This window comes from Chelmon rostratus, chromosome 14 (assembly GCF_017976325.1).
Source record: "Chelmon rostratus isolate fCheRos1 chromosome 14, fCheRos1.pri, whole genome shotgun sequence".
Lineage (NCBI taxonomy): Eukaryota > Metazoa > Chordata > Actinopteri > Chaetodontiformes > Chaetodontidae > Chelmon > Chelmon rostratus.
The window spans coordinates 4,532,998-4,676,231 of NC_055671.1; the positions used below are offsets into that span (position 1 = coordinate 4,532,998).

A 143,234-nucleotide genomic window follows, 5' to 3' on the forward strand; every position below is an offset into this window, starting at 1 on the left:
CCTGCTGCCAGGTTGGTGCAAGGCAGCCATTTTGTGCTTGCAAAACAGCGATGTAACTCGACTCCCTGTTCCCGGGGTTTTATTGGCAAAAGCAGCAGGTTTCGGTGGCACATGGGAGCCCGGGGTGACTTTATGTTTATAATCTCTTCCTGGTTTGCTCCAGAAAGTGTTTGTGTATCATAAGAACTTCCTAACAGCTTCCTAATATCCACAGAGTGATGTGCATCACATGATCTCTGGAAACGATTTCTCTTCCAGCTACAGTTCCCCAAGTCTGACCTCAGACTACCATCAATACCTACTACAGCACAATAACAACAGCCGCAGGCTCCATCAGAGAAAACAATCCAATATTCTAATTAGGCTACTCTGAACCAGGACAAAAAGTAGTGATTGTTTTGTAGTAGTAGAAAAGTGTCTACAATGCTCTCGTCCAGCACGTTTAGTTCACACACAGCTCAGGGCTTTGGGACACCTGGTGAGAGTGTGTGAATGTGTGTGCTGCAGGCGGATGGTCAGTCAAGCAGCCATGCGAGGCCAGCGTGTGGTGGAGAGCGAGTGTCGGTGCTGGAACCCGGCCGTCTGGGTCCTGGTGTCCCTGCTGGGATCCCTCGTCTTGGTCGCCGTCAGTGTGCTGCTGCGACTCGGTGAGTGTGCGGGTGGGGTTCGGGGTGCCGTGTGGGATTTGTCCAAAAACTGGTCAGGGAAACTCAATCCAAGCTGCCTGGCTCTCAGATGTTACCCTCTAACAGACAGACCGCCACATGTGATTCAGTAACAAGTGTTTTTCAATTAATTTCTAAGTTTTCTATTTGTTTTTGAGAAATATTGACATACAGTGATTTAATAAAAAGATAGCAGATATTAGTTTAAAATACAGTTTAGCCTAAAGTAATTCACTCTAATTAACATCTGCACTTTTATTTGCACTTATTAACTAATAATGTCAATAATAATAATGCCACAATTATTAAAACTGGCTAAATGGCAGCTTGTCAATGATATTTGTGATGTGTTCTTATTGTGAATTGTATGAAATATATATGGAAAAGTAATGGATCTTAAAAGTTTGGTGCACTTCTTTCAAATTCTCAGTGGCGAGTGTCGGCTAGAACAGCTTATTAAAGTATATCATTTCCCAAAGGTGTACTTTCTCGTACACTGGCTCAGGACCAGAAGTTGGTTGTATGAAGATTAAACCTGACACCCAAACTTTATCTAAAGCTGTGATCTACTACTTGACATTCAACAAACTCATAAGTACCTGCTTTCTGCAGCTTAAATGTGTTAGCCCTTCTAATCAGCTAGGCAGCAGTGATTTTCTGGCCTCTCCTCTCCATAGACGAGATGTTTTAAGACGCTACATTTCATATCTGAAGAGTTTATCACTGTCACAAACTGAAACAGAATGTGACACATGAGATGATTTCCTGTGTGTCAGTGCATGTTTGAGGTCTTAATAATGCTCAAGGACCAGGTGTACCTGCGAGGGAACTCCCTGTAGATGAGTGCTTTTGTGTCCACAGTTATTGTCTGGCCTGTGTTTACCAGTGATAGCTTGCTAAAAGCCCTGTAGTTAGTTTGCAGGGAGCCAGGATCAATTCCACTCACTGCACATTATGGATCAACAACTATACAGAAAGCAATTTATTCAAGTGTGCTGACTCCATCTTATTGGATTTCTCTCTTTATGGAGACATCAAATGTCCAAATGTGTGCCTCACTCACATTTTTTTGTATGCAAATTTCAGGAGACATGAAGATAAACAGACGGGCTGTATCTGGTAGGTAATATTTGATTTTACTTTTCTGATCCTCCCTAACCCTCAGAATAAGAGCGTCTTCCCATAATATACACCAGGACCTAACCTACATGTGACACTGTAAACAGATGCATTACCAGACCCTGAAGCTAAAACAGGTTGTTGTATGTATACACTGTACATGTTTGAATGCCACAAACAGAAAGGAGAAGCCTGTGAACTGACCCACATTAGGTGTGATGGTTAGATTTTCCCTCTGGAAATTCCCTCTGGTGTGTTTGTGAGTTGTTGAAACCTGAGATATTAGGCTTCAGGCATTAGACTGTCCTTTATACAGATCCAGAAACATCTTCCAGCGGGTCTCTTGGGAAAAGACACCTCAGAAAAGTACACACAGATAACAGCTCAGATCTACACGGACTCTTTGTGTTTTGCATCAAAAATATCTATTAATTGTTTTTGGACTCATTTGGCTAACATCAAAGACAATCATTAAGAAAAGGTGCTCTGATAGAGAGAACCATTTGACTACATATTGTATTTACCCAGACGAGGATGAGAGTTTATCATATATCAAGAGTCAGCATCTGTTCTGATGACTCTGTGAGGCTGTACTTAAACACAGCAGTGCTTTGAGCTAAAGGCTAACACCAAAATGGTAACATCCTCACAATGCCAGTAAATATGCTGATGTTTAGCAGTACGTTCACTGTTTTAGTGACACGCATTAGCATGCTAACACATGCTAATTAACACACAACACAAAGTACAACTGAGGCTGATGCCCCTGTTATTAGTTCTGCAGGAAACGTCAAGGGCTCACCAAAGTCACAATTCATCTTGCTTGATAATCCATCCAATAGTTGTTGACACGGTTGACTCAAACTACAAATACCAACACCACGACAGCGCTAGGTGAAAGTCAGGATTCATCCTCTGAGGACCAATAATGTCTGTACATGTTTTATTGTCAATCCACCCAATTGTTTCCAATGGACTTTCCCTCCCTTTCCACACTGCTCACGGGGCTAAAACCCCAAATTAATGACATATTTCTGTTGTAGCTGGTGCAGCGCATAGTCTGAACAGGCCTCCTGTTGTGGTCTCAGTCTGTGTCTAGTGTTACAGGAAAATAGATATAGTAGATATAGAGTACAGTAACTATGGAAGGCCAAGAGCCTCCTTTCAACAAATAATTTGACCATACTCTCTCGTTCTCTCTCTCTCTCTCTCCTATATCCCCTCCTTCCTACCTGTTTTAGCCAATGGCTTGCAAAGCCCCATTAGGACGCAGTATCAAGGTAAGCATGAACTTTACAGCTAAAGCCACCTGTGAATCTGCCCAGCCACAGAAAACCATGTCTGCATCCGGGACGCACCATGAAAACCAGTCAGTGGCTGACTGTATGTCAGTGAAACAGAGCACAGAAGGTAGATCAGTGCCTGGGGCTTTTTAAACAAGGTCACTTTCCCAGCTCTCCATTTCCCTAATCCCCACTTATTTGCTATGTAACCTCCCACCCTCCTGCATCCAGCTCACTCACTTCCAAGGAGTCATGTGGCTTATTGTGTCCAGAAAGACTTTTTCTTGCTATTAACTGTCATCAGAATTAGAGCCATGATATTCTGTCTTCTCATCTCTTTTTTTTTTTCTCAAATAGGAACATGTTGTTAAAACGTCTCTGAGACAGTAGAGCCTTTATGGGCCTCAGATTTTTCAGTGACGTGGCACAATCATAACCTACCAACCTGAATGTCCACATCTCACTCAGAGACAGAGAATGCAGTTGTGATTAAACACTGACAGCAAAATGAATCCGACAGAGAGAATCCCTGACAGAGACTGTGTGCTCGTCTCTCCGCAGTACAACTGGTGAATGGTAATAACAGGTGTGAGGGGAGGGTGGAGGTGCAATACAATGGCTCGTGGGGCACAGTGTGTGACGACGACTGGGACATGGTGGATGCCAACGTGGTGTGTCAGCAGCTGGACTGTGGAGTGGCTGTGGCGGTGGGCAGCAGCTCTCACTTTGGACAGGGCACAGGGCTCATCCTGCTGGATAACGTGGACTGCAGAGGAAGTGAAACAGACCTCAGCCAGTGCCGTAGTCTGGGCTGGGGCGTCCACAACTGCTACCACTATGAGGATGTGGGTGTCACCTGCAGAGGTAAAGCCCTTATGCAACTTTTAGTTGGCTGAGGTAGTGGTGAATCATCTCTTCATGTATAATCCTGGAAAGAAAAGAGGGCAGAATGACTAAAATTCCTGCTTCCTTTTCATTTCGCTGCTATAACCAACAGTGGTGGGGGCAAAAGGTTTTGAGGATCGCACCACACCGCCCCGGGAGAGCTCTGGTTTACGTAAGTGCTCCCTGCTTTTATCTAAATGAGACTGGTCTTCTGCCAACCTCAAGCGTCAGAGGGATAAATTTGTCTTATTTTGAAAAGCTTAAAGGCAGAGGGCCAAAATCCAGGAACAAATACAACAAATATTCAAGCTGTAAAATATTAATATTTATGAGAGCAAGAAATATATACCTTCAACTTTATTGAAACAACAGCTTGGAAATAGCTGTAATATATATTTGTGTGTGTGTGTGTGTGTGTGTGTGTGTAATGTTTATATAACCATTGACCACAAAACTGGTCAAGTGGTCAGATATTAATGATGAACCCATAGGCAAATTTCACTCAAAACTGCTGTTCCTCTCAGCTCTACGGTGCTTTTAGGATCTTTTCGCTCACCGGTTTGGCTTTACTGTGTGCTTTTACCATGCTGGTTCACCCTCATCTCGCTCATATTTCCGCCCTGTAGTTGTTTTCAGTTAAAGGGCTCTAAATATCCACTTTGCACTACCTGCTCAACACAAAGAACATAGAGGAGTGTTCACTGATTAAAGGGTAATTCTGGTATTTTAAACCTGGGCAGTATTTTAAAATATTTCGTGATTTAAAGGACTAACAGGTACAAAACATTTTGGAATTAGTCCAGTAGATCACCTTAGCCGGCAGCCGCTAAGCGAAGTGCAATGGTTGCAATGTAATCCCTGAGGGCAACTCTACCTGTCAAATATGTCCACTAAAAGTGTTTGCCACTGACAGCTTTAGATTGTTGTTCTAAATGTCTGACAACATTATGGAAAGGATCCTAACAGAGATAGACCTTTTCTTTAAGATCCTTTTTGTTAAACCACACAATAGCTCTCTGTTCAAAGCAACCAGACTTCTTTGACAAAAACAGTCATTTTATCTTTGCAGAACATGGGAATTTCTTTCCTCGATCGTCAGTTTGTTTGTGTTTTCCTGTGACTTTGTGTTTTAACACAGTAGCGCAGATCTGAACAAACCTTTAAAACACTAAAATCATACAATAACACAAACTAACTGATTGAGGCAGTGGTTGGTTAGCAGCTCTTTAAAATTGCTGTTTTTCTTAAAGGAGTCTGGTGTCTGGAGAAGAGCAATGTAACATCTTCAGTTGCCCATCGGAAAGGGCTGTCTGTAAAGGCCTGTCCCTATCTCTGCAGGAATTCTTTCCATGATGTTGTCAGACACTTAGAATGACAATCTGAGCCTGTTTCTGGCAAAAACACTTTCAATGGATGTGCTTTGACGGGTGCAGTTGCTGCCAAAAATTATGTTGCAGCCATTACAGCCCACAATCTACTGGGCCCATTCCAAAACTTTCTGTATTTGTTCATCATTTAGACCCCAAAATATGCAAAAATTGGGCCCAAGTTTAAAAATACATGAATTACCATTGAGAAAATCATGAGTCATGACTTAGTGGAGACCAAAACAGAACAAAAAGTAAAGCAAATATTAGATTTCATTTATCAGGTGCCCAGAAATGTGTGTCAAAATAAATTTCTGCTGAATGTCTAAATAGGCAAGTGATTGTTAGCCAAATCATCTTAAAAGGTGAAAAAAGGTGTTTTTTTCACAGCTTGTTTCCACTGCCCCCAAATGGCCAAATAAATCTGTTATTGCAGGTCTGAGCATTCGACCCTGCAGCAAATATTCACACCAACCACACCTGTGTATTAATCTTCAGGTGTATTAATCTTCAGCAAACACAGCTGATGAAATTAGTTGTCCACCTTCAAACAGTCAATAACGCCATCAGGCTGATTTGCATGAAGGTTTCAGGGCAGATGCTGCGTTGCCTCTCTGCTAAATAAACAGATCAGACCGTTATTCATGTGCACATCTCATTCCAGTGCAATTAAAAAAGTGCTAATAAAGCTTTCTTGACTGTAGAGGATATTTGGAAAAATATGTTGTGTATTCAGAGGAATTAAACTTCAGGCCAGCTTTGCTCTGTGTTTGATCAGATGTTCTTTTTTATGCTGTAAGGTCAAAATCAAACACACACACACATCTGGCAGACAGGTGGCATGCCAGATGCTACTACAAAATGTGAGGGCGTTTCATTAAATAATGAATGATGGCTTATTTTGTCTTTGTGTGGGTGCAAAATACAGGAATACAAGAATCCTCATGAAATGAACACACAGACAGGTTTATTTAAAAAAAAACATTAGGCTCATTGAATTAAAAGGCTTTACCGTTTCAGTTTTGCAAAACTGTCACCCGATTTGACATAATATGAAAGGCTTTTCAGTTCAGTGGAGAGTATCTGTTGGACATGGTCAGAGAAACTGTACAATACACCTCAAAGGGCTCTTGAATTCCAGGCCGTCCTTATTGTGTGTTGGGTTTGCCTTTGTTGTGGTCGCCCTGTTGTTCCTTCCCTTCATTCCCAAGAGGATCATGAGAGGCTACAGCAGAATTAAATTTAGTTGACAGGTGACGTAGCCCGCTGATTCTCCGGTGGCCTTCATGAAAGCCACTGGGAACGCAGTGAAGCCATCCAGACTCACGGATCAGGTGAAGAGCATTTCTAAATGATGGACACATGAGAATGTTGACTGTCTCTGTTGGAGGTGTGTTTTTGTCTGGGCTGAGGCATAAGATGACAACATCTGTGCTTAGTGTAATGTTAGATGTTCAACTTAACTCTCCTGCTTCAGTATGTAATGCATAGGCCAACACCCTTTTCTCTCTCTGTATCAATGTCACTTCCTCTTGACAGAGACTGAGAATATGTTGTAGAGAAAGACATCAGTCCCTATAAATGCCTCCCCCTCCCTCTTGGTTTAGGAGATGGCACCATCCGTCTGATGAATGGACAAAACGCCTGCCAGGGCCGGGTAGAGATCTACTACCAGGGAAACTGGGGGACAGTGTGTGATGATGACTGGGTCCTCAACAATGCCCGGGTGGTGTGCCAACAGATGGGCTGCGGTAGCGCCGTCTATGCACACACCAACTCCTACTTTGGCTACGGAACCGGCCTCGTCCTCCTGGACAACGTCCACTGCCTCGGCACCGAACAGGAACTGACTAAGTGCAAAAGCCTGGGCTGGGGCAAGCACAACTGTGGGCACCATGAAGACGCTGGGGTCACCTGCACCGGTACGCTGCTCTCACTCAGGGAATCTGCATAAGCACAAGTTGTACAAATTATCATCATTACCATTCAAGCACATAAATAAACAAGACTGAGAGTCTATAGCCGTCTATAGCTAACAGCTCTGTCAGCTTGAACTTATTTACAGTGGTGCTTCCAGCTAAATGCTAACATGCTCACAATGAAAAATGACAATGCTACCGTGCTGATGTTTCCCATGCTCACAGCATTGTAAACATTATATCTGCTGAATCATATCATAATCATAGTTTGATGTGTTGGTATTCTAACATTTGCTAATTAGAATTTAATTCAAAGTACAATCTTTGGGTAATTTATTGATCCTCAGGGGGATATTGAATAAGGAGGACAAGAAGAGGTTATAATGACAGTGGTATAGCATTAGTATCTGTGTTCGTAACAAGAAGTAGCAGAAATATTAATAGCACAAGATGTACTTCACATATAAAAATGATTTCATTTCCCTTTTTATCCTCTTCAGGATCCACTACTGAATCTCCCCTGACAACAGCAAACCAGGGAGAGCTCACAGCAACATATAACACTGAAGGTATACAAACACAGTAAACAGTGGATGTTTGTATTTTATTATGTGTAAGCAAGCATATACTGACTGTCACTCTGCATAAGCATGTGGAAGTGGAACTGAAAAAAATTAAATGTGCACTTTTGCCAAATGACCAACAGGGAGAGCCATTTCTCCCCCTTTGTCCTTGAATGTGTTAGATCACAGTGCCATGAAACATGGTGGTGAAAGAGTGCAAAAGACTGAACTCACTATGATCTTCAGCAGGCAACAGCCAGGCTGAGCCATCAAGTCATTTTGTCATGTATCACATCTTCCCTCCAGCAACACATCAAGTTCCAGTGACCAACTCACCAAGCATAACAACTGTAATCACAGCTGCCCAGACGAAAGGTAATCAAAGTCATTCCTGCTTTGTTAACACATATACAGTATGGTTTAATATTGGACTCATCGGGGAATGTTATGTAAAATTGCAATGAAGTACCTGCCTATTTATTCCTGTCCAGGCAAAGAAATCATTCGAGTGATGAATGGTAACAATAGCTGCCAGGGTCGTGTGGAGGTCCTCTACAGAAATGTTTGGGGGACAGTGTGTGATGATGACTGGGACATGCACAACGCCGTCGTGGTGTGTAGGCAGCTCGGCTGTGGCCCCCCTAACGCGGCCAAGACCCAGGCCTACTTCGGCTACGGCCTTGGGCCGATCCTGCTGGACAATGTGGAATGTAGCGGCTCAGAGCTGGAGCTGTCCCTGTGCTTTCACCTGGGCTGGGGTCAGCACAACTGTGGCCACCACGAGGACGCTGGAGTTATCTGCGCACGTAAGACCTGGCTAGACATCATGTCGTACATTCATGCGTAACGCACATATACGATGCTGAACGTAGGATGGTCTGTATCACAAACCTCTATCTGAAGTCATCAATTCCACTGAAAGCTCGTACTTCCGTTTCACCCAGTCATCTGAGCCCGCCCTGCTGAGCTGTCCAGTTGCAATGTATGACTGTAGTACTCTGAGGAGGAGACAGCCCAGAGAGCATAAAAAATACAGTGGATGAGTCAAGGCACATCAGCGTCACTGCATGCCTGCAGGCCAGATTTAACTTCTTTCAGGCTGAATCAAAAGCACATACAGACTCCCCTTCGCCTAGATAGCACATTCTTGGTTTCAGGTTGATCGTAGAAGATGATTTGTTTTCTAAAGGCAGCGTTAATCTTTGAGTTATTCTCTCTTCCATAGGTAAATAGTATTTACAAATGGGACACAATCTATGTATGACAATGAGGGCTTATAGGCAATGACATATTTTACAAACAGTTACTAGACCAAAAAAGGTTGCTGCAATTCGTGTGTCTTTATTGAGGCCCTAAAGGAGGCGAGCAAGAGGCTTCCTATATTGATCACTAGGGAGATTTTAAGAGAGGCCTCCTATTGCTTATTTCACGAGAGTATGCACAGAACCCACAAGCATCACTGTTTTCTTCTGCTTTCTTCTGCTCCTCTTAGCTTTTGATAACCAAATTGTAAATGGACGTGCCTTCGGAGTAACAGAAACGATGCCCACCACCACCACCACGCAACCCTCTGAAGGTAGGTTAAATACACCTTCAAGCGAAATCAGCCCATCTCCTCCAGCCTGTGCATTTCTGTGACTCCTCTCTGTTTTTGCAGGAACGCTGAGGCTGGTGGGCGGCCAGCACCAGTGCGAGGGTCGGGTGGAGATGTACTCAAATTCTGAATGGGGCACAGTGTGCGATGACGCTTGGGACCTTCCTGACGCTCAGGTTGCGTGTCACCAGCTGGGCTGCGGAGAGGCCACGGCGGCTCGGGTGGAAGCTTTCTTCGGGCCCGGCACGGGAACAATCCTGATGGACAATCTTAAGTGCACGGGTACGGAGGCCTCCCTGCAGGAGTGCTCCCATATATCCTGGAACGTGCACAACTGTGACCACTCTGAAGATGCTGGCGTCACCTGCTCACTGTCGTGATTTCAGCAGAACCACACTCCCATCTCCACCATGGGTAGGAAGTGGGCGAACCAACCTGGGACTTGTATACATTATGTAAATAACAGCTTTCACATTGCTGAAGGAATACTCCACCACCGCCAACATACAAAATAACTAATATGACAATATATGATTACATATTATAAACTATCTATGCCTATTAAGCACTTTATAAATAAATATATGATATGAAATACAATGTACACTGTTTTTTTATTTGATAAACAAGAAAAACAAGGGTTTTCACTTGTCTCTCTCCTTTTTGCCCAAAAAAGTTAAGATATGTACTGTACATGTGATTCTTTGATGATTAAGTGAGGTATACTGGAGGACATCCTTCATTCATTAATTGTGTGGATAAAAGGAGACAGTTCTGTGGACGGCAACTCCAAAATTCTAGAATATGTATGATAAAACAAACGGAATTATAAATGGTTAATAAAATCATATACTGCAAACCATAACAAAGCAAGACAACAGAAACATCCACAAATAAATGTGCTGTATCTTGTGAATATACAGTATCTCTCATCTACAGATAAATGATGTGTTACTCGTGTTCTGTAAACCATCATATAAATAAATGTAATGAATAATCATTTACATGTGACAAAATAAATGTTCTTATTTTTCGTTATGTAGTATGATTTTGGTGTAAAAATAGATATTTAAATCAGTGTCTGCATTTGTCATTGTCCCAAACATGTGCATCACTCTCATTTTTAATTCCTCTTTAATGGCACATTAAGAAATGATCACGTCACCATTTGACTTAGAGTTGGTCTGGTTTTACAGCAGGCTCTTCGCCTTCCTTTACTTTCTAAGCCAGCGCTTAGCAAAATGAAGAATAAAGTCATCGAGCTGACTGATTTATGTCAGTTGCATGGCAGTATTGATCTTACGCTTGCATTAGCCTTTGCATTGCATTAGCATTAGCCACATAAGCTAAAGGTCATTCCTGACCAAATACAGCTTCAGCAGCAGAGCTCCTGAGTGTGCTGGAATGAGCAAGACGGCCTTTTATTGGTATTTAACTTTTCTTTTCTAAGAGGAGGAATGAGTTATTTCTACTGTCTTCAAAACTCCATCTCACTCTGACTCTACATACTATATGTAATGAAAGCGTCGTTATATTCAAATGCGTTGAAGAATATGAGAGAATTGAAAAAGCTGTTCGAGGACCTCGCTGTCATATCTTTATTAAACATTTCAAGATTTAATTCCTCCTCTAACTCCTGAGCACTTTGACTGAGCTGGTTATTCTGCAGAAGGGAAAGGAAAGGAGAAGGAGAAGAATAGCTAATCAAACAATTTGTTGCAAACAAACAAAAAGTTTGCTGGAAATTTAGCAATTTTTTTTTATCACCTGATGCTCCAAAACAAAATGTCTGGATAATCATTTTAAATAGGTCAAAATTTATTTAAATACCAGTCACTTCTTAATGAATGCTTTGAATAAGTTCCATTTTATCGTGAGTTGTGATAAAGAAATCTACAAATGAAAAAAGTTTTCATATAAGAATAAGTGATTTTGATGTCTTAAATCAACAGGAATCAAAGATATGTTAATTTGATGGAGATATTTGTCATTCGTATGATTGACAGTGACAGATTTCTGTAACTGGAGGTTTCATACACTGATGCCAAAAGTCACTTTAGTGTTCAGCAACTTAAATTTGCTATTTGATAAGTTAAATTATAGATACAACGTTTTAAGTTGGTATTTTGACTGAATGTGGTGAACAGAGAGACAGAAGCTATGATGACTTCCTGCCCTCAAGAGCAAAGCTGGCGCTGATTGATCAGTTTAAGTCACATCCAGTGTCACCGACAGGGAAGCAGAATGGCCTGTAGGAGAGGGCGTGTTTGATGACTCATGATAAAATGACTCAGCATATCAGCATTATGAGCCTGCTTCAAACCCACAATCTCTACAATCCACAGACATAGTAGGAAATGGCGTATCCATGGTTACAATGGTGGTTTTGCAAGAACAAAGCATTTTATCCATACCATATGCATAATTTTACATGAATATGTCAAAAAAGGACTAAAATGTGTTGTTTTCAAGTAAAAAGTGCAGCTGTCATGATGAATTCTGAACATTTGGCTTTTTATGTGGAACTGCTGTTTTGCCTCTCCACTGCCAAGCAACAATACTGCACTCATATCAAACACTGCTTTATTGTCACAGGTGTGTCTTTTCCCTAACAGTGACACACACCTGAGGGCAGCAGGTCGATTTACATGACTTAAACCATCAGTGTGACAATAATAACTAGCTAATAAGCAGCATTGTTTAAGTATTAATGTGAACGGTGCGTCACTACAGTTTTAAACACGAAGCTGCAGCACACATGCACAGCCTGTCCTGGTTCCTCAGCCTTTACTGCAACACAGAAACATGGCCTGTTCTCCTGGCAGCGAGATTCTGTGGTCTGCAAACATTTTATAGTATCTTGTAGGAGCAGGATAGGAGCCATGCTGCACATCCTTATACTGCACATCCTTGTTTCTGAGCAGGTTGGGCTTGGAAACCCCTGGGTGGAAAAGAGCTGCTGAGCTCCTGTTAACCCCGTTCCTCTGTGTCTCTTAGCATGGCATCCAATCCAAAGCTGTAATGTTACACAGGGAAGTTGCTGGCAACATGCACATTAATTGAGCATTATGGCAGATGAAACAACATGGGCCAGAGTGTGACAGGAGCCCTTCTCCAAGAGGGGTCCAAGTGATCAGCTGGGGCCTCATCAGGTCAGGTGGTAGTTTAGTGGTGCATGGGGGGTCTCAGGGCCCAGGACAGTAGGCATTTGTCCAGCTGGTAATTCGCATCTGGCATGTGAGAGCTGCACATGAGAGAGGGAAAGCAGCAGCAGTACCACTAAGTACACACATGAAGCTCTTCTCCTCGGATGCGAGCAGCGCGCAGCTACAGCGGCTAACGGTGGCGGCAGACCGGAGCGTGTCCGACTGCCAGGCCCGTTACATCACTCCGCGAGGACACGCCTTTTTGGGTGGTGACACAACCGGGAGAAAGTGGTCGGAGGGGGAGGGGAGTCCCGTCGGCAGGCGCACAGACAGCAGGCAGCAGCTGCAGCGAGAGCACCCGGCGTCGTTTCTCTGCATTCAGATATTCATATTTACGATTTCTAGCTCCGAAACACGCGGGACAGCAACGCACGCGTCGAAAATGGTAGACCGCGAGCAACTGGTGCAGAAAGCCAGGCTGGCCGAGCAGGCGGAGAGGTATGATGATATGGCAGCTGCCATGAAATCGGTAAGTAGGCTTCCTCTGTGGTGACCTTTCTCCTCTGGATCATTTTTATTGTAAAGAGTCGCTCCGGCGCGCGCGCGTGCGTGTATATATATGTGTGTATGTGTGTGTGTGAGAGAGAGAGATGTGGGAAAAGCTAGCTAACCTAGCATGGAGGAGGGGGGGCACAATGCGCAGACGAGGCGCTGTGCCCCCGTGTTGGAGCACATTTTGACTAAAACGGATAAGTCACACAAAAGTGGTGTATGAAACTTCTGATTAAAGGCTGCGCGCGTGCCAGAGGCGTCACGGCGCGCGGCGTGGATGAGCGCTACATAACGGTTTGGGCAGCATGATTTTGAACGGGACCGCAAGGCCCGTGAAGCCTGTGTCCACATTTCACCCGTTTCCATCCGTTTCAGGGGGGTTAGTACCGCCGCCTCGACGCGGTAGGGTCCGGTAAAAACGAGTGTTTGACAGTAAATCAGGGGGGTTATTGGCGGCGTGCTGCGGTGGATTGGTCGTCTGAAATGCGGACTGTTTGATCTTGGGGCGGTGCCTTTCGCCAGGCTCCTTTTTAAAAACGGCCAGGCTGCTCGGCTGTGAAAGAAGCGAGAAGGGGTGGGCGAGGGGGGGATAAAGCACCAAAAAACGACGAGACGCGATTCAGCCGCCTTGTCTGGATCAAAATGTGGCCTCAATAGCCAGAGAGAATGAAAAGATGCGCAAAGCGGCGGAGCGGAGGGCGAGCTAGGTGGTACCGCGATGAGGATGAGCGGCGTCGTAGGCTGATGGTGGTGTTCCGGTTTACATGATGCTGAGCTCGAAATGACGAGCCATGGCTTGAATGTGGATGTGGAGCAGCACTCCTCTCTGGCTCGGCGGGGACGAGCCACCGGCCCGCCTCCCTCTTATCGCTGCGCATTTGGCGCATTGGGAAGAGCAGCGCCGGCTGAAGGTTGATCGCAATCGATTTGCGCAGAAGCGGCGCACAGACTACGAACCGCTCACCTCTCAGACGTGGGTGTTGGTGGACGGACAGCTTTCCAGAAAGCTCCGTGGATGTCATATTGCAGCAAATGCTCCGGGGTGTTTTTTTTTTTTTTTTTTGTGGCACGGCTGAACTGGCCGTGGTGATCGATGCTGTGTAGCAGCCGCATCCCTGCGTCCTCGACCTCTTCCAGCAGGTTCCCACACAGAGGCGTGCCGCAGCATCTGCCAGGATGCAGCACAGGCCCACCCGTAGTGCACCATTTCACAGGCAGCGCTTCAGCACAGCTTCTCAAAGGCTGCATCTCTGTCTGGACAATAAGATCATAGAGGCGTGGAGACACGGGCAGGGATGTTGTGCTGTGTGAGAAGGCCCTCTCTCCTTTAATTTCAAACAATGGCCATGATATGTGTGCAGGAGTTCATATTGTGTCTGAGGTGATAATGTAAGAGTACTGTTGAATTCAGAAGCTGGTAGTCTTTGTGTCACATTTCTCTCATTTTCATCTAAAAATGATCATAGAATTGCTATTATTTTTTTCAAAGAGCTGTATGTCTTTGCTTAGCATTACTGGCAGTCACCTCAGTGTGAGCTCGGAGAAAGCAAGATTAGTGGAAGCTACATGGGCTTCAACTCCAAGAGTCAACAAGTAAGCTGTCAGCATGTTTAAAGGCCACGCTGTGCGCTGCCGCTCTCTAGGACCAGGCTGTGGTGGCAGTGCCGGAGGGGGCCCGGCTCCACCCCTTCCCATTTGTGCCGAGTCAGAGAAGAGCTGCCCCTCACCCAGCCAGTCTCTCTGCAGCACTGGGCACTGGGGTGTGTCTGCTGCCTCGCCCATCGTTTGAGGGGAATCCCTCGCCACTGCAGACATGGTTACCGCCCCGGTGGCAACGGAACCAAATAGGGATCAGGATCACGGAACGCAGCGCTGCACCCATCTTCAGGAGGAGCGTAACGCCTCAGATCCAGGAAGCAGGCCTAGCCAAAATGAGCGATAATGTTCATTATTTTAAGATTATAATAAAGTAGATGTCAGGACAGCATGTCTAACAGCAAGTATGTTATTACAGCATCAATAGCTTAGTCTTTAAGACTACAGACAAAGGGGAATCATCTTTATTGAAGAACATAGAAGTTATTCTCATTATCTGGCAGCTAGAAATGAAAAGGTTTTAGGTTGTGATTTCATACCAACGTTAATTGAGAGACCAGTTTAGATCTTTTACATCCGACTAAGAACGTTCCAGCAGAGAGACCTCAGCAGGTCTCCCATGTTTTTCCAAATTCATGTTTAGGAGTGACATCACAGGTTTGAGAGCAGCTTTCATGTCTCTTTGTCCTCTTTCTGTCATTCAGTTGTGCATTCTCCTTAATCTACAGAGCACAACGCTGTCTATGTGTGGGTCTCCGGTGATTCTGTCAGCCTTGCTCAAGAGTCCAAAAATGAGATTACTTCAACACGAGACAGCCCTGTGAATTGAAAACGAGGTTTTTAGTTGTTCAATAAATGCTTCTGACTGCAAATGATTGAATTCTAGAAGCCACAGACATCACAAAGACATACCTCTGAGCAGCTCAAAGGCATGACCTCAAGTGCTGTGGATGAAGATGCCGATGAAGATGCCGATGGTGCCGTCAGAGAATTACCAGGTTTTACCCGGAGAGCACTGCATTAGCTCTGGTAGCTGCCACAGAATTGACATACTCCCCATGAAACTCACACAACCACCGATAACGCTTGTTATCAGAGCCACAAGTCACAAATTCTGCTCCATGACTCTGGATATAATATTTCTTTGCTCGTGAGGAAGTGCTCGCCGTGTAAAGGAAACTGAATTTTTGTAATCATTTGCAGTTGACATTTAGGAGCCATTTCATGAGTGACTGCGAATATTGAATATTCATGTAAAAACACTACAGTATGCATATGTAATGAAACGATTACATCATAGTATCCACATGGGCACAGTGCCTCAGCCCTTTGGTTATAGTAATGATTCATTCTTAAAGGCTGACCTAATAAACCCACATCAATACACCCGTTTTAATGTAAGAAATGAGAAGAATACTAATGTTCAGCAGTATCTCTGAAGGGAACATGCCAGTGTTTGTGCATGTTGTAACCCATTCATTTCAAACCACAGGCATTTTATTTTATTCAGGAGATAAATATTTAGTGAGATTTTTGAATCCGGCCATTGCTTTCATTTATTCATGAGGATCAACTTGCACACACAGCATTAGAAACATGCAGATAAAAGACAATGTATTTTTTTTCAAACCACATACTCCATTAATTTGCTATTCTGCTACATTTATGTTTTAGCGATAATGATTTTCAGTGCTTCTGTGAAAAGGATGCCATTACATTTTTGCACTTCAGTGACTGTGGTTTACATTGAGACTAGCCGTGTTTTAACGTTTGAGGAATGAAAAAACCCAACATGCCCTTCTGCAGGAAACCTTGAGCCTTAATTCTCACATAAAAAAAAAAAAAAAAAACAGTAAATGTCAAGTTATTCTTTCAAGCTTCGGAAAGAAGCAGTGAATCCAGATCAGCCTGCGCGAGCCACACAAGGCCTTTCATACAAACCTGCGTACGATCTGCTTTATTGAACGCGTGTTCAACCCGGGTTTGACCTGATTCAATTGAGACCGCTTTCACAAGTTAATCCCCGAGCGTCACTGTCCTCAGAGACTTCAGTCTGCAACTGCAGCTCAATACAAATGACTGCTAGACTGCAGAGTTACATAGCTCGAATTAGATTACGTAAAGTAACTACACAATGAGGGTCAGGTTTCAGTTTCTCGTCTTCTCTCTGTCGTCACGTGTGCTCCGTCTCGCCCTCCTTCACTTTTTGAAACTAGCCAAGTCACACAAGTACATATGAGGAACATTCGCTGAAGTCCTCGTCCTGGTTGCCAGAAGTAGGCCGTGTCCTTCTCACGCTTCGTTGGGATGAGGATCTAGAATCCGTTTTGGATGATGTGCGTTGCTCCACTCAGATCAACCACAGATGTGGGTTTGACCCATTTCACTGCGTTGGTCTGAAAGGGGTATTACAGATCCCAGGATCCGGCATCCAGGGTACCATAGCAACAGGAGCCACGAGGCAGTTTTTGTCCTGGTCTATGGTTGATACATTGCTGTCCCCACATTTACCCATCGCTCTACCTTCCAACACTCACCTGTAGTCACAAGATTCAGTCGGAGCCAAAAGAAGGAGATGGGCGATCTCAGATACAAGCAGCCGAAATGAGCTTCCTCATTTTCTCCTTTCCATGCCAATGGGCTTGAGTAGAGCTGGTTTAACCATGTGACCACAGCTGATATGACGTGCTGATTTGACACCATTATTTTGAATTTGCCTTGACACACACACACACATGCATGGTCTCATGCACATCCTATTGGAGAGCTGACTTCTTTGTCTTAGGAAGTGCATGGTACAGAGAGCCATGGCTTCCATCACACTTAATGAACTGAATGCATTATTCCCCCATGAACGTCCGTTCAGTGCATTAACAGATGCATTGAGCTGCTGCAGCTGCTCCATACACTGAATGTATCCGTAGTATGTATTGAATATACTACACAATTTTTCCTGTGCTGGATAAAAAAATAGTTTTTTCACAAACGTCTGTAAATGTCAGTGTGCAGAACAGCCAATTGTCAGCCTTCATTTGAATCATTTTAAGAGAAGCTGTGAAACAGATTATTTGTCAAAGCCTTGGGTTTCTCACACGTGTATAATCACAGATACAACACAGGCATTATTCTCTGTATCTACATACAGTTAGTGAGGGACCCTGCAGGTCCCAGCGTAAACGTTTCAGATGCAGAATGTGCTTGCTCCAGTGCAGGTGGGTCTTAGGGCTCACATCATTCATTGCAGGAGTTCAATCTAATATGTAGGAAATTATGACAAACTCTCCCTGTGCTGTAAATGCAGTGTACCACAGAAATAAACCAAACAACATTCCAGTTTCTTGTGTAAACGGTTGCATTAGTAACTGTAACATTTCCATCCCTGATCATGATCTGATCTGTAAACAGTAATACTGTCACTGCTACTTCAAAGTCTGCTGCTCCTGTTGCTGTGAGAAACAACAAACATCTGGAGAAACAGGGACTTGATCCATAATATTTTATCCACTTTGAGTTCTCACTGCTTAAATCAAAATCATTGGGCTACGGGGGTCTTATTTTTGCTGCAGGACACACTTTCAGTAGGAAACACTGTGCAGGAGTGATCAGAGTCTCCACGGGAGTGGGTGTGTGTGTGTGGGATGATGCATCTTGTGGGAGATACCATCAAGATCAAATGAGATGTATAGTTTCAAAATGTGCCCTTAGTGTGAATGGGAAATAGATTTTTGTATTTTTTTTTTTGTGAAGAGCTTCGTTTATACTGATTGCTGCAATCAGTGTGCTAAACTAGGAAATGGGGTTATAGCCCCAGAAAACGTCTGTCTCCTCTCAGTCACCATTTCCTGTTTTCTAGTTCATCCTCATCCATCATCCTCATTTTGGAGTTTCTGCCCGGGGGCATAGCAAAGCATTAAACATCTAGTTCTTTATTTCTGAAGTATAAACTTACTCCTGAACCTCAATCCAATTATGAATCGAGCCAATGTCATTTCAGGATGTCCCAAAATGAGTCTTGACTTAGCGGTGAGTCACAAAGGCACTACGAAAAACACCCACCTTATCCACCTCCACACACTATAATCAGAGAGACTTACTTGCATTTGCAGCAATGTGTGCAGAATTGAACTGAGGATAGTCCCCTCCCAGTTCAATGTACCTTATTATCTTGTAATGTCATCCGGTTGCCATGATGTCTACTTTTCCTTTGGCTTGCTCACTGTCAATGAGTGCTGGGGCCATAGAAGCTAGTGGCGTTACAAGGCATCACACTGACACATCTACCCTGACCTGCAGCTGTAATGTAGTTCTAAAGAGAGGAAGAACAGCTAAAAAAGGAATAAGTACAGAGTATTTATGTAGCTCCTTTATGTTTGCTGAGAATATGTTCTCAATGTGGAGCGTGAAAACGTGCAGACTGATGTCTGCTTTTAGGATATTCACATTCCTCTTCCAGTGTTGTCACTTACATTTATTTATACCAGATCACTCAAAAGTATAATCCCCCACAACAAAATAGTTTTTCTTTTATCGCAGATTACACTATTGAATGTTACAGCAGCGGCTGCAATGTGTTAAAGCCCAGCTCGTCGTCATTAAAGGTGCCCTGTGGAGTTTCCTTGTAAACAAAGATTCTGTTTACGTTTCTCACCAAAACTCAATGTGTGTGTCCTTGAGGTCCCACAAACACGAGGAACGTATCCTTCCTCATTAAACATTTACAAAGCAAAAGTATGTTAAAATTGTGCTTGTTTGCCTGCCGGCACTGCTTTTGTTAAAATATTGCTCTATAGTGCTACTAGTGGTCAGCAGCAGTAAATGTAAATGTGACCATCAGAAGGGTCTCCGGCACGAAAAAGAAAAAAGGCCAGGGAAAGTTCAGTCAGGCTCAACTTTCGCAAACACGGCGCAACGTCATCCAGCAAGGTGCTGCGATGGCCAATCAAGTGTGTGCAAGCAGTCACACATTTTCTAGTAGATTAGTTTGTTAATGTGACAACTGTTGCGACTCCAGACGATCATTGTTGCCTGTGATAGGAGTCGTGATAAGAGTCGTAAAATCCTTCACTTTTGGTCCCAGATGAGCCTTCATACACTAGCTCCGGTTTATCTCCTCACCAGTACCTGAAGTAACATGCTCCCACCAGCACAGCCCCTGGCTTTTTTTGTTTTAATGTAGGGCAGTTTTTGGTCCGAACGCCCACTTGTAAGTTTAAAATCTTCTCCCTCTGCATTCAAATGAGATTCTATTCATAGGTGGAGATGAGATGAGCTGTGGCAGCAGCTTCTGGCATCATCTTCTACCCACAGATGCTGAATAACTGTAAAAGCGATCTTTCTGGATGGACAGAATCACCCCTCAGTGTCCCACTGCTTCATTAATACTGGAGCAGAGAATATGACAGTGACACGGTCACCACAGCATGGCGGCGCTTCCTCATTAAAACTAGCATGGTCAGCAAGGACTCTGACCATCGTCAGAGCGGGTTTTAAGAATGTCGTATCTAGTAAGCAAAAAATGCTTGTTTAATTTCTCCCCCGTTTTATTTTCGGCTGGGTTCTTGCTTTTATTTTGTTTCATCTTAGCTCATGGAGTGAAATGTCACTTGACACCACATGTCCTGTTTGTTAGAGAACGGTTGAAGTTGTCACTTTATTGCTTTGGCAGCATGATGAGGGTTATTTGTTTGGGATTTCATGCCCCTGAATGAGTTTACAGGATTATTGCAGACCTGGAACGTATGAACAGAGTGATTTTGACAAGATCGGGACAGCTAGAGGACGGGCCCACCTTTTAAAAACTGCTGTGAAATGTCAGCCCGTGTCCCCGAGACGGTCTGTGGCCAAGTATTAGTGATGCAATTACACAATAATCTCAGCACTGTCATTGTTAGTAACCCTGCTCGTCAAAGCCTGATGAGTCTGCAGTGCCTCCAAACTGTCAGCTGAGAACTTAACATTATGATTGTTTGTAGTCACCTCATACGACTTGGTCGTAATTGCACACAAGGAAACCATGAATCAGCCATTGGCCAGATCAAATAACACTGTCACCTTATTGTATTCAGTCAGATCTGTCACCTTTGTGTCACTGTCATGCCCACACATACCCCAGAAAAATGTGGACTGAACATAACAGTCTTGTCCTGAACGCCGTTTTTTTTTTTTTTTTTAAATCCACTATTATTATCTTACAGTAATATTGGTACCAGCATGTAGTAGTGCTAATGTTTTGCCCTCACTTTGGTCACCGTGTGTGTTGCCTGTTTTTCTGTCTTGTTTATAGCGGCAGAGAACTAGTACTAACAAAGAGAGACCCCAGCGTGCGCTGACTTGTGTTTGGCCTCTCTCCACACCAGTCCAGTAGCCTAATTAGGTCTACACATCTCGCTCGTTCCTTTTTAAGTGGCCAAACCTTCCTGTGTTTTATTTTGGGATACGCACATCAGCTGTAATCGCAGAAAAAACTGCTGTCATATGTGGTAGCGTAGCAACAAAGAGCTACTTGAAGCTGCCTTGCTCTCCACCACCATTACTGAGACACACACATGCGCCGCCTCGCATCCCCTTTTCTCAGCGCCGGGCTCCAGCCCCATTCACACCGCCAGTGACGTCAGGTCGTCCACGGTGCCTTTGTGCTCGGCTGCCTGAAAGAGGGTAGGCAAGGGGGGTTGTCACATCAGGTTAGGAGAGGCTGGGGAGTGAGAGCGAATGAGCAAGGAAAAGACAGAAGGAAAGCGTGGAACAGGAAGAAAAATGGGGAGCTGTGGGACTGTGGCAAGCCTTCATTATCTGAATTGTAATCCATTAAATGGAAATGTAAGGCGGCGGTTATTGAGGTCTAACCCAGCCTCTACTCTCACTCCCCCAGCCTTGCAGCTCTTACTGCGTCTCTCCTGTGGATATTAATGGCCATGCAGAGAGCTGTCAAAGAGGAAATTATTGATTGTCCTGCCCGGCCTTTGTTTGTATTAACACTCAGTTGTTTGGAAGTTTGACTGCCTTGTGCAAGGATGAGTCACGAGAGAGCAGGCGCGATTGATGAGCTTTATGAGTAGACAGAGCTCTATTGTCATCGCCGCACCACAGCTTCCGTCAGGGCTTTCTGCTCGCCCTGCAGCCTTCTGAAACAAAGGCTGCCATGTTTTTACAGACGTGCTGTTTAGGCCTTGTTTTTCTGACCTCTCTGCTGCTCCAGCGCTGACCTACTCTGCTGGTAGCGGTCTCTGCAGGTCAGATACTCGCTACACGTTTAGGCTAATTGTAATTTAATGGACTAAGGTATAGAGCAGTATAGAGCTGAGCTGTGCTTCAGCAGTGACTAATGGGGGGCAGGGTGACTTTCTCCTGTGCTCGTAAGTGGCATCATTACGCAATGGAGTCATTTTATTGTTTGTCTGTCTTCATACTTCTCCAGTACAGGGGTCATTTCATTTATGGCAGTTGTAAATTTTACAATGTCTTGTGTTGAGACACTCCTTAGTGAACAAGCACAAAAGTCTACAGTCCTGCTGGTGGCCCTGTTCATATTCACATTCATATATAGAGGCCACGCTACAGAACAAGTCGTGGCATTCAAAGGTGTGGCTGCAGTGGGGACTGTGGACCTTAAACATTTCCTGGCAATCTGGCCACAAGTTATGCTGTGGACCAAGCTGATAATTTGGTGTCTCGGTGGCACCAGAAGAAAATGGTCATGAGATAATGTGGGATGCTGGTTTTTAGTAGATTTCATGGTAATCTGCCCTCAGGATTCTCTTGGTTTCAGAACAAAACTAGAATGGGTAGGGTTCACCCTCTGGTGCCCATGGATACTGAGCCTGAAGCCATGATAGCAGCTCTGGTAGGTGGTATTTAGGCACAACACTTCTGTGAGCTAAATGTTAACATCAACATGCTGACAAGCTCACGGTGACAATGCAAAAATTGCAGGTAATATTTACTTTAGCAGGTAATATTTGCTAGGTTTACAACCAGCATTGCCACTGAGCACAAAGTGCAGCTAAGGCTTTAGTTTTGCAGTTATTTGGTCATGAACCAAAGTATTCAACTTTGAACTGATGATGCTGTGTCTCTGAACCATGAATGTACAAAATGGGATAGAGGTCAGGATATTTAACTGAAAGGGTGAAAACTTTGACCTTGTGGCAGGGCTAGAAGAAAACACAGGGCATCACCAAAATCATTAGAATGTATCCTCCGGGCACCTTTGAATTCACAGCAACCCCTCCAGCAGTGTTTGGGAAAACTGATTCCGGACCGAACGTGTTGGACTGACTCACTGACACTGCCTTCCAAAGTCTCACAGAGTTGACAGTCTGATGGCAGAGGAAAGGGAAGCTCATCGAGTGTTCAGCTGTAGAAATGGTTCATCCTCTGGGCACTACGAGTGGGAATCTAATAGACAGACCAAGTGACATCACCTTCCTCTGCCTCTGGCCTGCATTAGCAAGGATGAAGCATCATGGAAAGGTTGTTTGTGGTTTTGGAGCCCCGTCATTGTTAGGACTGACGGTGACGGTGACTGTCGGCTGAAAAGTGTGGGATGTGAAATGGCTTGTTTGCACTTACCTCTGCCTACAGCGCTGCAGCTTTCTCCATACCATCGGCCACGTCAGCATCCTTGCCATTAGCAGCTTGTGGCCGGTGTCTCCAGCGCAGATAGTATGGCTCTCACAAACAAAGCAGATTTTGCAGTCGCCATGGAAACAGGAGATTGCATCGCTGATTCGCCGATTGCTCTTTACCCTCCACTCCTTCCCTTTTGCAGTTCAAGTAATGATATTCGAGGGTGTGATCTGTCTGTTGAATTGAAGTGTTGCTGTGATTGCTGCTTCATGTATCACTGAGCATGAAGGATGGGTGTAGATGCATGAAAGGACTTACAAGAATGAGTTCATCAGATGAACACATGATTAGTCATATGTTGAACAGAGACTGTAGAAACAACTGGAAGAGGGATTAGCAGCTGATGTGTGCTCACAGGGGTCAAACCAAAGCAGAATGACACAGCTGCTAGCTCATCGTGACTGTGATGCACCTCAGAGGTCACTGGTTTAAGCTTCTCTGTCCTTGAGGAAGACACTGAGGCTCTGTCACGTGTCGAGGATGCCGCATGTGCACTATCATACAGTGCGTCCTCCAGGAAATAGTTTTCTTATTATGTGATTTAAAAAGAGTCCAAAAGTGACCTGTTGGTGCCTTTCTAACACAGCAGCAGAGTGCGACCCCGTCTGGGTGGTTCAGAGAAGGCAAATAAGATGATACACAAACACAGCAAACAGATTTACCTGAAATTAAACAGCAGAAAAAGAAATCGTCTTATATTGGGAAATTTGCTTAAATTTCATGGTGTGGATTGCATGAATATGCACGTACGTTCGTGTTCCCCAGAAGATGAGTTACAGTAACTTGGGTGTGTCACAGCACAGGTCATACTTTCTGCTAAATGAATTGGGACAATTGTCTGACATTTTTTCTTCCCAGATGATGAATCCTGATGACTTTGGTGAGCCCCTGACTTTTGCTCAAGCGCCCCCATGAGGTTGAAGGAAATGTTTCTACAGCAGTTGGATGGATTGCCGTGACATTTGCTACAGACTTCCATGCTCTCAGAATTCATCTCAGGATGAATTAAAATAACTTTGGTGGTCCTCTGACTTCTCATCTGGTGCCACCATCTGGTCAAAACTTTAGTTTGTCCAAAACTTTGATTTATGACCAAATACTCGTGAAGCAAAATCATTCCCATCAGCCTCAGTTCAGCCATCGTTAATACTTGTTTGCATGCTAACATGCCATCTAAGATGGAGAACATTATACTTGCTCAACATCAGAATATTAGCATTGTCAATATGAGCATGTTGATGTTGATTTAATATCTCAAAGCACTGCTGTGCCTAAGAACTGTTAGCATGCAGCTGCTAGCATGGAGCTGCTAGCATGGCTGCAGACTGTTAGTCTTATTGACCCAAAAATAGAAGCAGTTCTTTAGTTGTTAAGGCTCGGTGCCTCAATGAATTTTTAGAGTCTGAATTAAAGTCAGGTCAAACCAAATGTTGCTGAATTTATAAATACTGAACAACTGTACCAGTATCACCAACACCAAGTAAGGTGTGGATTTTGCATCTCATGTATTGGGAGCAAAATGTTAAAGCTGCTATTCTCTAATGACTGTAAAAAAAAAAAAAATCTTTATTTTTAAAGTTTGTTTTTCTGGAATGTTACAGTAAAAGCAAAACTGCTTATAATAAAGCCAGCCTCATATTTTTTTATTTAGATATAGAAGAATTTTAAGCATTATAGCTTTAGACCCAGAATGTAGTTTTATGGTGACCAATATGGCGTTCAGTAAAGGCATTGTGAAGAGCTGTTCCATGTGATCGGCTGGGGCCCCCTGCTTTGGTATGCCAATGCAACTGAATTCTGTGCTGAAAAAGAAAGGAACAACAGGCTTTATACTCCAGAAAAGGTCTGTAAAGATGCCTCTGCTGCACAGTCCCAGTGGGGTATAAAGGATTAAATCCTCCAGCCAGACACAGGCCTGTCCAAACAAAAACAAAACCCGCTTTCAGAGCTGCGGACAGCCAATCGGGAGCCACCTCAGGGGGTGATGTCAGGGAGCTGGAGGCGTGGTTTACCCTGCTGGATGCAGTGATTGTTGCCTTGGGCGTTGAGCTGGTCCGGAGGCATCTGTGACAGTCTTCAGAGTTGTAGCTTTCTGTGCCTTTGCTGATGTTGTCCATCACCTTATGATTGCTGTAGTTTGTGGTTTGTGCACAGAGGACTGAATTGGTGTTTGTATCAGTAGTCAAACCTTGTATTACAGGTTATCCTGTGTCCCATTGTCAGACGCTCAATGTTGCTGAAACACATCTTTACATATCTGACATAAATAAGACGACTGAAAAACAAAGACATCCTAACGCCTGCATGTTTTTCTTTCCTTCTTGTTTCTTCAGGTCACAGAGCTCAACGAAGCACTATCCAATGAGGAGAGGAACCTGCTCTCTGTGGCCTATAAGAACGTAGTGGGGGCGAGGCGTTCGTCCTGGCGCGTCATCTCCAGCATCGAGCAGAAGACGTCAGCCGACGGCAACGAGAAGAAGATCGAGATGGTGCGGGCCTACCGGGAAAAGATCGAGAAGGAGCTGGAGGCCGTCTGCCAGGACGTGCTCAACCTCCTCGACAACTTCCTGATCAAGAACTGCAACGAAACGCAGTACGAGAGCAAGGTGTTCTATCTGAAGATGAAGGGCGACTACTACCGCTACCTGGCCGAGGTGGCCACGGGGGAGAAGAGAGCCTCGGTGGTGGAGTCCTCCGAGAAGTCCTACAGGGAGGCCCACGAGATCAGCAAGGAGCACATGCAGCCCACCCATCCCATCCGCCTGGGCCTTGCTCTCAACTACTCCGTCTTCTACTACGAGATCCAGAACGCCCCGGAGCAGGCGTGCCACCTGGCCAAGACCGCCTTCGACGACGCCATCGCCGAGCTGGACACCCTCAACGAGGACTCCTACAAAGACTCCACTCTCATCATGCAGCTGCTACGAGACAACTTGACGCTGTGGACGAGCGACCAGCAGGACGACGAGGGAGGAGAGGGCAACAACTAAAGAGTCCAAAACCTCATTCTGCCAAACCAACACAACACGCGCGCTCACAAATGATGACAAAATAATAATAATAGTCAAAAAGTTCTTAGAAATTTAAAAAAAAAAGGGAGGGGGGAGGGGCGGGCGGCGGGACATCGGTGGCCAATTCAGCTGATGGTACTAACGCGGCTGCTGTTCTTTATTTTTCAACAAATTAAAAGTGAAAAAAAAAGTAGAAGGAGGGAAGACAATTTGGTTTGAGGAATAACCTACGATTAAAAAATAAATAAAAGCGTGAAACCCCCTCCTCGGTAGCCTCTGCAGCATTTGCCAAAATACCACTTTAGAAGCAAGAGGTCTGTCATTCATCACAGTGTGACTATTGGGTAACGATGCCTTCACACTGGCAGAGACTGGTCTTATCGCGCAAATGAAGCTGAGCTGTCTTATTGTATTTGGTGAGGGGAGGAGCATTCAGAGATCGAGATTCGATGCTTGAGCAACAAGAAAATTAGAGTAACCTTGAATGTCATGGCCTTGCTTAGTGAGAGAGCGAGTGAGAGAGCAGACGGGTTACGGAGATGAAGACGGGCTTTAAGGGGTGTCGAACGTCATCGTGTAACTTCAAACGTGCCGACATCTTTAGTTGCACCACACTATGATCGTTGAGTGAACAGCAGGTTGTCTCTGTTATTGAAGATAACATAAAAAATATGTTTTTGTTTGCTTTGTGTCAGGTATGTGTCCAGCTCAGTCGAACAGTCATACTGTAACTAAAAAGACAAATTCATAAAGTAAACTTAGTGCAGCTTGTCCCTCTCATGTGCTGATGTGCTTTATTCAATAAATTAACTGTTTTTGGACACCTAATTCTTATTGTCAGTATTGTCGTTACTATAACAACTTCTACTGGCTCCTTGTGTTTGTAAGGAGCGATTTGATTCGCAGAAGGCTAGATAGCAAAATAAAATGAATGGAAGTTTAAAAAAAATATGTGGTGATCGAGCACTATCATGAGTCCACCCTTATTCTCCGATTATGCTATCTTCATAACAATCATTAGGATCTCTGAAACGGCACCTGGAACCACAGACTCGATTAGTGAACTAAGTATAATTTGTGGACAGAGCACATGCAATGTTAAGTGGAAGCTCTAAAAGCAGATTTGAGGTTTGTGGATTTACTTTGTCTTCAGTTTCTTCTTGGTCAAGAAATGCACTTGCCTATTATACTGTTTCTTCAGTGTAAGATGATAACTGCTCCAATATTCTCCATAATACAATATTGTGCATGCTGGTGATGTATTTATACAGTAGCTTCAATTTATTAACTTATACTGTAGATGTTATGTATTCATATGAACATGGAATTACTAGACCTTAATCGGATTATTTTCTATTTATTTCTTTTTATTGCGATTGTTAGCTAGACTTTATTTTAATCTGTGTTTTCTTTACTCCATTTGCTGAAGTACGCTATACCAAAACAGTGATTGTTAACAATAAATTGATCTGTTACGGACATTGCTATGGTGACATGCAGTTCTTGGTAAGAGTAACGGGGTATTTGACAGTGGTAGTGTGTGTTCACAGGGGAGGTCTGTCTTGTGTTAGTCCATCGGCAGTAACAATCACATAGCGATAATTAAAATACTGTAGATAGACCTGAATACTAAAACACTACAAAATTCTCTTGGCTACATTCAGACAAACACAACTAACTTAAGTCAAATAATAGGTCACATTGGGGCTGTTGTGTAAGTATATGACATCAGTGGTTTATTATCACTATTGCATGAACGTGTAAGCAACGTTTTCATGTAGTTGGTTAAGGTGGAGCTAATTCTAGCAATTTTCTAACCTGTTAGGTAATTGTAAGGGCTGCGGTCCTGTGCAGGTATTTTTACTTCTCTTCCCTGACTTTTTCAGGACTGTGTGGGCGTGCACAGACTGGCTTGTGTGACACCTCTCCCTCTCTCCTGTTAGTTTTGGAGCATGCATTAAATTTGCATTAATGTGAAATACCTCAAAATTGTACTAGTTTATGTGTAGTACTTGAATACTTCTGCTTTCCATCACCATGAGCGGCCAACTTGGTTCCGAATGCATCATTGAGCTAATGCCGTCCTAAAGGTAATATACATGGCGCTGTGTAAGGAAGCATCGGGCGTTCATTAGCCGACAAGATGCTAAATAGAGCTGGTTCATTAATATCCCTGGAATCAAACAAATGATCGGATGTCTGTCTCTCCTCTTCCAAATCATTTATTCCACTCAGAGAACACACACTTGATTTTTTTAAATCTTCAAACACATTGATTCATGGGGAACATAAGAGAAGCAGTGTTGTGGTCCAGCTTGTGTCCCTAATATTCTTCTTGAATAAAAAGGTATAATGCTGACCATGTTCAACATCTCGTGTTAGCATGCTAACACTTGCTACTTGCTGCAATGATTGAAATTTTGACCTGATGGTGCTGCTGGAAACATCAGTTGCTACAATTCATCCAAGGGGGACATGAATGTCTGTACCATCTTAGACCAGCTAGACAAAAGATCAGGGGGCTGGCAGACTGATAATGCTAATGCTAATGCTGCAAAGATGAGCTCTCACTTACGTCTGCATGGCAGAAATGTGGCAACAATATGCAACAAGAACAGTTTTGGTCCTAATGCACATCACCTCTGAGAATGAATGAGACAGTTTTCAACCAACTGTCAACCAATTGTCAATTTCGGATTAAATACAGAAATTTCAATGCAGGTAAGTAAACTGAAATAAAGCTAATGGTCTTTGAGCACTTTTGACTGTGCTGAAACCCTGTAAATTGATGTCAATCAAGCGCAACAATTGGACTAATTAGCATGATCAATCACTGAGGCAGAACTAATTACTGAACAGCTGGTGAGCGCTAATTGGTTGAGAGGCAGTCAACACCCTCCCATGTGATTGGACGGCACGCAGTCTAAGGTGTTGTCACCAGCCAATCCTGAGCTGTTGCTAAGGAGAAAAAACCCCCACACCACCTGCTCTGCTCTGCTCAGTGCTCCTCTGAGGTCTGCAGTCCACACACGATGCTATCAGAGCTCCCGTATATGTACAGTGATCAAAAATGATGCGTTAATGTGTGTAGATGCGGCTGCTTTAAGCATGGGCATTAGCTTTGGAACATTAAATGTGTTTAAAGGGACATTTAAGATGAAGGCTCATGCTAAAGAGCAAGGCTTATTGCCGTTTTCTTTACATGAACATATAACGGAATGATTTTACAGCTGGTAAAGTTTAATATGCACGGTGAAAAGCCGTGTTAATGCACATCAGGCATCATTTGTGTTGTGCAATAGTGGAATAAATCTTATGGAGAACGCTGTAGTGAAACCTGCTCTGATCCCCAGCTGTTACCGGTGTTTCTTTTTTATCAGTGTTGGACTTTGCACCATACTCATACTGTAACATCATATCAGCAGGCCTCATCAATAAACACAGTGCATCGGGTCAAATCAGTGGCATGGTAATTATTAAAGGAGACGAGATGCAATCTCAAAATGCAGCCTTCACATCTATTTATTTAATATTCTTAAGAGCAGTCAAATTATGGTGCTTGTACAATCCGACGGTTAAAGGACTAGAGCATTTGCAGTGAATCTGTCCACATGTGTACTGTTTTAAGCTCTTATGAGTTTTGCACAGATTCTATATCGAAAAATGACTCAAAAAAAGAAAAAGACGCAGATGGGATGAGCCAGAAACATGATGGCACCTTAACTAACCAACAAAGACACCGTGAAAGCTATGGAAACTGTAATAACGTCGCAGTATCCGTGTCTTTTCCCCTGTCAGTGAAGACTTTAGTCATAAGATGAGATATCAGCTGTAGGCCTTTTCCACAGGAGACATTTTAAGATGTCATACTGGGAGAAATACAGGTGTGAATAAAGCGCTTTGATTTCAGGGTGCTGGTGTTATGCCCGCTGAGTCACTGTCACAACTCACCGTGACACATTGTTAATGTTATTATTAATAACTGCACTTTTACTACTACTGCAAGTCAAAATGTCTGCTGTGGAAAAGGCCTCATAAAGAAAGGACAGACGTATTATGTGGAATGATTGACTGTGTAAAATAAAGCTGGTAGTGATATTCATGCGGTGGACAAAATAATGCATTTGGATTGTCCTTCAATGACCATTATTCTTGAAATGAAAATATAGTTACGCTGCTCTAATAGCATCCATTTTTTTTTCTTTTCACATTCGTTGAGTTAAATGATTTTGTCCCCGGCGCACTCCAGGATCACTTGAGAGGCTCTTCGGGAAAGCCGGCCCACTTCAGCCTGTCAGCCTGAGTGCAGGGAGGATGTAGAGGTCTGAGAAGAGTCCAATCAGCAGCCTGGTAGCAAAAACAGCACTTCACGCCAGGCACTTCCCTGCTTTAAGGACTGGATCGCTGCTGGATTGATGGGGATCGGCATGAATAATTTAGGCCTGCATTAAACTGGAAGGAAACGGTGACTCATGGAAGAGGAAAAGTTGAAATGCTAAGTGGTTTAGAGAGTGCTGGCTCGTCTGAAGGCGGTGCCCGCCTGGCTCCCATGAATGGCACGCAGAGTGCAGCAGATACAAAGACTGAATGCAGATGGCTCTGTATACATACAGTGCAAATGCATATCGTGTATATTGAATGTAGTCAGCAAATAGCCATCTGATGTTTTAAACTCCAACTATGCACGCTCATAAACTTTATCTTCTTTGTGTGTATTATACAGTCAAATATTGTAGAAACGTCTGAAGCTGATGAGAGCTGATAAGCAGCCTATTAGTCACTGCAGGTCTGGGACCATAGGGGGAAAAAAGCACCAGTTCATGTCTGCTATCTACCCTGTGTAACTATACAACATGCTGGAGGCTCAGTGCATAGCAGAGCATCTATAAATAGATCTCCCCTGCAGCTTCGGAGTCCAGAGTAGACTTAGAATGTGCATTAGTGGGCTGGCACGCAACATGAATGACTGGACGTTGACAGGGAGGAAGAAAAAAAGAAGTGATGAAAACCACCAGCCACTCACAACGTCACCAGTTGCGTTGCCGCGTCTTTCATGTCATCCTGCACTGACTGGTGATTAACTGGATGGAGATGAGCTTGAACAAAAAAAAACTCATGCAGTATTAGCTTCATACATCCAGCTGTGCAGTGTATTGATTGCAGCGGGGCCCTCAGCTGATATGGCTCGGTGATGTAATTTCCAGTGGCTGCCCCTGGCCTAGTTCCTCTACTTACATCCTGACCGTGTGTGTGTGTGTGTTTTGTGCTTACTACGTGTGTCTTAGTGCACATCCTAACCCAGTGAAAATGGGCAGGTTGTTGTGAAAATCCATGCAGGTCACATTTTTTACTGACTGTCTCCCCTTTGATAACGCAAAAATAAAACAAGCAAACCATTTCCTGGTGAAATAACAGTGTTCAGGCACATTACTTAAGAAGTTCCACAGTGCAGATTTGCACACGAATCCATATCTGTTACTCAACTCTCTGATAAAATCACCTGAATAGCTGATGGAAGGGGCTATAAGGAGTGAATCCGTGCTTATACCATTCTGAGTTATGTAACCGTTGTTAAAGCACTGAGGCAGTGATAAAAACCAGAGTTCCTGCGGAGCGTCAGCCAGGCTCCAGCGTGAACGTACAAACTACTGTAGAGACTGTATGACTGGAAGATACTCTGCATTCATAACTGTACCGCTTTTCCTCACAGACACCAGTATACCACGTTTAAAGTGGTTTATACACATAAAAGCATTTTTTTGCAGTGTGTGCAGCTTCTGTGCTGTAATAAAGAATGTGTGGACAGTTGGTGAGAAAATGTGAATTGTAAATGTAAGTATCATCTGCTGTGCTGATTCATAGAATAATCAATCATTGATAGATGACAGGTCAGATGATGGAGTTATTGGTTAACTTCATCAAGTAAAATTGCTGAAATTTTGGGGGGACTTCAGCTTTCAAAATTGCATAGACTTGCTTGCTCTGTGCGAGGTTGTACTTAGGCGCAGTAGTGTTCTGAGCTAAATGCTAACATCAGCATGCTAACATGCTCACAGTGACGGTGCTAACATACTTAGCAGGTATCATGTTTACCATGTTAGTTCAGCTTGTTCACATGAATGCCATTAGTTGTGCAGGCATTTGGTCATAAAGCAGATGATATCGCTAAATGAAAGTTAGAGGATCACCAAAGATATTAGAATTCATCCTTGAGGGCTAATGTGGCTAAGAAGTATCACTAGATGAATCAGTGAGGAAATAAATAGTGGTTGTACTAACAGCCTCGTGCACACACCTTTTGGCTCCGGCAGACTCTATAGTATCTTCATTCTCCCTCCGGCATCCATGGCTCGTGCAATTATTTTAAATGACCTTGCTCAGTCAAGAGTAGAAAGCACATCTCCATCAATTATGTATCTATCTGGCCATGAATAATTCATCACAGACATTCTGTATGATGGAATTATGCAATTTGGGGTGTTATGGCACATTTCAGTGCACATACACAGCAGAAATGCTCCTTTTTCTCTGCACATATGGCACCCATCTCATATATCAGCTGCCTTATCAGCTTTTCTCCACTTGGTGCAGACAGTCCACAGATCTGGGGTCGCGTCAGTGTCAGGATGAACTTAAATGCCCTCTACACTGAATGGATGCTGTCTGCTCACTTTGTATCATTTTATATGATATTATGGCATAGTTGTAATGTAATAGTTGTGATATTAACTCTTTTTCTATGTCAGTGCCATACTGACCGAGTGGACACCGAGGTTGTTATGTTTTAGAAAGTGTGTTTTGCAGCTTTAATGAAACCTGGTGCATTAAGGCACTGTGCAGGGATCAGATGGCCTGATGGGGGCACTGTTCTTAAATGACGTATCACAACTGTTAAAAGGCTACAGTGATGAAGATGACTGTCATGCTTTGCCTGCCCCTCTCATGACGGCTGACATGTTTCACTTGCTCTCTTTTGCATGGATGACCAACGGATGAATAACTGAGCGTATGATACCACAACATGAAGAAGCTTAGCATCCCTCCTGTTTCCAGACACGCACAGGTCGCGGTAGCTGCTTCAGGATGTCACCAACACGCAGATAAACAGTTCATAAAAAACAGAAGAGGCTCAGTCTGTCCTTTGTTCTTTATTCTGCACGACTGAACAGCTTGTTTCAAAAGGCAACGGCACATAAAACCAGACTATTTCCTGTCCAGGAAGATCACTTACAGTGGCAGTGTGTTCTTGTTTTTTGTAATCTACAGGAACACTGCTACTACAGTTCGTTTACTGCTCTGGTTAGTGTGTCTGTGGAGGCATCATGAAGGGGATTTACTCAACAGAGATGAGGAAGGTGCACATGTGGGTGCTGTACGCGAGGCAGAGGCAGAACGAAGGCTGTGAGCGGGGCTAAGCTGTGACTCCCTACATTCAGATGAAGAGTGTAATTACAGCAGAATGAGCAGGCATATGGCATCGGTGCAGATGTGTTTGCACAGTGCACTCAGCTGGGGTTGGCTCATTACCAGAGACGGAGGGGAGGGGAGAGACAAGAGCAAGGGCAATCCCGGCGTGTGAACAAGCCTGCTTTAGGAAGAGCGACAAGCTGCTTCCTCACCTGTCTAGAAGCGTGTTGGAGGATAAAGTGCTCATTTGAATGTGTGGGGGGGGGCAATGCGCTGCTTTTCTTCCTACTTCTTCACCACGCCTCCTTTGTTGTCTACGTTGACAGGTATCGTGGTCTCGGAGGACTGGATGGCCGGTATGTTCAGAGGAGCCTCCACGGTCAGCACCCCTTCAGGAGACAGGGTGGAGGTCACCTTCTCAACGTTAGCCGTAGCGGGGAGGCTGGAGGGGAGCGATCAATACAACACATTTAGGTTAGAAGTCAAAGAAACCAGTCCAGTAAGAGCTCCAGTCTGGCCGGACAAAGCACCACTACTACTAGGCTACTTTAACTCAGACTGACCGAGGCACTGATGCCTCAGTCTCACTTGGTCTCAGTGTGTGCTGTGGCCCCTGGATGGCAGCAGAGCCCTATGAAGCCAGAAACTCAGACGGAGGAGGGATGAGCACGAGGAGGTGGAGGCTGCTGCTGCTTTTCAGAGCATGAAATTTAGCTATGAGCAGCAGTCAGGCTGGAGCAACCCAAAACTGAGGAGACTCACGTCAGAAAAAGCCACATTGAGGGAATCACAAGAATCTGAAGCCCGCCTGAGAATGTGCTTCCTCCATGCGAATTCACGGCGAAGCCACCGTCAAACAGCCACGACAAACCATTTTCAACAAGAACTCTGTTTCCACTGAGTTTTACACGGCTGGTAAACAGTACAGAAAAAAGTACAGGAAGACAACTGTAATAATATAATGAATGAAGCTAGAAAACTACTCACGTGTATTTCCTGGTGAAGGTTCTGGATACAAAACCGTGCTCGTCCTTCCTCTCCTCATGCTTGCCTAAGGACACAGGCAACACACTTTTATCTAAATGTGGCACTGATCTCAAAGATACATTTGCTGTCAGGAGTTAAAAGTAAAAGAATGAATTGTATCTGCAGGGAATGATTGCATGGTGTGAACAGCCCTGTTCATACACACACACACACACACACACACACACATATATATATATATATATATATATATTCCAATATTGACCTGGGCTCACCTCTTACATACAAAACCAAACTCCATTCAGTATTTTGAGGATTCTCAGCATTTAAATGATGTTCAGCTGCTCTTTTTCATTTCGCCTTGTCGTACCAGTAAAAGGACAGGTAACATCAATACCTATGGCTCCATTCAAGCTCCAGGACCCTGGAGCAGGTGCACCTTAATGGAATGAAACCATGATTGATCTAATGAATAACACCTGTGCCTTTGCTGCTGCTCCGTATCTCTGAACTAACTCTTACCAAGAAAGTTGTGACATTTATCTGGTACTCTGCTCTACTCTTTGTTTTAGCCACACATGACACCACAAACAGGACAATAACTGTGCTCCTTTGTGATTGTTCAGGCTTTGGCTTCTGGTATTTTTATCTCTCACAGCTCTTGGCCACGTAGCTGCAGCCATGCCAGCCACTGGCCATCACTCTGGCTTTAAATACAGCAATATGTTTGTTATGACAACGGGCTGATAAAGGCTGCTGTCCTCAGGGAGCTGTCCCCTTTTCAACAGGACACTGCTCGTGTGAGTGTGGCTGGGCCAAGCAGGCCCTTTGCCCATGCCACAGAGGGTCATTAGCTCACAGACAAGACTGAGAAGGGGGCTGCTGCATCAGAAGGTTAAGCTTTGTTGAGTACACAAAACCTTTCACCAAAGCCGATGATATCACCTTTAAAAAGATCGTTCTTGTTCTCTGGTGACATACGAGAAACATGAGGTGGCAAATTCCACTTGGACTGAATCCCGCGCTTTGTTAACTTTGGTGTTCGTGACATGTCATTCTCCCAGCAGTGAGATATTACCACAGTGAAGCCCTGAACCCTGGACCTGGACAATATCCAGCAGTCCTTTTAAAGAAGCAGACACTGGGTGAGTCACAGCTAAGCCCCTGACTCTAAGGGTGGGATTCTTTGTGAAACGGCAGACAGGGAAGCCGAGAAAAGACTCATGGCCTCAGAGAGCTAAGCTGTTATATGATCCATTCCACGCACTTTCTTCAGGTTTTTTGCCATTTTGCTTTGGTCCCTCCCAAGCATGGACGGACAGAGAAAACATTTCACGGCAGGAAGTGAGAGCGGCTGTGCAATAAAGCAGTTTCTGCACTGTGCTCATCCGCGAGCTGCTGGAAGAGTCCACTCCCACATGTTGAATTGTGTGTTGTTTTCTATCGAGCAGGCGCGCAACCAAAAGCCCCCGCCCTCCAGCGGCCTGGAACGCAGCGCATTGTCTCAAAGTATTATGTAACTCTGCAGCAATGCATCTGGCTTGTGCTCGAGCCAGCAAAAAGTTTTCCTGCCTTTTCAGCTTGTGTCTCTTTGCTGTTCAGTTTCTCACACACAGGGAGGAGATGAGTGAGACACTCTGTTATCTGTCCTGTATACAAGCACACAACTTTGCCTCAGGTTTTAATGGAAGAGTCGAATCAGCATGCAGCAGGTAACAGTTCAGCACAAACAGCAGGTCAGTGAAGGAGAAATTAGTGCTCACCAGTGATTTCCACCACACCGTCCTTTGTCTTCACCACCAGCTCCTCGGGGGAGAAGTGGTTGACGTCCAGCGACACCTTCCAGTTGTCCTGGGTCTGCTTGATCTCTGACACGCCGCTGCTCATCTGGCGGGACAGGGCACGAGCCTGGTGGGCCATCATGGCGCCTGGGTACATCATAGGGACTTGGGGCATCATGGGGGTCATGTCCGGGGCCAGGACGGAGGGCCGCAGATACCCCGGCCAGTGGGTGCTGGGGAATGCGTGGAAGTCTTCGGGGAGGGCCGGCATGCCGAAGGCCTGGTCGAAGATGCGGCTGTTCTGCTGCCAGTCACGGAAGGGGTCCCAGCTCGGGGTGCGGAGCAGGGTGAAGGGAATACGCCTCTCGGTCATGGCTGAGTGTTGTTGTAGCGGGGGGCTGCTGGCTGCAGATGAAGAGCCCTTTGGCCTCTCTGAATATGTTTTCCCAACGTGCTGTCTGCCTCTCAGCTGAGCGCTTTTATACGCACTGACACCACCCCTGTCAACAGAGCCCTCCCTTCCAATTCAAGCCCCCCCAGTTCACACCCCCAACATATTTATGGAAAGTACGAGAAGATCTATTTGTGGCAGACGTAGCAGGCGAAAGGAATCCAACAGGAAGGCCCTCCCCGGGAACAGCTGCCCAGTGCTCTGTTAAACCTGCCTCCCCCCTGCTCTGTAAATCCTCTCCCCCTCCTCTCTGGACGACCCGAAGAGCCAGAAAATTCTGGGAGGCTGCTGGGAAGTGAACCGGGTACATACTAACTCAGACTAACATGGTATTTGTAACATGGCTCTGTATAGGCCATGATGTGATACACTGTGCATGCCATTATCAGCCTCATATTAAATACACGGTGTCGCGCACACACACACACACACTCAGAAGCACAGCACCAAAGTTCTTCATCCTCCGTTCACTGGTGAAACGCTCACATTCACCTTCACTGCTGGCTGCTATCAGATCAGTGTCAGTGATGTTTATTAATGTCACAAACAGGAAACTAATAAGCTGTGGTTTGTCAAAGCTGCTGACAGTCTGACAGGCTGTTATTGCCCCAGTGCGTGGCTCGATTGTACGTCATAGATGCGTTCCTACCAGCACTCGGTGGCACTCTCATGAGATGATCTGCTTCTGGAAAGATCTGCACTGCACCCCATCACACTGCACCCCGTCACACTGCACCCCGTCACACTGCACCATCACACTGTACTCCTCACACTGCACCGTCACACTGTACCCCTCACACTGCACCCTCCACAGCGCTCTGACTGGATCCAGCTCTTATGAGTTAGAGGGTTCACTGTCTCCCACAGACTCCTCAAAGTTGCCACCCAGTTTCGTTTGCTTCTCTCTAATAGTTTGCCTCTTTTTTTCTAATCATAATGATGAACAAAATGTCAAAGGATTGAAAAAAGAAACCCACACTAAACCTGTAGATTTATCAAACAAATACGATATCTTTACTTTTGTTGTCTTTTTTTCAGTTCCTCTGCTCCAGTTTTCAGTTATATGTCTGATGTAAAGCTTGGATGTGGGTGGTTCCACGTTTTATCAAGAGGGTCCAATGGTGGACCCAGTGCTTCAGATTTGAAAATGCTCATGCTTCCCTACTTAAGACTAAGGTGTCACTGTGGTGTCAAGCAGCCTTGATGTCAGAACCCAACACACCAAAGCGAAGAACAGAGCTGCCAAGCATTGACTGTTGGAAGTTATTCAGGATCCTGTAGCACACGCTGAAGGATCTGAGTCTCCTCAGGACAAACAGTCTACTCTGTCCCTTCCTGAAGAGGGCGTCATTGTAATATCATTTATCCTGGAATGAAACATAATCCTCTGTCTAGCTGTTAGTGTCAGTGTTTGACTTGAGTGAATTATGTGTGTTTAGGCTCCCGCTGCCTTTAAAACATATACATAAAATATAGAGATAAAAAGAACATTTTCTAGGGTTTCTTAACTCTGTCCCGCTCTGTACGATGACTTCACTGACAAACACAAAGTTGTATCATTAACATTAGCTGACTAATGTTTAATTCTAGCGTTCTAGCGTTAAGTTTCAACAGTTATATTTGCCCAGTAACACTTTTTATACTGATAACCTTTCACTGTCATTGTGAAAAAGAGTTCTATTAAGTGGAAAAGTATTGGCCTATTTGTTTTTGTGACAGAAGAAGAAATTACACTTCTCACTTCAGGGGACACTAAAGGAAGTGATGCATCTCATACGTCCTACTATCTTCCCGTTGGCTCACAGGCCTGGGGGGCCCTGACGTGAGGTCTGCAGTTGGACCCGTCTCGCTTTCAGCGCTACAGTCATTGGCCAGGAAGTCCAGCAGTACTGCAGCTGTATTTAACTTCCTCTCTGTACAAAACTGTAGAAGTGTAGAATACGTAAGTATACGTATACAGATTGACAGAATGCTGACTGTGGCAAATAGCAGTGGCGCTTTCTGCTTCACCCACATTAGCCTGTTAGCTTCCACAACAACTTAGCTGCCATAGCTGTCCGTCTCAATTTTACAGAGAGGAAAGAAACTGACAGCGAAAGCAAAAAAAAAGTGACAGTTAAACAGAAATCAGTGAAATGAAAGTGGAGAATGTCGCCATCAAATGTTAATGTTTCTGGTTTGCTTCATTTTTTGTTCCAAATTGGTTTTATTCATTATCATTGTTTTAGGGGGATTTTAGGCCGTGTTACACCACAGGGCTATAGTACATGACAGCAGATGCATGTGTTGATATATGCACAGTCCCTAAAATAGAACGCATCCCCCCCCTCAGTCCTGGTCTGACTTGATGCTGCAATACTTAGGCAGAGCTGGAGAATATTCTACCTATTTTTGTGAGGCTTTCATGTTCTCCGTCATGAGTATCAGATAGCGGGAGGTTCTCATCGGTGCCATCCGTAGGGAAACATATGCACAATGTCTGCATGACATCATAACACTTCACCTTAAATTAGAAAGAAAAAGAACAACAGAGAGTGAAATCATTTCCCCATTTGTTTCTGTTTATTGTCAGGTATAATAACTTGTACACTACAAAGAATGACTTGTAGAACCAAAGGGGCAATGCTATACTTGGAATAAATGAACAGGTTTGCAGAGTATCATAGTTGGGTTAAGTCTGGTTACACTAGGAATGCAACACTGTGCGAGTGACATGAGACTGGACGAATGGTAAGGAAGACTTAGGGTGATCCCTGATTGTATCGCCAGTTCGTTCACCGTACGGAACAGAAACATGGTGCGGCCCGTTATACAAGGGATTCGAGTATGTGGTGGCTGGAAACATACAGAGGAGCAGAATAATGGACTCTCCTCTAAACACAGGGAGATGTTTTGGTTCTGTTTGAGGCTGATCCCTCGCTCCTCACTGCAGGCAGAGCCGCAGTGGCTTGCATGGAAACGAACGTCACAATAGGCTGGGGGTGCCATAATGGCAGCTGTGGGAGTAACTGTGGGCGAAGACTCACTTCCACTGGCTAAAATCAGAGCATCTTAAACACACAGCAATGAATCTTAGCAAGCCTTCGCCGCAATAAGAAAACCATTCTGTGTAAAACATGGACATATACAGTTTTCAAATGGGAATACTTTTGCAGCAATCTCATCTTCAAAGCATGACTGCTTTACAGCTCATGGCAAAATGAAAAATAAATAAAATCATAAATAACCCAATAAATAGACTAATAAATACAGTGGAATTATAAACAGCTGTTGTCAACACAAAAGTGTGCATGGAGGCTTTTTGCAGACAGTTTTCCTGTACAGTAGCATCCAGCAGCCTGACGTGCAGGCTGCAGTGCTGCACACATAAATAAATACCTCACTGGTCCTTGCAGAGGAGGCACACACACACACACACACACACACGCTCACACATTAAGTCAGGATTAGCAGAATCAACATAAAAATTTAAACAGGGAAGAGAGAAAAATAACATTATACACCCCCCACCTCAATCCATTCACCTCTGTATGCAGGTGGCTGACAAACTGTAAGTGTCAGAGGGGAGAAGAGATGCAGCCTGGCACCTTCCATTCCAGCCAGGTCCTCTCCTTCGAGCAGCAAGTCTCTCCTGATGCATCATGCTAAACAAGCCTCTTCAAACTAGATGGAATATACAGTGCATAGTTTACAAAGCCAGAACTTAAGAGAGTTTACAGCTATACAGACAAACCTATACAATATAATTTTTTAGCATAAAAAAAGTTCCTTTTGTTTTGCTTCCTGGTCCATCTGCCGACGTCTCTTTTGTTCTCACTTCAGTTGATCTCTGTGCTTCGATGAAATGGAAGTCTTTGGGGAGATGAATACATGATGAGGGGAAAAAAAAGTCTGATTCTCTGAAATGTACAGAAAGCCATTGATGTGTCCGCTTTTTGTCTTCTACTCAGCTCCTATTGTTAGGATATATATAGATTTATAGTATACAGTTCTTAATGAATTCATTTTTGGTTGCTTTGTGGAAGAAGAGAAAGAAAGTGCTAACATAGTACAGCAAGATTTGTTCTTTGAGCTCTACCAAATTAATTCTTGACATGTGGTAGCCCATTTCCTTTAATACCTTGTATGTGTGAAGACATGAACAGTGACAAGCCAATTTCATAGTAATGTGCTCTATCAAAATACATTTCTCCTCTTTGATCCAGGCTCTGTGTTAGAGAGGGATAATGGTCTAGGGTCGAAGGCCCTGGACTGTACAGCAGTGAAGGGCTCGTTAAAGAAACATGATGAGTGTGTTGGAGCACAGTAAATTTATCAGGACTCCTCCTGTGTTGGTTTGCGTCTCCTTTCTGTGCTGTGTGTTGCTCAGAAGCCGGGGCTGTCGTAGCTGCTGCGGCTGTAGTAACTGTGGTGGCTGCGGGAGCGACTCCTGCTGCGGCTCCAGCTCCGGCTCGGGCTGCGGCTCCGACTCCAGCTCCGGCTCCTGCTGTGGCTCCGGTTGTGGCTTCGGCTGTGGCTCCTGCTGCGGCTGTAGCTGCTGTAGCTGCGGCTGCGGCTGGAGCGCGACGGGCTGCTGTCGTAGCTTGACGACGAAGGGCTGGGCCTGTAGTACGGGATGGGCCGCTTGCGAGCACTGGGGAGAGGAGGGAGCGGCAGGATGGGGCATTAGCACTCGCACCAGACAAAGAGAAGCGTTTGATGAGTTAGTGTCACGCTCAGGCATTTATAAAAAAAACACACACATGAGGTATTAAGACAAGATTTGGTTGGTTCAAAGCAAATCAGTGTTGGGTTAAACGAGTGATCAGTACAGGATCTGAAATAGAGCAGCTATATGGGTTAAAAAAAGGTCCAGGCATCCACACGCACACACACATTCACACACACACACACACACACACACACACACACACACACACACACACACACACACAGAGCACAGAAATGCATGTCATGTTAGTTTAAGCTTAAACTTAGATTTTCTTGTTAATAGCCACCCTGGTAGTGCTTCCTGTAAGGTAATTAGCCGTTAGCTCCCAAAAGAACCTCTTCTTCTCAGTGGAGGCCAACACCCAGAAAAATCAACAGTGTGGGAGAGATAAACGCTATCAAGGTATCTCTGCTGCTACAAGGTGTGGTTCACCTTGCCGTTTCTGCAGCGCTGCAGATTACTCAGCATTGCCTTTTGTCTTCTGTATCTGCCGTGGGAATCCACAGCCGGTGCAATAGAGGGATATCCACTTAAATAAACCTTGATAGCATTTTAATCTCTGTCTCCCTGTGTTACAACATTAGTGCATAATCTCAGCGGGTGCAGCTTTAGAGTTGGTGTGAGTTTCTTTATGTAAATTTCAGGAAGGAGATGAAGGAGCAGAGAGAGGACAGAAAGAAGCAGGAGGAGGCCAGGTTTACTCAGGGGACCTCTGATGGTTTGCTGTTCGGCCGAGCTCCAGGAGTCAGACTAGCCGGATCCTGCTGCACGGCAACTGTTACCAGGGTAACTAGCCTGCAGCAGCTCAGTTCAGCAGCATCCCGTTGTCTTGGCATCAGGACCTTTAGGACTGGAGTGAAAGATGACAAGGTACACACATTTCACCCATGTCTGTTTCCACTTGTATGAGACGGCGGAGAATGTCATTTTTTTACACCACACAAACACTTCTCACAGGGATGTGGAGTTTCCTCTTTATCTTTCAATAACAAACTACAAACTACATTAAGTACCACAAGCCTCAAGAGCATTTCTACAGGACAAGATAACATGATCTAATGATAAATAACTCACTGTAAACACAGGTTTGTCAAAAGTTTTGTTGCTTTGAGTTTTATAGATATGTTAACTTACGTTCATCAGCAGAGGACGCAAGGAACAAATCTACTCTCAGTACTGAGGAGCCTCATGAGTGATTATTCAGCAATTAGTTGACCTTCAGCTAAACCCCTCCTCCAAAGAGCAACTGTCCAATCGTAGTTTAGTAACTTTAAGTAGTCTCCGGCAGGCCTGAAAAAACCTTCATGGACCATGTTTTGGACCGACATGTCCACTGTTTCTGCACAAAATCAGCTGGTAATGTGTTTGTTGTCAAAATCAGCTGGTAATGGAATCATGGAGTTCAAGCATTAGCATTAGCCGACATTAGCTAGCTACACTTACACTTGTAAACTGCATGTGCAGTGAGAGAATGGAAAGCTTGACAGGTGTAGGAATAGTAACTAAGGAGGACGAGGATTAGCAAAGGGTCAGTTGATTCATATTTATTCACTGATTGACATGTATTGGAACAATAAACAATACAGTAGAGTAAATTAAGAAATTAAAAAGACTAAATAAATCAATGGAGCTTCATTAAATATGCATTGAGCGCATTTCTTTTGGGATTTGTAATTGTACTTCATTTTTGGATCGATTTTACATCCTTATTGTTATCAGTTGCAAGTTTATTATGCACAGCGAGATGCAGATTAATGCAGACTAATACAACAGTCCTGAAAAATGACAGACTGCAGGCTCTATTCAGGGCTGAAAAAGTACTTCATCTGCATGTTTTCAGGGAAAAAAACATTTAATCTGTTTCAGGTAATATTCCCCAAGGTCAGACTTGATCCTCGATCACAGACAAGGCAGTGAAGGACAGTGCTGCTCATCTATCATGTCTCCCAGTGAAAGTAAACATGATTATTGGGTTACTGAATAAAGAACGCAGTGATTTAAATAACATTTCTAAAATTGGTTTGTTATGCTACCACTACTATGGAAAGCACACTAACCAATTTCATGATACTTTGTCATGAGTTAGACTGATACAAATGAATAAAAGCAGGAAATGGCATTTTCTGTTTAGGTAGAGAACCCCCAATTTCATAGTGTCCCCCCAACCAAACCTACACCTCATCCATTTGTGCATGCAGGTTTTCATTTCACCTTCACACAAAGGATTTAGAGGATCTGAATGAGGTTCACAAAATTTCCAGTTGTGACTCAAAGCCAGAACAAATTTCCTCATTTTGTTCCTGTTGCTCGTCATTGTAATTTGAAGCTATAAAAGAAGGACGTTTGCCTAGCGTGAGCGCTGTAAAATCATTGGAACATGTTTCAACTGCATTAAAGTGTGCCATTTTTAAGTGCCTTTAATTCCAGACATATCAAAGCTGAGAATAAAGTTCAGAAGATAAACTGTCTCGTAGGAGCCTCTACTACTCTGGTGGTCTGCTGTGGGAAAGTCCACACAGTAAGTTGTGATCATTTGTAATCTTAAAAATACCAGATGTGTTACCTGGTGATCCTGCGAGCCTCCATGAAGCTGGGCGAATCTCTTCTTCTTTTGCGGATGGGTGAGTAGCTGCGTGAGCGGCGGCGGGCTCGGCTGTCGGTGTCAGAGCGGTTCGGGCTCTCCCTCTCTCTGCGTGACGCACAGATATCGATCAGCAGAGCGGCGGAGCACGTGACATTAAAAAACGAACAAGCTAGAAGCTGGGAGAAAAGTGTGCCGGGGAGGGCGAGGGTTCACCTGGAGTTGTTCTGTCTGTTGTGTGGGGACTTGGCCTTGCTGGGGCCTCTGTCTCTGGAGGCGGAGCGTGAGGATGAACGCCCGCTGCTCCAGGAGCTGCTGCGCTGTCGGAGGTTGGGTTTGCCCCGGGACTCCTCTTTCTTCCTGCCCGACGTGTGTGAGTGGCGTCCCGGAGATGCCGACGGGCTCCGGTGGTGTGCCTGACCCCGACTAGAGCAGTGGTGGCGCTTGGAAGAGTGGCCGCCCTTTGTCCTGAGGTAAGCGGGGATATAATACAGCAAATGTCAAGTGATTCTCTCAGTGGCAACGCTAAGGTGGAAAGTCCCAGCAGTGATAAGGATCTGAAAGGCTGCATGAAATCCCACAGTGAGACAAATAGAGGACTTTGCCTACTTTCTCTGGTGGCGAGAGTTCCTCCCTCTGTGAGTGTGGTTGTGCTGGGAGTGGGCCGAGTCGCTGCTGTGCGCAGGGGAGTGGGAGCTCTTATTCTGGCCTCTCTGGCTCCCTCTCCTCCCTGACGTCTGGCCTACGGAGCTCCCTACAGCCGCGTTCCTGCCGTCCACACTCCCAGCCTCTCCTGCTGCGCACATCTGTCCCGTTTGGCTCCTGCTGGGGGCGCTGTGGAGCTTGTGCTCTCTCAGCAGAGTGGACTGGAGGCTTGCAGAGCTAGCAGTCAGCAGATGGAGCTTCTGTAGAGAAATGATGACCAACAAAGGAAAAAAAAAAGAAACAAAAAGAAAAAGGAAAGAAAAGAGCGTTAGAGTGTTTTCAGGCTGGTGATTGAGTGCTACGGTGTACTTGCCAAAAGAAGGTAAACATCTAAAAGAAAAAGATCTAGGTTTTCTCCATATGGCTTATAGATAGTCCTCTATGGTGCAGCGCATGCAATACTTGGCATGCAAAACCATAATGAGTTGAAGAAATCATAATCGCAAAAACAAACAAAAATAACTAGGAGGAAGAGGAAGAGAGGGAAAAGAAATCAAACAAAACTGTGAACCAAATAAGTTTAAGAGCAGAGGCAGAAAGTACAGAGCTACAGATTTTGTAGAGTAGAAAAAGAGGACTTCTTCAGTTTTTTTTGTAATGGTTAAAAAAATGAAACAAAACAGAAAGAGAAGACAACTTGACGGAACATCACAGAAATGGAAGGAACAAAATAAAGATCACAATTATTGAATCAATCGAATCAGAAAACAAATCGTCTGCTACTCAATTTTCTCTTTCTGGATTTTTTTTTTCCTGAAGACAATTGCTGAGATGTGAACAGCGACCCATTTTCTTTGTTTTTTTAATGGTTACTCTTGTTTAACTCCCTTCTGGTTAACATCCACTTACCAATAAAGTGGTATTCCCTCCTTTAGTAGGTAAGGTATGAAGAAAAGGGAAAAGTGGGGCAACATAAGTGCATCATTAGATTCACAAAATGCAAGAGAAAAAGACACAAAACCCTTCCCTGCCAGTGACTCATGAGACAATGCATGGAAATCAATGGAAAAGAACTCAAAAGCAAAGAGGAAAACCACAATGTGCAGGGAATCCCTCACACAGAGAGTAAATCCTCTGGGCCCAGTCACCTTCCTAAACATCAGAGAGCGACTGGCTGGCGAGAGTTCAACGTATTTTCTTTACCATTTTTCTCTCCACGTTGTATCTACCACAGGGCAGCTGTTATTTTACTGCCTGACACCTTCGCAGGCTAGCTACTTTAGCTTCTTCTGGTTACAATCACTTTGTGCTCATGGGCTCCTTGATGCAACACACCTGTAGTTATCACAATAGCCAACTTCTCTGCTCATGTACTTCTTGGGAGTTGTTGCTACATTTCATAACAGCGAGTGTTATTACTGGGACTGATTTGGATTCAACCACATTTTACAGCCATATTTTTGGGGGGTTGACTGATAAGATTTAAAGGGAAAAAGCTACTTTTAGAGTCATGACTAGACTCAATTACCTTGAAGCTAGCAGTTTTGGAAATGACCACCGTCCTGAAGGATACGGCTGGCAATATTCTGTGTTTTACTTATTGTCAATAAATTCCACAAAAAGACCAAAACCAACAATGACTTAGTCCACGATATCTCATTTTATTCCTCTGGGCCACGGAGCTCTGTTGTTGTAAAGAAATGTTACAGACAGTCACATGGGTTGTCCTGGTGCTGTAAATACTCACCAGAGCACCAAATGTGTATTAATCCACCGCTGAAAATAATCCCCAACAAATGCACTATTTTCTCCTGTTTAAGTGATAATATTACTGTGTCTTACCACTTACTGTGTCTGGTTGGTCTGCCAGTCAGCTGGTCTGCTTTAGGTCCAGACTGTAATAGCTCAACATTGTGCAGACATTGATGGTCCTCAGAAGATGTACCTACTTACTTTGGGGGTCTAGCACCATGATCAGGTCTAAATGTGTTTTGTCCATTACTTTGGTTTATGATCAAATAAATAATATATATATATATATATATACATATACATATATATACATATATATATATATATAATAAATAATAAATTCCCATCAGCCTCAGCTGTACTTTGTTTTAAGTGCTAATTAGCAAATGCATATTGACAGACTAGTACTCTGTTAGTTTAGGTCTTTTCAAGGGATTTGTTCATGGTAAGAAAAACACAGAGTAATGTCAGCCTTTTCCTATGAACTCTGTTTGGTAGAGGGTGAGTTGAAATATATTCCAAACCTCTATTTTAAGCATTCACAAAAATAGAGCTTGGGGAAGTGATTCAACAGGAGTTGGAGGCTGAAACTTGTGATGCACAATTATGCACTGCTCATTGTAAACAGGTCCTAAAAAGAGGGTAAATCTCCAAGAGGCATTTTGTATGAAACCAAATACAGCTGGCTCTTCCGCATTCATTATCGTGTGCTGTCTGAACTGCTTCGTAATCTAAGATGCAACAAAAGCACCGACTGGTCCTTGCAGAAAGAAGAGCTGTTCTCCACTAGAGAGGAGACAGCTAAGCGGTATAATAAGAAAACACACAACCACTGGTGTTTATGACAGTTGTTAGAAACAGTCGTGGAAATCAATATGGTGAAAATCATAAGACGGATGTACTAATTCACCAACAAACAGAGATGCTGGACAAACAGGAATGCATTCTACCAAAACAGAAAGAAAACAAAAGAAGAGAAAGAAATGGACCTGGAAGATAGAGCGGGATATTGGACTTCAGGATGAAGTTAAGGAGGAAAGAGAAAAACCAGAGCTCTACGTAATCCAATCTTTTAAGAGTCAAATCATAATTGATGAAGTTAGATAAATTTGGTTAAAGACCATTGGTAAATAACAGAGAGAGAGAGAGAGAGAGAGAGAGAGAGAGAGAGAGAAACATTGACGTCACTCAGGCTAGGGTGCTTGTCACATTCTCATCTGCATAAAGATCACGTGCGTAGGCAAAGCATTACCTACCTTCCATTTCAATCAGTGACACGTATGCAATATCAACAAAAAAAAGGAAAGAAAGAAAAAAGAAAAAAGGAGAAAGGAATGTTCTCCGCAGCGAAATGGGAAAAAGACAATGACCTCTTTTAGTATCAAAGCTACATATTTTGTCCAGAGACTAAGGAGAAATAAACAAACCAAAAAGCAAAAAGAAAGTAGAGGGGAGAAAATAAAAAAAAATCCATATGGAATTCAAATTAAACTAAAATTAGAAACAAAGGATGAGTCTAGAAACTACATGATTTGCTTTGTCTTTTTCGCTTGTACAAATGCAGCCATATTTGTATCAAAAAGGGAGGGGGGGGGGGTAGAGGTAAACGGATAGAGTTAATTGTCATATTAGTGGACATCCATGTAGAGTAGAGTAGCTAGAAGGATGGGAGGGGGAGGAGGGGGAGAAGAGGAGGAGGGCATGCAGAGCTGGCAGATGTGAGAGATATGTGGGAAGAAAAATGCCAGGACGACAAGAGTGAGACGTGAGTCACACATGACACAGATGAACAGGTAGGAGGAGAGGTGGGGGAGGGGTGCGTGGGGGTAGTAGAGTGTTGGAGGGGGGCAGTCACCGCTAAGATGGACAACTAGAGAGTCAGCACATTTGAAAGGGACCCCAGTCACATTTTGGCCTGGGTCTTCTTCAGTAGCAGCGCCTCTCTACTCTGCACTTTGGACGTCGGCCCAGCTTCCTTCCAGGCAATCTTTTTTATTTATTCATCACTCTGAACACAGGTACGCTGAGAGAGAGCCTGAGGAGCTTTGTCAAATCTGCTGTTTAAACTGACAACAGGGAGCTTGCATTCAAAATGGCTTGGGTCCCTTTAAAAACACAGTCATGTTAATAAATGTGTGAGTTGTTTTCAAGAGTCCATGTACGTGTGTTTGAAGTGTTTGAAGACAGCCATTAATAATGAGCAAGAGGACGACTAGTCCCGTTTGGGACTGTCTCCTTCACTGTGTAGGAGACAGTCCTGGATGAATCCCACTGGAGCAGCTGTTTGTTCATTCTTGGAGATGGACAAGTTCAGCATGGGTATTTGCAAAATTAGCCTGATAGCTTTATCCTTGAAGCCTTCTCTCTCAAAAATGCGGCTGTATGTCTCCACTAACAAGTTGCGCTTTACAGCCATGTCTGTCCACACTCATATAATATACAGTACACAGTGAGGAATTTAATAAAATGTAAGCATATTTTTTGGCTAAACAGACGTTTACCCGGCAGCACAGAAGACCTCTACAATCAGCACAGTTTCAATGTGGACGCCCGAGATTAGTGTCACCAATTCAGTATCTGACTAAATGTGAAATATGGTCACAATCTTCCTTCTGTTCTGAGTGATGGTGCCGAATAAGGGCCAGAAAAGTGTTTTTGCAGGACATTATGATGTCACAATGAAGTTAACCTTTGACCTTCTGGATGTTAGACGTCATCACGTCTTCATTTTGTCTTATTAGACATTTGTGGGGTCAAAATTAGCTTATGAGTTCTTGAGTAAGGCAACATGTTTTGTGACACTGACATTTGATCGTTGACCACTAAAATCTAATCAGTTCGTCCTTGGGTGTGGACGTTAGTGCTGAATTTGAGAAAAATTCAATTAAGGCATTACTGGGATATCGCTTTCACAAGAATGGGATGGACGGACGGACAACAATAAATCCGCAGCTATCACCAGCGTGGGGGCATTAAAACAAAACCAGATATTAGAAAACAATGCCGATCAGCTTGTTCAAGAAAGCTTGTGAGTTTGGTGTATTCTGTGATTTATTCTGAGGCCCCAAGATGTGATGGACTCATTATTGCCCCCTGTGGTTGGAGAGTAGTAAATACCCCGCACACGACCTGCAAGGGAAGGGTCACAAGTTAGCACCACCCTACTGAGCTAACAAGTACGTTTACAGCTGTACTATGGGTTTTGTTTTATCAAGTAACTTAGAGAAGACATCCTTCATTGTTTTCAAAAGCTGGTTAACTAGAGGTAATGCTTGCATGGCTGTTCTTAATTGTCTTTCCCTGTCTTTTGCTGTACAGTTGTACTAACGCCTACTGACGCTGTCTCCTTTGGTCACGTGATCCTCGCAGGTCATAGTGGTCTGTTGAGTCTCCCATAACCAGCCACTGTAACAGCGGTGGATGAGAACTGCAGTTGCAGTGGGTGCACTTTATGCTTTAATGAAGTCATTTTTCAGAGAAGGCTTCAAGGGGAGAGACTAACTCGTTGGCCTGGCAAATGCACGTCTGCTTAACTTCTCCAACTCTGATAAAGAGCAGAGCACAGCTGTTCCCCCGAGCTCCTCTAGCATCCAGAACTGTCTCCCACACAGTGGATGAGACGGATCCAAACGGGGCTAGAGGACGACTACAGGAACACAAACTGAGATGATAGATAGACAACCAGAGCTGCTATACAGAACATTTGCTAAACCACACAACTGCTGCAGTAAAATCAAACTTCAGCTGCATCCAGGATCTGTCACACATAACCATCTTCCTGTGCAAAGATTTCAGTTGGGGGATTATCATAAAACAAATATTGTGGCTTTTGGTGGAGATGAACAAGAGATGCAACATCACCTTGTACTACAAAGATGCTGCTTAAAAAGTGAGCCAATTAAATGCTCCTCTTTCACTACATCCCAACTGGATGGCTCAAAAGTACATGATCAAACAGACCTCCCTGCCATTCCCCACTGGCCTGAACAGATGGAGTAGAAACAAACGTCAGGGACAGAAGAGATACTGCCACCTAGGGGCAACATGCACATCGACGTGGTAAAGTAAAGCAGTAGAGAGGAGCATGTGTTTAACTCCTGGCTTGGCAGGAGCTGACTGGACGCCTGGAGGAGAAGAGGATCTATCACTGAGCAGAGCATGTGCTTGAGAAGAAAGACAACTGTATTGACAAGAAGAAACTATTACACATACCCAGTTAACCTACTTGGTCCAGTTCCAAAGCATTTGTGTGCTTTTTATATAAACGAGACAGAAAGATTTTGGCATTTATTCATGGGTAAACACCACTTAAATTGATAAGGAAAAAAAAAGAAACAGTAATGAATGAAATAAGCAGAGAGAGAGAGGGAGAAAGAGACCAGATAAGACCTCAGAGACACATGCAAGCTGGAGTGGAAAATAGAAGACATCAGTACTCTGGGGTGAGTGTTCACAGGGTGTTTGCAGCCCATTTAGATGCGTATTCATCAGAAGAAGTTTATTTCACAAGTCTTTTGTCTTATTCCAACATAATGACTGTCATTCTAACATAGCTCTGATGATCAATTTACAGAGCGGCAGAGCAAGGTTGTTCCCATTATGGCAGAAAGTGATTTAAAACTCATCACAGTGTCTTTTAGGTAATCAGGGACTAACAGAGGTGGTTAGTTTCAAAGGAGCCAAAAAACAAAAGGAAGAGTTCCAGATTGAACCAGTGGAGAGGAGTATATATGTGATTTATAACACTTCAGGCTTTGGGAGCATGTTGTAGACAGCATGTGTCCTTACTAAAAAGCGTCCACCATGTGACATGATGTGCATTCAGCTGAGGCACAGCACAGTTTCAGGACACAGCTCATTCTGTGGAAGATATAAAACGTCTAGCACAAAATGCTTAAAGAAAAACAAGTCAAACAAAGAAATAAAGTGAAAGACGCGAGTGCAGCAATGTCTTAAAAGGAGGTGTGTGTTCGGATTTCAGCATAAAACTTTGTTTACGTTTCCAAAGAGTGTTGTTGAGGTGTGATTTATTAATTCAAGCTTCATCCTCCTCAACTTACGTAACATCACAGACGAGGGGAGTGTGTGCGGAGGTCAGTCGTTCTCTACGGCTCCAAATTTCCCCTCTCATAATTTACCACGCATTACAGAAGCTTCTCACATGTTTTTCACTGAATCATGACACAGTTAACTGGTAAAAAGGAAACACACAGAGCATACAGCTGTGTGTATTGTATTTCAGTTTATTTCTTTGTTAGGTTTGTTTTTTTAGCGTTTAGCATTTTCAATCTTCCACACAGCCTGGCGCAAACAGCTGATATGGAGAGCTGCACCTTGTCCACAGCCATATTGTGTTACCGTTCATTTTGGCATGCTTGGGTCAAGACTTTCCATTAAGTAATTGGATTAGTCAGCTCAAGGAGGAATCACAGATTGTTATGACATTAAAGCACAATTAGTCGTCTGATCATGACTCCTGACTCAACACTGGCTAATTGAGACTTTATCTCATACCTCATCACAGACACGTTTTTCTTTGATATGTCTTCATGGACGTTGACCTTTGGGGGGGGGGGGGGGGGGGGGGGGGGCAAATGTTTGAAGTAGTCAGACCTGTTCCTGGCTCAACTTTAGCTTTTCTTACATCTCATCAGGCACCCGCTCGGAAGGAACGACACATCTTTTTGCTCATTCATTTGGAAACACTGTGGCTCGTGTTTCCATTCAAGGTGTGGTATGCTAATGTCGCGCTTCGACTCAGAGGGTGTGTGCTGAACAGAAGCGCTAGAACCTCACTTGCCTTTGCTCCCTCCCTCTGTTACCGGCAAACAACAAGGACAAACAAAAAAATCAAGATGGCAGAGGAGTCAAAGAGAGCCAGAAACAAAGCAGCAGGAGCGTCAAGGTTTACACAGGAGCGTCTTTTACACGTCAGAAATAATATTAATGATAACTGGGCTACAACCTAGGAATAACTGATAAAAGAACAAAAAAAATCTTTCAGTATCAAAGGGGATGAGAATTCATGTCAACCAACACAAAAGAGCAAGATAAAACTCATTTGTAGAGACTGTGGTAGATACCGTTGGAGTGGGTGGGGTAGGGGTGGGGGTTTGGGAGCAAAATAGAGGAGATTACATACATCGTGCCCTTTCTCGCCCTCGGCGTGGATGAGTCTGCCGGCCTTGCCGTTGCGGCTTCGCTGGGTGTGGTCCCCGTTGTGCCACGCTGAGGGGGTGTTGGGGCCCGGGGACAGCGGGGTGCCGGATGCTTTTTGTCCGTCCATCTTGTGCTTGGAGTTCAGTCTGGAGGAGCAGAGGCACAGAGCGACACGCGAGGTAAAGCACAGCCACCTGGGGAAGACCTGGACTCCGAAGAAAGATGAAAGCTAAAATTCTTTTTATTTGACTTAAACTACTCTTGAATTAAAGAGAGCTCCAGCGGCCCTCAGGTTGGTTAAGAGCAGATATATAGATGACTACAGAGACGGAGGCGAACACACACTTTCTGGAGTGATTGTACAAAATAACATTTCTTATGATGAATACAGTGAATCTGAATCAATATGTATAATTCAGAATAGGGTGGTGCCAGTCTACTATTTGCATCTGAGAGAATGTTACACCACTTTTTTGCATTCACCAGAGGTGCAAAGAAGATTAATAAAGCTGCACTGATTTTGTTTGCAATCACTCTCCGCTCACCTTCCGTCAATGTGTGTTCTGCATTTGTGATGTATCTCATCCGCCAGCTGCAGAATTTATTTCCTGCTGCAGGTTACTTTTCCTTTATGTTTCCATTCCAACCAACTTCCTATTATTTCAACACTATTTTTGTATTTATTCTGTGTATAATATATGGTGTTGTTTCACTTTTTAATCGTTTAATCGTTTAAAAAAATATATGAACAAAGGGGCAAAGCTGGTAAATCCTTGTCTTTGATTGGCTATTCCTGCTCAGAGCATGCTTGTAATGTATAATGTGATCACCTGAGAGTTGCTCTCAAATGTATGTGCCATTTGAAGCCTGATAAATGTCCTCAAGTGATGTCAACGGAGTCATCGAGCGTCGAGACTGAAGACTACATGTTTGAAAATGAGAAAAATCTGGGGGTGTGTAGTTAGAAAGAAGAGCGCTACGCAGACCTCTGTAGACCGCTTCCCATCTCTGCTTGAGGGATGCTCAGGGCTACATTAGTTGTTCCTAACATAACTTACCCAAATCTATGCAGTCGAGCACGAGCAGCATTGTGGGTAGGTATTGTAGGGGCCAGGTTTTGATACAGAAGGAGGATATGTGGAATAAAAAATATGATATCTCTGATTCTGCTGCATCAAGTTTGATCCTTTCTGAACTTACGCTCTCCTGTAGGCTGTAAGTTGCTTGATATGGATTCTTAAGTGTAATTATTTGAAGTTTGATATATATATAGGCCTGGAAACTCTAGTTAAATGTAATATATCACAATCCATAATTCCTGATGAAACTATCATTCTGCTCTGTCATTTTGCACCTTGCACAGGAGAGTAGAAATCTTAGTAATTGGCCCCTTATACTCTTATTTGACCTAAAAATCTAAATGTCTGATGCCGTTTAACATGTCAAAACACATAGCGAATTCAAAAGAAAAATGAGTTACATAAAATGACTAACAGTGCTACCAACAGCAAATATTTTCCTCATCACACTCAAAATGAGTGCAGAGTGAGATATCACAGCCACTTAAATGGGGTTATTAGAAGACAAGGCGAGGAGCCCCATTTGTATCCTAATCTATCCCCTGAGGACTGAGACTAAATGAGAGAGAGAGACTGACAGTCGCCAGGGCAACTGCTCGACAGTCAGCAGACAACATCAGTGCGTGAGTGTGGGTGTGTTTGTGTGTGTGTGTGTGTGTGCGTTGATGAGGCTACCTGGCAGGAGATTTGGAGGTGCTCCGAGTGGAGGACAGGGAGGCGCTACGGGAGCTACAGCAGCTGCCTTGACGCTGTGAACTCCTGCTGGGGGTCTCACCGGGGGACCTGACGGGGGACAACAAATGGACGAACACACACCACGCACATGCATACATATACACACATGAAGCCATGTGTATGTACGCATACATCAAGGGGACACACATGCCACAGCAAGCTCAGTGCTCTATCTCATCATATGTAAAACAGTTCATGCACTGTCAATATATATTCTAATCAAGACAGGGTGCAATGCTGTTCAGAAGATACACTCTGTGATTTACAGTCATTTACATTCTCTATGAGTCTGAGAGTGAGATAATGGGTGTGAAATGCCAATATAAATTTATGAGGGACTGAACGTGATTTCAATTGTACCCACTGCTGAGGACTGAGACTAGTGTTATTAGTGCTATTTTTTTTACTGTGTGCAGAGGACAAATTGTGCTTCACTTATTCTTACACATGCATACTTTATATGTACATGAAATTGTCCTGATAGTGACCGTGACACGGTTTTCTAAGCAGACATGTAGATTTTTCTGTCAGCTTAACATTATACATGTAAACAATATTAGAGTGATTCTACGTGTGTCTCACCTCTTTTTCTGTTTGTTCTTGTCTTTGTGTTTGTTCTTTGGGCTGCCCGATCTGAAACACACGTCATACGTAAGATAATGAAGCTGTGAACATTAAAGCGTGTAAACAGGGGACTCAGTGTAACACTCACCCATATGGATTGCATTGTCTTTTGAACAAACAGTAATAAATAGGCAGGAATGACAATAACGTTACACACACTTTACACAAGAAAACTCATTTGCAGCCTCATTTGCAGTGCTTGATGCACGCTGTCATAAACAGTGTTATGATGGACTGGTTTCACACACACCTGTATCTCCTCTTTTTCCTGGAGCCAGACGCAGATCTATACAGATAAAAACACCACAATCATTATACTGATGACAGTTACATGACATCCACTGAATAATTCATATAGATTATGCTACAACTGTGGACCAGCAGCCTTCCAAGTAGCCCGTTTACTGACTGATCCTGGTCAACTCTTCCAGATTTACCTTTTTTTCTCAGAAAAAGTGTTTTTAACATCAGTCCATGTTCCAGATCTGAGGTGGTTCTGGGAGCTACTAAACCTGCTTCTTAAAATAAATTCTAGGACATTAGAGGTAGTATTTTGGAAAAATGCTGGAGGCTGAACCTAAAATCTAATCGGTGCCGCCATCAGTTGGTGAGTCACATGTGTTTATGTCCTTTTTTGATATATTCATATTCACCTGCAAAGAATATTGAAACTACATAAAGTCCTTGAATGTGTCCTGCAGTTGAAATTAATTTAGCAGCAACGTATTTAACTGACACATTTAACACAATGTCTGTACATTTGATAAAAATGCAGTATATGAATGATAGCAGCTTTCTTAATATGACAGACGCTGACACAGGAGGCAGTGTCAGGCTACAGTTACCACACTATAAACATGTTCAAGTAGTTGTGAACAGCAGGAGGATCACATGTTTTCATGTGCCAAATCCTAAATGGAATATCACATTGATGTGCATGTGAGCTCCCTCCTTGCTAACCAATCTCAATCATGTGCATACATCCATACGTGCAGAGATGTCCCCGGGGAGCTTTTCAGTTGGTATTCTACAGGTGCTGAATGTCACGCTTATTTTTTTTTTTTTAATTTCTGGGTGTAGAAGATGCTTCGACCTGCGACAAAGCAGGAATCATAAACCGAGATTCAGTTTCCCTTCGAGCACATATTTGGATATACAGCTCTGATGGGTAGGCTGGCCGTTCCCCAGTCCTCAGCATTCAACTGACACATCACCTCCATATCACTTTCACCCTCATTGCAGTTTCCATGGTGATTAGTCAGGCCTGTCGGCGAGAGCTATTTTCCTGAAGAGCCCTACATCTCCTCCACTGTTTTACACACCTACAGCACGCGGTGGAGGGGGAGGGAGTGCCAGCACAAAGTGTGTTGATTCTCTGAAAGGGGAGTAATAAAGCTGTCACAGTAATGTATGTGGCTGATATGTGACTCAGAGCTGTGGCCCCAGCAGCAGCCCATATTTCCCCACTGGAGGGAATCAGATGGGGACTACTGTACATGAGGAGCTCATTATTCTTCTCTTCTCTAACACACTCTGGTCACAGCTAAATCCATCACCCAACCTTCTACTACAGGGACAGGGGTTGTAGATGTGCGACATATGGGCATGTTATTTTAAAGCTGTATATTAAAAAACAAGCAGCGGTATGAAATATTTCAGCAGGACAGCATCAAAGTAATCTCCCCCTCCCTGACTAATGTGCACCTTAAAAAGGAGACTAGCATCAAGGGAGGCTGGCCTCTCTGGGGAAGAACCCTGCATGCTACCCCCCCTGCCTCATTTATACATTATTCATATATCAACAGTACCTGCAATGCAGAGCAGCTTTGGAGGGAGGTGTGGGGGTGAGGAGAGAGGACGAGGGGGACTCGGATGTGTGTGGATGGATGAGAGGTGGGAAACAAGAGCGGGGCGGTGCAGCGATGCTCAGCTACTTGGTGAGAGGCTCATTTTTCTTGTGTTGTGCGCCCCCATACAGGCTGGGTTATCAGAGCAACACATTTAGCCCCGTCCCCCCCAAGTCAGGCGCAGAGCGAGAGAAATGGGAGGAGGAGGAGGAGGAGGAGGAGGAGGAGGGCACTCTGCAATTGCTTATTGTCGTTATATCCCAAGGCATTGCATGAGCATTTGTTGATGATCTCTTGTTCCACCTTTCCTTCATCAATTCTCTTTCTTCCTGTCTTACTTCTTTTCCTCCTTCTCATCTTGTCTTTTTTCCATTCAATCTTCGCTTCCTTGAATCCTGCCTTTCTTCCTTTTGTTCATCCATTCTCTTTCTTCCATTTCTGTTTCCTCCCATCTTTCTCCCTTACTTCTTCCCTTTCTTTTCATCCTGTCTTTGCTTCCTTTCTTCCTCTCCTCCTTGAATTCCGTCTCTCTTCTTTACATCCTTCCATTCCTTTTTCTTCTCATCTTCACATTTTCTTCCCTTTTCTTCTCATCTTTCTTCCTCCCTGTCTCTCCCCATTTCTATCTACTCTTGCTTGAATCATGTCTTCCTTTCCTTCCTTCTCCTTCCTGTCTCCTCTCCTTTCTTTTTTCTCTCCTCCTGACCTCTCCTCGTCTTTCTTTCACGTCTGTCGCTGTGAGAGCAACTGTTGACGAACCCTTGAACAGCCACGGTTTCTTTCTTGTGTTGGCATGCCTCTGATGACACTCACACACAGTATGTACACACTCACCTGTCTCGCTTGTGTTTCTTCCCACTCTTTTTCTTCTTCTCTCTATGAGTGGGTGAGGAGCTGCCAAACCTATTGATGGAGAGAAGGGAAACATTTGCATGCCATGACTGCAAAATGAGCTTCGGATTGCTTAAATTCTGGCCTTCACTCATCATTGTGTTGCCTTACATTACACTTCAGAGGCATCATCGTTAGCACAGGTGTCATCCTATCACAGCTCTCACCACCTCTTTGTCCCCAGTTCTCTATATCACTCTCCTTTATCTTCTTATTCTTTCTTCTCTTTGGCGTCAATGTAGCTTTTCCCTCTCTCTCAGTCTTTCATTCTCTATTTCTTTTGCTGACCTTGTCAAAAGAAAATGGAAGATGAGACTATGCTTTGCTAATGACTCCCTACAGATTATTTCCCCTTTCCACAATTGCAGTATCTGATCGCTCATTCACAATATTCACGCCAAAATAATTGGAATCCCATTTCACAAAACCACAGTGTAATTATTCTGTCAACGAGGCTAAAAAGAAAAATTGAACCTCTTCATTGTGGAAGCTGTTTCTACTCACCGACTCCTTCGGCGGCCAGATTTCTTCTTCTTCCTTTTCTTTGGACGAGGGGATGGAGAGCTGCTTGATTTCCTCTTCACTCTGAATTGGCCACAGGAAGAGAGATCAAGAGCGAGATCGAGAGTGAGGAAGGCAGAAATGATTTACAAGTGATTGTTATTATCATAATGTTCAGAAGGAATACATTTCTGATTGTAGTTATTTGCTGCTGTGCCAATAAAAAGGCAATAAGTGTCTATTTGCTCTTTTCCTCGATTCATTCTGCCGTAACACACAACATTCATGGACTATGCCTGCCGGTGTATGCTGCTGCTGGCTGGTGGGAGTGTTGCTGGAGGATTTGAAGAGCATTTGTCCTGAGATCAATTTTATGTTTATGGATATTATCGAAGGAAACGCCCAGAGGCGATGTTAAGGATATAATAGGTGGGTGATTTAATTCACCGCTTGAGGGGTAAGAGCTGGTCAACACTTCACCATCAAACAGTATGTGTGTATATGAACGAGTGCGTTACCTGTGGTCACTGTGGTAATCATGGTCATAGTCTCCATCTTCATAGCCAACCAGTTCAGGGTCCTCTCCATACTCATCAGGCTGATAGTGCAGGTGGTTGACCCTAAAAACACAAGAGTCCACGGTCATTAGTGTGGTGAGTGTGTGCATGTGCATGTGCATGTGTGTGTCTTTTCCAATTCTTATATCGATATTTGCCAGTTTAAAAGACTCTAAATCCAATAATAATATATCAGCGGTGTTATTTTTTTAAAGTAAATCCATAACATAGACAAAAAAATTTGATATAGAGCCCTTAGGTTTTTTTTCTTTTTTTAAAGAATTGTGACCAAAGTGAAGACTAAGCTGGACATTTCATTAGTTAAAAAATATCAGAATATCATAATATCATAAACCAAAGTATTCAACAAGCTAAAAATCAAACCAGATGATGATGCTAGATAAAAAATTAAGAGATCACCAATTTTCTTGTCATTCATTCTGACTTGAATGTCAGCACCAAATTTCACTGCAATCCATTCAATAGTTGTTGAGATACGTCACTCAAAACCACACCTGCCGGTGGTGCCAGAGGATCATCAAAAGAAGTTGGATTCATCCTCTGGGGACCATGAACATATTTCAGTCTGGTTTAAAGTGGTGGGCTGGCCTCGCCAATCCCTTGAGCAACACTGCTCGCTAAAAATATTCACCCATATTGTAATGTCATACAGAACGTTCCGAACGTATACATCCATCTGGCTTAAAAACGATACTCACACACTAAACTTTTTGTTGACTGTAGCTCTATACTGACATTAGTAATCTTCTCTCACCCCAGCAGTGAGAATATCATCATCTCTCTCACTCGTACAGCTCAGCTTGTGGGATTCATATCTTCCCACTGGTTTCTCACACATAGTGTATTGTATATACAGACAGATGGCAGCAGCCTCCTCCCTAATCCTCCCTGCCCCACTACCCCCTCCCCTCTTATGTGGCCTCCTCTGATCCACCAGATCTGACCTTGCAGGCTCCATGTGGACTAAAGAAAGAGATAAAGAACAAACCATACTGATTATTTTTCTCTTATGCAGTCCTATCTCTCTGACCTTGTCCCATCCCAGTGTTGCTACATCCCCAGCAGGTCATGCTCTGGGCTTTCTGGTACTTTTTAAACAGAGATGTATTAGATTGAAATACATGTAGAGGTTATTTGGATTAGAGTGATGATGACAGAGACATAACCTCAATGACTAACCATGCAGCCTCAATTAATAAGAGAGAGATGAAAACAGGCAGGAGTAATGAGACGAAGTGGGTGAACAGAAGAGACACGGAAAGAAGATGACAAAGCAGAGGAGTGTGCATCTCTAGTAAGGAGCTCAAACACACATGGGGTACACTATAAGAGCACATTTTACATCTGATCAAGAGGGGAAGTGCAAAAAAAAAGACAAACTAAGTGGTGTAAAATGTCTGGAAGGAGAGTGTGTAATGGATCTGCTCAGGGTACAGGCCTGATGGTTAGTTAGGAAGAGATGAGGCAACAGAGTCCTTAATTGGCTGAGCACCACTGGGCACGGCAGGGAGGCCAAGTACCAGCAAAACAACCAAACTTCACAATGACAGCTCATTCTGCACACATACATAAGTGTAGGAGCCCAGCACAGACAATACAGCGCTCGCTCTGATGAAGAAACTGAAGAGTTACAAAAATCATGTTAATTCAGACTTGAGCGACAAAAACAACAGTCTCAGAAAACAAATGAAACGGGGAAAGAAGTAAACAACTGTAAGCAGTGTGGGTTGACACAGTTCACATGAGAGGAGGAATTTTAAACTTAACAAAGTCGGGTTAGAAATTGTCGCAGTGAACATACTTGCATACACTGCAAGCTGCACTCGTTTGATACATCTGTTTTAGCTGCATTTAACAAACACCATTTCCCATAATCCCTAGACCTTTGCAGGCTAGATCATACCATGGACAAGTCGAAGGGCCATGGTTAGAGATGAGACCTTTACCTTTACAACACTTGTTGGAATTACATTGAAAATCTCATTTTAGCTGCCAGTCTTCAAGCCTTCTTCCTAACATTAGTGTCCCTGTAGGTCCAGGAATGAATCACACTGCCAAAAAGAACAATGCACAACAAAGGAAACTATCTAGTGGTCGCCATCCTTAGTCATTAGTGATAAATCAACTAATTCCCCATCCTGTCTCTAATCTCTTAATTGAAGCCATGCTCCAATATGCCAGAGACATCTGTCCAGCCTGATCGTGAGCAACACAGCGTCCCTGTTAGGCAGATGAGTGAGTGTCCCTGTGCTTAATGGTGCCCTGGCGAGGAAAGAGACTTCCTAATTCAGCCACTGTCCCTGGGACCTGGCAGTGATGGACTACGGCCAAGGTCCTCCTGAGGGCCGCAGCACAAAGCAGTGCAGCTCATTCATATCTCCCTCAGACAGCCACTTGGCCACTGAAGGCAAGGATATATTTCTATTGCTGCAGAGAGTTATAGTTTGTTATTTTGGGAGGAGGTAGGTAGGTGGAGGTCGGATTGATTACTCCTCAGTGTGAGGGTGGGCGCAAATAAAGCAGCTGCTTTATGGTGGTGATATTAAGATGAAGGATTGGCAAGGCTGGCTTTAAGCTGAGCTGATCAATTCTGTGATCATGGGGAACAACCTTGATGTTCTGGATGCACTCAGATTAGATATCTGCACAACAGTTGAATAGTAGGTCCACTTTTATTGAAATGAAATACATTTCTGTTATTTCTAACGAAGAAACGGCTGCCTCAGGCATTTCAGGTATCGAGTGGCTTTGTGAAGCCCAGGGTCTGCTTCCCCACTGATCCTGCTCTGATCAGACAGTCTCTGAGCGTCAGCCTGAATTGCTCAGGGAAGCTTTACACACTGCATTCCTTCTCTCGCTCTGTGTTCCCATCCATTCTGCAGGAAATCAATGCGGGACATCGGTAAACAGAGTTATGAGCTAGCACATCCATGCTTACTGCTGGCTGTTTATTGCTAGTGTGTGAGTATTAAGCTGCAGCTGAGGGGCCTAGCCTGTCAATAGCAATAGTGCCTGTGGAAAAGATAGCATCTGAATACAATCTCCCAGCTGAGCAGATTCAAACACACTGAAGGTGTGTATTTGAGGTTATGATGGAGCCTCGTATCATTTAGAAAATCTACATTTTTTTGCTTATTACCTTTATTTATATTTACAAATATCTCTATATGCTGGAAGTTGTGTAAGTTATGGATATACAGCAGGATACACAAAGCTAACAGAGATGATACATTTGTATCACCATTAAATTACTTCATCTTACCTTGATTTATTATATTTGCTCTCTTGTTTCCTGTTTCAGTGACTAAGACTGTCAATGTCATATTTCATACTCTGGAAACATGAATATCTGTACAAAAGTTTGTACCAACCCGTCAAGTAGATGTTGAGATTACTAGTGAACGCTTTGACCTGCTGGTGGTGCTACAGGAAATGTAAGAGGATCACCAACGTCATTAAAATTGATCCTCTGGGGAGCACGGACGTCTGTACCAAATTTCATTATCGTTAATGTAATAATTGTTGACACATTTCAGTCTGGACCAAAGCGGTGGACCGGCTGACACTGCCAACCCAAGAGCCATGCCACTAGGATGGCTAAAAAGGACCAAAGGCCCAAAAAAAAAAATAAGACCCTAGTTTGAGAGACACAGAGGGCCGTGACACAGCCTCTCCATTAATGTGAGACCACTAGAACAAACATGCATACTGCTGGCTGTTTAACACGATTAGTTCGGGACATGTGAACTGTTGTGAGGGTCCCCTACCCATCCATGAGGGGACTGTTGATCTGCTTATCGCTGATGGCAGTGAGCACCAGGAGTATCAGTCAGTTAGGGCCTGTAGCACAGTTTTGGTGCGGCGCTAACCCGCGGCTTGATCGAGGCATGCGTCACATCATGCTTCAGATTTAGGCACCTCACATGTAACAGCACTCTGTTGGGCAGAGGGACGAAGATTACTTCAGACAGACGACTGTGGCTGTGTGTGTGTGTGTGTGAGAGAGAGAGAGCCTGGGTGAGTATTGAGTGTGAGGGGGAGTCAGGGGATAACAACCCTGCAAATTACAACCATCTTCAATTTTCCACATCAAGGCCTTTCTGGGGAGGGAAAGCTGCAGAATTTGAGGCAAGCTCTGACATTCCAAATTGACCCGACTCAGAAGTGCCCTTGAGATTGAACTAATGTGAAAAGCAAGACAAACAAAGCTTTCTATATTTTTCTAGTTTACTTTCTCTGCAGCGAAAATGTTTGCTATATTCATCCTAGTGTGCGTAAGTGTCCTCAATAACTCCCTCCCTCTGCCTGCCTCCGCATTTCAGCGCGATCTGGTCCAATGTCAGACACCGGCTGAGGTGCAGAGGAGGGAGAATCATTAGTCTAGTCAGTGAGACAGGAAGCATCAGTGTCATTAGTTCACAGACAGCAGGTCACGCCACCACCACCGCCACCACACTGCCTCTCTCCATCATTCTCGAACTGACTCAGGAGGGCCGCCACGCCTACATCCTGCTGTTGCTGCTTCTCGTGCTTTAGACGGCTGAGGCAGTGGCCTTTGTGAGTGAGTGTGCGTGTCTCGCTGTGATCTGGAAGAAGACACGGTAATCATTTATTCTGATTCCTTTAATCCCATCTATGCACGCCTCAGATGAGATGCTCGCCCTCCCACCTCGCGCTCAAAGCTAGAGCGAGGCTGAACACTAAACAAATTGACAATTATCATGCCAATCTTTGCCTTATTGGCTTCCAGCAGAGTTTAGAATAGGCTTTAAAATGTGGCTGATTATTTTCAGAACATCAGCGTTTAACCATTCCCTGTGTACTCAGAGAGCGGCTTTATCAGTCAGGAGTCAAGGATTTATATTAAAACTTATTGCACTTTCACAATTAGCGTCCATATTCTTTGGAACCGACTGCCTGAAGTCATAACCTCTGAAAATCAATTTCTGCTGGCATTTGATATTTACTGCTGTGTGGTTTTATTAGACTCATTTACTTTAAAGCATTTGTATCAATTTTAATTAGTTCACCATTAAGGATACAAAACTCTTCGGGTTCTCTGATGAATTAGCTGAAAATATGCTTGATGCAGGTGTTATTTTTACTTCGTGATCCTCATGAAGCTTGGTACATTCACTAACACTTCAAACAAACTGTATTCTCATCTGGGCCTCCTCCCATCTATCCCAGCCTTCAGTTTTTAAAGAAAACGTGCAACTCAGTTTAGACTGTTTCCCTTTTTGAAATACAGATAGAGTTAATTCAGAAATTTTGTTGGCATCTTAATTTATAGATATAGACTGGATATATGAGGATTATAAATGACAATTCACAGCCTCTTCCAGTATAAATCCATATATCGGTGATGGAAAGTACATTTACTCACTTTGAGGTACTTGTACTTTACTTGAGTATTTCCATTTTCTGTTTCTTTCTACTTCTCCTCCACAACATCTCAGAGGCAAATGTTGTACTTTTTAGTCCATAGCACTTATTTGTTAAATTATTATGAAGATTCAGATTAATAATACAAATATAATGAACAACTAAATTATGATGGATTAAAGATAAGATAAAACTATTGATTCACAGTGGCCCATAATTACACATAATTACAATATATATTATTCTGAAATGACAAATAACATAAAAAGATAGAGCTTTGCATTGCACCCCAACTGCACACATGATCGACATCTGACCTGATGCACAGTGACTTACACTGGCTGTGTGTGTGAACCCTCTCTGGTGATGACGCCCTCTTTGTCCATCAGCATTTGCCTGAACGTGCTCACTTTCTGTCGAATCTCTTCTTCCGTGTACCTGAGGGTGGACATAAAGACACAACAGTTAGTAGAAGCCAACACAGGCACACATTCATCAGTAATCTGCGAGGAGTGAGCAGATGAACGGCAGCTTTTAATAACAGCACTGAATGCAGCAGGAGCGCTGGCGAAGTTAATTGTTATCTGTCGGAACTGCCAGATGCCCGTGTAGGAACCATGTAGTCCCCTGCTATCGCACAGAGTCCGAACAATGGCAAAGAGCATCCTCTGACCGCGTGCTAAATGAAAATGACACTCAACCGAATGATGAATGTTCTGATGACTCACTGTCAACCTCTCCCGATACCGGCGGGTTTTTTGTTCCGGCCTGGACTGCCTGTCACGTTTTATTCTGCACTCACTGAGTTGAGAGTAACTGTGAGATGGCGTGAGGAGCTTTCAACAAGCTGACAGACAGACTGCTGCAGACCATTGCAGTGACACATGAAATAAATTACTGTCTGAATCACACTGCAGATTTGAAGTCATATTTTCTAATTGAGAAAGTCTTTTTTTTCCATTTCAGGTATATTGTGGTTTGTCAAACTATCAGCTATACTTTCATTTCATTGTGATTTTATTTGGTGTAGTAGATAATAAATGAATCAAACACTCCTAAAATATTTCATGCATACAGCTTTGGGCTACAGTAACAGCCTCTGTCCACAGGCCTGCCACTGTATCCACTGACAGCTCTGCCAGGGACACAAAGTGACTCAACCAGCCTGTATGAACAAGGGAATGAAACAACTTCTGTCCTGTCCAATTCTACAGATTCTCAAAGGACAATGCATGTCCCTGAGCCTGACAGTACACTGCGCACCAAGCTGATCTCCTGGTGTATTCACACCATCTCCACATTCTTCTCTGGCTGTGGTAATGGAATGTAATGAGCTACAGAGGCAGAGAAACATGAAGGGAGAGAAGAGGACGGAGGAGGGAGGGGACAGGGAGAGAATTAATAAAGCTGTGAATATGTGGCCAGGAGCCAGGCATCAGCGAGTTAGACTGACTGGAAGCCGCAGCCTTTAATAATACACTGTAGTGTTCACATTCACTAATTATCCACCACTACAAATGGCCTGTATTCACAGTAAACTGCTATTAAAAAGAACAAATAAAGACTTCATCCTCTCTTTCAGTCTCAACATATCATATTTGCAAATTTTGATAAGATGTGAGATAACACGTGAAATGTGAGCTCCTTGCAATAACCAAAGTACTGCGTACCTGTCTATCACAGCACTGACACTTGGCAACAGCTTCTCTTTGCGTCTCTTAAAGGGACAGTTCAACATTTTGGGGAATATCTGTTCTCTTGCCAAGAGTTTAGATGAGAATATTGATACCACATTCATGTCTGTAAGTGAGATATGAAGCTACAGCAAATAGATGGTTAGCTTGCCTTAGCATAAAGACTGGAAACAGCTCGCTTGGCCCTATAAAATTTGTACTTCTTGCCTATTTATGCAGAAAATACTGGTTGGCAGATATGTTCCCTTCAGACAGAGCCTGCTAGCTGTTCCCCCCTGCTTTCAGTCTTTGCTAACCTAACCAGCTGCTGGCTATAGCTTCATATTTAGCAGACAGACATCAATCCCCTCATTGTTGCCCCAATTACGTGCATTCAAAACTTGCAAATCAGACGTAAAACACACTCTTAACAACTTCAGAACGCGCCTGAGAATCATCACATCTTTAAGTTACCTTCAGCATCAAAGTAATCCAGTGATGGTTGCCTGTACGTCTGCAGGTACATCGCAGAAAGGAACTGCTAATAGTAAATTCAGCATACTTTTAGTGGTGCAGATTTGAAAATTAAAATATAGGCCGGGCTGAAGTTGTAGCCCACAGCTAACTCACTGACTCCAAGGCAATATTATCCTCCAAATTATACTATTTTTTTAACAGACTTTGAAAACCCCTGCTCTAGCATTGAGATTTCTCTTAATTGGAACCAAGGGACCTGACACACATGAAAAACAGCCGCAGACCAAAAATACAGTAAACTGTGTGGCGATGCATGCTTCAGGCAATGCAGTTTATTTACCTGCTTAACAGGCGATAACATCTGATATGTGAGCTCCACTGGCAAAATGTAGAAGTGCAAGGGAACTGTCCACAACTCAGTACTGAAACATAGACTCTCGCTTCTCTTTCCCTCTCCTTGCTGGGGCTCATGACAGGACCAGTTCTACAAACTGGATTGTAAATTAACCAGTGGCTCATTTCAGTGTGGAAATAGGATTAGTCTGAAGAGTGTTTGCCTTTCTCAGATTAAATGCAGCAGCTGATACAGTGTATTCTGGGCAAGGTGCTATCAGCGCATTGACGGTGCGGAGAATGAGATTAGGAGAAGTGTGATGGAGAGCTGAAATAGCTGGAAGATGGCCCAACAGAGAAGCCAGCTGGTGTGACAGCACCATCAGGTCCCACTGTACAGCAATCTCTCAGCCCTGAGGCTGTCAACTCAGCACAATGGAGGCCACAAACACACACTTTATATTCATGGCTTTCCATGCACGGCGCAGGAGCCATCACCATACGTTAGCTGAGGCCCGACAACTCTACATTGGTCCCGGCGTGCTCTCAGCTGTCTGTTGTGGATCGATGAAGGATGCACAAAAGGTAAAATGATGAGAAGGCTCAGAAAGGATACTGGCTGTGAAACTGAATGCACTCTGGCCAAACAGAAACCATGGCTGTAGGGCTTTCTTCTTCACATTGTGCCGATGATGGTTAGGATGTTAGTGCCTGCAGCTATTTCTGTTGATACTCCAGCTAAAGCAAGAAAAGAAGGGTCAGAACGTGTGAAGCTAAAGCCTCTTTTGACATATGACCTGCAGAATCTCCTCTTTCTGCTTCTCTGTCTCCCCTCTCTCTGTCCTCCCGCTGAATTGCTCGATTCTGAGGCTCTGCACGGCTTCGCAGCATGAAGTTGGGTTCTTTTTGATCGGTCTACCTTACTAACCAAAGTCAGGGAGTGCATGCTCAGGAGTGGTGCTGATTCAACACAGAGCGTAGGGTTTACAGGTATGGCCTGGGAGAATCCCCCACAGCAATTGAATGCCTGTAGGAACTTGGTGAATGGTGGGCAGGTACACCCACAGAGATTAAAAAAAAAACGGAGGTCCAAAGGAGTCTAAAGAAAGAAGCCCATGTTTTGAGACTAAAGACTCTTTCTTTCATGAGTTCAAGAGACCTTTTGAGTTGCATTTAAGGGAAGTTGGACAAAAATCCAGGGTGAGCTCTGAATCAATCTGTGTAAATGGCCACATATTGGATGTCTGTCAGAAGCTATTAGGATGAGCACACCGAAACAACAGGTCTGTCCTCTGCACATTTAATTAGCACTTCTTGCAGCTGTAAAGTAGCTGCTTTCTGCCTAACACACCATCTGTTCCACCCTGACACAGTGCAGAGGGGGGGCTGATTGGACCGGTCACTCTCAGTGACACTTCATGGTTGATTTGTGTGTGTGTGTGTGTGTGTGTGTGAGGTGGAATGGTTCAGAGGCCAGAGTTAGCCAAGTGGAGCCAAATGAAAGCCTTTTAGGCCAGGTCCTTTGCCCACAGCATGCACAGTCCCGCTGATTTGGGCAAAGAGAGACAGGGCACATCGATCAGGGCGAGGGGCTCCCCTCTATCCCAGCCATGAGAAATCACCACGATTAAAGATCTTGATTGGAGTAATTAGACAGCTCCGAGCACCCACAGATTCCCCCCATTAACTCACGATGCTGGAAAATGAATAGTTGTGGCCCAGAGACCATCCTTATGTTGATAGTCATCGATTTGATGAGAACGTGCCTACGTGAGGCGTGTGTGGGTGTGTGTTTGTGTGTGCATGTGTGTACTTTTGTGTGTGTGTGTGTGTGTGTGCCAGTGATGTCTCTGTATTTTATGTCTGAAGAGCCTTTTTTCACAAGTCGTCCCCAGGCGCAGCTGTACTCCTATGAAACTCTGCAGCCATCAATCTCGCTGCAAAGAGTACAGAGGCAAAGTGATGCCAATGTAGTTAGTAAGATTGAATGGTGCTGGGAACGCGGGAAGGCAAACCTGAACGCCCCCGCATTTCTATTTCAGGGGCAGATTTAAAACAATGTACCGGGTGCCACAGTGAAATACTTTAACTCTCAAGTGGAGATGATTTCAATTGATGTTCTCTACAATCATAGATTTTCTGGTTAGATAACAAATACTGGACAGAGCAGACAGAGAGTACTACACCTTTGTTTCACTGAAGCTGCTCTTCTCACCTCACCCACAGTTCATCAGTTCAATCAGCCAATGCTGCTCTTCCTGATTGCTCATCTTGTCTAAGACTCCCTGTCACAGCAGTACTTGAAGCTGTTTTGTCTAGCGTGGACCCACTATACTGGCTTGGGAGCCCCCCCAGTGACAATGTATAAAATGGGTCATTCTCCCTGAGATGCTTTCCATCCAATTTTGGGTCTTATAGAACTCAGGCTTAACGTCTTATGATGCAGGCTTAGGCTTGGAGGAAAACCTCCATCAGAGACAGAGGCAGAGATAGTTATTTGCTCTGACCTTGGAGTGTCTGAGAGCAGCTCTCTTAATAAGATCCTAGCTGCTCACTGCTCTTACAATGTGTCGCTGTAGATGTTATTAAAGGAACACCACAGCAGTGGTGGCCAAAATGCAGCAATTTAGCGCCCAACTACTACAATTAACTTCTTTCCTTGTCATCTCAATGTACTGTAGACTGTTCCGTCTTGGAATTAATTTTCTTGTATGCCCTTACACAAATTCAGTTATGCCTCTCTGTGTTATGTTGTCATCTTATTTGCTTGTACCAGGCAACACCTCTCGACTAGACTTTAAAACGAACAGATATGAATTTTTGAATATGCACATGCACATCTAATTTTTCTGCTTGGTGAAGCAGAAGGCGTAATGTCTTGTGCCTCTTATTGAAAAACCTCTTACCATTGGTTGTACAAACAGCTTCATGAATGTATAAGAAGGGCCTCACACACACTTTGTTGTAGGTGGACAACATCATCTTGTTGCCTCTCTGTTGCCAACCTGTGTGGGTGTGTGTGAGTGCATGCATTGCGCAGCTGCTTATATGGGGATCGTGTCTTTAAAGAGAGCCTGCAGATTAGTCTAAGTCGGGCTCTGTGAAGAAGCTCATTATAGAGCTAGAAAAAGGCTCAGACACCACAGGAGTTCCAAATCATGCACAATCATTCTGCCTCAATTAGCATGGAAAAACAATCTTGAAATAGAGTAGCCCTTGAGCTTGAAATCAGTCAGCGGACTATGTAATCATAAGGTAGCTAAACTTGTGTAAAAGTAGACACTAAGGTGTTGAAAAATTCAGTGCATGCGGTGTGATCTGATGGTGCTTCAGTTTTGCATCATTTCCTCAAAGAGCTTCACTAACAGATCATGTCTCAAATGGCCCGATGTCTATATGTAACCTCCAGCATGTCGTGCACTGAGTACTCCGCCGCTGCAGGGCAATGTTCCCTGCAGCGGCGGAGTACTCAGTGCACCAATGAATGGGGGATGCTGCCAGGCCTTGAACAGCTAAATGAACAGACTCTTTTAATTGCTGAGCCCATCTAATTGGCTCCCAGGGTGAGGCCATCACTCACGACAGACTATTTATCCTGGTCTATCTCTGGAGAAGAGCACGGCTGTATTTTGGGGGCTGTGTGTAAAGGGAGGTGGGGAGTGTCTGCCATGCTGGCAGAGTTAGAGAAGGAGGCAGGCATCCAGCCTGCCCCCCAGCCTAATCCTTCACCGAGGCCTCAGTCAGGACGGGGACTCAGGGGTGACGTAGAGTCTGAGCCCGCTGGCTTAAATCCACAGCAGATGAAAACAGACTCCAGCCACCATTTTAATTGTGTCTAATGCCTGGCATTGCTCTCCCTCTCTATCCCTGTGTTTCATCCCCCACTCTATCCCTTAATCCTGCACACATGCACACACTCTCTCATTTAAAGAGGAACATTAGAAATTGGAGAGGCATGGAAAGCTGCGCTCTGCCAAGCTGGCAAATGAGATTCTCCTTTTATTATAGCTTAACAAGATGACTCGAGTCCGTCCAGAGCGCTAACACTCAGCCGAGTGGTCGCCGTCCTTCAAGTGCAACTGTCTGCCAGCCGAGCCCGTGCAGTCTGACGAGTGAGTAGAGCTGGTCAGTGTGGGTGTCTGCTCTTCTTGTATTCTGTCATCATTAGCCAAGCTGCTGCCTGCCGCTACACAGTTCCATTAGACACTGTGACCATTTTACATCACGCTCAAACCAGGAACAGCTACTCCAAGCCAGGAGATGAGTGGATCTTGACAGATGGCCACAACGCACCCCCCTGTTTTTTTTGTTTCTATTGGAGTCCAGCAGTTTCCATTCAGCCACATCAATCGGTCGCAGCTCCACCATTACCCTGCAGCCTTAATGAGGCCCCACCGCCTGACAAACCTGGTCACATTCAGGGAGGGAGAAAAATGAGAGGAAGAAAAGGGAAGTCTAATCCATCTCCAGCCCCCCAACCCCCCCCCCCCCCCCCCCCACCCCGGAGCACTGATTTAATTCATCTCCATCCTCTAAAATGGCACAATCAGCAGTGGGAAAGAGAGGAGAAAACAGAAAGAAAAACCTTGACTTTTTTTGGACTTTGAAAGTCATTGGTCCTGCCACCTCTCCCATCTAGCCAAAAAAATAACTTAACCCCTCACTAATTACCTTGCCTTTTATTCAATTAAACCACCCACTCACATATCAAGGATTAGCAGGCTTTCTATTAATGACGAATGTAATGTGAAATAATGTCACGAGGTATCAGTGGAAAAGTGAATATTCTCCGAAGTGACACAGGATCACACAGCTCGTCATTAATTACGACCTAAGCTAGCCTGGAGTTTGCTGTGGTTGTGTGTGTGTGTGTGAGTTTTTGAGTGTGTGTGAGTGCGCACAGATCAGCCTGAGAGAAGACTTGAGATTGTGGATTAGGGCTGACTGCGGTCACTGCAGTTTTCATGGCCGTGGCGTGAGCACACACTGAGTCCTTCCTAACTTTGTGCTGGAGGACACATATCATGCAAATGAAACACACTATGCTGTGCTCTGTGCTGGCTGTCTCCATGGCAACCTCACTAATAACCATTACTTGAGGATAAGGCCATTAATACAAAGTTCAAGTGTTGGCTGCAAATATGCAACGATGTCACGGATGGGTAGCATAGCATCTGTGACATACACAAGATTGTGAAGCAAAAATGGCTGCGGCTGATGTATGAATCTACATGTATCTCTCTCTATGTTTGAACCCTGGAAATAGTGTGTGTGTGTGTGTGTGTGTGTGGGCATGTATTAATCGTGTTAGGTGTAGGTTACCATTAGGATTAGGGTTAGGGTTAGGCAAGTTTTGGTCAGGGTTAGAGTAAGGCTCCAGGAAATTAATGCAAGTCTATGTAATGTCCCCAGAAATGTTGCCAAGGGGAAGCCTTTATGTCTTTATGACCAAGGTCATCAAGCCGCAACCTAAATACCGTCTCAGGGCTGGGTTATAGGGGCAGACTACTTGTTGTCATATTTGGCAGCCAAGGACACAATCACAGGTTGGCCTAAGAGGGCTTTAACAACTTTATATATTTGCAAAATACTGTGCTGTCTCTGCTGTCACTGGTAACCGTCATGTATGGCAGAAATGCAGCTACTACTATTCTTGAGAACTGCTGTATATTTCGTATTGTGAAGAGCTATGTCCCCTGGTCCATGGCGTGTGTGTGTGCATGTGTGTGTGGCATTTTCATCTGTGAAGCAGAATTTGTGTCATTGCTTTAATTTATGAACGACCCACATAGTGCAACTGTGGTTCTGGGGATTACCAGGATTTGTTGCCCCCACCTGCTCAAACCACATAATTTTCATGTTTAACCAAGCAACACATGCATGAACAGATTCAATTCAAAAGCTTGAATTTAGGTAATAAATACTTTTGTTCTTTTTTTTTCTCAGTTTTTTTAAGGCTGAAATCCCAGCACACTGTAGTTCTTGTCACAAATCACTGGCACTGTTGGACTGGGGACAGGGTAGAATCCCCTGACACACATACAGTAACCAGTCCCTTCTTTTTAACAGCACTGAGGCTCTTCACCACCTCCCTGCTTCACAGGTGCCCAACCAGCATGCAGGAGCTACTAGAACAGTCACAAGGACATGATCCTTCACTGGGTAGCTGATTGTGAACATTGCCAATTATGTTAAATGCGGCTGCTGGCCAAGCAGGAAGCACCCAGGTCTCTGCCAAAATGGTCCCAGTAGAGCCCTTCACTTATTACTGAACAATTCCTTATTCCAGGACACAGTTATCGTCAGGACCAGAGCATCCTTCCACATAACATTAGTTTTATTTCTGGCAGAGTTGTTTCACATCATTCTCTCCACCACAAAATGATCTTCATACGAGGATCTACTTCTTTTAAAGGGAAAGAAAACAGTGAAACTGTTAATATTACTGTCATAATAGATGCCAGCTATCAATGCTGATAATACATTCATCTTGATGCCACCCCATTTCCATACCATGGTGCTAAAAATGGCCATATCAACAAAGCACAGCTGCTATGCACCGCCGCCCCTTATGTTTACTACACTCCTCTGCAGGGGCTTGTTTCTTCCTTTCCAATATTACAACAAAAATGACTTTTGGCAGGCAACAGATTTTGAATGTAATGTTTTGCTGCAGCTTGTGAACTCAGTACCCCTACAGGTGCATACCTGTCAATGTCAAGTTCTCTACTACACAGAGAACGCTTTCATGGCTTGCACTCCAAACAGCTCCACGATAACTGAATTGTTAAGGAAAGATCAGAAACTACTGTTTCAGTGAAAATGGTAATGTCACTTGACATCAAATACCCAGTGCGGCTGGAGTGCTTATTATTCGCTTGTTTAGTTTTTGTGCTTCATACATACTGGGCTTAATGCAAGAACATGGACTTATTCTTATTCAAAAACTCTGTTTGTCTCTTTTCGGCGAGGCTCATGCAACTGTTCGGCTTCATTAACATATCTTTACTGCACAAAGTGCTTGTTTGAACTTGATGAATGCCAACTGTGCATGAGTAGCTGTGCATTTGCAAGATATCATCTTAAGCAAAATCAAACACCACAAATTGCTAGCTACTTGTTTTTGGGCAAGTTTCATTAAAAAAATGACACTTAAAATGAAAAAGACTCACTCTGGAGCTTCAAGTCCCCCTGTCACAAATCAGCAGACAAAAACGTTACAAATGGAGCAGTGGCAGTATTTGTATTAGGGGTCTTACAACAATAAAATCAGTCAAATCAGTGCTGTATCATGGTAAAACTAATACTGAAATACTTTGATGTGATTATAGATGCAAAACAATTCTAAATTTGCAAACCAAGATGATGATGCAGTGAACAGAATTGTGTTTATTGTTTTGTTTGATTTTCTTCATTTGAGTTGATTGTTGTCATCATCAAACTCCAATTTAAATCAAACATTTTTTTTTTCCTGCAGTTTCACTATCATCTATTTGGAGTGAATTTACCTGGAAAAAGTCCAACAATCACTCACTTAGCTCAATTTTTGGTCACTCTTTCCTGAGGGAATTATGTGGCTCATTAGCTGTTAAATGCTCACCAGCGAGTCAACTAACTGTGTCTGTGTGCTGTCTGGTGCTGAGCAGGTAGTGTACAGTGTGCAGGTAGAGGTGAAAGTTGCTGCCTTGTGTGGCCAAAAACACTTACGAGAGCTCTGAGAGTGAACCAAAACAGTAAATTCACAGGCTGGGCAGCTAAACAGTTTGCTAAAACTCACTTTAAAGCTCCATAAAGCCGAGGACTCATTTACATTGTTAGTATGAGAATATTGATTATAGCTGCTTTAAGCATGTGGCCCATTGTATTGTGGTCAATGGTTCTACTTACCCCTGTTCCTCCATCATCTCCTGGAGCTCCATGCATTTGAGCTCTACCCTCCTCTTCCTTTCATGATCCAGAATCTCTCTGTGGGGCTTTTTCACCAGGACAGGCTCTGCTTTGAGCTCCTCGCCCTCCTCTTCAGTACCTGGCTGTCCCTCCTCAGCTTTAGCTTGCAGGGCTGCAGTCGGCGTCGGCCCTCCTGATCCTGCAGCCGTTCCTGCTCCTGCCCCAGGGACCATGGGCTGGGCCATCCCGTTTGCACCATCTTTAGGAGATGGCACCCTTGCCGCATCATACATGATTACTGAACACTGTGGAGACAGATGACGGAGAGAAATTGTTAGTGGTAGACCAGTGGAGTTTATCAGTCTTAGACAGGCTCATTTCATGTAAATTATTTAATGTCCAATTTTTCCAAGAACCCTCATTTGGAAAGATTTATCACTGAATTCAATGCACCGTTAACAGCGATGAGAGTGAATAATTCCTATACATGGCATACATTTATTAAAATATAATCTAAAATTATTGTTCATTTTGAAAACAGTGTAGAGCTCTTTATGGTCACTTAACTCCTGTTTGACAACCACACGCCCAAATTCTGTACAACATATCTGGATGGACAACAAGCCACAAACATTCAGAGACTTGACAATACAGAGGACAAGGTGAGCCGAGATGCGAATACCTCTGGGCAGGCTGCTGCATTTGTGCCTCAACTGAGCAGTACCCTTTGCTAACATTCATACACATCAACGTACTGTGCACTCATGCACAGACACACACTTTGGATCTTGAGTACATGTAGACATGCATTGCCAGTGACAGCGCTGGCAGCAACGTCTGCTCCATGAGTCAACAGCCCAGTATTGCCTAGAGGCAGGGGGGAGAGTGAGAGTTAAATTCCTCTATAAAACGCTCTTATCACTTGGACCAAATTGAAGCTGAAAAAAGGTCATATAGCATACATACAGCATTAGAGCTAAAGGAGGATGACAATGGAAAACACTAAGCAGCTTAAGGGCACAGAGACTGGGAGAAGTCTCAGGCAACAAAACAGGTGCATTTAGTGTTTCAACACTAAATGCACCCTCTGTTTTTGACTTGCTCGACCTTTCTGTTTCTGGCTCGTTTACTGACGAAATGATGAGCTTGTCATTTTTGCGAATGCAAAGTCGTCTGGTACAAGTGCTGCATGGACTGGGCTCTGATTAAGATGGATTGTCCTGTTGAGGCCAGTGTAGAACATGCAGGTCTTCGCGTGCCCACGAGCCTCGGCAGCCCGGCACCGGTCCTCTCCCTGTACGGCTAATGGCTTCATTTTTCACAGAGGAGCCAAGACAGCCCAGTCGAGGCACTTCGTCACTGTCACACACAGAGAAGCGGAGACGAGATGACACTGAGGCTGGGTGGACAAACCTCCAGAACTACAGTCGCATCTCATTCTGACTTATTTCATCAAATTGCTGTGAGTGTTCGAGCAGCTTGTGCCACAAAGGAAGGCGGTCCTCTCCGTTGGAGCGGGTTCTGGGAGTCTTGGCTGGTTAATGGGGATGTGCTTGTTTTTTGAAGTGCTGCGCGCTGGTAAACGAGCCGTGGATTTGTGCGTAGCGACACGGCTCTCGGCTGGTAGAACAGGTGGCAGGACAGCAGGAGGCAACATCGCTGAATGTATTATACAGTAAATCAGCACTTGATATTCCATGACAGCAATCTGTCATCTGCACGCGCTCATCACAAAACAATTCTGTAGAAGATTCTGGGGAGAAAAGCGCTCCCTAGTCCGTTAAAATGGCATTCAGATAGACAGAAGAAACACAAAGCACCTCTGCATGAGACTGGAAGCAAGTCAGTGGATATGACCTTGTTTCCTGCTAATTGAGCAGAAATGTCAGAGCAGGAACAATGGGTGGCTCTTCCTGTTTCCTATCCTCCAGTATGTCTTAATTAGATCAGGCTTGAACTGGACTGCTCAGGTCTGGATTTTTCAGCCAGAGTGGAGGACCATTGCCAGTCTCATCACTGGACATCATGTCTTTGCCAATGGGTCATTCCTTGTAACAAACCCCATAATTTTCACCAGCGAAACTGACCGAACATGAGAAGCTGTTTGCAAATCAGCAGTAACAATCTTAGATTAGATGAAGATATCATCTGAAAATCTGCAGGAAATCAAATGAAAATCTCTACATTGCCAGATGTGGGAGTCAAAAGCAGCAGGACCAAGCTTCAGTCTGTGTTACACCAAGCTGTAAATATCGAGCCATCTCATTACACTCATGCATCATTCCACAGCCATTCCTTTTGTTCCTTGGAGGGGAGAGGAGGGGAGGGGGGATCTGTTCTCTTTCAAGCTAAGACAACAAAATCATTTAATTGTGTAATGAAAAAAAATCAGAGCAGAAAGGGAGAGTTGTCAGTGAGCTGATAAGGCAGCAGAGCACACAGTTAATTGTGTGTGAGTTCTCTACAGGGACTGAAGGTTATCTGGAGTTACTGTATTAATGGTGGCGCCAACCTATTCAGCTATTATTGCGGGGGCCTCTAAGACTGTCTCATTCCAACAAACACTCTTTGTAATTAATCATTATGCTAAGTGAAGTTGTTTAGCCACTAAATGTCACCATCAGTTATTTCAAATCACAGAGAGATAATGTGCACTTGAACATTCAATATTCTGTTTTGGAGCAAAGACACTGATTGGTGTTAGACACAAAAGAGCCATTAGCTCACGTCTTCTCTCCATCGAGTGAAAGGAGATGTTTCCTGTTGTCTGTTCTTTATTGTTGCCCATGGTTTCCTGTGCTGCTTGCTTGATTGGATGCTGCTGCAGAAGAGGCCTCTGCTGTGTCGGCACTGCAGCCAGTCCTCTGCTGACATCACACCATGTACAACAAATCAAGTCTGCAGCTTCAAATAAATACATTATAGTGGATGTGAGGTGCTGGTTGTCACTAAAGCTTGAAGGGCTTCCTTACAAACACCATGGTCTCTCAGTGTCACGGTCGCTGGGTGCCCACTCAGGGCTGATTCATCTGATACAAACAGTATACAGGTCACATACTTAAAGCTCAGTTACTAAGGATAACTTTCACAGTGGCCACGCAATGAAAAAACTCTCAGTCTCATTAGGAATCTAATGTTGCACTGGGGTAATTAGACATAAGAGAGCATAGTGTGATTTAAAACATTTTTTTTCCATGGGTAATTTTATCTAAATATTACATCACTAGTGCTACACTCTGTAGCTCCTCACTCTGTAGCTCGCCTCAATCTGTTGGGATATTTAATTATTTTGCTTGTCTGCCTCTTTGGATGGATGGATAGCAGTTGACTGCCTACGTAATTAGAAGTAAATTTACACAAGGAATTAACTGCAGGAGCCCCCAGATTGGGAGAAATGAGAGCAGAAAGCAGCTCCTAATTATTTGCATAACAGTAGTGGATGGAAACGTATTTTAGTTAGCAGATTTTCTGGAAATTTGGGTAAAATTTGGCCTTCATTTGGATGGAAACTATTGGACAATTAATGCCCTCCTTAGGATATATTAAAGGTGTCTTTTTTGTTTCGTGTTAATTAGCAAATATTAGCATGCTGACATGCTAAATTAAGACGATGGTCATTGGAAACATTATACCTGCTATTCTGTGGCATATTAACCTCAATGTGAGCGTGTTAGGATGCTGATGTTAGCCTTTAGCTGAAAGCACCACTTCGCCTAAGTGCAGCCTCACACAGCCGCCAGAGTTATGGAGAGTCTTCATCTTGTTGCTGTGAGCATAGAAAGTAATGGCAGGCATGAAATGTAGTATTAGTGTCTATAAACCAATTACTACATAAGCATTGCAGCATGGAATCAACACATTAGCACTTCAACATGTCATTACAATCATAGTCAGCTGTATCAGTGAGGGAAGACTTTAGTCATTTGGTATTATTAACTCCTGATTAGCTCCATCAGAGCTGGCTGAAATATGCAGCTTGTTCTTTATATAGTATGTTTTCTCTATTTGGATATATGAACATATTGCAGTTTTCTTACAAGGTAAATCTGCACAGCAGAGTGCTTTCAGTACAGAACATATGTATGGCCATCTGTACATGTGGTCCTGTTAATGTAAAAGCTGCAGATACAGCCTGAGATGTATTACTAGGAGAGAGCCAAGAGACTGTGTACATGCAATTTTCATTCTGCAAGAAATCTTTACAGATATTATATATATATATATATATATATATATATATATATATATATATATATATATATATATATATAAATGAATATTAGGTGTTACAGGTCTTAACTACAGTCTGCACTTGACTGTAAGTGGGGAACTGATTTGTATATCATGCAGCACTGACAGAACATCAACAAGGAAGGTAGAAAGGCCTCTTAAGCTTCTTATTTTGATGCCTAATCGAAGCCTGTTGATAGGTTAAGGCCACTAACACGCGAAGACAACAGCATGCTCCCATTTACTTAGTGGCTTAGAAAATCTTGGGCTTGTTTAAGTGGATTCCATGCCTCCTGCTACAGTGAAGAGAGAAAAGCAACGAGGTGGGACTGGTCTCCTTGGAGCCACCTTCCTCTCTTAAAACTAACTCCCTCTCTGTTTAACCCTTCATCCCTCTCTCATAGCACGCTAGGTCACTCTGTGTTGTGCACAAAGGCCCCTGTGATTGTATCTCGCTCAGCGGTGGCTGCATCTTAACTGTGATTGCAGGGCGGTACGAACAGGGGGCCTGACCTTGACTGAGACTGGAGGAGAGATGCTGAAAAAACAGCCTGGGTGGCTATCAGTAAAAAAAGAAACAAAAATCCCCCTGTCAAAAGAGACATACTCTGAGAAGGCAGGTCTTCTGGACATACTTTGTGTACACATGTCTTAGTAAGACCTGACTGTATCTCTTCTCACCGGCAGCGTTCACTAAAGTCCCCCCTCTCCCTCTGTCTCCCGCTTTCTATCACACCTTTCTTCCAAAATAATCTGCCCCTTGGCTGGAAGCTTGTGTTTTGTTTTTAGCACTTTGGCACCCAGAGGATGTGTTTAGCTCAGCCAAGGTCAGCTGTCTTCATTCCAGGCACGTTGGATTGCTGCTGGGTGCCGGGAAACAAGCAGCCTAAACTTTCTCTTTCTCTCTCTCTCTCTCTTTTTTTAATCGTAGTTGGATGTTAGGTGCATGCAAAATGAGCAGTGGAAGGCTGAGGAGTGGTAATAGAAGAGATCATGCACAGTGGCCTTGTTTGAAGTTTAAACAGGGGATCAAAAGTTACGACGCATGTAATTTCTTATTCACTGCTGTTTACCAAAGCGCCGCCGCCTGTGCCTGTGCAATTTAGCACATCACAATAAGACCATACTAAATACTACAAGAGAGATAGACTTCAGTTGAGACATTGGCACATTTTCAAACAGCAGCTGCTCTGATTTAGTAAATTCATGCCCAGGCACAGCCCATCATCCCGCTGACTTTATTAAAGAGACGTGGGGTTAGACTGAGTATGAGTAGTTTCTGTTAAGTGCTTCACTTACTTTCCTGTTGGTGCTTTGGGAGCTGCAGCACAGAGTGAAACAAGAGCGCGGCTTCGACTGTAGTTGAGAGAGATTTCTACTCTATCAGGGAGAAAGCGGGTGCCAGAGCAGAGGAGGGAATAGGAGCCTGGAGCTTGGTTGATGCTGCTGTGCTAAAGATTTCCAGTGGTAGTATTTAGAACTGCAATCACCCCTTCATTCTGATGCAGAGCTCTTCAGAAACTACCCCTTCATGTGTAGAGCTACTAGTAAAGGTCGCTTCATGCATAATTTGGAATAAGGTAGACAACACAAACAGGATGATAAAAAAAAGTGTACACCAACATACTCTGATCTAATGAGAGCGAGATGCAGAGTGAGGCGGGAAGACGGCTGAAATATTTTGGCCTTTGGTGGAGAAACATCCTTGGCAACCTCACAGAGCGTGTGACAGAAATAAACCAACCCTGTCCTATATACGCCACAGAGCGAATACTGTGAGTCACCTCAGAGGAAGACAGAGATGCTGTCTCTAAGGTGACACCTGGGCTCATCCTGGCACACGGTTCAGCTGTAGGTTGACAATGCGAAGGCACGTGCGCTTGACCTCAGAACAGGGCTTTGAACGGTTTGCCCTGCTTTGCTCCTCAGGGATCAAACTGTGCTGGTTTTTTTTTTTTATCTCTTTCTGGCTCCTCAGCGGGTTTACATTTGCTCCAGCTGGCTCATGGCGCAACTACATTCACTCAGCCCAAATTCAGAAACTCCATGGTGTTGCCATTTGGAGTGTCTGAGGGGGGAAATGATTAACATAGGACTGCTTCTGATGCGATTAGTGGGGTCACAGGCAGTCTGAGTGAGTCCCTGCCTGTCGGTACACCACAACACAACACATCACCTCTGTGCTAACACCCAGCAGAATCCAAAAGGAGATGACAATCATAATGTAGGAATGAATAGGTAATGAAATTATTGTGTAAAAAATGTATTCTTTGCCAAAATGTTCCTGTTAAGAAAAGTTAGTGCAACAAAAAGTCACGTTGCAGACTCCAATGTTGTGCCGCCTGAGTGTGCCGAGTTAGAGAGAAGTGAGCTCACCAGACCCTTTTAGCCCGCTGCTTATCTCTGCTTGAGGCTAGCGTCTCAAGGCTACACTAGCTATTAGTATAACACCCCCGAATGTCAGAGAGAGCAGATCTCATTAAAAGTGCAGTCTGACTTTTCCTCCCAAAAACACTTATGGGCTTTTTGGTTTGTTGAAACATTAAAAGACATAAAACCCATGGTTTTCTTTGAGATATCGTTTCAGCATAGTCCATGTTGAGTGTGTTAATGGTTTCAGCCTCTATTGTGTGTCCTTGCTTACTCAGCTGATACATCTTAAGTTGCATTTGAGGTTTCATCAACTGCTTTGTCCTTTCTTCCACTTCTATCAGCTTCATTGTTCTTTTTGCCAACAAAGCAGTTTTTCTGATACCGCGGCAGAGTGCCTCTGAGAGTGAACTGAAAATCTAGCAGCAACAGAATACTGTATGTCCCGACTCAGTTTGTCGTCTTATTGCTTTCTGAGAATGTGGCGAGGAATTATCCGCTTTCTTTCCAAGGTGCAAGTTAATCCCAGAGGGATGAAATGATGTTCACTCAAGCTTCTTCATGTGACTCATCTTACTTAGAGGCCAGCAGAAATTGAACAGAGGAATTTAAGGTGGGGAAAAAAAATCATTGTCTTCATTCAAGGACGGAGATAAGAGCAATTTCCTCAACTGTGCCCTCTTACCCTCCCCGTCTGCTGGGCATGTCAGAGAGCCATCTGGAATTAGCTCATCACCGCACAAGCAAGTGTTTCTGTGCATGCACTCAGTGGCTGATGTGTTCTTCCAAATTCACCTGATTCCCCAACATTATTGTTTTAACTTCATATATTTTCCTCTGTTTGGACTATTATTCTCCAGTGATTAAACTCATAACTCCATAAGAGCCATCTGCTACAATTATTCAACCATAAATATTTCCATAAAATTATCACCAACTTGAAAACTAAAGGTAACTTCTGGCTCAGAAGGAACCGGGAAGGTTCAATATAGGTTTCTCAAAGAGTCAGTCCTGCTGGAGCACTTGTAACTTACAACATCGGCTGCACAGTCAGCTTCAAAGAAAAATCTAATTTAAAAAGTTAGTACAACCAGAGTGCTCTGGGTAAAGGGCTGCTTAAAAGTGGCAGAGGTTCCTCCTCAAAGGGTCACTGGGGAGTGGTCGGGGTTACACCGTGAACTGAACGCTGTGAATTTTACAGCGGAATGCACACTTAGGGTTCAGGAAACACATGCACAAATGCATTTTCACGACAGGCGGCCTTAGATTCCAGTCAGCTTTCCAAAACCGAAGTGAAAAATTCTCACAGTACTCCACCTATTTAATCATGTTTTAACACTGTGTGCTTTGAAGACATCAGAAGACATGGTATTGATATGGATGAAATCTCTCTCTTATCTACCTGCCTGCTGCGTATGGGTGATGGAGCCAGTCAAAGAGAGAGTTGGCTGAATAGAGTCAGTGCCTGCAGCAATCTGAAGCCAATCTCCAGACTGCTGCAGCACAGAAATGAGGCTGTCCTCTTTTCCACCTGCCTGCGCTGCTGCTCTTTAATTGACACAGCACTCTGGAGCGCAGAGCGATCAGCTTCCTGATACAAAGTGATGCCTGTCAGTTACCGGCAGACATTCATTCCCTGACTAAAATCTCCCCTGGACTGCAGGGACATGCCTCTGAGACTGCACAAAAGCACCTTCACTTCAGCCAAATGCAGCACCCACTTTCATCCCACATAACAACCACCTTCTCCCAATCATAGCAAAACAACAACAACAAATTCTCTCAAACTTTCAGACAATGCCCCTCTTCATTTCCCAGAGGAATAAAACTTGTCAGGAGTTTACAGAGGAATTGTTTTGCTCACAGCAGCCAAAAGGCTGATTCTAAATACAGGTTTGCTGCCTACACCTTTCCAGGATTGTAATCACCAGCAGCCAGCGGCCCTCGACTGCTGTCTCACAGCTTTATGCATAACAAAAATCATGCAGGCTGCTCAAACCTCTGGTTAATTACACTGGGGACTCAGGCTCTCTGTCACTTAGCTCCGAGCGAATGAACCAAATGATTCTGTTATTAGTTCCCTACCAGCTAACACCCACTTTTTTTTTCCAGTTTAAATGTTCCGACCCGAGTATTTCTGAGTGATTACTAAAAATGGAAAGAAAACGATTCATAACATTTCTCATTTATCAGTGCAAAGCTAGCAGCTGGAGCTGTAGTGATCAGCATGATGGCCTGATCATCATCAGGTGGCTTGAACAAACATATTTTTATTCAGCAGACATATACAGTCACAATCAGCCAAATTTCGTTCTCTGTTCACAAAAAAGGCCCAATTCCTAGTCCTAACAGTTTTACTTTTATTGCAGAAAATGTAATAACATATGAGGCGCGAAGATGTCCAAGATATTGTACAACCTTAAAGCTAATTAAGTGAAGAATACTGTACGACAATCCCCCACACACTCACACCGACAGAGGGGAGGCAAGGACAGATGAAGAAGGCACAAGGCCAAAAGAAACCTGACTGTGTTTATTGGTTTTGCTTGTCTGGTGCTTCAAAGAGCACTTTTACATCTAAAATTCTAACAGCTGGGATGTAAAGGGACACTCCAAGTTGGTTTATTGACTCTCAAAGCCCTTTTATGTTGTAACTGCTGTGCACCAAAATCATAGCAGTTTCTTATGCCTTGTCAAACACAGCCTTTATTAACAGCGGTGAATATGTACTAATTTACTAACATGGTAAAATGTTCGAGCAGCTTTCCACTTCCTGTAGTACAGCGTGAGAGCTTTGTTTGCTTAATGTTGCTGCTAACACGTTCAGTTTCAAGTTGCCTGCCAAACACAGAAGTAAAGTGACTACTAAAATGAAAAGAGAAGATTTGCTGCACAGTTGTGGCTTTACCATTTGGATGAATAAAACATTTCTTGATGTGATCAATATAATTATCAAGACATAACTTTCATAACCTGTTATTTTCTTTCCTGAGTGTCAGAATTAATCTTAGAAAATGAGAGTGCACAGCCATGCAGGGGGCTTTTTGTGGCTGTAGGCACAGCAGTACTTTGAGCTCAATGCTAACGTCAGCATGCTAACATGCATGTATAGCAAAAAGGATGTTTACAGTATTCACAATCCTAGTTTAACGTGTTAGCAGGACAGAATTAGCAAATTATTAATAAAAACAAAGTACAGCTGAGGCTGATGGGAATGTCATTAGAATTGAAAGTATTTGGCCATAAACCAAAGCATTGGATCAAAGTTTTTAATCCTGAGGAAACTTAAAAATATCTGCACCAAATTTCCTGAAATTCTATCCAGAAATATACCCAGAAATGTTTCAGACTGTACTGACTGACCAGCCGAGCCAACGATCGACATCCACAGAATCATGTCACTAGCAAGGCTAAAAACACGGCTGTTGGATCTCAGCCGTTCTAAGTCTGAGGCACAGATGAAAGATGAGGGTAAACTCACATCCAGCCACTTGTAAAGGTTTTAAATGGAACAGAAACATTCAGATCCAGGCGTCTGCCTCTTCTTGTTTCCAGTTGACAGAAGACACATCCACACCTCCATTTCCTTGCAGACTAGTAAGATTGTAATGTGCACATCCGCTGCTGGCGGATAGCATATGACTCCAAATGGAGCGTAGCCAACAATGCATTTCAGTCCTTATTAAATCTGGCATGTTGACTGAGATGCTACATTCTTATTTTTAGCTACAGCGTTGTGTGCCACGTCCATATACACCACTACCCTCCACACCGACTAATTAGATGGCTTCTTGTTCCCTCATGTTTGCAAGAATTAATAATATCAAGTAAATACATTTTGGTCTTTTCGAGTGTTCAGCCAACATCATGCATTACCATGTGGGAAAATTAATCAAAATAACTATAAATATCCAGCAATTCTGTTGATATTTCCAGGCTGAAGTGTGCAGTGTGGTCAAAGCCAGCTGTGACAAAGTAAATAAAATCTGAATTTTGATTAGCAAAGACTGCAAAACAACATTTCATGCATGTTTGTGCCCTAACTGCAACAAAACTAAACAGAACTATGACAGCAGATATATACCTAGATAGTTTATTTAAAGAATGCAGGAAGCTATGATATCTCCCCTCCAATAGACCCTGCATGTAATATATAGTATATCAAATTCACAGGTGGTACTGTCCTCTTAGTCATACAGTAGGGCTTATAATGGACAACAATGAACCCTCTAATATGAACAGTGCTCCACAGCCAGGGTTTGAAATAGTGGGAGGCAGAAGAAAGAGAAAGCGGTGGTGAAGTTTAGGTTTGACAAGGGCAACTAAACGTCATTTATCAACAGTCTGTGAACGTGTTGGAAAAGTGCTTTGCTGGCTACCACTGTCAGCAACATTTTAAAAGGAAAGAGAACGTCTCCATTCTTGTCAAAAAAAATCAGACAATCAGGCAGTCTGAAGAACTGAATACAGCTCTCACTTCATGTAACAGAGGAGTGATTACAGGCGTGGACAATATCTGGTGACAGCATCTCCACCGTTTATCACTCCACTCATATTAAAAGTTACAATAATAGCCACAATTATGCTTTGCGGATACTGCTATTTATTTTTACTGTTTTTTTCTAATGCGTAGAAATAAATTTCTGTGCTCTAGTTGCTATGGTAGTAAAATAATGAATACTAAGCAGTAGAGTTGGCAAAGCAGTACAACTGCATATCAAATTCTTTTCTTTTCATACATTTTATGGAACTCAAGGTTGCCTTTTGTAAGAAGCTTTAAAAAATTCTTTCCTCGAGGCCAACAAGAGGAAAGAAACATGAGTAGCTGAACAAACAATACAGGATCTACTAGCAGTAAGTGAGAAGAAAGCAGAATTAACAAATCTTTTTTTTCTCTTTCAAGGTACATTAATGTAACAATCTTTTCTCTTATCATAACAACGGATACATCAGGCTTAAATCAACGTTCACGATTTAATCCTGCAATCCAGTAATTATTGAAATGCCATTCATTTCATTACAAGCACACACGCAGATCCCCCGATGGCCACTGCCGCCCCCTTCAGTGGGTGAATTAGACTTCAGAAGAGGCATGAGCGTGTTGGCTTGTCCTCTGAGTCATGGCATTCACAGCTGTCAGCCGAGGGCTATCGAGCCATGAGCCTGCATGCAAATCAGATGCAGTATTCTCTTCCAACTTTCATGTAAGGACAGCTTAACACAAAAAAGGGAGAAAGAGGGAGATAAAAGTGGGTATTAGGCAGGTCAGGGCCGTGCTGGCTGAGGATCAGTAGACCTACTGGCTATAGATATAAAGTCGAACAAGCACGACATACTGTATTACGATGGTCCACCAGACCAGATAAAGAAAAGAGAGGACAATGGGCTAGAATAGTGTGTGATAAATGAGACAAAGACCACACACGAGAGCGAACGATGAAAAGAAAAAATGGGCAATTTAATGGAAAAAAGAGAAAAAGAAAACGCCACTTTATGAGAAAAAAGTGGATCAAAGGGAGAGTGAGAACATTCTTTTCCAACGAAACACCTCCAGAGAACAAGATCTATTGCCCTTTGCTGTATCGCTGGAATTGTACTGACAGGTGCAATTAAACAATGGCTTTTAAAATCAACTGATAGCTGTCAGAACCACGCCAACAAGTGGAGCAATAGTTGGTTAATTAAATAAGAGTGAGAAAAACCAGTAGCATGGATAGAGCTACACAGATGAGGATGCTCAGCAGGCCATGGTAAGGCTGCAACAGCACTGAGACACATGGAGCATCAACCAGCCACTGTAGGACAGCACTGAAGCTGAACTTGCATTTCCTCTTAATTAGAAGAAAGTTTGCTTTTGGCAGGAAAGCCTGACAGCTGTATGATTCATTAGTGAGACCTCCTTCATCAGCACGTCGGACTTGTGTAGCCCACATTACTTTGTTTACCTTCCTGTTACCTTCGTGTTTCTGCTGACAAATGTATTCTACACAGGTTTAGATTTGAAGTGCATTTTTCCTTCCAGTGCATGTGGCCATCAGTATTTACTGATTTCAGTATGGTATGAAAATCAATTACCAAACTCTGAAAAAATAAAGCAACACTGACAAAAATGCAGACTTGATGCTCACTACACTACTCCATCAAGCTTGAAGGTACTGCTGTACTGCTGATAGATTTGCATACTGTATAGAAATGGATGGAAACCAATGGCTGCCAAGAAGGATAAAAAATATGTACACATTTTTAAAAAACAGTGGCATGTTTTGTTTTTCAACAGGAAATTTATCAACTATTTTGAGTTTCAATTAATTGTTAAAAATTCCGTCAATTCAATCATTTTTGAAGAAAAATGCAAAATATTTGATGGTTCCAGTTTTTAAAAGTGAGGAACTGCAGCATCTCCTCGTCTTACATTTTAGTAAATTAATTCTCTTTTGGTTTGACATTTGAACTGTGGGGAACTGTGATGGGCATTTCTCCTTGTTTTCAGACCAAACAATGGATCAATTAATTGAGAAAATAATGGGCAGATGAATCAATAATGAAAATAACCATTAGGTGCGATCCTGACTGACCAAACACAACTGGTCACAACTCCAACTGTTATCAGATCCTGATTCACATGTTGCTACATCCTGATTGGAGCGTGGAAATGATCTGACATCAGCCTTTGCTAACAGACTCTTCAAACTAGTGAGAAAAACATAGAGAAAAAGAAAAGATCTCTAAAGTGAAATAAGTGAAACCTTGGCAGATTGTATTGATGCAGGATTCCATCACTCACACTACGAAGCTGATTGAGAAAATGAGTTTTCAGGGCCTTTAGATAATTACCAGTGAAGTTACCTGTGATGTGTTTTGTGACTGGGTGTATAGCCCTTTGAGTTCTATTGTAAAATACAGCAGGGGGCTGTAAATATACATAGTCCTTGACAAATGAACGGCAATGACAAATCCTAACTATTTCCCGTTATTATTCAACCTCTTCGCTGCAACCCAAAATGAAATGACTATTTCATTTTGTATAATGCAGAGGCAGCCTTTCCTGCAACAGCTCAGGTGAGTTACAATGGCTGGCTTCCACCTCAGCGTGTCTCCAAGGCAACCCCGACATTCCATTTCAAATTAATTTGGACAGTAGCGCTTTTAGAAATCGGGCACACAGCGGAGGTTTCAGTCATTCATCTTCAAGGTGAGCAAAAAGACAGCGCAAAATGTGAGTCCATTAAAGGCAGCTCTGCACTGTGTGCCTCTTGAAATCATGAGGCGACTGCTTAAATGTGGCTGCAGCTATAATTTATTTGATTGTGGTTGTTTGATGATGTCTAGTACCTGGGGCTATTTTTTCTATTTTTGTAGCGGCGGCCCCCTCTGTGCAGAAAAGTGGGGCTTTCCTGTGCATTGGTCAAGTGCTGCTGATAAACTTGTCTATTGAAATTCTCCGGAGATGACCAGCTTGACACTGAAGTGTAAAGGTTTCTATTTCACGGCCGACTGCTTGTGGATGTAATCATCTACAAAAATAAACACGGGTGCAATTTGCATGCGTGCTCCAATTAGAGATGTCGGCTGGTGATATCTAGACTGAGGCTCTGCTGCTGGCTGACGCTTCCACGACAATAATATACCAGACACAGACATGAGAGAGAACAAGTGTCACTGGGGGAGGCTTTTCGGAGGTAGTACACTGTGTCGCCTGTCATACACTGTCCTTCTCCTCACCAAGATAACACACACAAATACACCTTTCTGCTCCTACCTTGGGCTCTCTCAGCCCTCATACGTGCAGTTCATTCACAGCGGAGAAAGAAGCTTGAGCACTGCGCTTTCTTCCCTCTCTGCATTCATAGTGTGCACATCCAGTATATCTCTACTCTGTATATGTGGAAACGGAGGAGGAGTCCGCCGGGGCCGCACCACAGATCGCTGACAGATCAGGAACACTTTCTGATGCTGCGCCACAGGAGAGTGATTAGGGACGGTTTTGTCACTTTCCCCAATATTTGTGAGCCTCAGCTGGTGTCTTTTTTTCCTCCAAACTCCCTGACAGATCCTCTGCCTGTCACGATAAGGAAGCATTCTCTTCATAGTGAGGGGACACACAGTGAGTGACTAAATCTAGAGGACCGATAGATTCCACCGAGTCAAGGTCAACCTGGAGAAAGCCTTGGATTTCTCAATAATGGCTTCCACTGAAAAATGCAAGGCTTCACACTGGATCTGCGTGTGCAGACCAAACAGACCGGCACAGATGAGGACAAGATTAATCTGGCACAGATATTGACTGACTGAAAGCATAAAATGCAGAAGACTAAGCGATGGAAAGACAGGGCAAGAATGTCAAACGGAGGGGGCCATGAAAGACAAACTGATTGGCTGATTGATTGATGGAGGACTGAGACAATAGGCAGGTCACCCTTATCATCTGTGATCTTCTGTGACCTCGAGCCCATCCCCATATATCGCAAGAAAAAAAAAAGATCACAGAGTGAAAAACAGGCCGCCGTCAGAAGATGAAAGAGGTGGAGACGGGGACAGGCTGACAGATCTGTCGCTGACAGTGATGATGACCATCTGTCATCAGCTCCTCACACACCTCGCTGGCCTGCAGACAGACACGCAGACGACTGCACACATCGACCCTGCAGCTGGAGAGATGAATTGAAAAATCTGTATTTTAGCAGCTTCCCCTAAACTGTCAAGGTGAGATCGGTCACTCCTCCCTCCTCCGCTGTGTTACTTCTACCCCTCTCCGTGCTTTTACATCTCAATCTGCAACGCTCCGGCGTCAGCGGCCGTGCGTGAAGTGGCCTGGTCAAGGCAAAGGGGAGATAACATGAGACAAACCATAATGCCACAACAGACATCCACCCCTCTCTGCCTGCTCAGATTTCACATCTCCTCTGGCCATCTGTCAGAGAGAACTATGTGCCAGTGGGCTATGAAGCGGCAGATATTCCAGCGTTAACACAGGCTCTACCACATCGCCCCGAGAGACGATGCACACATGCATATAAGAATGCAGTAATGCCTTTGATATCTCACAAGGGCTGTATTTTTGGTGGTCCAAAGCAATGTTTCTGGGCTAATCAGTGTTGAAATGTGTTTACATGCCTGGGGAAGGAGCTGATATTGAGTAAAATCTTCAAAAAGCAGGGGCTTCTAATCTGCAAGCTGGGAGCAGGATTAAGGCACCTTTCAGAGGAGGCATTCTGCTATAATCCCCAGCTTCTGTACAAACAACAGTTCATATATTCATACACAGACTCGGAAGTGAAGCAGTTGTGGATCAGTTCTGTGCATGAACGGAGCTGATCAGTAAGAGAAGTGAATATCTATCCTAGAATGAGACAACTTTAACTCCGAGGAAGTGATATGAATAATATTAAGACCATGTTTTTATGGATGTAAAGTGGAGTGAGGTTAAAAAATGGGCTAACTGGGCATTCTGATCACTCAATCAGGGTCTAATGAAGCTGTTAACACCAGCAAGAAGTGTGTTCAGGCTACAGTGCCGGGTGTGACTGGAAGTCACCTTCATCTAAGCTCCAACCACAGACAGGAAACACTGTTCACACTGTGAGGATACAAATACTATCACCCCTAAAAAATTTAGGACCAGTTTTTCACATTTTATGACAATGCAAAGATGGTTGTGACACTTCTTCTATATGTTCGAGAGGATTTTGTTTTCTCTCTCACACACACACACACACACACACACAGAGTGATATGGAGCAGCACAGCCCAGCAGAGAGGAGCCACTGGCCTATCTGCAGTAAAACTATCTATCTTCACTGTCTGGAAGTCAGGTTACACTGTCTGCTCTCCTCTGCCATCCACACACAGGCTGCAGAGACAAGCCAGCTCTCTGGGGAACCTTGGGCAGCAGCGGATCCAGCTTGTCAGCACCAGACAACGGGGTCTAGAGGAGCCAGCAAGAGTTGGCTGGAGAGAGGGTTGACGGGGTGGGCCAGTGCGGCGCTGTGAAAGCACTCATAAAGGTCAGGTGAGCTGGCTGCTGTTCTTCCGGTGGGTCGGCAATTGGCGCCTCAAAGGTTACACAAAGCCCCCGGCCGCACCGGAGGTGATGTGACAATACAAGAAATGTCACCAACACCAATACAGCTCCAGACCAAGTCGATATTAACACAGCAGCGGCTACACAGAATACTGCAGCCTTTGTTAGAAAGCCATTTCAGCCAAGGTGGCGGGTGAAATGTCCTTCTGTGGAGGCCAGGTCAAAGGAATACACCAGAGAGAGGGTGCTCCTCCGTTGTAAGCCAATCATAGGCTCTGCCACCTGTTTGGCTCTGCTGGCGTAAAAATAAAGTAAATAATGAACACCTGCAGTCTTGCTCTCAGTGGGCCGAGTCAGACCCCTCACCCCGGTCCGACTCTCTTCTTCTGCCCTCCATTACTAGACAAAGTGAAGCCGGCTGGATTGTAACATCTGCAACAATAACATGGTCCACAAACATTACAAGTGAGGCATTAGAAGACAAAATGGCTAACCAGCTACAGTATCACCCCTTCAGTGTCACATCCCTTCTGTGGCTCCCCATATGGCCAGCGGCCATGATGGGCTTATTAATCCCCTGGGAGGCAGGGGACAGAGGATGAGTGTGTCCAGGCTTGCTGTAATATCCTCTGGCCAGGCACTGCGTCTACGTGTGCACCGCCCACCCCCACTCCGTCCACCAATGCCATCTGTTTCCTGCCCAGCTCTCTGGCTTAAGTCCCTGCTGAGCCTTGGTCTCTCCTGCTCTTCTGGCTCGCTGAGAATATTTGCCTTAATCAGCGGTTACAACATCTCAAAAGCCGCACAGAGGCTCTAAATGTATAAATAATGTTCAGGTTAGAATACACAGGAGACACTAACAGAGCATCACTATGATCTTCTGCCAGTAGTAAGCGTAACACAGTTCTCAGTCAGTTACTCTGATGTGAAAAAGCTTTGACTTTCTGTGTAACATTTATCAGTTTTATTTTTAATGAGAAGAGAACAGTCATAGAAAATTAGAAGTCTGTATTCAGTTTTCTAAATTTTAGATTTTAGATTGATTTTGTCAGGAAGTCAATGTGCGTACTGGGCCCAGTGTACACTCACACTGTACACCCAGGCTGCTGTATACATCCAACTCTCAAATTCTCTCTCTCCTCATATGTTCATCCTCGGAGTCCATTTCCAATCCAGCATCCATCACAGGGGGTCTGCTCTGGTCATTTCTGCTGCCTGGCTGTGAAGCTAGCACACTGCATATCCTATCATCTCAACTCAGGACATTCTCTCAGCACTCCCTCCCTCAACACTTCTCTGGAATGAAGTACGCATTTCAATGAATGACTGTCTACCCTCAAGCCTGTGGCACTGTGTTTTTGGGACAACAGTGTTACAGAAAGAACTGACAAGCAAATGACATCAATCTACTTTAGTTACTTTTACTCTCAAAGGTGACACATTGAGATGCACACTGCTTTTTTGTAGCATTTGCCCAATCCAAAACTGATGAAAATGAATGCTGTTAACCTCATGTGTGTTTCCTTTACCGTTACATTCTGAGCAATGTTGTAACATTTTAACCCATTAACGTTGATTGTCGCGAATTCACATCATACCGCTTTAATCCACATTGCAGCCGAATCACGCATTGCTTCCTCTAATGCCAGTTTGTGCATATTCAACACACACCTAGGAACCTTTTGCAAGCACTGGTTTCTCATCGGACCGGTCAAAGTGAGTTGTGTTGTTGTTGGTTGGTTGCAAGCCAATTTTGTGGCTGTTTTGATGAAATAAATGAATTTTTAATGGATTTTATGATGCACATTTATGAATTTTGAAAAAAAAAAGTATTTTATTGCATTTAAGCATTAACGCCTGTTGTCGCTAATTTGCATCATACCTAAATTTATATCTATTGTATGTGCTACAGAAAAATTAACAAACTCCTCCTAATTTAGGATCAATTTGAAAGCAAAAACACAAAGAATTATTTTTTTTAATATAATTCTAAATAAATTCAGGCGTCAAGGGGTGAACTTAAATCAAGGGACACCTAAGGTTGTGTATTTGAATGGGAAGCTGCCAATGAGCCTGAAAAATTAAAGAATGAGTCCATGACATTAAAATCAAGCCAGAAATGACTGAAATTTCAATAGCCACATGAAGACAATTAGAAATTCAAGCGAGTACCACCTTAAAAACAACAAAAATCGAACAAGAATTTAAAGAATTTTATCTAAACAAGATATAATTCATGTGTTTATTTCCAGCAGGTCGGACTATTGTCATGGTGTCTTCACAGGTCTTGGTATAAATCAGATAGCTGCAGCTCGTCCAGAATGCTGCTGTCAGAGTCCTCACTAACACCAAGAAAGTGGAGCACATTACACCGGTCCTTAAATCTCAGCACTGGCTTCCTGTGTGTCAAAGGATAAATTTGAAAATCTAATTACTTGTCTATAAAGCACTAAATGGTCCTAGGGCTAAATATATCTCTGATTTAATTGTACATTATGAAGCATCCAGACCCCTCGGGTCATCTGGGACAGGTTTACTCCAATAAATTAGATACATGCTGTAACTTCTTTTTAATTTGCAACTTTTTATTTGCTTGCTTTTCTTTTTATTGCCTTTTAAATGCAATTTTAGTTCTTTTTTAATGTCTTATTTTTAATGTATTTCTATGCCCACGTAAAGCTCTTTGAATTCCCTTGTGTTTATTATTATCATTCTTATCATTCTTATAATAATAATAATAATTATTATTATTATTATCATGCTGGTAAATAAAGCATGGCTGTTATATTAGAGCACTGCAGACAACAACCTCTGTGCTATCAGTCTGCTCCTTGCATTGTTGGCTTTGAGAAACACCTCATTTCATGGCTGGGGGAAGTAACTTCCTGAAATCTCTGCCGGTTTCCTGACAACTTTTCAGCCAAGAAATGGTCTGACACATGTAAAACAGTGTATGGTCACATTAACATTTAAACAAGCAGCATAATATGTAACTCACTGAGCTTTAGAGGTGCTGGTAGGTGGTTTTGTTTCTGTTGGACAGAGCCTGGCTAGCTGTTTTTCCAGCCTTTGTGTTAAGCTAATCTAACCCGGCTGCTGGTTCCACCTTCATATTCAAGGTGCAGCAATGAAAGTGGTATTGATCTTGTCATCTAACTCTGCAAGAAAGCAAAAGGCTGGTAAAAGACTGGTAATGATACAAGAAGACAGGCGTATCTGCAGCCAATCAGAGCCGTGCAGTTTGCTGTGTCTCAGTCAACCCATAGCATCAACGGAAATTCAGTGTCAAATTTTAACACACTTACCCAGAAGGTAACTCGATCACAATTCCATTTCTTTCCTTACTCACTTACTCTGATCCTGTCCATATCCCACATTTCCACCTTTTTGTCTAATCAGATTTGTTGCCACTGAATAAATGACTAACATCCTCACAAACCCTACCCTTTAAATAAGTGCACAGCTGGCAAAACTAGAAGGCCAGCATCCAACGCCTTGAGTGTTTGAACTCCTTGAACTTTATATTCATTACTGAGCTGCAGATGGGTTGAATACAGAACTTTGGATAACTTTCTATCTGTCTCTAGTGAGCTGGAGCTGGATGACCTCATCCACTTTGTGATTCATAATGTGAGACTTAAAAGAACCTATAGGATTCATGGTCCACAACATTTAGCTGCATGCTCCCACAGAGGTTCTCCTGTTTCTCCCTAATGGAAAAGGCAAAGGGCATGAAATTTCCCCCGACAGTGTACTTCTTTAAAACCTACACTGTGGGGTTAATCAATGAGGTTGGGGGTTTGAGGATGGAATACAGATGAGAGTCAGATTCAGATGTGCAGAAGATGACACATTATCAGACAAAGCCAAACAATCTCCTCCCACATCTAGAAAATCTAAATATTCCAATTTAGTGTGCTTCATGCCTGCTTTTTCCAGGCTGCAAAAAATCTGTGTTAGAGCCCCTGGCCTGCAAATGGACCTTTCCTATTGTGGAAAGGGACAAAAAAAATTTGCCAGGGCCCTGATCAGTTTGCTGGTGACATTCATGCAGCCCCAGCCTTTCACCCTCGGGCCACCTGCCTCAACTGTGTGAGTAAAGGTCAGACACTTTTCCTGTAGCACGGCTCTGGAGGAGGCCAGGGTCACTTAAAAAAACACTATTTTCCACTGAAAGACAGAGTACTTGCACAGTAGAATACATGTGAAACAAGCCATGGCTGCATTTGTTGCTGAAGTTTATTCCTTTGAAAAACATGCTGGATTTTTTTTTTTTTACATTCAAGTGGAACAAAAAGTTCAAGAGCTGTCCAACACTTCATGACGCTTAAGCCGACCTCATGTTCGAAAAGATCTTCAGCTGACATTCATTTAATCATCATTAATATCTTAACAATTGTGCCTCTCTCAGAGACACATTTTTATTTCTTTCTGATCTTCCCTGTGAGACCCTGAACTCTGTGTCTTCTAAGATGAGAGTGGCCACACATTCTCCCTGCAACAAAACAATTATCAACCAATAACAGTACTGCAGAGAATCAAAGCATTATACGGTCTACTCTGCTGATGTAAGAAGGCTATAAAGCCTGTAACTTCCTATTGCTAAGAAAGCCAGTCTTCACAATAACAGTCAACAAAAGCTCTTTTATGGCTACTGGGATCCTCAGAGATAGAATGGCTGTCAGAGCGTCTCTTTTATCAGATTGCTTAATATAAGTGGGTCCCTGTGGTAAATAGCGGTGCAGTATTGCCAGCAACAAATGCTCTGACTCAAACACAATAGCAATAGTAAAATGTCCCACTTTATCTCCATCTTCTCGCTGAAACCCCTGCCTGCGATCACAGCCCGCGTAACTTAACAAGGGCGAAGCGGCAGCCTCTGAGGAGCGCAGTCCTCAACATCCTCTCACCTCACACCTCTGCGTCAGCCTTAGACAACATGCCCATTTCTAATTCTTCCAGTAAAGGTCCACAGAGAGCAATGAAGCAAACATTCTCTCAAAAAGAAATTGGCAGTCAGGGTCCATAAATGTTCCGCCGCTCACTGCTGTGTGAATTGCTGCAGCCCGCTGCTGGTGTTTGGCCTTGTTGAGCTCCCTGAACAGCTCTGTTTCACTGTGCGTGTGTTTTTGTCCTCTTTATATGAACTGCAGGCCCTTTGTATTATTACAAATCTCTAGTCGCCTTGCTTATTATGAGAACTATTGTTTTTGCGTTGTTATCTCTTGAGTCTAATGTTCGTATGCATGTAGATAAAGCCTAGCTCTGTTTTTGGAGTTCCACTTTAACAAAACAGAAGGGATTTCTGCTGCGGCTGCAGCCACAACTGAAAACTGATTTCATCTAGTTTAATCAGCCGTATTAGCATAAGGCACTGGAAATGGCATAATTTCACTTATGACTGAAGTGCAAATTCTACTGACTGCAGAAGTTTAAATTGCTTACTAAATCAAGGTTTGGAAACTTTGATAGGGGCATGGTACTTAAAAAAACACAGTGACAGAGCTGCTACAGTGATAACATTTATGTATGATAGAGGAGAAAATAAGAGTATAAAATTCACAACACGTAGTTATAAGGCACAGCACACAGTTACACAGATGGATTAATTAAAACTACTTCTGTAGTGCAGATGACCACAATGTAGAACGTCTAATTTATACATACAGCCCCTCTACCCCCTCTACTCTTCCTACAATTACAATATACAATTTATGTGATATAACCTTTGAATCATGACAGGAAATGACAGTGATGACTATCCATCATCCAACTGATGGCGAATTCTGAAATAGACCAAATATCTACAAGTACTTCCTAGTAAGTACCTCCACCATAGCTCCCTAAAAGATGACTATATACTTTGGGCAGACAGTAGCTGAAAATGCTGTAAATGCAATTTAGTTATTTTAAGATTTAATGTTACCATAATGTCTCCAAAATAGACGTTTTGAGTATGCAAATATGAGGCATGTAATTGTTGATGTTTTTTGTAGTAACTACTGCAGAAACTACTCTCTAAGTGTCATGTTGAAACAACACAATTACTTCCTTTATTTATGAGCGTGCACACGTGGGAAAGCTAAAACAATCAAACAGAATAACAATAGACCAGCTGAGCTTCCACTTTGAGCAGCACCTGCCCAGATTCCAAGTTCTGCTGCAATTTTGGGTTTCACGTTGTAAAAACGAATCAAGTTGCTTGTAAAGGCTGTAATGGCAAAATAATGTATTGTGGTATTATTACATATGACCAACACATATTTTTAATGTTAAGGAAGAAGATAGAATGCAACCAACTTTTCTGGATACTTCAGTATCAAAACATAAGCAAAGATCACAAGGAAAACCTAATTTACAATTGTTGTGCAATTGAGTCACAGTAATTAAAGAATGACAAAACAGTACATACTGAATTATTCTAAATTGAAAATGTCATTTTATCAGGGGATTCCAGTCATTCTATGGTTCTGTATTTGTTTGGGGTGGAAAAAGTATTGATTTCAAAATCAACAGCAAAAGTACAGCAGTACTATCACCAAAATGTACTTTTATCAGGAGCAAAAGTACTCCTTCGAAAAATGGCGCCTGTGACTGATATATTGTTTATATTAGATATTGTTTGATTCTTAAAACTGATGCATCAGTACATATGCAGTACTTGAGGTGGAACTAGTTTTAACTACATTTTATATATAATTAAGCAGTGTAGTCTAGAGGTTTGGCCACAGATAAATCTGTGAGACGTCATGAGGAATGCACAGATAGTGTGGTAGCATAACTCAGTTTTGCTCCATGCCATCATGTTGTCAGCATGTGTAAATCATGTCCTCGTCATCCTTCTTCTCATTTCACATTTTCCTTCGAAGGAGCAGTTGTACATATGTGGTGTGATAACAGCTGGTTGTGACGATCAGTGCTCTGAACCAACCCTTCACTGTTCACCTGATAAATGTGAAATAGTCCTCAACCTCTCTGAGGCTGCATCTACGGCATCACTTTGGTATTAGTCCCTACTCCCAGGGTGGTGCCCTGTAATCATTAATTCCTATATATATATATATATATATATATATATATATATATATATATATTCATAATTATGAATACTACATTCCATTTCTGACAATTGATCAATCTAAATCCTACACAATATATCTTTAAATATTTGAGAGGAACCACTCAGTTTGCAAGTCTGGTATTTGCTGGCACAGTTCTTTGTAAATCAAATCATATGCACAATGCCAACACTGCTGAAATGTAGTGAAAGGAATCTGTACTGAATCTTGCCGATAGTGGCAGCAATTTTCCTTTCAGAGGTCTTGATGAACAGGTCTCCCATGCTGCTGCTGCTTTCATTCTGTATACTGGATACAATTAGTCTGAGTAATTGCTTGTGGTTGCTCGATCAAAGTGGTGACGGAGGTTTGGAGACATAAAAGGAGGTGACGGCGTGAGATGTTAAGAGGATGTCGTCTATTGGCAGTTGTGTTATTTGTGTTACTTCACCGTGCCTAATGTACCACTCAGCAGAATGGACGCTTTAACATGCCTGCAGAATACCCACGATACATCTGACATCGTTGCCCTCAACCAGTCAGACTGTGCACAAACACACACAGCCTCTCACACTCTCCATTTACGCCTAACCTTCATGACAGGGTGCAGACATTACAGTAACTCCCAGTGAGACATTGCATTCATGCTGCTGAAAGGTTCTTGGAATAAAAGCATTCCAATAATGCCGTATTCTGTGTTAAACTGGCTGCAAATTACAGTAAATGCTTTCGCATGATAACCGTATTCAGAGCATTCACAATAAAACAGTGCATGCAACTTTACACCAATCTGTTTGTACTGCTTAAATAGGTTGTGGATTTTGCAATGAGAGGGTCTGTCATGCGGGACATAGAGCTCTCGATGGGGGCTGCCACATAATAACTCTCCCTCCTTGCGTCCAATATCAGCTTTGAATTCATAGTCTGGGGCTGTGTCTCGCAGACACTGTCTGATAGCACCTCTAAATAATTCACTATCCACTATCCATGTCCATCGACCTGTAAACTCTCTGTCAGAAGAGAGTAGTTACCATAGATACACACAGGCTACCCTGCTGTTTGAGGGTTACAGCCATGTTAGGCTCTCTTTAGTGTCTGCCCAAAGACTTCAAGTACATGCTATGAATGTGACTTCACAAACAAGGGATGGTCTCTCTTAGACATTTCTGTCTCGCTTTCTCTTTGTGTGCATCTATTTTTTCTGACTTATTTTATCCAATTTAATTTGTGTCTGCTTTTGTGTTTGTCAGAATGCTGGTAGTAAAATCAGCTGGTGTACAATATGAATATCCACACACAGTGGGATGCCTCGTTATTTAAAGGAGCCGACTGGTGCGTTGTTTGAACAATAAAACACTAAAAATCCTTTGCTTTTATTCCTACTCACAAACTTCCAAATAAAAGCTATCTATCAAATTTCTTTACTAGATGACTGCAGCACAGAAACAGAGGTGAACACACACCTTCTGAGACATTTTCTGAAGTGAATATACAAAATCTCATTGGTCATGATGAATAATATGTAAACTGAGGAATATGAATAATTCAGAATATGGTAGCTGTAGCCGATTGTATTTGAGCTTTAATTGGATAATATGCTTTTTTGCATTTATCAGGGATGCAAACAACAGAAATAAAGCTGCATTGATTTTTGTTTTGCAATCACTTTCCGTTCATCTTCATTGTCTGTACTTCAGCATGGTACTACAGGAACTATACTACTTGAGTTTCTTTTGGTTTGCATTACAACCAATTTAATGAATCAGTATATATTCTAATACCTAATATAATCGTTTTTTGTTTATTTCACATGTTACGATGATCGAAGGATTTCATACAAATTGTTTTTTAACGACTGAAGAATGGGGCAGATGCAGGGTGAATTCTTGTCTCTGATTGGCTATCCCTGCTCAGTTCATACACGTCTTTAATGATGTGATCATTTGAGAGCTATTAAATGTCACTTTTACACTTTGCTACAGGAGTAAGTTGCTTGACAAATGTGTCTTATTCCTCATAAATAGCAAAGACTTTTTACTCCTAAATTGTCTATTTAAAGCATTCTTGTAAGTGTAATTCTTAGGAATGTGAAACGGGCTCTGGTTCGTAATCCTGTCCTCAACCCCTGAACTTTGATTTCTCTCCACAGGCAGCTAATAATAAATCTTGACTGTATAATCATAAACACACTGCATTGTCAGTAAACTATAATGTGTTAATATTGCTTACAATTTCATCTGGGCTGCAGTGTAATCCTCACATGTTCTTGTCACATTAACATTGCAGTTTGTGCATATGTATTTGTGACTTGTTATTCCCAAAACCCTCTTTGTACAAAGACCAGGTGGTGTTAAGTGGCCAGTAATCCAAGTTATTATAGCAATTGAAGGGCGTAGTAAAATTCAGGCTGCTGGAGAAGTAGCTGTGAATAATGCAAACGCTGGCACTCAGGTCTTTCTGTTTAAGAGGTTATTTATTATTTACCAACAGCCATTTGCTCATAATGCTCATAATCGTCTAACTACGGAGGCTTCACATATAAAATAATTCAGACACACACGCGCACACTGGCATACATACACACATACACTTCACCGCAGAGAGAGAGATATTCATCAACCACCACAAGCACACACATACATACAATTTTACATAATCATAGAAAGAGAGCATGATTGAATCACCCCTCCCCCATACCAGCTGTATGACTCTGACAGGCAGCTGTGGATTGGACACACACAATTCTGACTATAACACACAAAGACAGAAATAACGGTGTTACTCAAAGCCAAGCGCAGATATAGACTTTACACCGAGGTCAATCTACTAAACGCATCTGCCAGTATGCCGGGTCTGAACCGGGGATAAAGGGAACAAACTGTTATTTCAGGTCTGGCCCGCTCTAAATAGAGGAAAGCAGTGCGATGACTGCAGCAGGCAAGGCTGATATGAATTCCCAGTGTGTGCCCCAAAGAAAAGATGGAAAAGGTCAGAGCCTGCATTCATCTTTTCAGCACAGGTTTTGCTCGCAGCATCACCTTTTCCAGCTTTTATTCCTCTGCGTCCTTGGCCTTTTTCCCATCTCTCTGGGGAAAATAAATGGAATTGTGCCACGCAGAGCAGCTCAGCACTGATGACATTTCGTCTGCTGGTTTCACTCACGATGAACCATTGTCACTCATTACACGCACCCACTGACAATACTGTTTATCCCGAGCAATTAAAATGCTGTTTATTTAAAAGGCTGTACGTGATCCAAATAAATGCTAAGATTCAATGCGATTTGCATAGACCATAAAAGTGCAGACTGAGGCTAGCAGGGGATTATATTAGTTTACTCTTGTAAATACTGTTTTTAATGGGTGAGAGAGGGAGGTTAGCAATTCACCAAACAAGCCATTATTAAGACTCTGTCTCATTTCCTCATGTGAGAGCTGCTCCTTGAGTCATCATCTTATCTTTGCCCGATCCTCTCCAGCACCTCACCCACTCAGGATTATGACAGCTCTGGATGGGCTGCTGAGAGGATCATTTCTCCCACTCACTCTTTTGCTTTATCTACACTATCCATCGCAGGATTCAGGAGGCTTTCTGAGGAATACTAAGACACAAAAACAAATCATTTCCAACATGACAATCACCCGCCGTCACTGCATGTGTGTTTGCAATGCAGCCTTATCGTTAATAAAGCATTTCTGCGTGTCTGGTGATTGTGTGTGTGTACACTTCTCGCGGCAGAGCTGAAGAGCTCAAGTTTGGCTTCAGGGTGCTGATTTACATTTCATGTTGTTTGTGGATATTGGATAAAGCATGCGTCCTAATTAAAATGTACTTCAGTCATTAATTTCTACGGTTTTCATGCATCAGAGGTTAATTAGCTTATATTTCTTTTTCTTCCTCAACATTGCAAAATTGGGAGCCCTGTTCTCCCGCCCTTATATAGAAAATACTGTGCCGCTATTGCATAGGAGCTCAAGACATAGGCTGAATTTCACAGTAAAATGTAAGAATGTAGAAAACATATTTTTCTATATAGCTACATTAAAATAGATAGATAGATAGATAGATAGATAGATAGATAGATAGATAGATAGATAGATAGATAGATAGATAGATAGATAGATAGTGTATTGCACTGTATATCTGTTAGTGTGGTGTGTTTGCTAAAGAGGGAAAAGGGTAGGATGTGTGTGTGTGTGTGTGTGTGTGTGTGTGTGTGCGTGTGTGCGTGTGTGTGTTAGGTCTCAGCACGGCAGATGGTTTTGTGTTGAGGGTGTGTTGGCCACAGCAGCTGCTCTCATTGCGCCTCTCTCCATTCTTCTCACCCTCACACACCCCCACACACACACGCAGCGCTCCTGAAAAGTACACCGGGATCACCTGATGGAACTCGACACTGATCCCCTCCATTATTCATGAGCTGACCGAGAGCAGCTACATGACCACCCTAATATGCTGTAAATTCCTAACACGGCGCTCTCCTGGAATCGGCCACTCTCACTCTCCGAGTCCTTCCTGTGATTTCGCACTAGACCCTGACAGCGCAGCTACCGTTTGTCATACAAGAAACACCATGCCGCCTATGACATCATCCTCAAATTATGAGGGAAACGGCTCAGCGACGAGCAGAGTGAGCGCAGGAATAAAAATGAAGCATTTTCACTGTTCTCCCTCCCCTCTTTGTCTCAGTCTCCCCACCCTCATTCTTCCCTCCCCTTCACCTCTCCTCTGAGGAAGAACTTCAAAGCAGCTCTGAAGTCAGTGGGATAGAGGAAGGGGATCCCTAGGGGGCAGTACCACACACACACACACAAACACACACAGTGAGTACACACGCACACACAGAGAGAACCCAAAGATGGCTAACAAGCAGTCAAACAGTGCCCTTTGAGCAGTAACTGGGTGACAGCTTCAAACGGGCTCGAGTCAAAAAGAGCACAGCCATTTCTCATGACTGTATTGACTTCAATAATGCAGCTTCATGTGCCTGTTTCATCGCACATCTCCTGCCAAAACGCACGCACACCAACATGTGCATGCAAACTCCACAGAAAACACAGCTGTCTGGTAGAAAAGAATGCACTAATTTTAATGGATGTTAAGGCTAATATTTAATTTAGTAATAATAGATCTGAGGAAACTAATGAATAAAACATTCCCTTATTTAACAATTATCAGCTGCAAAGGACAAAATTCAGGCCCCAATTCCACAAAAAAAAAAAAAAAGAATGGGCTGAATTATTCAGTTTTTAGTCCTTGATCTAAATTTTATCTAATGTTTTTTTGCTTCTTGATGAGGAGGAATCTGGGGCTAAGCTCCCTTTGATCAGGAGATGAAGCAGGCGTTCTCTTGATCTTCCTAGTTGCTTAAATGCTTTCCACAGTGGGAGGCTAACCTTGAACCTAAAGCTACATTACAGACGTACAGAATCCAAATCCAAACTATCGAAAGAAAAACTTAATCACCTCTGAATGGCAAATGTGATTTCAAGAGGACCTGAGAGGAGGACCGGCTCTGAACAGATGAGCTGAGGCTCATCTGGGCATGAGTATCCCCATACAAGAGACTCACATTCTGATTTGCTTATCAAGATGAGTCATACGCTGTAGCAGGGGTTTTCAAACAGTGAGCTGCACCTCCCAAGGGTGGCATGGGTTGAAGGGGGGGCACTGTGGGAGAGATATGAGGCAAAGATACTGTGTGGGGGAAAAGGGACAGGCACATGCCAATGTTCTAAAAACAACTGGGAGTTGGTTATTGAAGTTTGGTCTGCTGGTTTGGCTCACTCACCATCACGGTCAGTAGCTGTAGAAGCAGCAGTTGTGACGCAAGGTTGAAAGACAAATAAAGCACTTAAAAGCCCTTAGTGCCTGTTTTCCAGAATTTGGTCAGAAAATGGCACTCCCTCTCAGAGTCAATAGTTTTAGATTCAGTGAGACTTAGTCTTTCCAATGATATAATTATGTCCGATGTCCATTGCATATAATTATCAATAAATCTGGTTGGAAATCATCTCTTATAACTCCAGATCTTGCCTGAGAATCATCACGTTTTTAAGTTTTCTTCAGTACCAGAGTGATCAAGTGATACTTGTCTGTAGATCCATGCGTACAATGCAAACAGGAGCTGCTAATAGCTAATTCTGCATACTTTTAATGGTGCCAAATTCTCAAAAAAAATATTGGCTTAAAAACCTGAGCTATAATTGTAGCCCACAGCTAAGTCACTGGATCCATAGCAACATCGTACTACTTGTTACCTTAGAGTCACAGGGATGCAGAATGGAACAAAATTTCTATCTCCCATAGAGAATTGAGTATTGCGTCACAAAGCATTGAAAAAAAAAACCCACACGTGAGAAATTGGATAAAACATCAAAAGCAAACTCAATAAGAATCAGTCCGAGAGAGCGAGAGCGTACCTATTTGTGTGTCTGTCTGTGTGGACTCAAAGGAGGAGGATTAAAAATGAATGCGCTCTAACATGGGAAGAGCGGCGTGCTATTTTGTCAGCCTGAGTGCCGTGACACAGGCCACGCTGCAAAGCCGGAGGGGCGAGGGATTTTCTTGCAGGGATAATTCATCTCAGGTAAACTTAATGGAAGATAGGAAGGTGCTGCATTCAGCCTGTGCGGGGGCTGCTGCAGGTTGTGATGATGGCACCCCACAACAACAGCGCACAGTTCATAACAGCCTCTCAAGGACCGCAGCCAGTGTAGAGTGTGCTCAGGATCAGGCTTTATCAGACCTGCCTGTTATAGCAGCTGATTATTATTTTTCAAGAGCAAGATGGTCTGAGGTCACAGCATCAGGATGTCTCCAGCAGAGTCTGGTGGGAGGTGAAATTGTAAATTATTTTTCAAATAAATTGCTGTACGTAAATTTTTTTTTGATATAGTACGTCAGAGAGTGTGCCCATTGAAGTTTTGCTTGCTGTAATTGGCCAGTAAGACCCTTTCTAATGCACCTCCATTGTACAGGAAGTGATGTGGGACAAAATCCAAAGTCCTGCTTCGGAGCAAAAATCTATTCCAAAGCCATCCGAAGCTACTTTGATATAAGGCTTCCACAGTCTGAGTTAGACCAATCAAGCAGGTATGGTCTTTTTAGTACTCAAGTCTCTCATTTTGTACTATTAAAACCATAACTTTGGATCCCACGTAGGAAGGGATCATTTAATTCGCCAGTATTAACATGAGGAAACATTGCAGCAAGTGAAACCTGTTTTAGTGTTCATATGGCGTATGACTTATTATCATTTCAACTTGAAAACTTGTGAGCCTATCCTTTAAGCTTTAGTAAGTACAAACATGAAAGGCTTAAATTAATTCAATGAATTAAATCTTGGATCTAGTTTAACAAAGTGATGGGAATAAACTGTTGTTTGATCTCAAAATCATTTGCAGATTTTCTAGTTTGTAAAAGCCTCCCAAACCCAATTTTTTGATCTAATATTATGGGATGTCTACATTTGTAGCCTTGTTGTACAGTTTTGTAGGGATAGTCACAGCACTTCAGTGTGTTAATAGCATACGTATTTGCTTTGTTTGTGTATCTGTAAGAGATCATTCACAGCTAGTCATTACTGTCACTATCAATCATGAACACACTGTGATTAAAAAATAATAATATGATAAAAAATACAGTGCAACAAAATGGTTAAAAAGTGGTGTGATCTAGTTTGACATATTTAGGGTTCTTTTTAGCAAGAAATATATACAAATATCTCTGTAATACATGTTGAAGTGGTCTTGTTCAGTCTCCTTCTCCACTGTGGTTAGTTTGCTTCAAAAACGGACAAAATAAAACACAACTTCCCCACAAGGATGCTTCACATCCACTCTACCAGAATTAAACTTAACTCTTTAGCTAGAAGTACTCCGAAGTGGATTTGGATTTGAGACAGGAACACAAACTGGCGAGCCTTTTAAATAAAACATGAAGGAGTTACCACCTGCGGTGAAAGCATACAGCCCGGCTACGCTACGGTCCTTGTCCTGCCAACTGAAGCACAGATTCAAGGAGAATCTCAAAGTAATGTCTCAGGCTTTTCCAGCTTTCTTGCAAATCCTGACACTGTTTGGCATGGCTTTCTATGAATAAGCAGATCCACCCTTCCTGTGCCCTGACAATGCAGCAATTTGTGTGTGTGTTTTTTCATTCAAACACATTATCAGACCGCATCATGAGACGATGTCTGGCTATTGTGCTTTGACACTTGGCAAATGGTTTTGGCCAGAAACATTTCAGCCTGATAAAAGCTACCTTTCCATCCCCCCTCCGCCGCCCGTTTGACCGTCCTTCCCTCGCCCCTCTCGAGGCTTCGCCCTTCAGGAGAGCTGAGGAAGAAGGAAGTAGGACAGGAGGAGGAGCAGTGTGTGTCTGCCAGCAGGATGAGAGGAGAGGAGAGCGCAGGGAAGCATGCACTGACAGAGGCTGCATGTGGCGAGGAGGGACAGCAAGGAGAACCACGGAGATGCTGCAGAGTGGTGGTGGTGGTGTGGGAGGGGGGTATCATCGCTCATCTAGGAACAATGTGAAGGCAGGAGACAGATGCTTCGTGGGGAAAGAGGCAGAGAGACAGACGGCAGAGGAAGATAGAGCCAGAGTGACTGACATTTTCCTCACACCTCTATGAGCAGCCACATCCTAATACAAGCTAATCCCTCTATCAGCCTCTTACCTCACCTGGGCCGATCTCGCCTGTGACAAAATGGAAGACTGCTTTCCAAGATACACTCAGTATTTTAGTTTGGCCAAACCAGCACAGCGTTGTTCGGGTCCCATGCAGCCAAGTATTTGGTCAGCACTGTCACTGTCCTGTCACTCACACAGCTCCTGCTGACTTTTCCCTTTTAACCGAGCAGCAGGTCACAAACTGAGCGCTGATTGTTCATGAGGACTGAGACAAACACTCGTTTGCTATGTCGGCATGGACTGCAGTAGGCATTCGTGAATTTAGTCACACAGCTGTATATCGTAATGTAATTTGCAGCAGTGTGATGGATTGTGGGGTTTTGCCATCAGTTAGGGGCTGCAAGTAATGATTATTTTCATCATCAATCAATCATCAGTTATTCAGAGAAAGTCTGTTACAGCATCCCAAAACCCAAAGTGACATCTTCAAATTGCTTGACCAACAGTCCAAAGCACTTACTTCACAATGATATAAAACAGGAATAAAGCAGTAAATCCTCACATTTGAGAGGATGGAAATGTCAAATGTTTGGCATTTTTGATATGAAAAATAATTCAAAAGACTAACTGATTATCGGAATGGTTGCTAATTATTTTTCTGGATTCATCCACTAATCGCTTCAGTTCTAGTATCAATATTTTGTGTCTCTGGGAGACAGTTTAGAGCTAGTCACAAACACTGAGGTCCTCTCTATTGAAAATAAATAACACTATCCCAACGGGACTTACTGTGTATTATCAAATCTTGAAATAGACAGAGAATATTAAATCAGAATGCTGTACTTTGCTTAGACACTTTGACTTGTGTGATATGTAATATTACTGTATATATTAGGATGTCCGAGGTACAGTATTGTACATAGCCTAGGAAGACTGCACAGGCCACAGCAGCAGTGGAGCTAAATTAAGCTCTTTAAAATGTGATCAATATCTTGGTAATATGGTTTTATCTTTTAAAAACTCCATTGAGCCCTAATGCATCTGCACAGATCAAAATTTCAACAACAACAACAACAGTCTCAGTGCAGCTTTGTGCATCAGGAAATATTGACACTTTAACCCACCAGCGCTGGGTGACATGATTCACACCTTGTTAATAACATGACACCAAATGAAGCGATAGTACTGTCTGATTTTAAAGAATTTAACAGGATAAAGTAACAGCCCTTTCACTAGACTGACAAACAGTATGTGATCAAATGACCCTTCAGTCTTTCTTGACTTTACAAGAAACTATTCAACTCACGATAATTAACCACTATGGACAAAAGTAGGTTGAAATGTCTGCCTCTGTCAGCCTGTCTGTAAGCTGCTCCATATGACGACCATCCACACGCATATAAATGTATTTACTGCCGTGTGCGTCAACCTTAAAACGCTGGCTAATCCCGCAAATGAGTGCGGCGTGTGAGCCGGAGTGGAGGCGCTTTAACCACACACAAAAACAATGTCAGAGCTGTGACGGTGGCGTTAAATGTCCCGCAGGCAGGACGGAGGGACATAAAGAAGCAGCAGCAGCTGGCCACAGCGGAGCGGCGGAAATCGACGAGTTATAAAACACCACCATCTGCAAAGCGAAGAGAGGCTGCCCAGCAAAAACACGGTGCCCGCACAGCCCCGTTTTACTCAAGTGTCCCTCTTTCTCTCTTATAAACTAACCACGGGGAGAATATGTGAGGCACAAACAGCACAGGGGGCTAACGTAAACACCGCCTCAGTGCGGTAATGCAGTATTTATGAACCAGGAAAGGAAGGGGAGCTTGTTCTTCTTCAGTGATGCATGACCGTTATTATCGCTGCCTCCACCAACTTGCTCCTATCGGAGCTTCTTCGAAAACTCTTACCTTTTCTGCAGTCTTCTGCCTCGCGTTTCTGGCGGATATCGGTGGGTATTCGTCGGTATTCGGGACTCGGGTCGGCGCTGGTGCTGATGGTGAGCCGTGTCTTCGGTCCCTCCTCTTCAGCGTTAGCTAGCCCGCTGCCTCCGCTCGGCTTGTGGTGCTGAAGTGGACAGCGCACCGAGGGGATCTGGGAACAAAAAGCCCAGGCTGCGCTTCTCCGGCCCCTCCTGCAGCGCAGCGCCCTCTGTCGGGCCGGAGGAGCGCCCACAGCCCAGAGCGACACGGAGTCCGGTCTTCATAGAGAGCGTCACCTAGCGTGGGGACTCCCCAACGTCTCTGTGTGGACGAATTTGTCCCGAGAATAGGCCATAATGGCGGAGTTCACTTTCTACTTTCTATATTATCATTTGGAGGTCATAGCCTCAAAAAGCATACTTTTGCAGAAGACATTTTGACATGAAAGTAGGAAAAGCACACGTGGAAAGGATTAAATGAATGAAGGATGAATTCCATTTAGCTGCTTCAGTTTCAGGGTCCTGATAAGGTGGATGCTGGCTCACTGTCACAATGTCATAATTTACTGGGACACTTGAACAAAGCAGAGACATTGTTAATGTTATTAGTAGCACCTGTGCTTTTCCTGCAAGTCAAAATGTCTGCAGGGAAAAGACGTGTTATCAGTGCACGCAGGAGTAATGTTCTTCTATATGCTGCATGCTGTGTTTCACTGTACCAGAAATGATATTAGTTGCATGGGCTTTTCACATAACCCAGGGTTTAGTGAATCTTTGTCCTGCTTCTAAGGAAAGACATTTGTTAAGATTTAGTGTAAAATGGCAAAACTGACAGACAAATCGTTAATAAAAGCAGTCATCCTTTCACATTTGGACATAATGAGTGAATAACAGTATAATGATCTTTCGTTTTACTGCAGACACTCTGGATCCCTTTCAAGTAGCCCTGCTGGTCCATAGACTCCACTTTGAGAACTGAAATAACCCCTGCTAATTAAGGCTGTTACTTTTCTGTTACGTTTTTCTAATACTTGCCCTGGTGTGAGATACCCAATACAGTATTAGATAAATGTGAGGTATAGTCAGACATACTGCACACAGTAAATGTCAGTAATTGAAGGCAATCGTATATTACACAGAAAAGATCATGTGAGATGTGAAAGGAATTCAGAATAAATGCAGTAGGTTGATGTTCCCAAATTATTTAAACAGAAAATTATTCTGAGGCTGAGAAATAATTACAAGCTTATATTACAAGTATGTTGTACCTTCATCAGAATTCAAGCATGGATCACATATAGTTCCTGTCATTTTTGGGTGGACTGAAATACATTCTTTTTTGCAGCTGGTGAGTTTTATTGGAATGTGATTATGCATTTTTAAAAGTCTCAGAGCTGAGTGTTGACTCTTTTTTAATGATCCCACATGCTCTGACTTGTGGTCTCCTATGCACTGTGGTGGATTCCAGTTAAGCTTCCACTGAGTCTGCTCTTCACGGTCACATGGGGTGTATATTGTCCTGAGTGGGGGGCTGTAAGGAGTGGTCCAAGGCAGCGGCGGGGATTCCCTGGGTGACAGCGAGGGTGGCCTGCTCCGGCAGTAGGCCGGGGTCTGTCAGGATGGCCGTGGTGGTACTCAGGAGACGGAGTGAACTCAGAACCACTAAGAGAAGTGATAAAAACTGATTACAGCTAATGCAAAAGTACAATGGAAACATATGAAATGAGAACAACACACCATCAAACTATGGGTAGCTGCTGTAAGAATCTGCATCTGCGCTGAGGAAGCACTTGTGCTGTACTCACTGGGTCTTAGGGCAGGCAGGGAACAGTGTTGGTCCAGCCAAGACAGAGTGGACTGACACAAGTCCTCCACACTTGCAGTGGACACCATCCCATTATAGGACTCAAACAGCGGCTCAATGATGATACTGAACTGACAGTGAGTTGAGGAAAGAAGTCTTGAATATGTCCATAGAAAATACTTTATAGTGTTTAAAGACTGGTGTTATTCTGTAGCTCCCTTGTTGTCAACAAATCCCCCATAAAAGAACAAAAGCAACAATATGTTAATCTGTCTTTTCAATACTTGCGGCACTCGGGCTGTTGGTTCAGGTTCAAAAAGGCTCACCAATTTCAACATGGTCAACAAATATTACTCAAACAGGAGTAAATAGTGCATTTGTTGGGAACTATTTTCAGCTACGGATTAATATACATTAGGTGTGCTAGTGAGTATTGGCAGCAGCAGGACAGTGTGTGTGATTCAAAATCAATAAAAAAAACTACAGTGTGTGTGAATACGTAATCCAGTCTAACACTGTGGCTCACTGATGTGCTTTTGATAGCTTTTAGACAATAATGGAGCTCTATGGCACAGAAGAAGAAGAAATATCACACTTTGGATACTCAGCTGTTAGTCGGGTCAATTCATCGTTGGTTTTGGTCTTGATGTGGGATTTGTTCATGATAAGAAAATCATATAATATCATCAGATTTATTCTTTAACGGTTAATTCAGTGGCTCACTGCAGCACTAAAAGAGTGGTCGATAAAGGCAATTCTCATAGTTGAATAACACTGTCTATAGAGAGGCTAGACTCTGAGCAAACATACAGTATGGTAAATGCTGCTATCTTGACTCTATGTGAAGAGAAAAAAGCCTCTCGGAGAACCTAACTGAGAATATCAACAGTCAGATTAATGCAGAATCTTTAGAGGAACCCCAGAAAAAAATCTTCGCCCCAAGGTGTTTCTGTGGAACGGACGAAGATATGAAAATCACAATCTAATTGGATTTGCTGTTCATTATGGAAAGAGTTATGGATTAATATCACAACATTTGTTCTTTATTTTAGCTGCCTGATTCCATGGAGATGCCCCAGATGAATAATGGGCTTTGTATGAATTAATTATTATACTTAAATCTATGCAAAGACCAGGTGCTGGTCACTAACCATATGTACTGTACCAAAACAAAAGCTCCACTTCATGGAATATTTTTCCCTGTAACACTTTAAAAACTCTGTGTCCAGATTGGCATATTGCTTTGTTTAATTAGTTCATTTGGATTCAAAGAAAACGGTCTGGGTACAAAACAAAATTTGATATTCTTCCAAAGTCTGAGGACGCAATGCTGCAGCCAACTACTGCAAAGGAATGAAACATAAAGAACCTCACAGGAATAGATGCGTACTTAGTACTCAACACTGGATCATAAGACTATATGCAGAGTATAGAAGTTTTTAAGATGTGTTTGTGGCAGTGTGATGTTTTAATTAACCAAATTCACATTCATTAGGATACGATCCAGAACTTCCAGTTCTGCAGTGTCTGTGCCTGGACGTACTCTCTGAACTTCTGCCTCATGTGGTCAAAGCGCTGCCGTGTGATGGGCACACCAGTGGCTGGTAGCTGCTGCTGGCACGCACTGCAGGAAGAGACACACTGAGTGAACAGGGCAGTACAGTGCATCTCCACATCAGCAGGGAAGGAACAGTGAGTGATGTTAGAGGATAGGCTGTCTGAAATCAATAGTCAATCAATAGTCAGGCCCTCACATGTACACTGAAACAGTTGTTTTTTCATGGTGCCATTAAGAAATCCCTTCGTTCGAATGGAAGTGACGGGGGACAAAATCCACAAACCAAAAAATGTGAACTTGTCCTTTAAATTAAATCCCAATATCACCCTGATGTAACATGAGTCCAAAATATCCATCCAATCCTAGTGGATATGCATACACTCCCATGCGTATGCACAGTCACACACACACACACACACACTTGCACACAGAGGTCAACCCTAAAGGTCTCACTTGATGGCAGAGTTCAGGAGCTGGATCTCCTCTCTGAGTCTCTGAGCCTCCTCGTGCAGCTGCGCTCTCTCCTGCTGCATCTTACTGATGTACTCAGCCGTCTTCTGCAGCGTGGTGGCTTTGCTGATCTGTGCCAGCAGACAGGGGGATAACCACAAGTCAGCAACGGACCAAGATTATTTCCAGTTTTTCAATATCACTGCGGTTACGATAATATGAGACGTTTCCGTAGCTGCGTTTACATCTCACAGTTTTCCAGTTAAGCTGTGCATCAACTCAACTGCTCTTTGGTGATGCTCTCCACCCCCACCTTTCAGCACATCTATCTCTAAAGCCGCACATCTTTTCACAGTACCTTTATGCTTGGCTGAGAGCTGAGTGTTGTCACAAGATTATGTAAAGTGTCAAAACCCAGTTTGATGTTGAAACGCCTCTTCTGCTCTGCGGAGATGTGAGTTATCCTCCTGGTCTCTGTTTGCTGCGGATAACACAGCACAGAAACATGTGCATCACAATACAGATTTGCATACTGAGTGGTCTTATTTAAGACTCAGCAAGGATTTGATTCTATTTATATATATATATAAAAAAAAGCTATCCAATGCCATGCTGTAGTATATGAAGACATTGATATACGCAAATTGAATGAGACAGTGTGTCCTACCTTACTTGATTCTATCTTTCCGTGTCCTGAGAAGGCTGAGAGTGAGGACTCATTGGTCGAGGCTTTATCTAAAGGGTTTGGTGGTGACATTTGGCCTGGATGTCCTGGAAAATTAACTAAAAGAAAGACAAATAACAACATCTATTCTTAAGATGTGCATACATGATAATGTAATGACCATGTCCATGTATGTCCAGAGCACATTGCACATTTACTCCAGTACTGTACTTAAGTACACATTTGAGGTACTTGTACTTGAGTTTTTCCATTTTATGCAGCATCAAATTTTTTTACTTTTTACTTAGCTACATATGTCTGATAGTTTTAGTTGTTAGTTACCCTTCCTGTCTGGTGAAAAGCACGTATGTCCAAATTTGGTGATTTAGAATTTTTCTGATAAACTGAAGGATGAAGTGTGATTACCTACTTCTAATTCTAAACAAGCTATTTAAAACCCGTCTTGGATTATCTGAAACATGTATCATCACAAAGGTGAAAACAATGCTGTTTTCTGAGCTCATGAAAAGTCGACTGTTTAGAGATACGTGGTTCTCACAGAACAGCGATGCTTCAATCACAGGATGATCTTATAGAATATGATTCATTGCTGCAGATGAAACTAGCCAACAGTCTATAAAACAGTTAAAATTAGCTCAACCTTAAACATCTACAGCCGTAAAATGCAAGTTACACATGAACGTAGCAGTAATATTTATTCAAAAACATCAGATATATGGACAAATTAAACACTAGAGGACACTTTTTGTGTTTTCTGCCAGTTTCATGCCCACGTTCTCCTCCATGCTTAGGGAAGGGGTGACGCTGCAATCTGCAACCTCACCCATAGATCCTACACTAGATCCTACACACTGGTTCTTTAAGGTTTTACATGAAATAAAACAAGCCTATAAAACACAATGCATTGTAAAGATGAACCCAGTCATTCCTAACCATTTAGTTGTGACCATTTCCAAAACTTGTAACCCTTGTGACCCTTTGGAGGGGACCTGACCCGCAAATTGGAAACCACTGGACTAAACTATTCAACTGTATATAAAATGCAAGTAGTTAAAACTAGCTCCACCTCTATCATCTACAGCAGTAAAATGCTGCGTACACCTTAATGCATCAGTATTATCAGTCTAATTGTGTCACATAAGTAATGTATTAGTCACAGGTGTATTTTACTGCATAATGAGTACTTTTAGCTGATAATACTTTTGTACTTTTACTCAATTAGGAGTTTGAATGCATGACTTCAAACATACATAGTTTTACTGGTTGTTTTACTGAACTAAAGCATCTGAATACTTTTCCCACCACTGACTTTTTTTTTTACAGTGTCTTTCTTGACAATGAAATGATTATCATTCACCAGTTAAAAGAAGACGTGATCCCTAATTGCATTTGGAAAAAGCGAGATATTGTTCATTTAAAAGCATTGAGGGCGTGGTGCACCTGTTAAGCTGCTCCTGTCTGCGCCGTAGAGCTGGACAGGAGACAGCTTCTCAGTCTTGGGGATGAGGAGGGTTGTGCCGGTGTGTGTGGAGCCGTGGGTGAGCAGGGCAGACACGGCCGAGCCTCTGGAGGTGCTGGCGTGGGGTCCACTGTGGCCCAGGGTGGCACTCTGGCTGTGCAGAGGTGTCAACACTGGGATCCCTGCAGGCCAGCCAGCTCCATGCTGCAGCTGCGATGAAGCTCCTCCAACATGTGTGCTGCTGCTCAACTGTGAAACAACAAACAATCTGGATTCAGAAGCGCCTTTTTTTTTAATCCCGAAAGAGGATGTTAGAGGTGTTATTGAGTAAGTTCTACTAGATACTCAAACAGATGTAACCCTGAGACAATATGTGACTATTAACCTGGAATAACACACAGACAGTGTCATGGGACAGATACTGTATTTTGATTTTGACCCAACTTCCATTCAGGTTGCCTGAGCACCTGTGTTTTTTTCCAGAAACACAAACCACCATAAAACCACACCTTTGGTTTTTTGCATAGATTAAATAAGCAACGAGATGATAACATCCTAATTAGTAAGTTTGGTGGATTTTGTTACTGCTGGAAAGAGCCAGGCTAGCAGTTTCTCTTTATTTCCAGTCTTTATTCTAAGCTATGCTAACCAGCTGTTAAGAAAGCAAATTAGCGGAATTAGCGGACTTTAAGTTAATCAATTATTTGAGATGCTGTGCCATCCACTTATGCAAATGAACTTGTGCTCTTGTGATACTAAAGGACAGGCTCACCAAGGAGCTGGGAGACGATGACCTCTGACCTTTGGCTGTCACTAGAGTCGTATCAAATCTTAGCGATGGCTTCCCTGAAAGCGCAGAAACCAATATTGGACAGAAACATGATCCCACTCATTTTTTAACATGAATAACTGTTGTCAAACATAGAACAAAGGAGAGAAGTGACTCACGTTCCCGGGGGCCGGAGGAGAGCAGCTTAGCCAGGCAGCTAGTGGGTGTGGGTGCAGTGGACGCGAGGCCGGAGGGAGCCACGGAGGGGCCAGCTGTCCTCACTCCTCCTGTCTTTTGCTTGTGCTTCCCTCTGACCCCCGTAACAGCCACCTGCTCCGGGACCGAGAAGCAGTGGGCCGCAGTGACAGAGGGCAGTGCCGTGTGGACCGGGTCGGACACGGCAGCCATGAAACTGAGAGAGCGGCAGGGAGCCTCGGGGTATGTGTCCCCTGTGTGAGGGTAGCCATGAGCCTGGTGCACAGAGCCCTGGGCCCCCATGGTGGAGGCGGTGTGAGTGATGACAGTGGGGGTCACGCTGGTTGCTGTGTAGTAACCAAACTTGTGACATGGCAGTGGGTACAAAAAAGGAACACTTGAAGAGGCTGGCTGCTCGATGCTGGTGTTATATGCTATAGAGACAGGCGGATCAGGGTATGACTGGTGTCCATATGGCATGGCTGTGTGGTATTCACCGCATCCCTGGTCCGGCCTGGTTTGGTTTGGCTGGGTACCGGATGAGGAGGGCTGAGGCGAGTTGTCAGATGACAGATTGGGCTGGAAAAAGAAAGATTCAGTCTATTTTACAGATTAAACCAGCGCTATTGGTTTCTGATTAAATATTTCTGCAGCAGTGCATCTCCCAGGCAGGAGGAGCTCTTTACAGCGGCAGTACCTGAGCCAGCTGGGTGTCGATAAGGAGCTGGGAAGCGGTTACCACAGGGGAGGGAGCTGGAGCAAACTCTGTGCTGGATGAGCTCTCAAAATAGCTACAGTCAGCAAAACCAGTCTGCTCGGTGGGCTGGCCGCGGTAGTTCATAAAGATATCTGATAAAAGCACACACACACACACACACACTCAGACTGTCAGTTGTAATAAAACTTTGAGCAGTGGCCAAGAAGGTGGACTAAATACATAGAATACATGAACATAAACAGGTAACCCGTAACCCAGAATATATAGATTACTTGTTTACTTAGGAATAAAAGAGCACAATTGAGATCATGTAATCCACTGTATGATCACCTCCAGGAGGATCTGATCAGTGGCTGATGCTTGAGTCCATACTGTCCCTACAAAAGTTAGATGTGAAATGTATTTACTGTAGATATTTAATTAAACTTTGGGGTAAAAAATGGTGTTCCTGTTAATCAGTTACGCACAGCCGAGCTCTAATGGAAATACTAAACTGCAAGAAGGATGATTGAATATTGGATCCAAAGGCTAATAATGTTTTTCACTATAGGTCTGCAGTTTGATGTTCCAGTCATGGCTTCATTTCAGAAGTCCAAACAACAAAGTAGAAAATAAGAGCACAGAGCCACCATCCAAAATGCTGCGCAGCTCTGCGTATGAGCTTGTCGTTCAAGGTATTTGCTTCGTATCTGCCAGGTCACATATCTCTGGAGCCACGCTGGCAACCGACTGCGGCAAGCTGCCATCTGTGGTTTGAAGCAGTTTCTCCACGTCTGATTTTATTGAATTCAAAGCATGTTTTGAGCAGTTGAGGAAACAAATATCAAACCAGGCTTCATGCCTCAGCCAATGAAACACTGAATTCAGCTGCAGGGAACTGAGCAGCTTTCATTAACACATGCAGTATTTGGAGCCCAGCATGACACAAGCTCTGTAAAGACAAGGCAAAACGTGTAGTACAATCTGAACATACATACCAGAATGTCTCAGTTTTCACCTCAGTAAGGAAAGAGTACAGGCATAACACGGCGTCTCACACAAGTCATCTGTGTTTCCACTGAAGAGAAGCACAGTGGAAGACTGCATAAATTAAGCTCGTGGCTGTGTCGCTCTGACAGACACTCACTAGCTCGACCTTGTGACCAAGAGAAAGGCAGACAGCTGATGCCTCAGGACCCCGCCAGGGCTGTGAGAACAAACAGCTACACACACACACACACACACAAACCCACACACACATTACAGCAGCGGGCAGCAGGTTGTCTCTGGGTTACAAAGCCTGACTTGTAGCCACGGGGCTGCTAGGTTGCTTCATTGAAAGTAACACAAAGGCCAGAACAAGCACAGCCATTGTGCCCTTGAGCATGGCACTAAACTCCAACCTGCTCCTGTCTGTCTCTGTGTCTTCCTGCAGGCCAGCTGTTTCCTCTGAGTTAAACTTTCCCTGCCTCTCAAGCTCTGAAGGACGTCATCATTATCAAGAATTCATTTATAAAAGGACTCAGGAGACTTTGAATCGCGATTAACTGTTGCTCCAACGTTTCATCAGGACTTTATTTTACTTAGCAGTTCACGTAAACCTGCATGGGCTGATTTTCTGACCACCTGGGTGCAGTGCGAACAGCTCTGAGATGTTAGCAACTTTAAATTTTCCGGGTTGAGTTTATGGCCTTTTGACCTCTACCTCTTGTGCACATGCATGCACACGCATTCCTCAGTCCTGGTGACCCAAAACACATTCGTTCTAGTGGCGTGACACTTTTCCACTGATCTACTCGAACACATTCACACGCAATTTGGGGCTCAGTATCTTGTCCAAGGACAAACCATCTGATTAGTGGGTGACACGATCACGATTTAAAATACAAGTCGGCTTTGCAAATGTTTTATGAAGAAGAATATGACCACCAGCATACACACAATGCATTTCAGTGAGTAACGCTAAAGGTAAACAGAACCTTTGCTTATTTACAAAAACCTCTACAGGGCCTCTTTAAGTTGATGAGCCAGCTAACAGCTGCTTTCATTTGGAGTCGTGTTTGTGTCCATGTGTTGAATATAAGTCTCTCTCCTCTTAGCTCTGTCTTTGGTCTCCACCACCTCCTGAGGGAAATATCTGGCTCTTGAGCTGCTAAATGCTTTGCAATGTTCACTACGGAGTTGTTAACTTTGTTTTTCTGTCCCTTAGTACTGAGTAGGTGGGTCTATTATTGCATCTTTGCAGAAAACAGCTGCCCGCTGAGGCCGAAAACAACACTGAGTGAACCGAAAAAGCTAACACCTATTGATTCGTTATTTTGGAAATATTGATTATAACCGCTTTACTCAGCCGTCATAGTTACTTGCAGGAATCTCTAAATAATGTTAAACCAAATTCTTCAGACAAACAAAATCAAGCTTCTAAATGGAAACTTTCATTATCATCCTAGGTAACCAGTAGATCATGGGTCAAGAAGAGCTTGTTTCTGAAGAAGGAAGTTCCACCATCTCCCAGCCCATCCCTTTATTTTCCCCAGCCTCATAGGTGGTGCCAAAGCGGGGGTCATGGTCTACATCCTCTTCCACTTCCCTATTCTCCCGGCTCAACCCTGATGCCCCGCCTTTAGCCTCTGAGGACCAAACAGTATACTGTAGTTTATACTATACCACAGGATAAAGGACAAATCAAAAATGCAATGTAAAAAAAAAAAAAAATCTGGACTAATGTAATTTCATTTTACATTCAGATTTAAATGCTGATGGACAGACAGACAGAGGGGCAGGTTGAGAGTACCTGGTATATCTATGAAGTCATCCAGGTTGGGCTGCAGTGGAGTCAGGCCTGGCTGGATTATATCAGCATTGCTTGTGTACGCTGAGGAGGAAGAGAGCACAATGTCAGACATGAGAGGGAGAGAAATGTGTGTGAGTGCATCTGTCAGTGTGTCTGACTTGTTGTGTGTGACTTTTTCATCATAGGACATTTCCCTATTTGTAGGGTGGGTTCCTTTGGCTGACTTCCTGACCCATGTGACCATCAGCTGCACAAAGTGACAAAACTGCGGCAGTGGCAAAAAAACATATTTTCCTATAACATTAAAGAAAGAGTTCAGCATTTTAGGAAAAGCTCTTATTGGTTGCCTTGCAGAAGTTAGATTAAATATAGTTCAAAAATGTGAAGTCAGTAGTTTGTTCAGCATTTAAAAGGCAGTGATTCTGTCAGTGACAGTGATCCAGTATAGTCAGGACAGTTTGAACGTTAGTGATCTGTTCGCAGATGAAAACCTCTGCAGGGTAAACCACAGCAAACAAAATAAAAAATGAAGACTATTTGCTTTAATGTAATCAGTCAACAAAACAGTGTCAGTCTTAGTATCCTGGTGCACGCTGGAATACTGATTTTGTTTTGGTTTATTATTACTGAATCCTGATTGGTGCATGGAAGTACGTGTCCATGTCAACCCAGTCAGACGAGCAGACAAATAACAAAATGATTAATATAAACCAACTGTCAGAGAATGTTGTGTTCATGTGCAGCCTGTCACTCATTGGAAGACACTGATTGAGAAAACAACCTTCCAGGCCCTTTAAAACATGAAATATGACAGATTTCCCTCACATCTCATTATATTAAATCATATATCAAAAACGAACATCCACAGCTGATCTATCCTTTAGGCTCCGGTTGATGGCAGACACGGCGTGAAGCTAGGTTGATGAGTTTTGACAGTTATTTGATAAAAAAATGAAAATAAATTAGACCCTGGAATTCATTTTCTGCCAAATGATGCATCCAAATGATAAATGCACATTTCATTCTTATCATGCAGCTCGCAGGCCACCGGCTGGCCATCCTTATTTTCGAGCACTTTCAATCATTTGATGCTGCATTTGAGACTGATTTGAGACCAGTGCAAAGTCACAGCTGAAGGTCACTCTGACTACTCACTGTCGTGTCGGTCACTGGCCCAGGGACATGGCTTTTGTGTCATTGTGAACAAGGTGTCGGAGATGTCGGACAGAAGGCAGTCCAGGTCAAACATGTGGGCCTCCACCGGCGCAGCTTTAGGCTCCTGGTACATTTGATTGGACCATTTCTCCAGCTTGCCTTGACAGATCTGACCCTGGAGCACATCAGCCAGAGTTGAAAAACACTTCAAATCAACTTTTAGTGAGATACCAAGTCAGTACCTGATCCATCCATTAGAGGGCTCCCTACAAATAGGACTGAAAAGGCAAAGTGATGCATTGATGGCATTTGGTTGTCCCCGGTCCAGCATGTGGCGTTGCATGGGAAATGTGAAATCATGGTTGTTTACCTGAAAATGCATGTAAACACCAAAAACTTACAAAATATGATTAGGCACTCCTTGTTCAATCAGCTGTTAGTCATGTGCAAAATCTGTGCATCTAGCTACCCTTAAAAATGCAACAATACCAACTCACTCAAACACAATAAAAATCCACTTACACAAAAGCAAAATGACACACAGCTGCATCTCCTCCACTAACACAGCTAGTTTCTAGAAGAACAGCCAGCCAGAAACAAGGCAATGCCACATTTTCCCGAGCGCCCATTCTCCTCTTAAAATCCAATAAAAAAACTCACAGAAAGTGAAGCTCCAGTCGGTCTTTTCCCTCTGTTTGAGATGCTTTGCTTCACCCTGATCTTCTTGTCTTTACACTCCACTTCTAAGTCTGAGGCCACATTTATATGGAAGCCCAGATTGAGCCGGAAACTGTTGTGATTACGTCTAAGCACACGACATCCCCTGTTATAATTTATTCGTTTACCTCTCGATTTGTTTTCTTTGAGGGAGAATGTAAGTGTACAAGTAGAAATGAGGTAAGATTGTTGTGTGTGTGTGTGTTGTGAGATGAAAAAGCCGTTTTGACATATTGTTCAAAAACCCTAGCCCCTTACAGGTTATCATTATGTCCGCTTTGTTCATTTCTTTATTTTGATGTCTCACCATTTCAATAAGAGCAGCAGCCTTTTGTCCCTGACCTAATTCTGGCAGTCACACTCACGTGCAGGCAAACAGGCAGAGCAGAGGCCGTTACCAACACAAGCAGCCGCCGCCTCCGTCTCAGTGTTGAAAAAAAATATACACGCATATGAGCGACTCGCAATTTCTCACTTCCGATGGGTGTTTTTGAGGGGTTTCCTTCAACTAGGTGGCACATTGCATTAACCTCATCTTAATGTGAAATAAGAGGTGATAAGCAGAGATCAAGTGAGATGAGATGAGAAGTAAAGAAAGACAACATGCAGAAATTAGATAATAGAAATGAGATTAACTGAAATGATAAAGGCAGAGGTTAGATGAGACTAATGCCAAACACCTCTTCTTTTAAGGCTGTTTCTTTTCACATTGAGACTATAAGATGAGGACACACGCATCAACAGCAGCACATCAAACTAAATGCTGACATCAACATGCTCATATGTTCAAATGACAGTGCTGCCATGCTGATCCCAGGTCAAAAGGTAGTTAATTTAAACACAAGATACTTGTGCTCAAAAAGAGGATTCATTCTCAGTGAAGAACCTTGGAGCTCTAATCTGCCTCTATACCTGCCAAAGAGCAGTGATTCCTAACACGTCTCTGGGGGTCATCAGGTGGAAACCTCCCTTCAACAGTGTTTCGCCTACTTAGTCCCACTACACCTCCAGGAGGTTAGGCAGTGAACTCCGGCGTCCCAGAGTCACCCCCCCTAGTGCCAGTTCACACTGCTCCTACACAATCCAAACAGCACCGCCACGTTCAACTGACCCAGAGATGCTCCAGGTAGTGGCCAGTACCGATGCTACCATTTAACTATTGCTAAAGCTACTGCTAACCACTAGGAAGAACAGAAGAAGACAATACAGTTCCGATGCTACCATTTAGCTAATGTTACGTGCTAACCGCTACCTGCTAAGACTTTAGTGTATTAGAAATACAATTTAAGTACAGAAAAGTACACTTTGACTTTTTGTGCTTAGCTTTAAGTATGTTTGATATATACTTTTAAAAAGTGTACTTCTTTTTAATGAAGACAGGGGAGACAAGATGTGGGACCCAGTGCTGGACTAATGTGTCCACCACTGTGAAACGCCTTGCTGTGTACATTTCTTATTTTATTACTCACTTTGTACAGTTTTCTTTTAAAATATGTATGTCTAATTTGTTGTTATGACTGTGATCTTCGCTACTTTGAGCTGATCATGTTCGTGTTCAATTTGTTAATTTTGGGGGTGGGTGGGGGGGTCGTTCTTTTTTATTTGTCAGTCCTATGTTCTTTCTCCATTACAAAAAGCAATAAACATATTACAAAAAAACAGTGTACTTCTAAATATACTCGATGTTATTAAGTTCTACTTAAATGTATGAAAATGGATACACTAATTCTGCAACACTTAAAGTGGTATTTCAAAGTACTTCTAAGAAGTGCACTTTATTGTAAGTATATTATAAATTGTACTTAAGTGTAGTTTTAAGTGTACTAAATTACAAGTGTATTTCTGAAAAGTAATCTTGTTTTCAAGTTGTATAATGCACCATTAGCATGCTTAATTAAAGTGTACTTTAATTTCACTCCATTTTAAGTATATTTAAGTAAATTTCCAGCACACTGATGTTATATCATTGATGATAAAATACAATAAGTATTGCAAGTGTGGATTGAATGCCTATTAATCCTGATTTTCACTGGTGGACTTCAGTTTGCAAAAAGTTGTGCCGATGTAGCAACTATTTACACTTAAACTCTAAACTAAACTAAAAGTATTACTTAAGTATTGAAAAAGGACTACTTGAGTACACTTAAAAATACTTGAAGGTGACAAAAATAGCACAAAATGTATTTAGTACATTCTTCAAAAAGTCCAATTTCAGTATATTTTTTCACCTGGGATGTTCAGCAGGTAATATTTACCAGGTTGACCATCTTAGTTTAGCGTGTTAGCATGCTAACACTTGCTAATTAGAACCAAATAAAAGTACAGCTGAGGTTGATGGGAATGTTAGTTTTATAAGTATGAGGTCATAAACTGAAGTCTGGGACAAATTGTACTTTTGACATGATGACAGCACTAGAGGAAAAGACAGCGGATCACCAAAGACACAAGAATGGATCGTTTGGGGACAGTGAATATGTGGAGCAAATTTCACAGCGATTCTGAACAAACTTTCATGACAATGCAACCAATAAATGTTATAATATATTTCAGTCTGATTGACACTGCCTGTGAGCCTCAAACTTTAATATTCTTCCTTTATAGAAGCACTGACATCTCAAACTGACTGAGTTTTAATATGAGGACTGACAGTATCATATGGAATCTGAGCCTGTGATAGATTTGCAAACAATTGCTCTTGGAATATGATGCCTGGTGAAAGCAGATAAAGCTACACACAAATAACACTGTTGTAGATTACATGCGTATGGAACTGAAGCCAGAGTGATATAACCAATTCAATTTTAAATAGGGGCGCTGAAAGCTTTATGTCATACAGAGCATAAAGTATATGACATTAACATTAGAAAAACAACTGCTGGGTTTTACGGTGGTGTTTTTCCCAGCCACTGGACGTACCGTAATCTATAAAGAGAAAGGTGAGATAACACTTTGGCAACACGTAAAAACCATCCAACCTGGTTTAGTGATCTTTGACCCGTCAGCTACATGCTGATATGTGCCCTTTGAAGTGCAGCACAGTACATGAACCGTTTGAACTGCAGACAGACACACAGACAGATTCCTGGTTTTGAGTTTTTGAGTTAAAACCTGGGTTTCCAATGACGCGGTTCATCTAAGAGGGAACAAAAGCAGAGGAACGATGATGCCAGAGGCAACAGTGGGATGAGACAGTGGCTCGGCGGGCTGTGACTTGTGAGGGCACATGTCACATTCTCATGTGAATACTATCATGAATGAGGTGGTTCCCCAGGGTCCCTCCCTCTCGTTGCCGCTCTCCCACCACTCCTCTTTCTCTCCTTGTCCTTTGTTTGTTTCTGCCACCGTGACTTCACTGTCATACTCGCTGCCCCTCTACAGCTCAGCTTTTAAAAAGCGCCGCTGGAAGTAGGTCAGATTTGATTAAATGGCATTAAATTCTGCAGCTATTTCACTTGAATAAAGATAAAGCCTGAGGGGGTGTTAGAGGTATTGTCACTGTGGGCAATCAATATGTGTCAATAGCCTACAAATGCCAGGCCATGACGCAAGTTGTTTTGCACGTTTCTGTTTCTTTCCTTTTTTTTCATGCTCTCTTTTCCTTTCTAGTTAACCAAGGGAGGCTAAAGCCACATGATAAAAATAGCCGCATGGGGGACTTTGATGATCATATGTTGAGTTCCAACTGCATTCAAAAGTAAACAACGCTAGCCGGTCAGGGACACTCACACTGAAGCCTGGGTCAGTCGGCACAACTTCAGTTTTCAGAGGTCAAAAAACACAGTTGTCCACATTAGAGTTATTCCAAAACTTATGGAGAGACAGACAATGGAGAATATCAGAGCAGGACTTCTGTCATACCTCCTGTAGCATTGAGAGAATATCATCCTTCTTCTTCTGGAGCTGCAAAAGACAAGAAGAGAAACAGTGTGTAGTTTGGTTGGGAAATAAAGTAAAGAGAGTAAAGAGTCTAGCAGCAGATATAACATCTACCATGCTCACCAGCTTAGTTTAGCTAATTAGCACTCATTTGAATTTGATCTAATGATGGTGCAGCAAATCACCAAAGTTAGAACAATTCATCTTGAGGGGAACACAAATATCTGCACCAAATGTCGTGGCAATCCATCTGATACTTGTAGAGACATTTGGCTCAATACCAAAAATATAAGCCTCTTGGAGGCACTAGAGGAAAAGCCAGTAGGATATATCGTCTGCAAGCCATGAGCCTCGGAAAATATATGTGCTAATCCATCCAGAAGATGCAGACGTTTTTGTCAGGATGAGCAGAAACTAGTGGCGCTGCATCGAAAAATCGGGGATCTCCAAAGTCTCTAGAAATGTTTCTAGGGACCCGGAATATCTGTAATCAATTCTGCAGCAATCCCTCCAGTAATGTCAAGATGCGTCAGTCTGAAACACAAACGTGAAGCTGCTCCTGGCTGAAGAGGAAAAGTCAGCAGACTCACCCTCTGGGGATGACTGAAATGAATCCTCCAGCCACTAGTTGTTTATTTCAGTCTGCACCAGCCAACAGACAACACTGCTGCCCACAGGGCCAAGCAGCTGGCATGGCTAAAAGTATACAAGACATGAGATATGTGTTCTGTAAAAATGAGTGCTCACCCTCTTCTTATAGTAAATCCTCCACTTGTGATACTCCTTGATCACCACCTCAATCCTCCGCTTCCAGTAGCTGCCCTCTAATACGATCGCCTGTTGACGTGATGCACAAATACCAAGCATTAAGCTTTCTGACAAGAGCAAATCATACACGTGTCCAATGTTGTCAGTGTCAAACGCAAAAATCTGAACTCAGCAGCGTAAACAACGTTTTATTAACTGAATTTGGAACAGTGCATGGTTGAAAAACCTCACTCACTTCAGGCTTTCGATGTGAATCGGCCTCCGAGCCCTCCAGCGGTGAGACAAACCCACAAACCGGGTTCTTCCTCTTCTCCACGTCTAAACACAGCAGACACACAGCGGCAAATCAACAGATTTCTACGGGAAACACAGATTCCATGCACTGTGGTTCCTCATGAACGCAGCGAGTGAAACACGTGGATTCCTGCTCGTCTCCTCATTTCTGTTAAGTCTCTTATTGTTCTTTCCCTTCGATTTCTCGTCTAACATGCTCTGTCGCGCTTGGCCGTACAAATGGGGAGATGATGAGGAACGTGTAGGCAGCAGAGGACTCACACTGAATGAACCAAGCTCTCCAGATCGCGTTGTTCAGACGGATCTTATCTCTCCACAGCAACCGCAGACCCTTAAAAGACTTCCACTTGGGAGAGACTATCTGACCGCTGCAAATACAAAAAAAAAACACACACAATGTTAATGGAAAAGTAGTAATATTCAATGTGGCTTTTTTCCCCCCTCTTTTAAAAGAGAGAGAGACATTTAGAAATGAGCAGATTCTCTTCAGAAGAAAATGAGCACAGTGGAAAAAAAATCAGTGGCCTGATTTTGACTAATAGCAGCGCCCAATCAGCTTATTGACCAGCACACTGCCAGGCTGACACCTTTCACCTCAGCCGGCTGAGTGCTGAGAAGAGGCTCCCTAATGCGAGGCGCTCAGGGAGTTGCTAGGAAGCCGGGGGGGGGATCATTTTCAACATGCTTTTTAATGGAGCGACATCGCTGCATGTCACGCACTCCAAAACAGCACAGACAGCGTATTACTGACAAACACCTATTAGGAGAAGAACCAATTAACACCTGTCTGGTTAATGACGCATGCTGTGCAGCGGAGCGGCAGTGTGCACAGTCTACCTGCTGCCCAGAGTAAAGCAAACGCAGGTATTCATGTCTTTAATGTGAATCATAACGTTGCACATTTTGTGGCCTGCTCACCGCCCGGCTGAGGGTTTGTTGGGCAACTGTCATCAGACTATTAAAGATACGAAACTGGCACACAGACCCTGGTAGGAAAAATGTTTTCCTTGGGCCAGAGATCTCTTGGCAACTCCTAAGAACGAGTTGTTAAAGCAGGACTAAAGTTAGATTTTCGCAAGCACACTTTTTGAAGGGAACGACGTCCCTGCAGGAACAGGTGCTTTCTTCTCGAGGTCTGTGCCGGATAACCGTCACTCAGAAAAAAAAAGAGCAGCGCACTACCTTTCAAATTTGGATGTCACAATGCCTGTATGTCAGAAGCGGTAATAACAAACATGTATACTAAAATAAGCATGGTGTGAAGACAAGACAACAGGCTTCGTTAAAACGAGCCATGTCATATGAGGATCTTCTCCCCTGTCCGTCAGTTACACTGTAATCTTTCCAGAGCTGCCAACTGGAATCAAAGTCCAGTTTTCAGTGAAGATTTTCCAAGCTGTTGAGCAACAGGCTGCGAAATCTCTCTACCAACACTTCCACACACATTACAACCCAGCCCTGACTTCACGCTTTAAAAGAGAACGCTGCTGAAGCACAGATATGTTGATGTGGAGCTGCGGCTCATAAAAACATGCGTAAATGTAAAGCAGAGGGGGATCACTGCCGGGGGAGGGGGGCGAGGTGTCTGTTATAGCCTGCAGGTTCATTTTTCTCATGAATGTGAAGCTTTTTTCACCTGAGAGCCTCAGTATGAGAATCTGGTTTCTAAGATCTCACTTCTTCATGATGCATGAAAGCTCCACATGACCTATTTACACATCTACACCTGCTGATGAAGAGGAGGTCAGCCAGGAGACACGAGTGGAAATAAATGGTGGTTCTTGACTCCTCTACAGGGGACATCTGCAAATTTAAAGGCAGCTAAAACTGATCTGAGATGGGTCTATCCTGTTCTCCCTGACTAGACAAGGGGGACCCACCTGTAGGCCAGGGACATGCAGTCAAACAGGCGGGTCAGAGTGGGGTCGATGCTCAGGCTCCCGGAGCTGAGGGGGCCGTAGCGGTAGGTCTGGCACCACGTCCTGTTCACCGTGTCAAAGTCATATCTGAGCGAGCCGCCGCTCTTCCTCCTGCGCGGCAGCGAGTCGCTGTGGGGCGACGACACCATGAAGTGTCCGCTGTGGATGACCTGCGTGCGGGGGAGGCCGCCGCCGGCGGACGCTCCGAAGCCGGCCGCCCGGGCGGGCTCCCCCTCCGCCTCCGAGTCCGAGTCCGAGGAGTCCTGGAGCTGGCTCCGTCCGGCCGAGCACACCCTGCCTCTGCACGCCATGGTGTCCGTCCACAAGTGAACTTTCTCCTCAGCTGACTCCCCCTTCTCCACCCCCCGCCCCGCCCCTGTTTTCTTCAGACAGCCCGATATTTCCTCAAACAAGCGCGCCGGCTCCCAGCAGCGAGGCCCCTCATCTGTCAGCTGAGACAGCGTCTCCCTCCCTGCACAGCTCCCTGTTGTGTAAGAGCCACTATCATTATGTCAACTTCCTGTGGTGGTAAAGTCCCCCCATCACTGAGGACGCCAGTTATCCATAGACCAAACCTAATACTGCTATTATTATTATTGTGACTTTATTGGATCTGAACTCATCAATATTAACTTGACATGAAATACTTGAGGTCTCGGTAGATATTCTTATTGGCTGTTACTATAGTAACTCACACAGGATATTCTCAGCTAGGACACCATTATTAATTTCAAGCAGCCTGATGTGGAAAGTAACTAAATACATTTACTCATGTACTGTACTCCAAGGATGCATGAATGCATTTTCAGGTTTGTCTTCAGGCAATAAAACAGGTTTAGCTTGTGGTATTTACTTCTCTGTCCGTGTTGTCCATCAAGAGATCACGTCCTTATGTGCTGGGGGGGGGGGGACCCAGAGCTCAGCCTGTGGAAAAATATGTTCCAAGGTTTGTAGAAATTTGGTCAAGCCAAGTGAGCGTCTTCGAAGTCTCCTCTGGGATGATCACAGAATTTTCAGCCCTCCCTTCTTGTTTTCTGAGGCTGATTTATTTAACACAGGTTTCCAAAATGTAACTCATCTTTGATTTGATTCTAGGTTCACACTTGAACCTCACTTATTGGCTTTTGCTATCAGATTTATGCATGATTTCATACTTTTTCTCCATCACCTTGTAGACATCTTTAAGATTTCTTGGTAGTTTCCCAAACCCAAACAGCACAAAATCAGCCTTTAATATCAAACCGTTTTATTTGACACAGATCTGCTGATGTAGGCCTTGTCAAATTTAGACTTCACATATTATGGTCTGACAGAGTCAAATCAATATTCGTCAACATTAACTCCCTTGCAGAGCCTGCTAGAAGTAAGACTCGACAGCCAAGTTGTAAAAGCTGTCACATACATCTGAGTGAGGACTGATTCTGGAAGAAGTTTCATTGATTGGAGTTTTGTTTTGCTCTCACATGTTGATGAATGGGCCCTTCACTGGCTTTAGGACAGCTGAACATTCACAAATACTGACTGGAGCCCATCAAACCATCGCAGTAAAATTGCGAGACGTTTCTCGTGATTAAAGTTTCTGCACATTATCACGACCTGCATCGTTTATGGGCTTCATATATTTAATTTAAACAACCTCCTTTAACTTACAGAAAAATAAACTCACATCTTAACAAAGAGAAGACATTTGCGGCAACTTCTGCATGTGACAACTTCTGGCAACATGGCTCACTGATCACAGACACTAAAGTAAGTAATCATCAGTCTCTTTCAATCAGCGCTGCCACATTTGCTTTAGTCCTACTGTATTATCATACCTCAAACAGGATGTGTACTGAATAAAAGGGAAATTTAGATATATCTAACATTAGTTACATTTGACAAAGCCTTGGAGGTCTTCCAGGAACTTGATGTACTCCTGATGCTCGACGGCGGTGCTCAGCTCCATCAGCTCATCAGCAAAGGTGTTGTCAACCCCCCGGTCAGCCAGGAAGTCCATCAGGTGGTCATACAGGGCCTGATAGACAACACAGCCATGGAGATGCAATCACTTACAATGACTCTTGATAAAAACACAGCTATCACCGGCTGCTGTTACGTGTATGAGGTTATTCTTATCTTCTTCTTCTCAAATCTTACCCAGTCCAGAGAGTCTGTGTTGAGGGTGTAGCTGGTCTCCTTCCACTCGGAGTCTCCCTCGGGCTGGAAACTGACCTCACGAATGGCAAAGATGTCGCTCTCCTCCTCTCCTTCGCCGTGACTTATCTATAAAAAAAATAAATAAAAATAACTCATTGAGTTTCCATTTAACTCAAAACTGAACTGTCAGAGAGAAATGTCGCCTCTGCCCTCAAAACTACACAACTCATATGTTCACTTCTGTATAAATGAAGTCGGGAACTTACCTCGTCTTCAGGGAAATGGCAGTCAAACACCAGGGAATGTTTTGAAGCCTGTTTTGTTACTTCAACAACAAAGTTGGGCGTTGACACAATTTCTGGCTGTGAAGGAAAAACACAATTCCAAATTATTGTTCATATTTTAATGACAACAACTTTAATCGGTCACTTCCAGTCAGTCACGACTGCTCACATTTTTTCCAATACATCTTCACTAAAAACCAGGATTGCTGAACTCACCTCTTCTTCAGCTGACTTCTGCTGTCCTTGCTCTGCCTCTTCCTCAAAGTTAGGAGGTATGCTGTTATTGACATTGAATGTGACAGTGATTCTGTAAAAAAAAGAAAAAGAAGACAGATTAACAATCCATGAGTGTGCCCAAGTCTCAACAAGTCCTGGATATGCACCAGCTGCACCAGCCTTACTTCTCTCCAGCAACATTCCTCGTGAGTTTGGCCTCTGTGCCGTTCATCTCCAGCTCCCATCCTCCAGACATCTTAGGGAGGCTTTTGTTTTTCTGGATCTTCTTCTCCTCTTTGATCTCATCAGACAGGAAATCGTTGAATGCTTTGTCACCTGTTTAAAAAAAAAAAAAGGTATGACAGAGGGAATACAATTATGACTAAGTTTGTTCAGTGGAAGTTATAAGCAGTAACATCTACTAACTCAGCTTTACTCTGCTTAGTGAACTGCAGCTGCTTGCAGAAAGCTTCTTCCCTGTCACCTCCAGCTGACTTGATGCATACGATAAGGCTATTGGGTGCTCTTGATTTGACAAGTTTATCCCAAGAGCGACTTCTTCCCTTCTGACCACTGTGCTGCAGAACTTATGGTATCTCATGTCCCAGTGTTTCATCATGGGACAGTACCACACCAGTACACACAATGACACCGAGGATGTTTATGTTTTCTTACATTCATTCATTCATTTCTGGGAAACTAAAAAACAGGAATTGCACTGTTATCAACATAACATGCACAGGCTGATAGTTAACTCAGACCGACATTAAAGGCTGTGTGTACATGAAGTTAATATACACATCACCGGATATTAAAGGTGCTCCACATGGCTTCTCATCCTTAACCTTTAAACCTCAGCCTGATGCTCATCAGGCCACTTCTCACGGCAACACATGGCACAACATGAGACCTTCTTTGAAAACCTGCTGTTTGGTTTGATCTTTAATATAATTGCTTGCCATTTTTTTCCCCAATCTTTTTACTTTTTCTGAACAGATATGTTTCAAGGTGACAGCTAGCTGATTACAGTAAGAGGATGGCGGTTCTGTCCCACATGAGTTGTGATTAAGCGTAAAAGTCTTGGAGTTACGTGTTAAATGTAAAATGAAAAAAGTCACGCTTGATTGAGCATATTTATCGTGAGGTCTTCTCTTTAATGTTAACGTTAAGACCTAAGATCGTTTCTCTCTCGCCATGCAACACTGCATTACGCGAGCTAAGCTAGCTAGCGTTAGCATATGTAATGAGTTGGACATGAAACGCTACCTTCTGTGTGCAGTCCTCCACATCCACACGATACCGAGGGATTCCACGCTTTGGAAATGAACAGTTTTGGCCTGTATCCCGAAGAGGCTCCGCTGTTACTCAGCATCCAGAGGGACCGGGTGAAGGGCCGAGCTGTTGCCGAACTTAGAGTGCTCGGTGTCGTGCAGCTGAGTGGCAGCGCTCGGGCTGTGGACGTGGTGGCTGAAGAAAGGCGGACAGCGGCTCCCACCGCACGGACAACTGACTTTAGCATGACTGTATAGAAATATTAAGACGTGTAACGACAGAATAAATTAACGTGACCGGCTAGCTCCCCGTTACTGCCGCTTCTGGAAGATGACAGAAAACACGTGTGGAAGGACACATTGACCTATCGTAACTATGACCTCTGCACCGGAAATAATACTTTAAAAGCGAAAGAAATTAAACAAAATTACTGCCTGAGTCTAAATAAAATCCAAATTCGGTTATATATATCATGTTTTCATGATTTGAAAAACTGGTCTTAGCTAATGAAGTAAAAAAATATATTTTTTCAAAAAGTAATATGTCACAACTTGCTCAACGGCGCCCCCTGTGGCTAAATAAAGACGACGGTTACAGGCTTTACACCTGTCTCTCCTCCTCTCCCACAAGTCCATAGCTGCTTATGATAGACAGTAAATGCAACAGTTTTCCACAAAAGACAAGACAAGAGTAAATCTAAATAAAGGCAGCATCATCACAGCAAGGACAGGCTGTCTCGCCTGTAGTCAGAGTGCTTCCTGACCCACAAGATCTGCTGCACCATCCAGTCCAAACTCCACCACACAAAATCAGTTTCTGGCTCCAGCCCAGAGGGGCACCATGGAGGGAAGGGTTGCATCATTCCAGGTAAAGTACGTTTTAACGTCATGAGGTCAATCAGTTGCATCATGTAGACGTGAAGCCCTGCTGCCAGGAGATGGAGCTGTTTTTCAAACGACTAACCCAGGACTCCTCTTTCATTTGTTCTTTCTCAAACACCATCTGTTTCTTCACATTGTTGCTTTTTTTAAACAATATTTCACTTCAACTACTGGATGTCTGGCCACCAGGAGTTCATGCACTCCTGCATCACTCAGTTTCCTTTCACCTGGTACACATTACTTCAAAAGTAAGCCGTCTTTGTCTTAGTGAAACAAATGAGTGAAATAAATGTGTCATCAGATCATATTACCAAGTTATAAAATAAATAAATAGATCTCTGTGCTCTGTGGAAATCATGAATAGACTGCACTGAAGTATAAACTGTCCGTAAATCTGATTTAGCACAATTAAAAAATGTGTAAATCTAAATGTGACTGAATAATCATGGCTGGCATTAGGGGTGACTCGTGCTGTCTCTAAGGACTTCCTGACATTAGTTTTTGAGTGTTTTCATTTCTGATGTGGTGGAGCAGCTCTTCAGCACACACTCACAGATCTATGGGACTGTTATGTTCCCCTGCGCCTCTGCTTCTTTATTCTTCACATGTAGACGTGCTCTGTGGGACAGTGACTGGATTTTTATTAGAAATGATACCAATAGTGGTTATGGAAGACTTTAACAAATCATATTAAATATACTCTTAATAAACTCATCAAAGGCGTGCATTTGATATTACAAACTTCAGAACATGCAGATCTTAAATGGCCTACTTTTCCTTTGTGACTGGAAAAAAAATGAATAAAGCACATGACCTGTAAGAGATTCAAACACTGAACATACAAACTCTTTGTAACATAGTGTGATCATTCTCTACAGCAACCCCAGATGCATTTGGTATTTTTAAAAGTTAGAAATTGTGTGTGTTATTTATTCAGGTTACAGTGTGTATTGTACAATCCTGAGTCCAGTTTAAAAAAGACAAGAGGAGCATCCATCCTATTCCTCGTAATGGTGATGATTCTACAAAGTATGAAAGACCTGAGTGATCAGATCATCAACTATAATCTCCATGCATTGCATACATTTGTTGTCAGCATACATCTGTGGTTAGTCTGTGCAGAGGCTGAGTAACATACAACAGCGAAGAGCAGAACCTGGAGAATAAGGCATGCTGCTTCTCCTGATGTGTGTGTATATGGGAAACCGGTGATACAATCAACGACTGAAAAAAGGCATGCACAAGATAACAAGACGAGCGCTGAAAGTAGAGCACTTCATCAAAGTGAGACCGTGTCACTGTGACATGTAAAAACCTCATATTTTAACCCCGACACTGGTGACTTTAATGTCTTCTTGTAATTACATGTCATAGAATAAAGCAAATTTACTGTTGTTGCATATATAAAACCCTTTAAGACCACTTTGTATAAACCAAAAACTAAAGCTCAAGACTGCTTCTCTTAGCTTCTGAGAAGTCAAATCTTCACCATTACTCAAAATGATGCTAAAAAGAACCACCACTAACTATTCTACCGTAACTTGTGAAATGAACATTTGACTTTTAAGAAAGACTGAACAGATAAGTCACATGGGGCCGAGACATTGCTTATTTGAAGAACAGCGCTGCTGTGAGGTTATCTGTGCTGTTAAAATGCATGCACGTGTTGGAGGAAGTGATGCATGACACCTCAAAAAGATTTTTTTTCTAGGTGTTAAACAGGTGGCCGAATGGCAAGATGAGAGTATCAGGCAGAAGAAAGACAGTCTATAAAATCTGAAGTCAAAGTTGTGAGGCCTCAGTATGCAGATTTCTGCTGCAGTGACACGTGCCAAATGCTTGTCAGCTGGGAGGTAGTGATCCAGAGAAGTTTACTACACAGAAAACGTTCGGTTCTGATTTGCACTTATATGAAATCGTAAGTGTCTTCATCCAAATTCAGCTTTGTGAAGAGAATACATTTTCCAGTCTAACTGTCACTGGGTGATTAGAGGAAGGGTCCTTGCAGAGATTTACTTCAGTCCTGTTTCTCTGTTGGTTAGCTCTTGGTGGGTCGCAGCTTGCGGCCAAAGTACTCCGGTGCTGCATCCAGCAGCCAGTCGGCATCCACCAAGCACAGGTCTCTCATGTAGCAGCGGGACGTGTGCAGCAGCTCATTGAAGACCACGTACGCTGGCTTGGCCTGGAAAAGGACGGAGGAGGGGTGGATGGCCACAGGCTGGTGTGTGTCCAGGGCTAAGTAGCTGCCTTCGGGTTGTAGCTCTGCAGCGTTGACGAACATCCCGTGGGCAAGGCAGCGGCGAACGTTCCCCGTGTCCGGCCCACAAGACTCCAGCTTCAAATTCATCTGGTGAAACAAGCAGAACAGGAAGTGTTTGCTCAAAATGGTGATTTACTGGTCGTTAATGTTACAGCATTTAGTTATCGATAAGGTCAAACAGGCTGCTGTCTCTACTTCTGGGATCCAGAATGAGACCCACTACAACACAATGACACAGTTGGCTGTTGCAGGTTTTTTTTCCATTTTCTTCCTTTAAAAATAACATTACCCACAATGCAGCTTGATTCCCCCCCTAATGCTTCAGCCCAGGATTCAGGTGTGCTATGCTAGAAGCAGCTAATCTAGCCTTGAGCAGAGATGAAGACCAGGCTGCAGAGGTCTGGTAAGCTCACTTCTTTTTAAATACACACCCCCAGATTTTTCATTTTTCATGTTCAAACTTTTAGTCTTCAGAGCCAACCGACACTGAATGTATCAGACTTCACAGAGCTCCTTCTGGAACCACAAAAGACTTTGTAAGACCTGTAAAAGACTTTGATGTGTAAAATCTGTGGAGTTTGCCTTTAAGATGCAGACCGTGAACTGCAGCATCCCCACGGACTTCCCTCCATCGCTTCCACTTGTCTTTGTCTGCTTTCTAACAAATGCATAAAATGCCCAAAAATATACATATAGTCTCCCCTGTGCTTCCTGACCACAATCTGGAGGATGACGGAGGATTTTTTTTAACATGGTACTCGATTACACCATTACAATAATCAAAGTAATGTGAAATAATACCTATTTTACTGTGATGTTCCTGTTTTCGCAAACAAATACTTATGGATCAAGAGTCTTTTGCACAGGTGTAGCTAATAACATTGATTTTTAGGAGATCTAACTGTCACACACACAGTATTGTTAGGGATCTTCAGATGCATACCTTAAGGCAGATATCTCTGAGTTGCGTCTGGACCTCTTTGACCAGACCCATGTTCCTGCTGTTGACGAAGTTCTCTCGACACCACTCCTTTAACAGCAGACATATGCAGTATTACAAAGCTGTCTCAGCAACAAAGTTTGATTTCTGGATTTCCGATTTTGCTTTTCTTCCCCTGCTCATCAAGCTTTACTGACCTTATTACCACTGACTTTCTTGAACGCCCTGTAAATGTTGAGCAGTGTCATGTGGTCTCCTTCACTGGAGCTGAACTTCTTGCGTGCAGCAAGCACCTCTTCCCTCCTGGCGGGAGGGTTATACAGCACAGTGTCCACTGATAGCAGAGACACAATGCTCAAAATCTCCTCCGAACAGGAGTAGTCGGGGGACAACAGGATGGTCTGTGAGGCGGAGCAAACAAAGCAGGGAAGTGTTACAAGAATTTCTATCTGGGTTATGCACGTGTCCCATGTGCTGCGGGGTGCAGGTGGGCACTTTTGTCATAACCCCAACAACAGCATCTATTTATGTAATGCTATGCATTTCCAAACACTTTCACCTTGGCATATCTGGGCTCCAGAGGGAAGCTTGCCATCTTCTTTCCCAGAGCAGTGAGGAACACCTGCCCCTCCTTCCTCTCTACAGCTCCCAGCAGCTCTAAGTGCTCCACGGCAGAACGAACGGCCTCTGGGATAAACACAACAGGTTACTACGGCCTGCCAACCCTGCTGGATGACCAGAGGAGCATCTTGATTCATGATCAACAGCGTCTTACCTGGAGAAGGCTTGGACATGAAATCAAAATTTGTCACATCTGGAATCCCCAGAGCCATGAGCTGCAGCATCACACCTGCTAAGTTACACCTGAAGCACATCATGCGCACACGCGCGCGCACACACACACACACACACACACACACACACACACACACACACACACACACACACACACACACACACACACACACACACAGAGGGAAGGAAACAACAGAAGAACAGGCCATTCAATCACAGTGACCTAAATAAACCAACATGTGGGACAGACTCAGACTCCTGCACAATAGCACATGCTGAGCATTATGAATATAAACCAGTGCGACAGTACCTCTGGATCTCAGGCACAGTCATAGAGATGAGGCTGTCGAATTCCTGCTCAGTGTAGAGACGATAGCAGGAGCCAGAGTCCTCTCTGCCAGCCCGGCCTGCTCGCTGCCACGCCTGGGCTTTAGAAACCCGCTGCACAGCCAGCACCTCCAACCCGCTGTCTGAGGGTCACACAGCACACATACGATAAGATGCATGAATATAACACGCTATCTGTGTCATAAATATGATGCTTTTTGATGTTGTGGTTTGGAGAACATATTTCTTCCAAGCTCCTTTTATACAGCCTGTTCAAGGTGGGAATGTGCTCCATTATTGCATCGTTAATACTGATGCAATAATGTTCAGGCAGGATTGTAACTGCATGAGGTGGAGCTACTTTGAACTACTGTTTATACAGTTAGGGTTAGGGTTATTCCAGTGGTGCCCAAATTTGGGGTCAGGCCCCTCCAAAGGGTCACCAGATAAATCTGAGGGATCGTGACGTGATTATGGCTTCTGCTTCACCAATTTGTTATTAATTTTTTCCAACGTTTGTCGAATCTTTCCTTTAGTTGTCAAGTATGAGACACTTTTAGCTCTTCAGCTGAAACCACCTGAGACATCTGGAGAGGAAATCACTCTTCAGTGGAACTGCTAACAACTCATAGACAGCAGAAATATGAGAAAGAGCCCCAACAAGACACTGCTTCTTAATGTAAAAAATTAATCCGCAAAGTAACGAGTCACTAGAATTCTCAAAGTCAATGTAGTGAAGTGAAAAGGGTAGTATTTCCCTCTGAAATGCAGTGGAGAAGTATAAAGTAACATTAAATGGAGCGACTTAAGTAAGGTACCTCTGAAATACAGTACTTGAGTAAACATACTTACTAGTATATTCTTACTATACAAGTTATTTTGCAAAGGAAATAACGGTCTGTCTGTGATTAAAATAACCTGGCTGCCTCTTTTTAGTCATTCTGAAGTGTTTCATGATATGTCGATGGAAAGCTGTGTTATGGTAAATACTGATATGAGAATGTGTGTGATGACTGAATCTAACCAGGATTGAAACGTTTAGCCTTCACCATCCCCGTGTCTATGACGTATTTGATCCCAGAGATTGTGACGGACGTCTCAGCGATGTTGGTTGAGAGGATGACCTTCCTGCATCCCTGTGAAAGGACAACATTCGGCAAACAATAATATTATTAGATTATGATATGTATGGCTTTACATTGATAAGAGAAAAACATTTCTGCCTTTGAAGCAGCAGTCAAGCTAAAACTATGGCAGACATGTCTTAAATGGAACCACAGTTGAGAACAGCAGAGATGAAGACGACGTGAGTATCTTTTCACAGACATGTCGCTTTGAACTCTGCTCCTCCTGCATGTTTACTGCTGCCTTTACCTTGGGAGCCGGCTGGAAGACCCTGAGCTGCTGAGCTGGGGGCAGCGATGCGTACAATGGGATAACCACCATAGGACCACAGCCGTCAGGCAGATGCTTAGCGATGTCCCGGCATGTCCTCGCCAGAGCCTCGATCTCCTCCTGACCCGTCATGAAGACCAAGATATCATGGGACGGAGGCGCCTCCTGTGCACAGACAACAAGACCGCGTTCTGTTCCAGCGTCAAGAAGGATCAGCACAGTACATGAGCATGCACGCAGGAAAGCTGTTTACTCACAGGTTTGTGTTTCCTATAATATAAGAGTTGTTTTTTTTTACACAACTGATTCCACATGAGGGAATAAAAAAGGAAAAATGTGTATGTCAAGGTCCCTTGTATTCAACTGCAATAAAAAAACACATTAAGAGAAGAATGGCATCACTAGGCCGGTGCAACCATGACCTACATGAGGACACATTTTGAACACTACCTGATGGATCTGGAAGACAGTGACGAGTGCAGCCTGCAGATAGTCTGACTGGGGCTGCTTGGTGTAATAGATCTGAATGGGATGTTGCCTGCCCTCCAGGTAGAGCACAGGTGACTTGTTGAAGTACTCAGAGAACAAATCCACGTCCATGGTGGCTGACATCACTATGACCTGTGGGGATTACACAAGAGACGGGAGCTGCACTTTGGAAGATCAACACAGCAGAGGCAGAAAATGAACTCACACAACCCCGATTCCAAAGAAGTTGTGTAAAATGTGAATAAAAACAGAAAGAAATCAGTCTCAACTGTTGCAGAAATGAAGTTTATCTCATTAGCAGATGCAATGAAGGGATCATGGGATGAAAGAGATCTTCTTGAGACCAGACTGAAACTGTCCTCGTACCTTCAGGGGAACCTTATTAAGTTCTCTGCGTCTGCGCTGTGCAGTCTTGACCACGCCGAACAGCACATCAGTGTGCACGGTGCGCTCGTGAGCTTCATCCAGGACCACCACGGTGTAGCGCAGCAGTAAGGGGTCTCCGATGGCCTCGCGCAGGAGCATGCCATCTGTCATGAACTTCAGCTTTGTCTCAGAGGAGGTGACATCCTCAAAACGCACCGTATAACCAACCTGAGAAGAACATCGTGGATTTACTGTACAGAGCCCAGTAAAACTTCAACTGATGTGGTGATAACACTACATCAAGTCAAATATCCATCACAGAATAGTACAACATGTGCATATGTTGTATGTTGTTGGAGTAAACTTTATACTTCTAGTCATCCTATGGGGCTGTTTATTTTTTTGTTGAGTGAGCTTGGGTCCCCGTTCTTGTTTGTCTCATGCATGTGCATATGTACACACGTGGTTTACACAATACACATTCCCTCTATTCCGCTGAGCTACAGGTGGGGGTCATGGGACAAGAAACATGGGAATCAAACTGGGCTTAAAATGCAAGAGAACAAGAAAGAAATCAGCTTTACAAATGTTGTATGATGAAGGAAATGCAGTCATCACATGTTTGTCCTGCAGGATACGCACAACAAGCCTTGATTTTACAGCACAGACTAATCGGGCATGTGGGAAACCTGTGTGTCGTACATACCAGCTTGCCAAGCTGGGTCCTCTTCTCCTCTGCCACCCTTCCTGCCAGTGAGATTGCAGCAACTCGACGGGGCTGAGTGATGGCAATGATGCCCTGCCGCCCGATGCCGGCCTCATACAGGTACTGGGGGATCTGAGTGGTCTTCCCAGAGCCAGTCTCCCCTGAGGTGTGACAGCGAACTTCAAGTTAGAAACAATTCAGGTGCTACACAGTAAATCAGTAGAGCAGAAATTATCTTTTCTGAGCAAAATATTCACCTAAATGTGATACCAGTCACTTATTTAGATGGACTACTAATGCAGGCTATGACAGTCATTGTAATATAGTTTACAGCTGTGAATCAGAAGAAGAATAATGCTGAAATGTACAATTTAAAACTGATCTGTGCACTTCTGGTGAGCTGACACACTTTCTTTTCAGAGCGGATGTTCCCTTTAACGGAGTCGCACAGCAGCGGCTAACGCTGTAGCAGTGTTAGCTAACCGTAGCAGCTCACCGATCAGAATAGCATTGTGAAGCTGTCTCAGTTGGTTCAGTAGCTGAGGTTTCGCCTGGTAGATGGGAAGCTGTTTCCTCTGGACGTCTATTGGAGTGGTTGCATTTCCCTTTCTAGGCAGCAGCATTCCAGGCTTATTCTTATCGAGACGGAAAAAAACAGACCCCGGCTTGAATTTTTTAGCCGGAGGAGGGTCGGGGTCGTGGGGCATGGTCTAGAAAAAGTGACTCTGATAGCAAAGCTTCGCGGCTCTTTCTTGAGATTCTTTTCAACGCCAGACAAAAACAAAAAAAAGTTTTTTTCATGCTCATTGACAGACGAGCAAACACTGCGGATGTTTTGCTACCTCTGCAAAAACGTCCCCACGTGGTAAAATCCGGCGCAGATGTTTGACGTCATCGAGCCCAGATGATATTTAACCTGAGTACTGACTGTCAGGTGTCTTCACATGCTGCAGATACACATCCATGCATGAAATACAAAGTCATTTTCATGAGGGGGTGAAGGTAAAGCCTCACAAGTATTGCACCCTGTGGGATCATCATGTGGCCCAAAAAATATTTTTCCCATGGAAAAGGAGTATCTGTAAAACATTCAATTTTGATCCATTCAGTTCAATAACATTTGGAAAGACTAGAGGAGCCATATGATAACATGATTTTATCCCATTCATGTGTGCTGGGAGCCAACAGGGGGTCATGGGGCTCAACCAGCAAAAGTCTCAGACATGCATGCTCTGAACCAAGAAACTGGTGGCAGCCATGACAGACAACCTTTCACATGACAACAGCTTCCTGGGGGTTTTAAGCTGAAGGGACGCTAATATTTACTGCACATTCAGCTCCGTTTGTGACTGACTGTGTGCAGTTTGAGGGATGGACTGCAACAAAATGCACTATCACTTCGAGGGCTCATCAGAATAAGTGTTGACAGCTAATTAGTGTCAGCACAGTAGGTCTTGTCTTACGGTAATTTTCTGAAATGTATCACTTATGTGTTGTTTGAACTAAAGCAATAGTGACAGATGACTGTCAGTAGGCTTTGCACTCATCGAGACTAGTAGCATTAGCCTGTTCCATTAAACCAGTCAGTGTTTATTTTAAGTTAACACAGGCTAACTAACACTAATTAGCTGACAGCACTTACTGAGAATTCTGCCAAGAAGATCCCCCGAAGTGTCTGTTTGTACAACTTCAAGCAGCACAATCCATTCCTGTGTCATGCAAAACTCACGTCACAATGAAAAATGATTTATTCAGTTTTTTTAAACAAATAACTGAAATAACTGTCCTTTTGACAAATGTTATTCATTTACTTATATCACAGTAAATGCAAAGATACATGTCAAATAGTTATCATAATGTGTATTCCCTGTCACTTTATTTATTTGATGGATTAGTTTTTGTATGGGTAATTTAGAGCTTCCATAGCTTTTGGGCCTCGACACAGTAAAGGTCACAGCTGATCTTTGATGCAGCCACCAGAGGGCAACATGTTAACTTTACTTCACAATCAGACAGACAGTAAATCAGCTTATGGAGGCAGTTGCAGATTGTCTGTGTGTCTAACATGATCACATATTAGACACATTTCTGACTCTGATAAGCCTTTTGATGCTGAATTGAGCCTACTGCTAGGCATGCTAGTCGACTCTAATCTGCCTGGGAGAGACCACAGAAATCTGTAAAATGACGACATATTATGATCATATTACCACTACATAATTCCCCTAAAAATTGCTAAACTACAATTTTGGATTATAATCATGTTACATATCGGATATCCACTGCAACATGCAATAACAACATGAGATCTGTTTTTGACAACACATGACAATCAACTAAAACCTTTCAAATGTCTTCAGGAAACATTATTAAGAAGTGGTTCACCAGCACATTATTCAAGGTTTCTGTGTTACCAAAGGCAAGAGACTTCACAGAGATATGAGAATATCTCACTATTCCAAGTGAGAATATTTCAAGCCCCGAGAATGTACTTTGCTGGAAATTAATGGCTCATGATATAAGATTTAAAGCTGCCCTAAATATTCTAGGCTGTTGTTGCTCCACAGAAAAAAAAAAAAAAAAAAAAAAAAAGATTGACAGTGAAATGATGTTCTCATGTTCTGCTTGAATTAACAGCAATTAGACATATTATTATCACCCTCTCCCGCCCCGGGTCAGTGTGTCAACAGTTCTGATTTCAAGCAACAGCATTTACATCTGCAGCCAGGAGGAAGACCGTGACCTCAAATAGCTCAACATAAAACTTTGCCTCCGTAGTTGTCCAGGCAGTGCAGCACATGCCCACACAGCGTCATACGGCCGTGGCATCATTCTGAGAGGCTGTCTGGATTGGATTTGTCAAATGTAAGGATGCGGTTCAAGCACGGACATGTTCTTGATAGGATGGGCTGTGTAGGTCTTGACTTGGTCTCCACATGCAACAGAAATAGTTTGATTCCAGAGGAATGAGTGTAGTACTGTGA

The 143,234-nt window shown here is 43.3% G+C and overlaps 7 protein-coding genes across 7 annotated transcripts; 2 read left to right on the plus strand and 5 right to left on the minus strand.

Annotated features, from left to right (window-relative positions):
* Nucleotides 1-511: 511 nt before the first annotated feature.
* Nucleotides 512-9,775, plus strand: LOC121617517 (scavenger receptor cysteine-rich domain-containing group B protein). The gene is made up of 9 exons (XM_041952711.1): nt 512-647; nt 1,752-1,784; nt 3,629-3,931; nt 4,065-4,124; nt 6,927-7,241; nt 7,739-7,807; nt 8,293-8,607; nt 9,294-9,377; nt 9,459-9,775. The coding sequence occupies exons 1-9, from the start codon at nt 512-514 to the stop codon at nt 9,773-9,775; spliced, it is 1,632 nt and encodes a 543-aa protein (XP_041808645.1).
* Nucleotides 9,776-12,904: 3,129 nt separating this feature from the next.
* Nucleotides 12,905-27,769, plus strand: ywhag1 (3-monooxygenase/tryptophan 5-monooxygenase activation protein, gamma polypeptide 1). The gene is made up of 2 exons (XM_041951807.1): nt 12,905-13,070; nt 25,648-27,769. The coding sequence occupies exons 1-2, from the start codon at nt 12,984-12,986 to the stop codon at nt 26,302-26,304; spliced, it is 744 nt and encodes a 247-aa protein (XP_041807741.1). The 5' UTR covers nt 12,905-12,983; the 3' UTR covers nt 26,305-27,769.
* Nucleotides 27,770-33,436: 5,667 nt separating this feature from the next.
* Nucleotides 33,437-36,965, minus strand: hspb1 (heat shock protein, alpha-crystallin-related, 1). Its single transcript, XM_041951962.1, has 3 exons — nt 36,483-36,965; nt 34,720-34,783; nt 33,437-34,174 (listed from the first exon to the last, which is right to left on the minus strand). Exons 1-3 carry the CDS (start codon nt 36,871-36,873, stop codon nt 34,018-34,020), a joined length of 612 nt encoding a protein of 203 aa, XP_041807896.1. The 5' UTR covers nt 36,874-36,965; the 3' UTR covers nt 33,437-34,017.
* A 2,526-nt stretch (nt 36,966-39,491) lies between these two features.
* On the minus strand, nt 39,492-75,107 carry srrm3 (serine/arginine repetitive matrix 3). The gene is made up of 13 exons (XM_041952749.1): nt 74,810-75,107; nt 64,776-64,877; nt 58,995-59,096; nt 58,480-58,560; nt 57,919-57,987; nt 55,488-55,523; nt 55,196-55,246; nt 54,554-54,661; nt 52,783-52,945; nt 44,853-45,148; nt 44,460-44,711; nt 44,226-44,351; nt 39,492-41,584 (listed from the first exon to the last, which is right to left on the minus strand). Exons 1-13 carry the CDS (start codon nt 75,100-75,102, stop codon nt 41,317-41,319), a joined length of 1,947 nt encoding a protein of 648 aa, XP_041808683.1. The 5' UTR covers nt 75,103-75,107; the 3' UTR covers nt 39,492-41,316.
* Nucleotides 75,108-110,240: 35,133 nt separating this feature from the next.
* On the minus strand, nt 110,241-128,491 carry LOC121617227 (carbohydrate-responsive element-binding protein). Its single transcript, XM_041952320.1, has 17 exons — nt 128,142-128,491; nt 126,523-126,629; nt 126,203-126,285; nt 125,947-126,036; nt 125,182-125,223; nt 120,607-120,781; nt 119,452-119,532; nt 116,658-116,809; nt 115,945-116,539; nt 115,769-115,842; nt 114,978-115,245; nt 113,520-113,635; nt 113,211-113,333; nt 112,856-112,983; nt 112,345-112,468; nt 110,846-110,975; nt 110,241-110,702 (listed from the first exon to the last, which is right to left on the minus strand). The coding sequence occupies exons 1-17, from the start codon at nt 128,489-128,491 to the stop codon at nt 110,539-110,541; spliced, it is 2,802 nt and encodes a 933-aa protein (XP_041808254.1). The 3' UTR covers nt 110,241-110,538.
* Nucleotides 128,492-129,348: 857 nt separating this feature from the next.
* LOC121617426 (complement component 1, q subcomponent binding protein) lies at nt 129,349-132,450 on the minus strand. The gene is made up of 6 exons (XM_041952609.1): nt 132,086-132,450; nt 131,005-131,155; nt 130,820-130,910; nt 130,586-130,681; nt 130,320-130,445; nt 129,349-130,197 (listed from the first exon to the last, which is right to left on the minus strand). Exons 1-6 carry the CDS (start codon nt 132,336-132,338, stop codon nt 130,048-130,050), a joined length of 867 nt encoding a protein of 288 aa, XP_041808543.1. The 5' UTR covers nt 132,339-132,450; the 3' UTR covers nt 129,349-130,047.
* A 1,150-nt stretch (nt 132,451-133,600) lies between these two features.
* On the minus strand, nt 133,601-141,087 carry dhx33 (DEAH (Asp-Glu-Ala-His) box polypeptide 33). The gene is made up of 12 exons (XM_041951952.1): nt 140,747-141,087; nt 140,251-140,411; nt 139,545-139,772; nt 139,140-139,310; nt 138,669-138,854; nt 138,319-138,430; nt 137,278-137,437; nt 136,948-137,036; nt 136,732-136,859; nt 136,370-136,573; nt 136,176-136,262; nt 133,601-135,319 (listed from the first exon to the last, which is right to left on the minus strand). The coding sequence occupies exons 1-12, from the start codon at nt 140,955-140,957 to the stop codon at nt 135,011-135,013; spliced, it is 2,046 nt and encodes a 681-aa protein (XP_041807886.1). The 5' UTR covers nt 140,958-141,087; the 3' UTR covers nt 133,601-135,010.
* Between the last annotated feature and the right edge of the window lie 2,147 nt (nt 141,088-143,234).

Coding starts and splice junctions, on each gene's coding strand:
- LOC121617517 (XM_041952711.1), top strand. CDS start 512: ATGGTCAGTCAAGCAGCCATGCGAGGCCAGCGTGTGGTGGAGAGCGAG. Junction 1,785..3,628: donor AAACAGACGGGCTGTATCTG/GTAGGTAATATT, acceptor GTCTCTCCGCAG/TACAACTGGTGAATGGTAAT. Junction 4,125..6,926: donor CCGGGAGAGCTCTGGTTTAC/GTAAGTGCTCCC, acceptor CTCTTGGTTTAG/GAGATGGCACCATCCGTCTG.
- ywhag1 (XM_041951807.1), top strand. CDS start 12,984: ATGGTAGACCGCGAGCAACTGGTGCAGAAAGCCAGGCTGGCCGAGCAG. Junction 13,071..25,647: donor TGGCAGCTGCCATGAAATCG/GTAAGTAGGCTT, acceptor TTGTTTCTTCAG/GTCACAGAGCTCAACGAAGC.
- hspb1 (XM_041951962.1), bottom strand. CDS start 36,873: ATGACCGAGAGGCGTATTCCCTTCACCCTGCTCCGCACCCCGAGCTGG. Junction 34,784..36,482: donor CGGTGTGGTGGAAATCACTG/GTGAGCACTAAT, acceptor CTGTGTCCTTAG/GCAAGCATGAGGAGAGGAAG. Junction 34,175..34,719: donor ACCTTCACCAGGAAATACAC/GTGAGTAGTTTT, acceptor GCTCCCCTCCAG/CCTCCCCGCTACGGCTAACG.
- srrm3 (XM_041952749.1), bottom strand. CDS start 75,102: ATGTATGATGCGGCAAGGGTGCCATCTCCTAAAGATGGTGCAAACGGG. Junction 59,097..64,775: donor GGTTCACACACACAGCCAGT/GTAAGTCACTGT, acceptor TTGTGTTTTTAG/GGTCAACCACCTGCACTATC. Junction 44,352..44,459: donor AACAGACAGAACAACTCCAG/GTGAACCCTCGC, acceptor TGCGTCACGCAG/AGAGAGGGAGAGCCCGAACC.
- LOC121617227 (XM_041952320.1), bottom strand. CDS start 128,491: ATGGCGTGCAGAGGCAGGGTGTGCTCGGCCGGACGGAGCCAGCTCCAG. Junction 126,630..128,141: donor TGCATGTCCCTGGCCTACAG/GTGGGTCCCCCT, acceptor TTGTATTTGCAG/CGGTCAGATAGTCTCTCCCA. Junction 125,224..125,946: donor GGATTTACTATAAGAAGAGG/GTGAGCACTCAT, acceptor TGTCTTTTGCAG/CTCCAGAAGAAGAAGGATGA.
- LOC121617426 (XM_041952609.1), bottom strand. CDS start 132,338: ATGCTAAAGTCAGTTGTCCGTGCGGTGGGAGCCGCTGTCCGCCTTTCT. Junction 131,156..132,085: donor TGGAGGACTGCACACAGAAG/GTAGCGTTTCAT, acceptor TTTTTTAAACAG/GTGACAAAGCATTCAACGAT. Junction 130,446..130,585: donor GCCATTTCCCTGAAGACGAG/GTAAGTTCCCGA, acceptor TTTTTTTTATAG/ATAAGTCACGGCGAAGGAGA.
- dhx33 (XM_041951952.1), bottom strand. CDS start 140,957: ATGCCCCACGACCCCGACCCTCCTCCGGCTAAAAAATTCAAGCCGGGG. Junction 139,773..140,250: donor GGACCCAGCTTGGCAAGCTG/GTATGTACGACA, acceptor TGTTCTTCTCAG/GTTGGTTATACGGTGCGTTT. Junction 138,855..139,139: donor CTGTCTTCCAGATCCATCAG/GTAGTGTTCAAA, acceptor GTCTGTGCACAG/GAGGCGCCTCCGTCCCATGA.